General features: G+C 45.6%; 5 protein-coding genes and 2 pseudogenes across 7 annotated transcripts; 6 read left to right on the top strand and 1 right to left on the bottom strand.

Moving 5' to 3' along the window:
- Positions 1–25,967: 25,967 nt before the first annotated feature.
- On the top strand, positions 25,968–26,357 carry LOC150016042 (prefoldin subunit 6 pseudogene; annotated as a pseudogene).
- Positions 26,358–32,490: 6,133 nt separating this feature from the next.
- Positions 32,491–33,087, top strand: LOC150016041 (protein S100-A10). Its single transcript, XM_090271885.1, has one exon. It carries the CDS (start codon positions 32,554–32,556, stop codon positions 32,845–32,847), a length of 294 nt encoding a protein of 97 aa, XP_090128011.1. The 5' UTR covers positions 32,491–32,553; the 3' UTR covers positions 32,848–33,087.
- Positions 33,088–89,061: 55,974 nt separating this feature from the next.
- On the top strand, positions 89,062–89,195 carry LOC150016040 (thymosin beta-4, Y-chromosomal-like; annotated as a pseudogene).
- A 2,566-nt stretch (positions 89,196–91,761) lies between these two features.
- On the top strand, positions 91,762–102,316 carry LOC150016039 (dehydrogenase/reductase SDR family member 4). 2 transcript variants are annotated; one of them, XM_090270242.1, is made up of 8 exons: positions 91,763–91,928; positions 93,155–93,332; positions 96,800–96,901; positions 98,704–98,774; positions 98,874–98,925; positions 99,225–99,359; positions 99,953–100,008; positions 101,770–102,316. In XM_090270242.1, the coding sequence occupies exons 1-8, from the start codon at positions 91,798–91,800 to the stop codon at positions 101,882–101,884; spliced, it is 840 nt and encodes a 279-aa protein (XP_090126368.1). In that variant the 5' UTR covers positions 91,763–91,797; the 3' UTR covers positions 101,885–102,316. The 2 variants fall into 2 exon arrangements, with proteins under 2 accessions (XP_090126369.1, XP_090126368.1); XM_090270243.1 differs by lacking the exon at positions 99,225–99,359 and having other exon boundaries at positions 91,762–91,928.
- Positions 102,317–102,410: 94 nt separating this feature from the next.
- On the top strand, positions 102,411–119,670 carry CARMIL3 (capping protein regulator and myosin 1 linker 3). Its single transcript, XM_090270244.1, has 40 exons — positions 102,411–103,162; positions 104,666–104,760; positions 105,122–105,172; positions 105,270–105,329; positions 105,415–105,530; positions 105,747–105,844; positions 106,085–106,155; positions 106,268–106,341; positions 106,536–106,611; positions 106,698–106,786; positions 107,241–107,335; positions 107,564–107,650; positions 107,860–107,969; positions 108,107–108,184; positions 108,735–108,811; positions 108,900–109,004; positions 109,100–109,169; positions 109,632–109,713; positions 109,840–109,936; positions 110,065–110,119; positions 110,199–110,371; positions 110,586–110,654; positions 110,875–110,968; positions 111,053–111,151; positions 111,562–111,690; positions 111,874–111,987; positions 112,338–112,513; positions 113,306–113,393; positions 113,532–113,669; positions 113,935–113,998; positions 114,115–114,323; positions 114,698–114,798; positions 115,402–115,717; positions 116,073–116,201; positions 117,097–117,163; positions 117,269–117,358; positions 118,811–118,929; positions 119,017–119,197; positions 119,353–119,463; positions 119,590–119,670. Exons 1-40 carry the CDS (start codon positions 103,123–103,125, stop codon positions 119,613–119,615), a joined length of 4,119 nt encoding a protein of 1,372 aa, XP_090126370.1. The 5' UTR covers positions 102,411–103,122; the 3' UTR covers positions 119,616–119,670.
- A 2,112-nt stretch (positions 119,671–121,782) lies between these two features.
- CPNE6 (copine 6) lies at positions 121,783–128,178 on the top strand. The gene is made up of 17 exons (XM_090270241.1): positions 121,783–121,870; positions 123,204–123,375; positions 123,809–123,988; positions 124,303–124,377; positions 124,547–124,621; positions 124,754–124,837; positions 124,922–125,011; positions 125,346–125,450; positions 125,679–125,765; positions 125,987–126,046; positions 126,295–126,428; positions 126,511–126,565; positions 126,652–126,703; positions 127,017–127,150; positions 127,266–127,502; positions 127,687–127,882; positions 127,982–128,178. Exons 2-16 carry the CDS (start codon positions 123,208–123,210, stop codon positions 127,822–127,824), a joined length of 1,674 nt encoding a protein of 557 aa, XP_090126367.1. The 5' UTR covers positions 121,783–121,870; positions 123,204–123,207; the 3' UTR covers positions 127,825–127,882; positions 127,982–128,178.
- A 1,737-nt stretch (positions 128,179–129,915) lies between these two features.
- Positions 129,916–133,094, bottom strand: NRL (neural retina leucine zipper). Of its 2 annotated transcripts, none has more exons than XM_090271883.1 (3): positions 132,689–133,094; positions 130,916–131,278; positions 129,916–130,196 (listed from the first exon to the last, which is right to left on the bottom strand). In XM_090271883.1, exons 1-2 carry the CDS (start codon positions 133,067–133,069, stop codon positions 130,946–130,948), a joined length of 714 nt encoding a protein of 237 aa, XP_090128009.1. In that variant the 5' UTR covers positions 133,070–133,094; the 3' UTR covers positions 129,916–130,196; positions 130,916–130,945. The 2 variants fall into 2 exon arrangements, with proteins under 2 accessions (XP_090128009.1, XP_090128010.1); XM_090271884.1 differs by having other exon boundaries at positions 129,916–130,095.
- Between the last annotated feature and the right edge of the window lie 9,211 nt (positions 133,095–142,305).

The raw sequence follows: 142,305 nt of genomic DNA, 5'->3' as shown, positions 1-142,305 counted from the left end.
GGCGATAAACTTGTTTCCTTGTAAAGAAGGCAAATGTGAGCGGCACTTTGCCTACAAAAGCCATCCCCACATCAGTGGTGCACTGTCCCCATCCTCAGGAGAGCCTTCCTCCACATTTGTCACTTGAGCACACTAAGATGCAGAAAAAGAAGAAATCTTTGCCTGGGGAGTTAGGGAGGTGGTGATTAACGGTCATGCCAACTGGTCAAGAGCCAGTCCGCAGAAGGCCAGTGGCTCTAAGAGGAGATTCATTCCCTTATCTCCCTCCCCACCTGGAAGCCATGGAAATAATCCTGAATCAGAAATGAACAATCTGCTGAATCCCTTCTCCGCTGATGTCCTTACCTTTCTGGGCCTCAGTTTCCTCAGTTGTTCACTAAGGGGTTGGATTCATAATCCCCACACCCTCCTCCTCTAGCTTTCTGTGAGAGTCAACCAGTGTTTTCTAACCTTCTGGCCTCCACGTCACAATGGTCTTGGTGGTTCTACCTTCCCTTGGGATGTGCCACTTTGAGGCCCTCGCAAAGCAATGGCCTCTCTCCTAACCAAGTTCCTATTTGGGAGCAAGGAAAGCTAGGGAGATCTAAGGCCCTGAAGGGGTGGTGGCTCACACCCCAAAGTTACCCCACACAGGGTAAGCCATTCCAGTCCCATCACGGTTACATTCCAGTCCTTGTCCACCTGTTCTGTTGAGCTCACACTGGCTCCACAGCTCCATCAGCGCCACATTGTCATCCTTCCCTCACAGCCCTCCCTTGCTTGTCCAGTCCCCAGGTCCCTCACTGGTTTTCTTCAATGACTTTTTAAAACTGCCACCACTCTTTCCCCACAGCTTTACTTCTGTTCACACTAAGCAATGACCTTGCTGCGTACTTCACAGAGCGCAATGGCAAGAAGATGACACTTGTTTCAACTCACTTGTATTTGCCTCTTTTTTTCCCTGAAAGCTCATGCATCAGTGAGAGAGGTGCTCTTCCCTCTGCAGGGGAATCCTCTGTATCTGCTTGGAATCTTAACTTCTCCCACTCTTCTGGGAATCTCAGTTCCATAAACTATCTTTTATTTGTAGCTACAACTTCTTCAGAGCCCTTTAAACACAAAACAAAACCATTCAACAAAGAAAACTCAAACTTTCATATCTCTAATTATCCTAGAGCCACCATATTATTTTGCTACTTCCTGTAATAGTCCCTCTCTCCTGTGTCTTCTGCAGGTACTTTTTATTATCAACGCACTTGCTGAAGTTTTATTTTCCTGCCTTTTGAGTGTTTAGAAATGTAACATGCAAATCCCTGCTGTTCTCTGCATACTCAGATACTCTGTAGGATCTTCAAGGATTCATTCCCAGATACAAAGGTAAACCTCTAAGGCTATGGCTATCTTATTGTTATGTTTCTTTCTTTTCTGTCTCAGATGCTGGCCATTTCAGCACTACTTCTAAAATGTGGCTGCCATCGTGGGCCTCACTGCCTGTCCAATCACCTGTTCTATCATTTCAGTCCTGCTCCAAGGAAATTTTTTCTAGGTCTTTGAGGAGTGAGGGAGCATTATCTGCCCTGGGTTCCCTTTCAGGTTCTGGAAACATGTTAGTGTCACCTTCCAAGTGAGCTTCCAGGACAATCTAATGACTCTTCCAAGAGAGTTTAAAGTGCACTGCCCCCTTGGACAGCTCACAAAGAAACTGAACAAGGTCCCATTGCCTGACGTTTTGGGGCCTCAGTGGTCCATCCCAGGGCTCCAACCGGGCAAAGAAGTTTTTCCCTCTCCCCTCGTTGGTATCTCAAGGCTCATGAAAGGGCAGTCTGTGAGGGGAAGGGTAGAGATGCAAAACGGATGAAGCAGAAGAAGTAAACAGACTGCACTACATGAAGAAGGCAGGGAACTACTGGAGGAATAAAATCAAATTCCTAGGAGTTGGGAAAATTTGTGGGGGAAGGAGTAAATCTGCTTGTAAAACCCTGGTAGTTGTATTTGTGTGTGTGTGTGTGTGTGTGTGTGTGTGTGTGTGTGTGTGTCGGTGGAACAAAGGGTATTGCAATTGGAGCCACTTTTACCTCCATCTTTCTGTTGAGGCATTTTAGCACCCATTTGGCAGCTGATGCTGGGAAATCTGGGTCTGAAAGAGAATTCAAGGACCTGGTTATCCAGCTAAGGAAAATCATCAAGTCTGATCAAGTTTCGAGTATACATCAAGGATTCGAGTTCTCTAGATGTGGCATTTTAATCTGTAAATGCTGCTCCGAAGAGTCTGTAGAGAAACCAAAGCCATCATCCCAGAGCCCCAGAACAGCAGTGTGTGGACATGGGAGTTTGCTGTGCTACGTGCAGGGCTGCAGATGTTGATTTGGTTGGTACAGACCAGAACCTCAGGTTCAGTGCTCTAAGACAATAGACCTGGGAGTCAAAACTGCTAAAGATGAAGACAGTAAACCATTCTTAAAGGTTGTATGGTCTAGGATTCTTGGAAGTAGAAGCTATATTTCATGTTTGTTCTGCATGATGAATTATAAAAACTAGATATGGAAAGAGAGTGAATTGATTGGGTAATACTTAACATACATCATTAGGAACCATTGACCAAAAAAGAAATTCCTTTGTGTCTTGATTCCGGTCATATCATGTTTATACAGTGTTTATTGGAAACTCCATAAGAGAAGACTGTGATCAATTGTTTATACATTTTTAACTAATGGCCCAGAATACTTCTTGTAATTCAGTTTGGGAGAAAGTGATAAATAATAACTGGGAGTCCATGGGGAACAGATTAGCTCAAGCAAGTTTATAGACCATCACATTTATGAGCTATTTTACAAAACCCTAAAATGCACTGATGGATTATTTTAAAACAAAATATCCCATTTGTACCTAAGCAGTATATTGAGTTTTGTATGGTTCAATTTCCAACAGTTCTATTCTGTCATGTATTTTATTATAAATGTTGAAGCCAGAGCAGGTTAGAAATTAGGTATGGCATGGGATGGCTGTCACCAGTACTGATATTGCTCCCATGGACTTTTGCTCATCTTGTGTCTTTGTCCTTGATCTCTTTCAGACCATCTTTTCCTATTAGAAAGAGGCACACAGAAGCCCTTGCCAGGTTGCTCAGTTGGTTGTTGGTTAGAGGTTGCAGATTTTATCTCTGGTCAGGGCACATACAAGACACAACCAACGAATGCATAAATAAGTGAAACAGCAAATCAATCAATCTCTCTCTCTCTCTCTCTTTCTCTCACTGCTCTTTTTCTAAAAAAAAAAAAAAATACAAAAAAATTTGTTAAAGAGGCAGGCATATGCCTCAGAAAGCTGATGTACTGTTAAAGTAAGTATTGTAATCTATCGGTACATACCTAACTCACCACCTCTATCACTATCTGTTTTTATATCTACTGAGCTGTATGTGTTTCTATCCACCAGTCATATCAGTGTTTCTATTTATGTGTTTGTCTAGATAACTTGTAACTTCATATGGTCCAATAGATACTTATTCCTTTATCCACCATGCTATCTGTTTGGGTAAGGACCTGTTCCTCTTACACTCATCTGCTCCAGACAATCATCACCTCCTCTCCTAAAAGGGGCTGTGGAGGGTGAATGGTGAAGGCCCATCTGAGTTTCGTTCCAGGGCTGTTCCTCCTGCCTGGTTTACACCTCGCCCTGCCAACATGTGATTGGCACTGAGGGTGACAAATGATCCACCAGAAGTTCCCAGAACAAGCCGGGAAGGATTCACAGGCTGGATGGATCTAGGAACTAGAAAGAAGTAAGGGTATAGAAAGGAAAAGGGGTAGGTGGGATTTTCTCCAAACTTCAATTCTTTCTCAATGGTTTGCTCTCTGGTTTCAGGTTCTTATCAGAGGCTCCTTCTGCTTCTTTCTCTTCTGCTTTTGGCTATTCCTGAGGCCAAGCATCCACATGCCCAAGAGCAGCCACCATCTCCCCCTCCCAGAATAGCCCTGGTCTTTCCATTCTGACTTGGGGCTCCTACCAGATGAACACTGAAAACTGCTGTTTAGGGGTGGGGATACAATAGTCTTAAGGCTTCCCCTTATCCTTCTTGCTACAAGTGAGGTCAAAGTTTTCATTATGATTTTGGTCAGATACAAGAGACTAGCCCAATTTGTGCAAAATCGGCCAAAATGCATAGCTAGTTCAAAAACCTCAAATTTAAGGAAGGCATTTTTGTCATCTTTACTAGTACAACGTTAACAATTCCAGCTGAATCTTATATGTAATCCAATGGAGATGAAGACTTTAAAAAAAATTTAGGTGCTGTAACATTTCTAATTTTTTCCATTAGGGTTAAATTTTAAAAATGTTTTTAGGTCAGATGCTTAGTTAAATACCGGCTGCTTATTACGAACTTAACACAATCATAATTTCTACACAAAATAGAAACATGATTTGGAAAACATATGCTTATTTGTAGGGAAAATGGAACAAACACCCGAAAGTAAAACTTTTCTGGAAAATCTGGGTCATAGAGTTGTGTATTTCTTAGAGGATCCATGTACCATCAGCAGAATCCAAACTGTTTAAGAATTGAGCTTTTTCTTTGTGCTGGGCAACCCCAATGCCTCTGCTGCTCTGGGCTAAGATGCAACTGAGAGTGGTTTGGCTTCAGAGGCAAGGAATTGCTGTCCTTTACCAGCAATTAGAAATGTAAATCTAAGTAATCATGTTATATGCTATATATCATTTTTAGTTGGTAGTGTTTCTAAATCAAATATCTATAAATGCCAAGAGTAAAACAATTTTTCAACATATGTAGTTGTTGCTGTACTCATTAGGCTTGGATTTTTATTAATTCACTGATTCGTTCATCAGTTTCTATTGCAAACCACATAAGTGCCAAGTATTGCCATAGCGTTTGGAGATATGGAATACAGACTGGTCCCTGACCTCAGGGGGTACCTAATCTAGTAGGTAAGCAGACATATTGACACATGAGAGTGTGAGAAGTGCTATAACAGGAATGAGCTGGGTCTGTGGCCATATGGAGGATAAGCACACAGGAGGAGTACTCCCTCCTACTTGGTGGGACAAGAAGAGTTGCGAGCTAAAATGTGCAGGAATTAAGCCAAGGAAACAAGAAAGAGAATGGTGTTCCTAACAGAGGAAACGGCATGTGTGAAATAACAATGCACTTAGGAAACTTGGTTTGGTAAATCTTGGGCTCAGACACAAAGAAGAAGGAGCAGTAGGAAATGAGGATAGAGATATGGGCAGAAGCCAGAGCAAGAAATCCCTCAATGTCAAGCCAAGGATGCTGGACCAAGTCTTGAGACCAATGGAGAGCCAGTGGAGGGAGTTTTTCTTAACCTTGGTTTATGACTGAGACAACCCTTTATGGCTCCAAGTTTTATGCAAGCTCAGGCTGAGCCATGTTCAGGCCTGAGGCATGATCTACTCTCCCATACAGTTGTTAAAACTCCAGCCTCTACATTCCTAGGCTCTCCATTCATTCATCATCGATTATGTACTCTGTGCCTCTTGTCATGCTGGATAATGTTGATACAAAATTGAATAAGAAAAGTGAATTGATTAATGTAGCATTCTGCTATTATAAGCTCCAAAATTGTAGCGGTTTAATACAGGGGTCAGCAAATTACCACCTGGAAGTCAAATTCAGCCTGTCTGTTCTTGTAAATAAAGTTTTATTGAAACATAGACATGCTCACTCATTTATGGATGGTTGCTTTCATAATGGCAGAGTTGAATAATCAAGAGAGACCACGTAGTCTGCAAAACCTAGATGTTTACTATATGACACTTTACAGAAAGTTTGCTGGCCCTTGACTTAATATGATAGAAGTTCATTCCTTTCTTATATAAAGTCCAGTTGGAGACAAATAGTAACTCGGCTTCACAGAATAATTCAGAGACTCAAGCTGATGGAGGCTCTGCCATCTTCCAAAAGTGACCTCCAAGCTAACCCTGACACAAACATCTTGGAAGCCAAGAGGGGAGAGAGATTGCAGAAGACCTGGAAATGTGAATCAACACTTCTACTTACATTGCATTGGCCAGAACTCAGTCACATGCTCCTATCTAGACACAAAGCAGTCTAGAAAATGTTGGTCCTAGCTGGGCAGCAGCTCTCTAGTGATAAACTCAACAAACACTATGGGAGGAGAATCTGAGTGTTTGGTGGAAAGCCATCGTCTACTACATTTGCTCCCTGTTTAGGAAGCTTGGGCTTCTGCTAAGATGACCACATGTGCACAAACAATCAGAGCATAATCCGTTTAAGAGGCTTAAATCACGATGACTTCATCAGTCTTCCAGTAATTACTGAGCTTGACAGAATACATCATAAAAAATATGTGACTAAAGTACAAATACAAGGCATAGTCTCTGTTCTTATTACTGTCTAACAGAGTGGAACCACTAAATAGGCACCTAATGAAAATAAATACAAATATGTATTGAGCAGCTGTCATATGCTCTACTGGACCTTTTGAATACAAGATCTCGCTAAACATGTGCCATGGCCAGGGGAAGCCAACATCATATTCACCTATGCTGGTTATGTGAGTGTTTTCCTATCTCTGCCTCTCTCCCTTCTGCTCCCTTTAATTCTGGAGGAGCAGAGCCAGCCTGGAGAGGGAAAGGAGAAGCCCTAGTTGAGGAAAAACGGTGAAGAGGACCACTACCCTGATGAGTGCTTCCAGGGTGAAGCCAGCTTAAGCTGGAAAGGGAAGAAGCTTTCACAGAATATTTATTATTATATTGGACTGCACCAATTAATTATTAAAATGAGACTATTCTCGTGCTTAAAGAGGACTGGAGGGCTTCTATTGTCTTCATTTGCCATGTTTTTCTCACACTTTACTTCACACACACTGAGCTGAACTTCCAGAGTCCTCTTTGGGTGGTCTCTTCATGTCAAGAACTTACCCACCATCATCCTCTATTATATCTGACATATTCCGCAGGTTACACGAAGAATTCCTCAAAGACTCTAGAGAAGTGAGATTTGCAACAGGTTCTACCTGTTCTACGATTAGCTACACTTATTTACCATTTTCAACAGAGGGGAACCTGTACATCCTCTGTTCAGTTTGGAAAATGGACAAAATAGTCCAGCTTCCTATGTCATTCCTGATTCACTCAAACAGGGTTCAACTGGTATCCATTAAAATAAGGCCTCCTTGTTTGACAATTATCATTCTGTGTGGTTTCTATATATTAAGATATCTGTTTACCGTCTCTCCTCATTCATAATTACAATAATTAGAATTAAATAGAAATTTAAAAAGTAAGAAAATAATTCAAGAGAAGTTAAATTTGGAGACCTAATTTCCAAGTAAAAGGGGTTTCCAAATGTGGAAAAACAGACAAAAGCATCAAAATCAATACCCTAAGAAAACAAGAGAAAATATATTATGCTTGAAAAAAACATTGCAGAAAAAAGAAATCCAAAGTCCCAGGCAAAATCAGTAACAAAAGGAACACCATGACATAGTTTCATAAAAATGTAAAACTATAAGGGGAAAAAAAAGAATTCTGCAAGTTTCTAAGCAGAAAAAGTAGGTCATTTTAAAAGAGCAAAATATCAGACTAACTTTGGCTTTTTCCACTGCAATGAGCAATGCCAGATGACAATGTGATGACATCTTCCATAGAATAATGGACTACATCAAGCTATTTGTATAGGGAGGCCACAGAGGGACATTCACAGACATGCCCAATCTCAAAACAATGAGGCAGCCAGGGGCATCTTTGAAAGAAAATTGCTCAAAAGTACAATATATAGTATGCAAGGCTAAAATTAGAGAAAGAAGTTTGAATGGATAATAGCTAAAAAATAAATCTGTGATAATTGTTAAAGAAGTAAGGATAACCGTGAAAGGGTTATTTCTGATAATCAGTATAATTATTTGAAGAAAAGTAAGACACAGAAAACATAAAAGAAACATGAAAGAGAAAAAAGTGATAAATATTAAATTTAATTATAAATGGAAACTAGCATAGACAAAAAAAAAAGTAGTATCCTTTGTCTTCCATAAAGGGGAGTAGAGCATACTTTTGATTACAGAAAGAGTGAGCAAGAATGCTTATAGAGTATTTTAGGACATTCACATGTAGCTTTAAAATAGTTATTTTTTGGTCTTCCAACACATTTTAAAAGATAAAGGGGAAAATATCGCTCATATAACCAAATGACAAATAAAGATGCATGCTATACATTGGAAGGGTTAAGACCAAATGTATCAAATACTAGATTTAATATAAGTAACCTAAACTCACCATTAAAAGGCTGTTTCTGCCTAAATCAATAAGCAAAATTAATATTCTAAAAGGTTGGTTTAAGATAGGTCATTTAAAATCAGTAAAATAAAGTAAAATAAAATAAAGTTTATAAAAATTAATATCAGAAGTAGAGTTGGAAACAAAATTGACTAAGCATGATACAAAGTTTCAATAACAAAATACCAATACTTGATTAAATAAAACTGTAAAAAACAGATATTGGAGTTATAAAAAATTTTCCATTGCTATATTCTCTTTCATCTTACAGAGAACTGAACCAAGCACAACAAAAGACTATTTTTTATTCTCACTAATCTATCATAGACCTTTTTTTGTGATTCTGTGAACAGAAACTGATTATATAACACAATGTATATTTTGGCTATTAATATTTTTGCAAACTTGTATTCTAACAATACTATTGCAAGGATCATGAGACAGACACATATAAAGCCTATAACTAGGTAACATTGACCAAAGATAATTAATCTTGATATAAACTATTAAAATATCATTGTATTATGTTTACCAGGCTTTGGTGAACTTGATAAGTATTTCCCTTAATTCTGGTTTAGCTTAGTGTGATGGTGAATGTGAATATTAAGGCTGGAAATAGACCTTTCTTATGTATTATCATTAGGTACTAATTTTCTTATTTGGATTAGTATTGAGGTAAATGGATAAAACAATATCATTAATAGGTTTTTTTTTTGACAGGACAATAATATATCCTCATAGGAACAACCCCATTTCATTTATAGAGTTTACCAGAGAAAAGAGATTCTGCAAAAGAATTTGACCCTCCTCCTCAAATAAAGTACTAGACTGACTGGGGTGATCATTTGGAAAGTTATATAAATGTCTAATCACTATGTTATACACCTAAAACTAATATAATATTCTATGTCAACTGTAACTAAAAATGAAAAATATTTTTTTAAAGAAAAGCTTTAATTTGAAGGAATAGATGGCCCTGAAACTCATCATTTATTAAGCCCTGAGGCATGTTCTCAAAAAAGAGTGTGAACAAAGAAGTCTGTCCAGGGCTCTGCATAACAAGGGGCCAAGACTGGCCTAAGAAGGGGTTGAGGAGCTGATGTTATGATCAGGAAACTGTTTCTGCTTATGCATATTAATTTAGGCTCTAAAGTCTCTGAGAATCAATGTCTGTCTTTGGGAGGTATGTGTGTTTATAAGTGTGTGGTCAAAAATTACCCACCAGACTATTGGGATTAATGAGAAGACATATAGTTCTCAGAATGGCAGCAGCCTTCAGGAGGACATGACTTAGAGGTGAATGTGCACCCCAACATTTCTACTTCTTCTGAAGTCCTTCAGAAGGACTTCCTTCTGAAGTCCTTGTGATTATTTAGATGGAAGAGCCCAGACTTTGGAAAGTGGGCTGTAGGATTATTCCTGTATCTCACTGATATGGGGAGAAAAGGATTTAGACCCTAGAGCAAATTTTCTAAGATTCAAAATCCAGAGGTAGTAAAAGAAACCAATAAAACAAACCAGGGCTCCTAAGAGAAATGGTTGATTCCAGGACTGGAACTGGAAAAATATAAAATGAGCCTAGAGTGTTTTGTGGGGACAGTAAGTAAGTAAGAAATTGGTTTAAAAAAACCAGAGTTGGGAGTATATTCATATGTTGAAAGGACACTGAAGGAGCTTCCAGTGGCCAAAGGTGAAATAATTTGAGCAAAACCATAAATAATGATAGTATGGGAATATAACCCATAGAATAAAGTAAATTTCCATGAGTCCATAATAATATAAATAAATGGTTGAATAAATGGGTGAACAGAAACAGAAAATGCAATTAATAAATGTCAGAGGAGTAAGGAATATATAGAAAATTATCAGTAGGCAAATACCACAGTAATAATTGTTGCAGGCAAGATCCATTTATTGATGCTAAAATTAGTGAGCAAAAGCTTGAAGAGGAACAGGATACCTAAAAACTCTTTTTCATTACTGTGGAAAAATCTGGAAGACACCATTTTAACCAAGATATCAAGGTTGATACCATCAGTAATAAGATGTGTTGACATTATGTACCCTTGCTAAGATGCACTGAGAAAGACACATCATTTCTGTGGCATTCTTTCTAAAATGTACAATCTCAATTTAATCATGAGAAAGCATTGAACAAACTCAAATTGAAAGGCATTCTACAAAATCTGAGGTACTCTTCAAAAGTATGAAGGTCATGGACTTCCGGTCAAGATGGCAGCATAGGTAAATGCAGTACTCGAATCCGTTCATAACCATCATTCAGCATTACCTGAAAACTAGCTGAATGGAAGTTCTACAACTAGGGATTTAAAGAAAAAGCCACACTAAGACTGGTAGGAGGGGTGCAGATGTGAAACAGGCTTGTCCCACACCCATGTGTGGCAGTTTAAAATTGGGATGGATATCTTGGCTTTGGTGGTCCCCCCACCTCTGAGGAGCAAGGGGTCCCAGCCCCACACTAGGCCTGTTAGCCAAAACTTCAGACTGTAAAAACCAGTGGGGATTGTGACTAAATGAGATGGAGGGCTTCTGGAGTCCCAGATAGTTCCTGTTAAATGTCCCATGCATGGACTCACTCCCTCAGAGCTTCAGCACTGGGGCAGCAGCTTGAAAGAAACCAGGGACATACAGGGAGGAACTGAATTGTTTGGTGTTGCATGAATATTTGTGGAAAGAGACTCTGAGGTTAAGTCCAGCAAGCAGGATGAGTGGCCAACAATGAACAGAGGGCTATAACTTTCTCTGGTAATCAGCGATTGTTCACAGCCCTACCATTCCTTTCATTGGGTTGCAGAAAAGATTTTTTTTAAAGTAAAACTAAATAGAAACTAAAAAGGCTTACATGGTAACAAACATTCTTTCCACTAAAAGGGATATACATTAACCTATAGAGCTACAGAACTAAAAGGCTTATGTGATCCCATCAAGAGGGATAAACATTAACCTATAGGGCTACAGAGCAAAGCAGTAAATCACAAAGGTCCAAGGGTCTGTTCCACATCCGACATAGTTGCTATGGGAGAGGAGACACTAATTTTCAAGCTTCTTTGTTCTTAGAGACTTGTAAAGCAGCCCCCAAGAATTGTGTTCGGGTAAGGGTTCAAGGGTCTGCACCATTCGACGTCACTATGGGAAGAAGGCTTAGGTCTTCAGCCCTCTTTGTTCCCTGGCTTTTGTGACTCAGTTACTAGGAGCCACGTGCAGCTGCTGGCGTCAGCAAGACTCGCTTGCAAGTTCTTGCAGGCTGAGATCACAGGCCCCCCGGCAGAGGGCTTGTGACTTTCGCCTACAGTTTGGAATCAGGACAAGAGCTTGGGGGTGGGGGGGCATGCAGCTTTCTCCCAGATAGAAGTGCTGGCAGAGGCCATTTTTTCCTTTTCTGAGCCTCCCCCTACCACAGAGATGACAGGTGGGCACCATATCTGAGTCTCCATCAACATAGCTATCTATCACTGTTTGTCCCACCCTGGTGATTCCCTGAGACATTGCCCCACCCAACTTTCAGTCCCACCCAAGCCATTTTCATACAATTAGCCTCTCTTACTTCATGCTTTGGAATTTCCTAAAATCTCTCAAACAGCATCTGGCCTGTGTGTATACAGTAGCTCTTGCTAAGTGGCCCCAGGCTCAGCACTAGCAGCAGCAAACCTTGGTTCACAGCTTGGCCTCTTGTGGGCACCTCCAAGTCCAGCACAAGTAACAGCCACCTGCAGATTGCTCCATAGCTTGAGTCGGGTGGCCCCAGGCAGGGTACAGGTGGTGGCTGATCTTGTACCTCCCAAGAGTTCCCAGAGCCAGCGCATCCCATGAATAGCTTCAGACCATGCTGGATTATAACTCTACCACCTCCATCAGTGACACACTCAAGGAGGGGACTCAGTGAGCACCAAAGACCAGCTGAAGCAAGGCCCACTCCATTGGGACAATTCCTGCACAGCAGCTCCTCCGCTGTAGCTGCATCCTGTTCTTGAAGCCATACGGTCAAGGGGTCAATCCCTCCTAGTGATTCCAACAGCAATCAAGGCTCAGCTACAATAGGACAGTGCACACAGTCCACACAGGGCCACACCTGGAGTGCACAGCTTGGGTGACTGAGGAAGCTGCAGTTACTAAACAAGACCATCCTACAAAGTCTGAGAACACAGCAGCTCTACCTAATATATAGAAACAAAAATAGGAAAGCAGCCAAAATGTTGAGACAAAGAAACAGATCCCAATTGAAAGAACAGGAGAAATCTCCAGAAACAGAACTAAATGAAATGGAGGCAAGCAAACTAACAGACACAGAATTTAAAACAATGATTATAAGGATGCTCAAGGAATTTAGAAAGAACTTCAACATCATGAAAAAGAACATAGAAACCCTACAAGTAACTGTCAGAAATGAAGGATACGCTAACTAAATGAAGGATAATTTAGAGGGAATTAATAGTAGAGTAGATGATGCTGAGAATCAAATCAGCAATTTGGAATATATGAGAGCAAAAAACACCCAAATGGAACAACAAAAAGGAAAAAAATAATCCAAAAATATGAAGATAGTGTAAGGAGCCACTGGGACAATTTCAAGCATTCCAACATTTGCATCATGGGGGTGCTGGAAGGAGGAAAGAGGAAGAAATTGAAAACCTATTTGAAAAAATAACAACAGAAAATTTCCCTAACCTGGTGAAGGAAATAGACATACAAGTCCAGGAAGCACAGAGAGTCCCAAGTCCAGGAAGCACAGAGAGTCCCAAAATGAATCCAGAGAGGCCCACACCAAGACATATCATAATTAAAATGCAAAAGGTTGAAGACAAAGAGAATCTTAAAAGCAGCAAGAGAAAGTCGTTACTTACAAGGGAGCTCCCATAAGACTGTCAACTGATTTCTCAACAGAAACTTTGCAGGCCAGAAGGGATTGGCAAGAAATATTTGAAGTGATGAGAAAGCAAGGATCTACAACTAAGATTACCCAGTAAAGCCAATTGAAGGACATATAAAGAGTTTCCCAGACAAGAAAAAGCTAAAGGGGTTCATCACTACCAAACAAGTATTGTATGAAATATGAAAGTACCTTCTTCAGGAAGAAGAAAAAAAGATAAAAAAAATATAAACAACAAAATGGCAATAAATATATATCTACAACAACTGAATCTAAAAAGCAAAATAAACAAGCAGAACAGAAACAGACTCATAGATGCAGAGAACATTTTGACGGTTGCCAGATGGATGGGAAGTGGGGGATGGCTGAAAAAAGTGAAGGGATTAAGATACAAATTGGTTGTATACAGAATCGTCATGGGGATGTAAAGTGAAGCATAGGAATATAGTCAATAATATTCTAATAACTATGTATGGTGTCAAATGGGTATGATATTTATCTGGATGATCACTTAGTTATATAGTGTCTAATCACTGTGATGTACACCAAATTAATATAATATTTTATGTCAACTATAATTGAAAAATTAAAAAATGATTTAAAAAAAGTATCAAGGTCATGGAAAGACCAAGAAAGACTGAGGTATTTTCACACATTGGAGGACACTAAGAAAACAGATCAACAAAATACAATATGGGATTCTGGATTGGATCTTAGGCCAGAAAAATCTAGTGAAATTTGAATAAACTATTTAGTTTAGTTAGTATAATTGCATCAGTGTCAATGTCTTGGTCTTAATCTTTTGTTATGGCTCTGTAAGATGTAAACATTAGGAAAAGATAGGTGTAGAACACATTAAACTCTGTACTTTTTGGCAATTTTTCTGAAAATTTGAAATAATTTCAAAATAAAAAGTTAAAAGAAATCTAAAAGAATAAACTCCTCTCCTAATTGACTTTTAAAAGCAATATTAACATAGTAAGTACTTGTAAATGGGAAGAACAAGAAATTCAAAGATAACTTTTTTTAAAAAGATTTTATTTATTTATTTATTTATTTATTTATTTAGAAAGAGGGGAAGAGAGGGAGAAAGAGGAGAGAAACATTGATGTGCAAGAGAAATGTTGATTCGTTGCCTCTCACACGTGCCCCAACCAGGGATCGGCCTGCAACCCAGACATGTTTCATGATCAGGAATCCAACCGGTGACCTTTTACTTTTGGGGATGTTGCTCAACCAAGTGAGCCCCGCTAGTCAGGACAAAATTCAGATATTTCTAAATTATTTTCCTACTTCTTATACTTTAAATGTGTGTTCTTTAAAAAATGTTTTTTGGCAAAGCTGTATCAAAAAATGAAATTAACTGTGAGTTTAATTCTTAATCTCGGTTACTACAAGGTCTGTCTGGAAAAAGCCCAGCTATTGTTAATATAATGAGAACAGTTTGCATGACATTGATGTCACCTGGCAGCCAAGGCAAGTGGACTGGAATGCGCATGTGTGAATAATGATGACTTCACTGTACTAGTCAGTGGGGGCAGTAGATGCCATTGAGTGAGCATGTGTACTTTGTGGCCGTCACATTCAAAGTGACCGAGCAAGTAGAGCAATGAATCTGCATCAAATTTTGCTTTAAGCTTGAGCATTCCTCCACAGAAGCTATTCAGCTGATTCAGGAGGCTTTCAGGGATGATGCAATGAATGCAGCGCAAGTAAAAATATGGCACAAATGCTTCAAAAATGGTCAAGATTCTGTTGAAAGAGATCCACATTCCGGAAGGCCTGCAACAAGTAGAACACCTGAGAGTGTTGAACGTGTACAGGCTGCAATCAACAAAGACTGGCGACTGACAGTGCGAGAACTAGAAGCTAATCTGGGGATTCCAAAAGCTACTGGGTCAGAGATTTTGACATAGGATCTTGGCATGAAATGTGGTCATGGCAAAATTCATTCCATGGTTTCTGCTACCAGAGCAAAAGGAACATTGTGCAGCAGTTGCTAATGACTTGATTCAAACTGCTACCAATGAAGCAGATTTCCTCAAGTAGGTCATAACCAGAGATGAATCGTGGGTCTACAGCTATGATTCAGAAACAAAGGCCCAGTCGTCCCAACGGAAGTCACCTGCTTCTCCATGCCCAAAGGAGGCACGGCAAAGTCACAATAAGATCAAGTCCATCACAAGTATGCCCCTCCAGGCCAAACAATTAATAAGGAGTACTACCTCAATATTCTTCATCAATTGAGAGATGCAATATGAGAAAACAGCCTCAGCTATGGGCAACTGGTGATTGGCACATTCATCACGACAATGTGCCCACTGATGCATCACATCTTGTATAGAGATTTTGGCGAAACATCAAATCACCCAGATGGCTCAGCCCCCCTATAGCCCAGATTTGGCACCCTGCAATTTCTTGCTTTTCCCAAAACTAAAATCACCTTTGAAATGGAAGAGATCTCAGCCCATCTATGAGATTCAGGAAAATATGGCAGAGCAGCTTATGGCATTGGGAGAACTGTGTGAGGTCCCAAGGTGCCTACTTTGGAGGGTACTGAGGCATCATTGTCCTATGTACAATGTTTCTTGTATCTTGTATCTTCTTCAATAAATGTCTCTATTTTTCATGGTACATGGATGGATACTTTCTGGACAGACCTTCGTATGTTTAAGAAGTATCATGCTCTGGCCAGTGTGACTCCGTTAGTTGGAGTATCATTCCATAATTGACAGGTTGTGGGTTTGATTCCTGGTTAGGGCACACACATAAGTTGTGGGTTCAATACGCAGTCTGGGTGGGTTTAATCCCCGGTCCTGGCATGTGCAATGCTTGGTCCTGGCATGAATGGTTCCCAGTCCACTTGCATACAGCAAGCAACCAATCAATGCTTCTTTCTCACATTGATGTTTCTCTCTCTCCTTTCCTCTCTTTCTCAAAATCCATGAAAAAATGTCCTTAGGTCAGGATAAAAAATTTAAAAAGAAATAAATATCATGTAATTATATTTAAAGTTTTAATAGCAGCTGTGTAATTGCAAAAGAAGAGAACATATAATATTTATAATCAAGATGTCTTTTTGGGCAAATTAAACTGATTTAACAATTTTGATTTAAAAGCGGCTCTATATCTTCTCCCACTGATTTCCACTAAGTAAAAACATTAACATAACATTACAGGTCATATTAAGTCTTGAGTTTATTTTCTCATGAAAAGCTTAATTCATTTGAATTTCCTAAATTTTCTCTACCAGTTTTTGTTGGTCAAATAAACACCACTTTAAGTTTATAAAATTGTAAAATTATATGTTCAACTACATGTTAATATGCATTGTCTTTATAAAAAGATTGACTTTTATGATTCTATAAATGACTTCATGTGTCAACTGAAAATGTAGTTTCTAGATCCTCAGTTAATCTTCAGAATTTAGGCCAATATATTTTGAGTTAACTGATAAACGATCTTTGCACAATATAATTTCAAGATACCTATGCTTTTATTTCATTCTTTACACAATAGCATCAATTACCAGATTTTTTAAAAATGCATAAATACCCTTGGGTTAAAAAATATTTGTTTTTGTAAAGAACATTCTTCTTTTTGCTTATCAGTTTTTATTAATATATAGTTATCATATAATTCTATATTAGTTTCTGGTGTAAACATGGTTATTTAACATTTATATATCTAACAAAGTAACTACCATTCTAAATCTAGTAATTATCAAGAACATTCTTTATCACTCCAAGTTAGTACTTGGGAGTAGATCTTCCTTATCTGGAATAAAAACAGACTATTTAACTTGTTGAGACTTTTGATGTGTGGAGGCTGGGCTTTGGGGAGGATACGCAGATATCCTTTAAAATAAGGATATTATTTTATGACTCCCATGAAGTCAGGAAGCCTGTGGTAATTGGTTGGAGATGTTGATAAACAAAATTAATTTTGTGTGTATTTTACTTTATTAGAGTATCAAAGAAGAGATAACGTTCCTAGTATGTAAAAATCAAAGCCTCTCTTCCTGAAAGCAAGTACTGCACACCTTGAGGATGAGGGAGGAAGTTGTTATAGCTTTTATGAGGAGCCATTGACAACATTTATTCTAACTAGTGTATTGAATGTGCTGGTCTTAATGGGGTGCAAGCTGCAGGGAAAAAACATGATATGTATTCATATTACTATCTTTCTTCCGTGCTAAATTGAACTCCATTTTTTTTTTTTTTTTTTTTTTTTTTTTTTTGCACTATAGTGAAATCTTGGGTAGATCCAATAGCTTTTGTGGTCACTTTCAGTAATTAGTGAACAGTCTCATTTTCCAGGTAGTAACACGTTTGGCCTAGTTTCATATCAAAACTTTACTCTCACCTATTTTAAAGCTTCTCCCCAACTCCTGGCTCAGTCCTGACTCAGGCTCAGAAAGGAGGTCCAGTTTGGCTTTTTCCTATTTCCACCTTTTTCTTTTCCTTGATCTCTCCCTTATTCACTCTGTGGCCTCTGGCTCCTTGACAGCTGGCTCAGGGGCTGGGAGCATGGGTATGAGTGGAAAAGGTCTTCAGGGACTGGGACAGTTATAATCTGGCTTTAGTGCCCTCTGGGTGTGGCTGAGCTGGGAACCCACAACATACAATGCTGGAGAAACTGGAAATATTGAGGGCCACACTGCATGACCAATCACACTCAGGCTGCAATGGGGTATTAGAGTGTCTGTTTTACAGTGTCCACAATCTTCTTTTCTCCAGTACACACCCTCTGGGAAGGTGATCAGCTTCTGATCAATTCCTGTGTCACCTGCTACTCTCATCCCAGACCCAGCTCTTCCCTCTGATCTGAGACACCAACACCAATCCTGGTTCTCTTTGCCTAACTCCGACCGGTACAGTGAATTCTCTTCTGGGTTCTTTGATGCCTGTCCCTGCAATCTGCCTCCTTCAAGACTCCCGCAACCATCAGACAATTCTCTTTATGTCTTAATTATAATCCTTCAGCTCTTATGGAAATAAATGGCTACAAATAGATAGGAGAGGTGCTGTTAAATCTCCCTCACCTGCAACATCTGAGCTCCAGTTGTTGCCAGGACAGGATTCTGTTGTGTATTCAACATGCAATGTATTGATCTAAGCTGAAGCCCTGATTAAAACTTAGGAACCTCCAAAAGTATCATTCAGGATCCTTCACATTCTGGCAAGGGCCTATCTTTACAACCTTTCATCTACTTCACATCCCCGTCTCTAATGTGTCTCATGCTCTGTTGATGTATCTTCGGTTGTGGACAGACAGCATCGTCCTCCTGTGTCTGTTCCTCCAAGTCTGAAATGCTACAGCAGACAGCCATATACAGAATTACATTTTTCTCTTTCCACATGCCTATAGCACCTCTTGTTTATTCTTTTTTAAAAATACTTTATTTATTTATTTTTAGAGAGAGGGGAAGGGAGGGAGAAAAAGAGGGAGAGAAACATCAATGTGTGGTTGCCTCTTGCACACCCCCAACTGGGGACCTGGCCCACAACCCAGCCTTGTGCCCCAACTGGGAATTGAACTGGTAACCCTTTGGTTTGTAGGCCAGCATTCAACCCACTGAGCCACACCAGCCAGGGACCCTCATTTATTCTTGCTACAAATATGTATTGAACAAAATTATTCAATATAGCACAGTAGCAAAGAACACTGGAGAAGCATTGCCTGAATAACAGCCTGGATTTGCTCCTTACTAGTTGTATAGTTGTATGAGGTCTGGCAAGTTACTCTATCTCTCTGACTTAGTTTTCTGATATGTAAAACTGGAGATAACAAAACACGTCTCTCTTTGGGTTATGAGAATTAAATCCATTCATTTGTGAGAAGCACTTAGGCTAATGCCCACACAAGTAAGTACTCAACAAGTTTTAGTTATTTTTATGTTTAAAAAAGCCTAGCACCCACTACATTAAGTTGCCTCCCAGTCACTTTCTCTGGGTCAACATATGGGACAAATACAAAAGCTTAATAACTGCCTTTGATCACACTGAGCCTGACAAGCTTTCTTGAAGAATGCCTTAGCACCTTCATTTCTAACAATTTTTATCCAGCAGAGAATTGTCCCAGAATTTGTGAGCTGAACACTTTTTTTTTCTTTTGCCCTGACTGCATCAACTTTTTCTGGCTTCAATTCTCATCACAAGGTAATTATTGGGAACCTTCTACACACCAGGGCTCTGCTAGGACTAGAAAGGAGCAAAACCTATGTGATCCTCTTCTCAGCACAACTTCAGGGAGACTAGCATTAAATACATATAAAAATAAATTCACAAATAAATATATAATGACAAAACTATGGTATGTGCTTGAAGAAACTGGGTAGAAAGGAAGCAAAACAGGAACCAACTAATTTACACTGGGAGGTTAATGAAGGTCCATTTAAAAAAGCGATTTTAATTAGAGACCCGAACTTTGAACAGAACTAGCCAGGAGAAGAGTAAAAGAATCCAGGTGTGCGTAAAGTCCGGAAGGAAGGGAAGAGCTTGTTGAGATCAAGAAAACAGATCTCAGCCCAGGGAGTGAGATGAGACCCAAGAAAGAGGGAGGTGGGGCTTGTTCACATGGGGGCTGGTAAACCACACACCAGGGATCTGTGATTCTATTTCGAGAGTATTGGGAAGCCACTGAAGGGTTTCATGCAGTGGAGTGACAGTTGGATGTGTATCTTTACAAGATTGTTCTGGCTGCAGTGTAAACTATGGATTGGAAAGGAGGGAAAACAGATGAATATCAGCAGTGAAGACAGATGATTCCCAAAACGTATTGCTAAGCCAAAGAAAGCGAATCACAGGAGAACACATTCAGATCGATTCCATTTATATAAATGTCTAAAAACAGACAAAGCAAAGCAAAACATTAAGTATCTGTACATATATGTTACAAGTATAAAAACACATGAGAAAATGGTTATCACAAAATTCAGGATAGTGGTTATTTCTGGGGGACACCACAGAGTTTCTGGTGTGGAAGGGCCATATGGAAGACTTTAAGGGCATTTAGAAATATTCTATTTCTGAAGTTGAGTAGTGGGCACATGAATACTTGTTCTTTAAAATATTCACTTATATGTATTCTTCCATATGCATAATATATTTCATAACAAACATTTAGGTTACCCAACTTCAAAAAATTTTGTGAAATATTAAAATATGAAAAAGTTGGTTGATGAATGCATTAGTGCACTTTTTATTACTCTTTGTATTTTTCTATTTGGCTGCACCATTTAATAATAATAAATAACACAGAAATAATAATAAATAACAAATGAAAAATAGATCACAGGAGGGAGAAAGGAGGCAGAGCAGTAGGGTGGACTCATTCCACAACTCCAAGGGCCCCTTGTTATTTTGACCTATTGTGTAGGTAGGAGTGCTCTCCAAGGATGTACCTCCATGGACAACAATGTAAATATTCCTTTCTGGAGTTCTGCAAGGCAATGGCCCTGCCACTAGCGAGGAATCTACTGCAGAAGTCTGGGTTGTAGATAACAATGACTGGGACAAGAATTGTGTGGCAGTAAGGATAGAGAAAAACAGACATATTCAAGTTATACTTACGAAATAAAAGAGAAGACTCTATAATGGATTGGATGTCTCAGTGTATCAGAGGAATGGGAGACACACCTGCTCTGTGTCATTTGGCTTTTCACAAAATGCTATTCCAAGAGCTGGAGTCTGCTGGGTCACAAATGCTTCATAGAGTCTAATAATGCAACTCAGCGTGATTTTTACAAAATCACATCCAAAGACCTTTGAATTCTTTTTTTCATGCCAGACTCCCCAACATCAACTGCCAAACAGCTGTGGAGGAAGCGTGAAACAGAGAAGGGACCTCTGCAGTACCCCCAAACTGACTGACTTCAAAATACTTCTTGAACTTCACTTGCATATGCATTCCTGCTAAATGCCATGGTTTATACTCACCTACTTAAGTGTTAAATTAGTTTCACTCAGGAAGCAGCTGCTGGTATATACCACAGTTCCTGTTCCCCAGCACGTGCACCACACAGCCAGTTCTCACGGGGTCCTGCTCCTCAGCCAAAGTCAGCCAGCTTTCCTATGTCTCAGAATCGGCAGCCATTCCAGGACAAGGCATGACAGTGCAGGCAGAGCCTCGGTGCCCTTTCCCACCAGCACGGCCTTCCCTCGAGGTGCGGACATTGGTGTGGTGAGGGTAAAGAGGGTGATGTGGCACCGCACTCCAAGCTCAGCCCATCAGGGGGAGCCATGGGGCTCTCTGTGCACTTGTGGGCACTCAGGACACACATGTGACAGTGGACAGACCAACAGAATAATCACCTCTCCTTTGTTCATCCAAAAAGAGCTTATTAAGGGCTTCTCCAGTGGGAAGCCCTGGGTCAGACTCAATATAAAAAATGAACAGACAATCAAAATGCCACTTCTACTTTGTGAAATGTGTATTGATGGGTCTGAGAGTTAATTTGAATAGTAACTGTCTTAAATCCCATGCACTAAATTTTTTCACCTTTCTTGAAAGTTTTGCTTGTGTAGCAATCTTTTATCCATTTTACTGGAATGGTCTATTTTCAGTTTGTCTTTATTTTTAGCAAGGGAATATTGCTAAGTTATTTTCAAAATCAATTGGATATTTTCTGTCCAGCAGGTATTTCTACCAAAAGTATTTTATTTTTTTAAATTTTACTTTCCTTTTAAAAATTTTTTTAAGAGAAAGAGAAAAACAGATATGCCCCAATCAGGGATCAAACCCACAATGCTGGGTATCGGGAGGACACGCTAACCAACTGCCAGGGTAACCAAAAGTATTTTAAAGCTTATGGTCTTAAGCTAATGCCCATGATCTGATGGAATGTGTCTTACTCAGGAGCAAAGAAATAATAATGATGTATGTTCTTAGAGTTCTGTGTGCAAATGATGATTAGGATACTGAGTATACAACACCTCAGCAGCCAGATTCAATTCAATTCACCAATGTGTATTGAGCAGGCCACAGTGAGAATGTTATGATTTATGTTAAGAGTTTGATATGAAAACCTGACAAAGCAAGTAAAAATAATAATAATAATTTTTTAAAAATCAAAGAATATCGATGACCAATTTTACTTGTGAATATAAATGGAAAAAATTAAATGTTAGTATGAGGAGATTCAACAATTATGTTAAAAAAATAATACACATAACCAAGGACTTTATTTCTCAAATGAAAATATAGTTTATTATAAAGAAATTGATCAAACTGATAAATTACAAGAGGAAAAAAGCAATGAAATAATTTCCAAAGATGTGAAATGAAAACTTAATATAATCTAACAGGCATTTCTAATTAAATAAAAGCCATTAGTATATTAACAATAAAAAGAATGGAAGAGAAACCAAAAGCAACAGTAAATTAATAATGAAACACTAGCAGACATTCCATTAGAGTCAGGAAGAACACTAGATGCTATCACCACTTTTAAAAAATGTATTTTATATTGTTTTTATTTTTAACTTTTTATTGTATTTTTTCACTACCATTAAGTCCTCTTACACCCCTCTCCCCCATTGCAATCACCACACTGTTGTCCACATCCATAACTCCTTTTACTTTTTGCTCAATCTCTCTACCTCCTAACCACCATCCTCGACCTTTAGCTGTCATCCTGCTCTATGAGTCTGTCTCTATTTTGCTTTTTAGTTCACTTTGTTCATTAGATTCCACATATGAGTGAAATCATTTGGTATTTGTCTTTCTCTTACTGCCTTATTTCACTTAGCATAATGTTCTTCAGGCCCATCCATGCTGTCGCAAAGGGTAAAATTTTCTTTCTTTTTATGGCCAAGTAATATTTCATTGTGTAAATGTCCCATTGTTGCTTTATCCACTTATCTACTGGTGGACACTTGGACTGCTTCCCTATCTTGGTGATTGTAAATTACACTGCAATGAATATAGGAATGCTTATGATCTTTCAAATTAGAGTCTTGGGTTCCTTTGGGCATATTCCCAGAAGTGGGAACACTGGGTCAAAAAGCAGATCTATTTTTAATTTTTTGAGGTATCTCCATACTGCTTTCCACAGAGGCTGCATCAATCTGCATTTCCACCAAGAGTATACTAGGGTTCCCCTTTCTTCACATCCTTGCCAGCACTTGTTGTTTGTTGACTTATTGATGATAGCCATACTCACTGTGGTTTTAATTTGATGATTAATGACATTGAGCATCTTTTCATATGTCTATTGACTATCCGTATATACTCTTTGGAGAAGTGTCTATTCAGGCCTTTTGTTGATTTTTTAATTGGGTTGTTTTTTTTTGGTGTGAGTTTTGTAAGTTCTTTATCAATTTTGGATATTAAACCCTTATCAGATGTATCAGCAAATACGTTCTCACATCCTGTGGGTTATCTTTTTATTTTGTTGATGTTTTCCTTTGCTGTGAAAAGTCTTTTTAGTTTAATGCAGTCCCATTTGTTTATTTTATCTTTTGTTTCTCTTGCCTGGGGAGATATACCCAATAAAATATTGCTGTGAACTGTGTCCAAGATTTTGCTGCCTATGTTTTCTTCTATGATTTCTATGGTTTCAGGAATAACATTTAAGCCTTTAGTCCATTTTGAATATATTTTTATGTATGGTGTAAGAAGGTGGTCTAGTTTCATTTTTCTGCATGTATCTGTCCAATTTTCCCAACACCATTTATTGAATAAACTATCTTTAGCCCATTGTATGTGCTTCCTTCCTCTGTTGAATATTAATTGACTATAAAGGTATGCATTTATTTCTGGGTTCTCTATTCTGTTCCATTGATTTATGTATCTGTTTTTATGCCAGTACCATGCTGTTTTGATTACTATGGTCTTATAGTATAGTTTGATATTAGGTAGTATGATTCCTCCAACTTTGTTCTTCTTTTTCAGGATTGCTGTTGTTACATGGGGCACAGCTCTGATCTCATTTTAAAAACCTTAAAAACAAGATCTAAGAGGATCAGACTGTTCCCAATAACCTAACTATATCCCAGAGTAAAATTCAAGAGTATTAATGATAATACAAAAATATCCAGCACACAAGATAAAATTCATAATGTATGGCTTCTAATAAAAAAATACAAGGCATGGAAAGAAGCAGGAAAATTCAACCATAATAAGAAAAAAAGTCAGTCAATCCCAGCTGACACAGAAGTGACACAGATGTTAGAATGAGCAGACAAGGGCATTAAAACAAGTATTATAGCTATATTTCATATGTTCACAATGTTAGAGAGAGAAATGGGAGATTCTTTTTAAAGATCCAAATTGAACTTCTAGAAATGAACATTACGATGCATGAGATAAAAAAATATACTGGATACAAATAAGAGCAGGCTAAACATTGCAGAAGAAAAAAATAGTGAATTTAAAGACATAGCAACAGAACTATCCAAGTGAAACACAGGGAAAAAAAGGATTTTAAAAAATTAACAAATGATCAGTGAGGTATGAGACAACTTCAGGTGTCCTACAGGATCCAGTGGCACAACCTCCCCTATTACCCAAGCTGCATACTCAGTGTGAGCCCACTGTGCTGGCTGTGTATACCCTCTCATTGTAGTTGAGCTTTGATTGCTGTTGGCACATCCGAGGTCAGTCACTGCCTATGTTCTGTCCAGAGTCACACACATAAGCTACAAAGAAGTCTGCAGATGGCTGCTATTTGTGCTGGGCTTGGAGTTCCCCAAGTGAGGCCAAGTTGTGAACCAAGGGTGGCTGCTGCTACTGCCAGACTTGGGGCCACTTAGCGAGAGGTATAGGGCTCACTGAGGCCAGATGCTGCTTATCTGAGAGAATTTAGTAAAATCTGAAGCAAGTCATTCATATGGAAAAGCCACTGGAAACAGCTTGGATGGGCCTGAAAGTTGGGTGGGGTCAGGCATAAGAGAATCATTATGGTGGGGCAGACAGGGTGAGACAGGTTAGTGGAGTCTCAGGTCTGGCGCTCACCTGCAGGTTCTGTGGCTATTTGGTGAGAGGGCTCAGGAAAGGAACAGTGGCCTCTGCCAGTACTTCTGTCTGGTAGAAAGATGCTCTCTAGCACCCGCCCTGATACTGGGCAACTCAGTTCCTCCCCATATGTCTCTGATGTTTTTCAGTCTGTTGTCCCATTGCTGAAGCCCAGAAAGAGTGAGTCTGAATAAGTCTGTCCTTGGGCCCTTTAAGAGGAACTGCCTGTGACAATTCCAGTAGTTTCTGTCTTTCATAGCCCCAATCCCCACTGATTTTTACAGCCAGAAGTTATGGAGATTTATCTTCCTGGCACCAGAACCCTGGGCTTGGGCATCTGGTATGGGGCTGGGGCCCCTCATTTCTCAGATATCCTTCCCAGTTCTTACCCACCACACATAGGTGTGGAACCAGCTTGTTCTACATCTTTGCTCCTCCTACCAGTCTCAATGTGGTTTCTTCTTTAATTCCATAGTTGTGGGTCTTCCACTCAGCTCCGTTTCTAATGGTTCTGAATGATTATTGTTTTGTGGTTTAGTTGTAATTTTGATGTGGTTGTGTGAGGAGGTGAGCTGTGTTTACCTACACCACCATCTCGACTGGAAGACTGTCCTCTCCATATTCTGATTCTTTCTTTATGTCTTTAAATGGAGAGGTGAGTTGAGAGGCTTGGGGTCTTGTTTCAACTGATACCCCTACAGCCTGGGTCCTGTTGATATCAGGACAGAGAGAAGCTGGCGGTACCCCCAGAGGCTGCTTCTCAAAAGAGTGCTGTCATTTCCTCAGGCCAGACCATTAGGGGAGCTCAGATACCTTCCGGAGTGTGAGACCCAGCGCCCCTCTCCTGCTCCCACAGACTTACATCTCTGCCATGGCTGAGCTGATCCAGAAAAAACTACAAGGAGAAGTGGAGAAATATCAACAGCTACAGAAGGACTTGAGTAAATCTATGTCAGGGCAGCAGAAGCTTGAAACACAGCTAACAGAAAATAATATTGTGAAGAAGGAACTGGCCCTGCTGGATGGGTCCAATGTGGTCTTTAAGCTTCTGGGTCCTGTGTTGGTCCTACAGGACCTGGGGGAGGCTAAGGCCACAGTGGGGAAGAGACCAGGCTATATCATAGCTGAAATTAAGAAACATGAATCCCAGCTCTGGGATCCTGAGCAGCAGTCAGAGCAGCAGAGGGAGACCCTTTCTCTGCTGCAGCAGGAGTTTCAGTAGGCCCAGGCGACAAAGGCAGGAGCTCCTGGGAAGGCCTGACCTCATGGTTGGGGGAGGGAGGGAAACCAGGCAGCTCTAGGGTCTATACTGTAGCTAATAAAATGTGAAAATACAAATAAATAAATAAATAAATGGTTTTTAAACATTTCCTTTGACTGTTTACATATGATGACTTGGCTTTGAGATTTCTCATCTATAATATCTGGATGGATTAAAATAAAATACAAATGGACACCAGCCTTAAGTGTTCTCTGAGCAGACAAAACCAGTTTAGTCATAATGTAAAGCATAATTTAGCTTATTTTGCAATGTTAGCGTGAACTTGGTCATTTCTTGCTTATGCCTCTGAAAATCATAAGCAAAACAAATTGACTCCCAAGGTTGTTATGAGGTAACCACTGACCAATTTCCTATCATTTAAAAAAATTCTAATGTTATAATCAATCTCGATGATGAATAAAGAGTCACTGCTTTCTCACTGTGTAAACTGCTTTATAACAACATACCCCTGAGCCTCATTCTGTGTTTTGGTTTGAATGCTCCTAGTTTGTAAACTGTCTTTTTTGTGTGTACCCAATAAATCTTTACTAATTACTATTTCAATGATTCATTGGTTTTACTTCAGCTATTTATGAACTTTTGACAGTGACTTGATTGAAATTTCAATTTTAATATCCTGTTATATGTATATTTTAAAAATTGACAGAATTAAAGGAAATAAAAGCAAATCCATAAGAGGAGATCTTAATACTTTTTTTGGGAAACTGACATCAAGTGGACAACATCAGTAAATAATATGAAATATTTAGAAATAAATCTAACAAAATATGCACAAAAATCTTTCCAGAAAAAAGCTTTATTGAAAGATATAGAACAAAAGGTGAATGTAAATGGATGTTTAACATTGTAAAAATGTCAGTTATCCCTGAAATAAGTCTATAAATTCAAAGCAGTCCCAATTGAAACCTCAGCAATATTTTTAGGGGACTTGATAAGACCATTCTAAAACAGCAGTGGAAAAATAAAGGCACACTGATAGTTCAGACAAATTTAAAAGAAAAGAACAGAGATATGTATGTGTGTCCTTTTGTCTGCATGACTCCACTGTCTGATAGCCTGGGAGACTTCTTCCTGATGCTTGCTGTTCAGAAATACGGCCTGTTTCTCTCTGTTCTCAGACCCTAACACGAGAGGTAATTTTACTAGGCCATTAGTTGCCTTCACTCTAGACTGAGACTTACAACACCCCACTGCATTTTCCCTCCAAATTCTCCTCTTACACCATTTCACAGGAATTGGCTAGCCTGTTTTATTGGTTTGCATCTTTTCCTGATCTCGTTTGGTCTAAGACTTGCACCATACCACCTGAACTTAGAAGCTAAAAACTGTGGTACTTTATTCACTGAATTTTTCCAATCTCCTACTTCCTCACTAGGTGTAGTTTTAAAGTATATTCAAAATTTCATTGACGCACCTCCCTTCATGTGGTGGAGCCAATGCCTATCTCACTGAGTGTAGGCGTGGCTTAGTAACTTGCTCCTAATGGCTAGAATAAAGTGGAAGTGATGGTATGCAACTTGGGAGAGAGGTCATAAAAGGCACTGCAACTTCCTGCCTACTCTCCATTGGATTGTTCACTCCAGGAAAGGCCAGCAGCCATAATGTAAGGTTCTTCCAGCAGCCTCCTGTCAACAGCCACATGAGCAAGCCCTCTTGGAAACAGATACTCCCTTTCAGCTTGGCTCACCTATTTATTGCAACAACCCAAGAGACTGTGAGCCAGATCTATGCAGATAAACTGACCCTTTGAAATTGTGAGCTAATAAATATATACTATTTTAAGCCACTAAGTTTTAAAAGAATTTTTTACACAGCAAAGATGATTAAATACACTGAGGGAACTGGCAACCTCTCATCTCATGCCCAGAGTTCAGGTGTCCAAAGAGAGAAGAAAAGAACATCCAGATTAATATTTTTATAGGCTGAACTGTGTCCCCCAAATTCATATGTTGAAGTCCTAACCCCCAGTACCTGAAAATGTGACTGTATTTGGAGATAGGGTTTTTAAAGAGGTCATTAAGCCGAAATGAGGTCATTGGGGTGGGCCCTAATCCAATATTACTTGTGTCCTTATAAGAAGAGCAGATTAGGACAAAGATACACTTGGAGGAAAGACCATGTGAAGACAAAGGGAGAAGCTGGCCATCTCTAAGCCAAGGAGAGTAGCTTCAGAATGAAACCAAACTTGCTGACACCAGAACTTCCAGGAAATAAATTTCTATTGTTTTAAGTCACCCAGTCTGTGGTACTTTGTTTTGGTAGCACTAGAAAACTAATACAATATTTCAAATTGTTATTGCATCACATTCTTCTATTGGTAAAGATTGGTCTTCCAAAGCAAAGCACACTTACTCTCATATAGAAGTTTCATGCTCCCTTGCAAACAGATAGAAATTAAATCTCTGTCTAAGACTGTACTATTCATTACCCACTAACTATATGTAACTACTAAGAACTTGAATGTGGTGTGACAGAAAAACTAAATTTTTAATTTTAATTAATTTTAATCCTAACTAAAAACTGGTGCTCAGTTAGTCAAAAAAACCTTACCTAAAGAAAAAATATAGCGCTTACAGTGAAAGAGGGGATAAGTATCAACTACAGCCATGTGACTTAGTGCAGTAATAAAATTATACTCTTTAATAAAAAAAAAAAATTGGTGCTCAGTTCAGTTACTGGAAAAGTTTTAGGTGTGTCTGGAACAGCTGGGTGTATAAATCTACTTTTTCCAACCATAAATTTTATTAAACCAAAATACATACTGAGTATTTTTTATGAAAACTTGCATCTGAATTGAGATGTGCTATAAGTATAAAATATATACTGGACTTCAAAATATTAAGATAAAAAAATGAATGTAAAATATGTCATTAAGAATTTTAATATTGATTGCATGTTGAAATAATGTTTTAATAAATTTGGTTAAATAAAATACTTTTTTAAAATTAATTTTATCTTTTTCTTTTAAATTTTTGAATGACTACTTGAAAATTTTGAATTACATATGTGACTAACATTATATTTCTATTTTTCTCACTATAAAACACTCACTGAATGGACTCAATATCAGAACGGTGCTAATAGAGGTAAAAAGCAGGAAACTTGAAGGTAGTCCCAGGAGATGAAAACGTCTGCAGTGCTGAAAACAATGTCTACAGAAAAATAACGGCTAAAAATTCAAGAAAATAAATGAATCCTCAAGTAGAAAACCAGCAAACAACAAAGAAACAAGGAAAGCTGCACCCAGGCACCTCATGATCCAACTGCTGTAAACTAAAGACAAAGAAAAAAAAGTTCTGAAAGAAGCACAATGAAAATCAATGCACAATATTACCCAGAGTGGACAGTAATGCAAATAACTAGATTTCTCAGGAGAAACTGTGGGCCAGAAGGAAGTGACACAGCATTTTTAAAGTGCTGTAAGACATAACTGTCAACCCAGAGTTCTATTTTCAGTGAAAATATCCTTCAGGAATGAAGGTGAAATAAAGAAATTCTCAGATGAAGGAAAATGAAGAGAATTCACAGCCAGCAGATGTGCTCTAAGAGAACTGGTAAAGGAAATTCTTCAGACAGAAGAAAAAGGGTACAAGAAGGAAACTTGGAACAACAGGAATGAAGTAAGGGCAACAGAAATGATAAATACTTAGTAAATATAATAGACTATTCTTTGCTTGAATTCTTGAAAATATGCTTGCTATTGAAAGTATAAATTATAATATTGTCTGATGGGATTTTCAGTTTATATACAAGTAATATACGTGTATAAGACTACTATAGTATAAAGTAGGGAGGGTAAGGGATCCTATAAAGTGGTAAGTTTCCTACATTTCAATTAACATGGTAAGATAATGACTCTAAATTGACAGTAAGAAGTCATATATTTTGTAATCATTAGAGCAACCAGTAAAGGAAGCTCTACAAAGAGATATGATTAAAAATAAATTAATTAAGTCCTGGCTGCTGTGGCTCAGTGGACTGAGCGTGGGCCTGCGAGTAAAGTGTTGCTGGTTTGATACCCAGTCAGGGCACATGATTAGGTTGCACATCAGGTCCCCAGTTGGGGGTGCAAGTGAGAGGCAACCACACAGTGATGTTTCTCTCCCTTTCTTTCTCCTTTCCCCTCTCTCTAAAAATAAAATAAACAAACAAACAAATAAATAAATTATTTTAAAATAAATGAATGAATTAATTAATTAAAATGGAATATTTAAAAGTTATTTAAACAACTCAAAAGAAAGCAGATGTCAGAAAGCTAATGTCCTATACACAGAGACACTCTGACATGAAGCATTTCTCCAGTTCCCTGTAGATACCAAATGGGTATTCTGCAATTTTATTCAATTCTGACACTACCCAGAATTGGTGCACACCCAACAGGTTAAAAGCTCAGTCAAACAAATTGCCCCCTGCTTCATATACAAATTGCAAGTCTGGGCCTTCCACACTTCTGACTGACTGGCTATAAGTCAGATGCTACCACAAACCCCTCCTCAATTTCAATAATCTGTTATAATGCCTCATAGAATTTAGACAAACACTTAACTTACTATTATCAGTTTATTACAAAGGACAGAATTCAGGAACAGCTAAATGGAAGAAATATATAGGGCCAGGTATGTGGGCTGGGGAGTGGAGCTTCCATGCCTTCTCAAGGCACTCCACCTTCCCAGGACCTCCATGTGCTCAGCAACCTGGAAGCTCTTTTAGGGTTTTTACTGAAGTTTCCTCATGTAGGCATGATTGGTTAAATGATAGGCCATTGATGACTATAGTCATTCTTTAGCCCCACACCTCTCCCCAGAGGCAGGTCAGTTGGGGTGTGGGGCTGTAAATTCCAGTCCTCTAGTAGATTAGTTGTTCCTCTGACAACCAACCACCAGCCTCTAAGAGTCACCTCATTAGCAGACAAAAAGACACATCACTATGGAGATTCTAAGAGTTTTAGGAGCTCTGTGCCAAGAACTGGGAAAGATGGCCAAATATATATTTCTTATCATATCACCACATCACAGCAAGAAAGGGGAAACAGGAGCAAGACATAGAGGGAACAAACAAAGACAAATTTTTAAAATGGTATACCTTAATCCAAACATATTAATTGCATTGGAAAGGTCTGTAAGTATATTCAAATTGAAAGTTGTTCTCTCCCTGACTGGTGTGGCTCAGGGGGTTGGGTGTCATCCTGCAAACCTACAGGTTGATGGTTCAATTCCTGGTCAGGGCACGTGCCTGCGTTGCAGTCCAGGTCCCCAGTTGAGGGTGCGTGCTAGAGGCACGCAGTCGATGTTTCTCTCTCTTTCTTTCTCTCTCCCTTCCCCTATCTCTAAAAATAAATAAATAAATAAACAAATAAATAAATAAATCCTTTTTAAAAAGAAAAAAGAAAAGAATTCTCAAAAAATCACTGGGACTGGAGAAGAAAAACAAGTGTCAAGAGAAACATTTTTCTGCATAATTTTAATTTTTAACAAAAATGTATTTATGCATTACTTTGTCATTAAAAATAAATGAAATTGAATTAATTTCAAAAGAGCATATTGTTTCACAGTGTGCTATGATACCATCTGGGAATCAGACATTTTTAGGTCTCCTGACTCAGGAGTGTACCCAACTGTTTTCAGCAGAATTTGTCAGATGAAATCATTAGTATTTCAATCTGTTTTCTATCAGTGTCATTTATCTTCTACTCCCATTTTCCTTCCCCTTTCCAAAGTTAAATGCTCAGGTCTGACACCTGTAACCCCAAGGATTATATATACAATCTCCTTTTCTTTTATCTACCCAACATCATACCACTTTTCTAGAATTTAATATTTTCAAAATTTTAAATATTCCCAAGTCTGGCTTTTGTATTAAATATATTCAGCAGTTTTTCCATTGCCATTTTTGATGTAACTTTAGAGCAGTGTTTTTCAAATTGTAGGTCTCCATCAGTAATGGGTCATAAAACTAATGTAATGGGTCTCAATTCACATTTATTTTTTTAAGAAATGAAAGAGAATAGAAAACACCAGAGTACATTGAAACTACAATAAGGGTGAAAATTATTTTATGAAATTGGGGTGGTTGTGAGTGTGTGTAGTGGGTTACAATGGAAAATGTACTTCTGACTGGCCGCACGTCCCAGCCAGCCTAGCGATCCTGCCGCTCCTCGGACCAAGACCTCACCAAAATGCCGTCTCAAATGGAACACGCCATGGAAACCATGATGTTCACATTTCACAAATTCGCTGGGGATAAAGGCTACTTAACAAAGGAAGACCTGAGAGTTCTCATGGAAAAGGAGTTCCCTGGATTTTTGGAAAATCAAAAAGACCCTCTGGCCGTAGACAAAATAATGAAGGACCTGGACCAGTGCCGAGATGGCAGAGTGGGCTTCCAGAGCTTCTTTTCGCTAATTGCTGGGCTCACCATCGCATGCAATGACTATTTTGTAGTACACATGAAGCAGAAGGGAAAGAAGTAGGCAGAGGAGCAGGTATTTCCTCCCTGATAGAGTTCTCCCAATGGGTCATTTAAGGAATATCTGCCCCACAGCTTCCCCCTGTATAAGGATTTCATGAGCAGATTGGGACCCTTAGAAAATGTACAAATAAAATCCCACCCCCATTTGACAAGAGAAAGAAAAGCTAATTAAAGCCAGAGAAGCGTTTGATTTTTATATTGCTTATATCCTCATGTCCTCAATAAACAAATTTCTTTTTTAGTTCAAAAAAAAAAAAAGAAAATGTACTTCTATGGGTTAAGGTAAAGAAGAAGGAGGGGGTCGAAGAGAAGAAAGATGAAAAAAACACTTCTTTAGTGAAAACATTTAGAAGAAATTTGATGCAATTTACCTTCTTTCCTTCTGATATTTAGACAATGCCTGTTTAGTTAGTTGCCAGCAAATTCTTAACTATGAAGACCTAAAATTGTTAAGTAACTGGAATTTTTACAAATGATGCCATCCATTCAATCCATATTTATTTAGCATCTATTATCTTCTAGGCCTCAGTGAAGTTTTCAGAAATTTCAGGGAAAACCAACCCTCAATCTCTCTCTTAAAAAAATTTTTTTAATTGTATGTTTTCCATTACCATTCAGTCCCCTTATACCCTCCTCCCCACTGCAACCAACACTGTGTTGTCCATGTCCATGCGTCCTTTTTCCTTTTTTGCTTGACCCCTCTGCCCACTAGCCCCTGCCACAGAGCTGTCGGCCCGCTCTCTATGAGTCTGTCTCTATTTTGCTTGTTAGTTCAGTTTGCTCATTAGATGCCACCTATGAGTGAGATCATATGATATATCTTTCTCTGACTAGTTTATTTCATTTATCATAATGTTCAGTCAACACTTATTTAGCATCTATTATGTGGTATGCCTCAGTGAAGAGTCTTCAGAAATTTCAGGGGGAACCACCCCTCAATCTCTTGAATGGAATCATGAACAAAAAATAAATAACATGTTTGCACAGGGATTAAAGCTGGTCTTGTAATACAATGGTCTCAGGGAGATCCCCACCAGAAAGAAGAGGGATCAATCAAGCAAGCATACCAAGACTCCCTGCCTCTGCCTTGGGCAGGTGAGTGGCTGGAAATGACTGCAAGAGCAGAACAGGCCACCATGGTGGTGACACCATTTCACCTCACTGAAGGATCCCTTGGGTGGGGAATCCAAACCTGAGGCCAGAAAATATTTTCTTCACTTAGGCTTGATGCTACCCCCTATTGCAGTAACTTTGAACAAAGTCTTTTTTTGTTTGTTTGTTTGTTTAACATTGTCCAGGGAAACTTTTCCTTTGACACAGCCATGCTCTAGCCAGGAGAAAAAAAAAATACTTGGACTGGAAATCAGGAAGCTGATCAAGGTCCCCCCCCCCACTCATAAATTATCAGAACTTTGAGAAAAACACTTCATCTCACTGAGCCCCTTAATTTAGAAGTTGAAAAATATTATTTTCAAGATCTCTTCTAGCACATAGGTTTTCTGATGGCTGGGTGGGCTTCATTGACACTAGGGAGAAGTATAAACACCCAGAGAAATACAGAGCAATTTAAATCTGGGTGGGTTGTCATGAGAGCTGAACAATTAAAAACACTAAGGACTAACTAGAGCATGCACTGTTGTAGTGCTCTTTCTTGGTCCCTCGAAGACTGAGAGGATGGATAAAAGACTTAAATAGAAGTCATGATACCATAAAAGTCCTAGTGGAAAATATAGGCAGTAAACTAGGGTAAGGGAAATAAAAGAAAAATAAACAAATGGGACTATTTCAAATTAAAAAGTCTAGACTTCTGGCCAAGAGGGAGGCCTAGACAGCCATGCTGCGTCTCCCTCCACAACTAAAAAGGAATACAACTATCTCAAAACTAGAAACAACCAGAAGTTCTAGAAAATCGAGCTGCACAGAAGTCCAGCAAACAAAGATATAAAGAGGAAATACTCATCCAGACAGGTAGGAGGGGTGGAGCCAGGATGGGGAGGATGCAGTGTAGTGGTGGTGGCAGCGGTGGCAGCAGCAGACTGGTGGAAAGTGCAGTCACATGTTTTAAAAAGTTGGGAGGGACACCTGGAGAGCACTCCCAGCACCAGACCAGACTACACAGCTCACAGTCCCAGCGCCAGGGAAAATAAAGCTTCATTGTTTCTGACTGTGAAAACCAGTCCACAGACCCACCACTCTGGGAATGACAACCAGGGCAACAGCTAGAGAGGTGCCGGTCCCATATGAAAGTGGGAGAAGTGCTGGAAAAGGGGCAAGTGCTGAGCAAGCTGCATTATTCCCTCTCAGACCCCTCCCCCACATACAACGCCACAACGTTATGAAATTGGTCTCCCTGTACTGAGACATACCTAAGGCTCCATCCCTTACAATATAACAGGTGTGACAGTTCTACCTAAGACACAGAAGCAAACAACACAGATGCATGTCAAGCTGAGGAGACAGAGAAGTATGGCCCAAAAGGGGGAACGGATCAAGGTTCCAGTGGGAGAACAAAGCGATGAGGCAATAACTAACCTAATAAATGAGGAGCTAACCAGCCTAATAGACGTAGAGTTCTAAATACTGGTGATAAAGATTCTCACAGACTTGACAGATATACTTAAGTATGGCAAATACATCAGGGAAGAAATGAAGGCTATGCTAAATGAAATGATGGAAAATCCACACAACACCAGTGGTGAAGGGAAGGAACCCGGGATTTCAGATCAATGATTTGGAATATAAGGAAGAAAAAAACAGCCAACCAGAACAGAATGAGGAAACAAGAATTTTAAAAAATGAAGAGAGGCTTAGGAACCTCTGAGACAACTTTAAACATGCCAACATCCAAATCATAGGGGTGCCAGAAGGAGAAGAGGAAGAGCAAAAAATTGAAAGCTTATGTGAGAAAATAATGAAGGAAAGCTCCCCAAATTTGGCGAAGGAAATAGACATACAAGTCCAGGAAGCACAGAGAGTCCCAAACAAGCTAGATCCAAAGAGGACCACACAAAGACACATCATAATTAAAATGCCAAAGGTTCAAGATAAAGAGAGAATCTTAAAAGCAGCAAGAGAAAAGCAGAGAGTTACCTACAAAGGGGTACGTGTTACAGAACCCCTTGGCTGCTCCAATTGAAAACAAACGCACGGGCTCTTTCGTTAGGGGTCCGATTGCCCGCCTCCAGAATTACAACTCTTAATACTTCAGTTGAGTGAAAAGAAAATTGTTTATTTAACAGTTACACATATCCTTGCCTCCCCCCTACCAAACCTAGCCAGCTTTAGGAAGGTCAGAAACACTGTTTCCCTACTTCCCAAACACAGTTCAGCTTCACCAGTGGCTGCCAATCATTCAATCTGATTGGGGAGGTCCTTTCTGTGCTGTGGTGCCCTTCAGCTCTCAATACAAAACCACTGGGATTCTCAGCCTCCTTGCAAACTCTTGTTTCTGTAAACCGCTTGGATCTCCTCTCCTTCTCCAGAGCACCCCTGCGAACACCCGCCAGCGAGGGAGACAGCCCCGGAGCGCGCCATCCTCCTAAAGTGTTCGCAGCTGCCTATATAGCCCTGACTGCGTCCTCTGACGCAGTGGGTGTTGCCAACAGTTCTGACCATTCACAGAACCCCACGTAGGCTCTGTGTGCTTTCCATACCTTTCCCCTGGTTCAAAACTCCTCCCATCCACCTGAGGCCTTGGAAGCATCCAAGCAATTTTGCATAATGAAAGACACCAGCCATCAGCCTCAGGTGTGTGGAGGCATTCTGAAAGCTGCTTCCTTCTCCCCATCCCCCAGCTCAAACTCCGGGGATTTTTGGACTCCCCTGTTTCTGTAACATGCTTATAAGACAGTCAGCTGATTTCTCAGAAGAAACTTTGCAGGCAAGAAGGGGCTGGCAAGAAGTGTTCGATGTGATGAAAGGCAGGGACTTACAACCAAGATTACTCTATCCAGCAAAGCTATCATTTAGAATGAAAAAGCAGATGAAGTGCTTCCCAGGCAAGGTAAAGCTAAAGGAGTTCATCATCACCAAGCTATTATTATATGAAATGTCAAAGGGACTTACTTAAGAAAAAGAAGATCAAAATTATGAACATTAAAATGACAACAAACTCAAAATTATCAACAACTGAATCTAAAAAATAAAAACAAAACCCAACTAAGCAAACCAGAATAGGAACAGAATCATAGGTATGGGGCTCATTTGGAGGGTTATCAGCTGGGAGGGGGAAAGGGGAGAAATGGGGAAATGGTGCAGGGATTAAGCAGCATAATTGGTTGGTACAAAATAGACAGGGGTAAGTTAAGAATAATATAGGAAATGGTGAAACTGAAGAACTTATTACATGCACGACCCATGGACAAAGGGGATGGGATTGCTGGAGATAGGGGGGTTACTGGGCAGAGGGGAGCAAAAGGAAACAAAATTGAGACCACTGTAACAATATAATCAATAAAATATACTTTTAAAAAATTAAAAGTTTCTGCATGGCTAAAGAAACCATCATCAAAACGAAAGGGGAACCAACTGTATGGGAGAACATATTTGCCAATGATACATCAGAAAAGGGTTCGATCTCCAAAATATATAAAGAACTCATACATCTCCACACCAGGAAGACAAACAGTCCAATTAAATAATGGGCAAAGGACCTGAATAGACACTTCTCCAAGAAGGACATACAGATGGCCCACAGACATATAAAAGGATGCTCATCATCACTAGCCATCAGAGAAATGCAAATTAAAACCACTATGAGATATCATCTCACACCTGTCAGAACAGCCATCAACAAACAACAAGTGCTGGCAAGGACGGGGAGAAAAGAGAACCTTAGTGCACTGTTGGTGGGAATGCAGACTGGTGTAGCCATTGTGGAAAGCAGTATCGAATTCCCTCAAAAAGTTAAAAATGGAACTGCCTTTTGACCCAGCAATTCCACTGCTGGTAATATATCCTAAGAATCCTGAAACACCAGTTCGAAAGAACTTATGCACCCCTACGTTAATAGCAGCACTATTTATAATAGCCAAGTGCTGAAAACAGTGCCCATCAGTAAATGAGTAAGTCAAAAAAAAACTGGTACATTTACACAATGGAATACTACAGAGCAGAAAGAAAGAAGGAACTCCTACCTTTTTTGACAGAATGAATAGAACTGGAGAGCATTATGCTAAGTGAAATAAGCTGGTCGATGAAAGACAAATACAAGCAGAATAGAACCAGAGACATGGGAACATGGAACAAACTGACAGTGGCCAGAGGAGAAAGGGGTGGGGGATAATGGTGGAAGGAAAGGGAAGAGACTAGTCAAAGAACATGTATGAATGACCCATGGACATGGACAACGATGTGGGAATTGACTGTGGGAATGGGATGTGGGCTGGGCAGAGGAGGGCAAAGGGACAAAAAATTGAAACAATTGTAATAGAATAACAATTTAAAAATAATCAATTAATTAAATAAAATGAAGAAGACCGAGGGGCTCTTCAAGAAACATGAATGTAGCCCAAGGTGAAAACCCTTGTGTGTCCAGAGCAGTGACAGACCCCAAGACGCTACCCATCTCAGACTCCCCAGACTCATTTGTTTCCAGGAGGCCACCTTTGAGGCCATTTTAAAACATTCTGGAGGAACAAGAATGGTCAGAGCAGAGAAAAAGACCCAGATAACCAGTTAAAGGATTGTAATAACCACTTTATGCAACTTAACTCTCTCTGCACTTTTACTGTTAAAACCCAACATTATCGACTCATTCTCATAAAACAGAAATGTCATTCACTCATTCATCTGGAAGAAACATTTGAGAACCTACAATGTGCCAGGCACTGAGTTGGTTACTGGGGACAAACCTAATATAATCAAGATATTATGGTCTCTGCTCACAAATACCTTACAATTCAGTGGGGAGCCATACATTAAACAAATAATTACATAAATAAATATTTAAATTTCAATTTGATAAATTCAGTATGACATGGTGGGTTCAGAGGAGACTTCTTTAAATTAAGAAAGTTAAAAATAAGCTGTGGTGGTGAAGATGTGGAGAAGTTGGAATCTTTGTGCATTGCTGACTGAATGTAAATGGTGCAGCTGCTATGGAAACAGTATGGAGGTTCCTCAAAAATTAAACATCGATTCACTGTATGATCTAGCAATTTCTCTTTTGAGTATACTTCCAGAAGAATTGAAAGCAGAATCTCAGAGATATTTGTACACTCGTGTTCATAGCAGCATTATTCACAATAGCCAGAGGATGAAAGCAACCCATGTGCACATTGATAGATGAATGAATAGACAAACTGTGGTATATGCACATAATGGAATATTATTCAGCCTTTAAAAGAAAGGAAATTCTGACATATGCTACAACATGGATGAACCTTGAAGACATTATACTAAGTGAAATAAGCCAGTCACAAAGGGACAAGTTCATAGAGGCAGAAAGTAGAATGATGGATGCCAGGGCCTGGGAAAAAGGGAGAATGGGGAGTTCTTGTTTAATGGGGACAATGTGTCAGTTTGGGAAGATGAAAACTGTCCTGGAGATGGATGGAGGTGATAGCTGCACAACATTGTGAATCTACTTAATGCCACCCACCTATACACTTAAAAAATGGTTATAATAGTAAAATTACGTTTTGCATATCTTGCTACAATTTTTAAAAAATAAGATGAAGCTTAAAAAATGAGTATAAGACAGATAAAGGACATGAAGAGACTTGTAGGCAGAGGGACAGAATATGTGGTCTTGGGTGTAGAAGCGTTTTGATTATCAGAACCAGAAAGGAGGCCAGTGCTGCTGGAGGCTAGGTTGTTGGCAGAAGGCAGCGGATGTGGCAAGAGACAAAGCTGGGGAGGTAGTCACTCTCAGAACCAGTCAACAAACCCCACGGACGCAGCCAGAGAGACCTCCCCTGGATCTATGCTGCCCCTGCTTTAGTCAAAACCCTAAAGACCAGCCCTGACTGGTATTGCTCAACAGGTTAAGCGCTGGCCTATGAACCCGTAGGTTGTCAGTTCAATTCCCAGTCAAGGCACATGCCTGGGTTGTGGGCTCCATCCCCAGTTGGAGGTGTGCAAGAGACAACCAAGAGGCAACCAATCGATGTTTCTCTCTCTCTCTTTCTCTTTCCCTTCCACTTGTGAGAGGTGCTCACAATAAAACACCAGGACACAGGACTTAAGCAGTAGATGAAGCATTGTTTATTCACAGGTCTGCAGAGCTGGACACACAGCCATATCAGGGACATGCGTGTGTCTAGAAGCAGACAAGCAAACTGGTTTTATACTAACGTGAGTAGCCCCCCCCCTTTCCCCTCTCCCCTTCTCCCCAGTTTCTCAATTTGCTGGATAATCCAGTTACAATCTAATGCAATTAACTAAATTAACTGAGGGTAGTAATTAAAGGTAATCTGATTATAGGTCTGTCTCCAGCTCTCCCTTGGAGATTCCCTAACTTGTTTGCTGGGCTGTCTAGCTACATTTTCCCATTTCCCTGTGTTTGGTGATGAATATTTTTCCCCTTTGACCTCAGAGGCATTTGAGCTGAGCTGCAGAATGTCCCTTCCTGACTTGTAGGTGTGCTAATATTGTTAACTCTGGCTCAGAGACCCCCTAATTTAAGATTTAATTACATTTGTCCTCGCTTCTAACTATTTCCTTCTGGTTTGAGAGTCGCCAATTTCTTTGTCTCTTACACACTCTCTCTAAAAATTAAGTAAATAAAATCTTTTTTAAAAAACCCTAAACATCTTTTGGTAGCAGAACTAAAACCACCTCCTAACTGGTTGCCTCCTATCTTCAAGTCTTTCCCCACTTGCTTACCAATTTACCACATGGAGAGCAGGCCCCAGGTTCTGGAGGCAAACTGCCTCCATGTGAATCCTGGCTTCGCCTCTTGCTAACTTGATAAATCACTTGGCATCCTTAAATGCCCATGGTTAAAGGTGGCAAACAGTAGTTCCTGCACCATTGGGTCTTTGTGAAGATTCAAACAGCCAGTTACACAGGCAGCATGTGCAAAGCTCAGCCAACACATCTAGGCCTATAAAAAATGTAGCTTTATTCTCCTATAGTCAAACAGTTTTTCTTTTGAGCCACCATTCTGATAGCTGATGGAAAGTTGATCTCTGTCAACAGAGGCATATCTGAGGCTTCATTTCAGAGACTTCCCAGAACCACTGTGTGGGTCAGAGCTACCTGATCAGAGTCTTGAGAGTAGGATTGAGAGCATGCGGTTTATATCAGAGGTGACCACAGAAAGCACCAGCAAGTGAGGGCGATGTGGGTCACAGAAGGGATGGAAGCCTTAGTGAGTAAGAAACTGCTTTGGGCTCCTGGTAGCTCTGCCAGATAAAACATATAACTCCTGGTTAAAAATTAATTTTAGGTCAACAATGAATAAAGTTTTATTATATATATGTCCCAATACTACAAGGAGCAATATATAAAAAAGATACCATAATGAATCTGAAATTCCAGTTTAACTGGGTGTCCTGTACTTTGTTGCTTGCTAAATCTAGTTTGGGGCTCAGCACCCCTGAAAACCTCTCACAGAATATGCCCCAGAGTTGGAACTTTCCTCGGAGTTGTCCCCAGTGATGGGTGAAGGAAATGGGGTTATTTACCCACTCACTCTTGTTCATCATTGGTGGAGGAATCCCCCAGCATCTCTGACCTCCCCTGCTCCTAAGCTGAATGTCCGCTGGCCAGCCAAAGCCCTGGGTGTAGTCAGTCACAGGTGCTTGCCTTAAGCTGCTGTCAGTGGGAGTGGCGGTGCTGTGGGAAAAGGGATGGGAAAAGCATCTGCCACAGTGGTCCTCATTATATAACAAGGCTGGCATGCACTGAGACATCGCATCTCATGTTGCCCTCAGTTTCCTTTGGCCCTGACAGCCAACTTCTCCAAGGAAGTGTTAGCCCAGATCTTGTGCTACAAACAAAGGAAATGTGGGTCCAGGGTACTGAACAAGAAGTCTTGTGTGACACACACACTCACATCTGTTTTCTTGGGGAAGCAGTGCCCACGTAGCCCGAAACTAGAGGTGGACATCTGTCCCTTTCATTCAATATCATTCACTACAGTAATCTCAGACTACAGCCAGACTGTGCAGTAACTGCCAACCGGCTCATCTTACGTGAAGTCCCCCATCACACTGAACCCCAGCAAATGGAAGAAGGCCGTGAGAGGAGAGGCAGTAAGTACTGACCCTACTTGTCCTGCTATATCAGGAGTGACTATCACTGCACAGTAAGGGCCTCTGGTCATGGAGTGGGAGAAATGATCCAGAAGCTTCCTCGCTTCCTATGCTAATAAATCTGCTAGGAGTGAGAGTTGTCCACAACCACCACTGTGATCACCACCACAAGTGGAGAGGAGGCATTGCAGCAATGCTCTATCAGTCAGGGTTCTTTAGGTAAAGGAGAAACACTTCTGTATTCCCAGAAGAAAGAAAAGTAGCAGCTTATGCAATGATCGAAAGGGATGGGGAAGCAATATGGAAACTGCTGCTAGTTCGTGAAATCAGACTTTCAATTCGCACTTCTAACCCAAAGCCACACAGGAAAGCAGTACTGGGAAATGGAGCTCCAGACCTACTTACAGTGCAGGAGACAATGGAGAAAGAAGCAGATGATACTGAATTGACAAAGACAATCTGGTACAAACAAACTAAGCCAAATACCCACATCACAGGTGGAAGGCATGAGGATACCATCAAAGCCCATGACTCCTCATGGACACCATGTGCAGAATCCCTGGGGCAAATCAAGCCCAGACAGATGTGGTGGCTTGATAATTCAGCCAGCTTCTGTCTCCCTCGCAAATGTCAAACTGCCTGGAAGTCTCAGTTATGGATCTGACACACACATCATTCTGTAATTCATAACTCCCGTGTGGCACAGGCTGTATTTCTCTCAGCCTGTTCATGCCCTCAGGCATAACTTAGTTCTTCAAAGCCCAGATTCAGAACAACAAGGTCCAGAAAGAGAAAGAAGTGTCCTTCTCTCTTGCTTAAGTTCTCCCTGAGGCACCATTTGGAGGGCCCAGAGCCTGCCTGATAATTGACACAAATATCCAAGGCCATCTGCTTTCAGTGACACCAGAGGGCTATGACCTGAACCTATGGCCCCACAGGAGAGCCACATCTTTGTGCAAAACAGAATGACAGTTCACCATTTAAGTCATAAGTACACACACCGGCAGAAGGGTCATTCTGTTACAATCCCAGATGTCTAACAGGGGAGGTTGTGATGTAATAAGTGCAGGAGAAAAAGAAGATTTCGAGGAGGAAGGTGAATTCACTTGGACTTGCTGAGTTTAAGTTGTCTGCAGGATAGCCAGGTAGAGGCAGCCAATGTGGCCCTGGAGCCAGGATTCTGTTTGTTCTTACTGAGAATATGCAAACTCCCTAGCTCTTCCCAGATCCACTCTTGTTCCTCCAGGCATTTCATGCCCTGAGGGTCATCCTCCTACAGTTATCTCTCCAGGAGCCTGGCCAATCTCTCTTCCTCATTGCCCCTGCCGTATCCCTCATAACTTGTTACCAATAGACTGCTTGTTCCAGGCCAAGGTACTGAGTGTGATGACTTGATCATTACAGAGAAGTCACTTGATAAATATTTGTTGAATAGAATTGATAAGAAAGGCTAAAGTTGTTTAGATTTTTACACCTTAAAATGTTTCCAAATCAGCCAGAAACAAGAAAAGACCATTTATGTCTGTGCTTCCACATCCAAAAACAACAGCTCACTAATCCCAAATCATCAGCTAACTGCTGTGATGCAGACAGAAGAATCCAGATGAGAGGAAGACACTCTGATAAATTCTAGAGAATGAAGTACTGGCTTAGAAGAAAGCAATTTACTCCTTTCCTCCCCAGCCTTACACACTGGCCTGGTCTTGCTTATCCAAGATAAAATGTGATTGGTTATCTTGGCCCACTGCTTCCTTTTTTTTTTTTTTTCCTTTATATATGCTTTATTGATTATGCTGTTATAGTTTCCCAGTTTCTTTTCCCTTTGTTCCCCTCCACCCAGTGACCACTCTCCCTCCAGTTGTCCCTCCCCTTAATCCATGCCCATTGGTTGTGCATACAGTTCTTCTCAACATCTTCCTATCTACTCCATTCCCTCCTACTATGCTTCTTAATTCCTGTACCATCTCCCTCCCTTTTCCCTCTTCCCCCTCCCCACTGACCTTCCCCCATAATGTTTCCCATACTTATAATTCTTTTCCCACTCTCGTTGCCTACTTAGTTTGCCTTTGTTTTGATTCCCTAGCTTCTGCTGTTGGTTGTTGTGGTACAGTTTTCACTTTAATCTTTTTAGTTTTGATCCTCTTTCTCCTAAACAAGTCCCTTTAACATTTCATATAACAGTGGTTTGGATCTGATGAACTCCTTCAGTTTTACTTTGTCCTGGAAGCACTTTCCCTGCCCTTCTATTCTGAATGACAGCTTTGCTGGATAGAGTAATCATGGTTGTAGGTTTTTGCTTTTCATTACTTTGAATATTTCTTGCCAGTCCCTTCTTACCTGCAGAGTTTCTTTTGAGGAATCAGCTGATAGTCTTATTGGGACCCTTTTGTACGTCATTCTCTTCTTCTCTTTTGCTGCTTTTAAGATTCTCTCCTTATCCTTAATTTTTGACATTTTGATTATAATGTGTCTTAGGGTAGTTCTCCCTGGGTCCAGTTTTTTTGGAACTCTCTGTGCTTCCTGGACCTGTAAGTCTGTTTCCTTCCTCAAGTTAGGGAAGTTCTGCTTCATTATTTTTTCACATGATTTTTCAATTTCTAGTTCTTCTTCTTCATCTTCTGGCAACCTTATTATTTGGATGTTGACCTGTTTATAGCTGTCTCATAGGTTTCTGAGCCTCTCCTCATTGTCTTCACTTTTCATTTCCTCTTTCTGCACTGGTTGACTATTTGTTCCTTCCCTATGTTCCGATTTGTTGATTTGATCCCTGGCTTTCTTTTCCTCACCACTTGTTTCATATGTGTTTTTGTTCATTTCAGCAGGACTAGCCTTCATTCCTTCCCCATCTTGTTTAAGATCTGCTGTTAGGTCTGTAAGCATTTTTATAACCAAAGCTCTGAACTGTGCCTCAGAAAGATTTCCTATTTGCTGCTTCTTTAGATTAGATATTTGCTATCTGGTCAGCTGCATGATTGGGATCTCTATCATGATCTGTGCCATCCTGACAGTTTTGTGTTTACCTTTGCTTCCTGGGTGGGGATGTCACACCTCCTACACTATAGGGGGTGGAACCCCATGCACCCGTTACAACCGGGTGACCCTTCTCACCATGCTGTGGCGTTTTCTGTGGGGGTGGGGGTCTAAGATGGGTTCCTGCCATTCACTCTTCACTGAGAGACCGGGATCCTTCTCCTCCATTCCTACCCACTTCGGGCCTCGCAGTCCAAGGCAATGGGGCTCTGCCTTCTCCAGCATTGGAATCACAAGCTGACAGGTCTGGTCTGCAGGCAGGGGTGCTCCCCAGGCACCTCTCACCTCCCCTTAAATGCGGGTGTTTGTGCTTTCTGCCATCCCGTCACCATTGCTGCTGCTGCTGCTGCCGCCGCCTGCACAGCTTGACTTTTCTGCCCTGGCTTCACCCCTCCTACCCATTCAGATGAGCATCACTTCTTTATAACTTCATACATTGCACTTCCATTTATTTTCTGGAATTTCTGGTTATTTCTGGTTTTGCGGTAGTCGTATTCCTTTTTAGTTGTGGAGGGAGATGGAGCATGTCAGTCTAGGCCTCCATCTTGGCCAGAAGTCTCCTGTGTGTCCCACTGCTTCCTTTTTAGTGTGGTTAGAGGGCTATAGAAGTCCTGCTGGCCTGGGCATAAAGACATTGACCATCTAGTACCTGCCTTTCCTGGAGGTCTGAAAATTATATGACAGAATTGAGCAGAATAGAACCTGAGGGCTTTAACTTGACTTTGTCATTATGTAGAGGATCCAACCCCAATCAAACACCAGTTATAGTGCTGTGTCTTGATGGGTTCCTCAGAAATTAGAACTCCAGGAAAAGCTTACATGCTAACACTTTTGGGAGGGGCAAGACAGCAAAAGTGAAGAACATAGGGCAGAGAGTGGGGTAGGGATGGCAAACAAGTTCAAAGGGGCCTGTTGCAGACCTGTCCAGAGCCTCACAAGAAACACTGTTAGATGAAAAGGAATGGGACCCGAGGTGAAAAGTGGAAGGTTGGCTTTACTGGAAGTTTATACTGTAACAGAAGGGGAAACAGTGATCTGGGACCATATGTAGGGGTCGGTGATATTGTCTAGATTGTGTCTATATTCTCTTTATAATTGGAAGCAAGGTCATCAGAAAAACACAAGAAAGTGGGAGATGTTGGAAGTTTGAGGAAAGAGGAGATGTTATGAAATAATTGTCTATACAAATATAGGAAAGTGAATCAACTAGGGCAGTGAAGTGAGATTGAAGGACAGCACTAAAGACCTTCCTAAGGTTAGTGGCCATGAATTTAAAGGAAGACCCTTTACCTTTGTTGTTCCACAAGAAAATATCATTCCCTTGTTTTACCATTGTTGTACCATTATTCAACTTTTTCTCTAGCCAATATCATTTGTTGATATGCTGTTGGGGAATGAATGGAGAGTTATATTTATGCAGTGTTGGGATTTTTCCAGAAAAGGCCAAGAGATGAATGAAAGTGAGATGGGACAACTACATATAGAGAGAATTAATCATAAGATGGAATGTAGACTCTAAGTCAGATAAGGCAGGAGGTGAGGAAATGGAGGGGTGGGGGGGCATCAAAAATCTGCTGGTCAGTGCATAGCAGGTTCCATTCTGGAGGAAGAATGATTGATTCAGGCTATGGGAGGGAGTGTTGCTACAAGATAAGTAGTGAAAGAGTGAGATGCTGGTCATCAAGCTATGGAGGGAATGCTATTATTGGTAATGCAAGGTCTCGGGCATAAATCTGGCAGTGGGTGTGTTGGTGGAGGAAGAAGAAGGATCACTGGGATTGAAGGGATCATGAATTAAGAAGGTCATCCCTGTGGATATTCAAATCCCAAATAATTAAGACACAGCTAGTACTGAGAAGAGAGGCAATGAACCAGTGCTAAAATCTTCAAGTTATGAGGAATGACAAGCAGGTCAGATGACTGCAAAAAGTAGGGGTACAGCCAGTAGACTACCAAAAACATTAGTGTACAAGATATGCAAATAACCCTTAGTAATCAATAAGAAACATACAAACAATCCAAAAATAGTAGACAGAGAATGAACAGGTGATTTTCAGAAGAGGACCCCTCAATAACCATCAGATATGCATGAGAGTGTTCATGGTTTTATGAAACCTGCAGAGTAAGTAGAATTTCCAAACAAGTGTCTCAAATATGAACATGCCACTCACAGAAACATTAATTCATCATGACAAACATCAAGAAGAGCCATAGATGCTTCCTACTTTCAGGCAAGACATACACAAACACACACACGCATGGCCCATGTCCACTTTTTTCCCCAGGTCCCATCTCTCTTACAGCAACCATCACCCCATGCCCACCCCTGTCTGCACTGTTCCTGAGAGTGTATGTGAACCCCTGTCTTCCTCCAAGAATGTTTGTTACCAGGAACCTAACTGGGGCAGCCTTGGAGGCAGGACACTGAGGATTATTTAGGGACATTACAGGAGACTCTAAGGACATCACATTGATCTTAGATGTTCTCATGGTTCAACAAAGGGCTTGGGAGTGTGGTAGGCAGGGAACAGGGTGAACTTAGGGAAGTGTCCAGAAAGACAAGGGGTACAGGATGAGGATTTTATAGAGCAGACTGCTCAGGGCCATGAGTTTCATGATTGCTGAGTCCCAAGCTTCTGTTCAAGGATCAGATAAAAAAACACTGAGTCCATCTGTGCCTGGTAAGTTTGTCTATTTGCTCAAGAGGTCCCCTCCAGAGACAGGGCTCTAGAGCCCTCTTCTCAGCACAATTCCTGCTCTGGAAGTCTTAAGCTTGACTCTGAGGGGCCCAGTGGTCAGTGACCCACACTGGTCACCACCAAAAGGGTCAGGAAGAACCTTAATGCCAGGACTCAAAGTCGTATCACAGGAAGTGCTAACCTTCTTACTTCTTTTATACCCAGATATATTAGGTCAAATCCCCATTCCCTGCTGTGGTAGCAAGTTTCAGGCACTGCCTGAGGCACCACTGGGCCAACGGGCCCCATTCTCAGAGACCCAGGCCAGCAGGGCTCTCGCAGGGCTGGTCCCAGGAGGGAAGAGAAGGTTCCCTCTGAGCCCTCCTTGAATCCCACTGCCTTAGAAGTGTCTAGAGGGCTTCTAAGTGAAGCTGAAACATATTCTTTTAGAAAATTTAAGAACAGCCTAATTTTCATACAAGTTACATAAAAGCCCTAAGTGCACATCTATCTCAAGCTTTTGAAATTTTAATAACATATTTCAGTATTCACAACTTTAATAATCATTGCCAAATTCTACATTCAAATGTAAGAAACAATCTTTCAAAATCTCTAAAGTATGTATAGCCTGTCAGTTCAAAAAGTAAACTTTTTATTGTGGAATAATTTTAGATTTACAGAAAAGTTGCAATGATAGTGCACAGAGTTTCTGTATCTCCTTCACCCATTTCTCCTGATGTTAATATCTTTATAAAGCAATGGTACATTCATCAAAATTCAGAAATTAACACTGGTACATATTAGAACTAAGTACCTTTCTTTGTTCATATCTCATCAATTTTCACATTAATGGCCTTTCACTGTTGCAGGATCCAATCCAGGATCCCACATTGTATTTAATCCTCTTGTCTCCTTAGTCTGCTCCTATCCATGGCATTCAGTTGTGTTTTTTATGACCTTAACAGTTTTGAAGAGTATTGGTCAAGATGCTGAAGAATGTACCTTACTTTGAGTTTGTGTGATATTTTCCTCATGATTAGACTGGGACAATTAGTTTGGAGGAAGAAGACCAGAGAGGTAAAATGCCCTTCTTATCTCATCATATCAGGGAATACATGGTAGCACATGATTTATATGGTGATGTTGACCTTGATCACTTGGTTAGGGAAGTGTCTGCAGGTATCTCTACTGTCAAGTTTCTACTTTTCCCTTTCTATGCTCGGGATCCTTTGGAAGCAGAATGAGCGGCAAGCCCACCTTCAGGGTGGGGGAGAAGGGATTAAACTCCACTTCTTCCAAAGGATAATATTTATATACAAGCCTCTATATACTATTATGGTTCATTTGGATTATATGTCTTTGAAAACCAAGATTGTAAATCAGCTCCATAACAAGCATAGTCCAAGAGTGGAATGTGAACTCTCACATCACATGATGCCTGTGGATGAAGGCCAGCCACTCCTTGTAGCATCATTCTCCAAGGGAGGGGAGCTCCAGCAATGGGGACATTTTCTGGACCCAAATTGGTGCACATATTTTGGTCTATGATCAGTCTCAGAAAAGCAAGAATGAAGTATGAAACCATTGACATTGTTTGTTTTTATCTCCAGCCATATTGTTACAGAGTGGGGGTCTCCAAAAATCCCCAGAGCCTGCGGGTTGGGGGATGGGGAAAAGGGAACAGCTTTTAAGATGCCTTTGCATGCCTATGGCTAGTGGCTAGTGTCTTAATTATGCAAATGGCTTTGGTTCTTCCAAGGCCCCAAGAAGATGGGAGGGGTTTTGACCATGGAATGGTGTGGAAAGGGCATACACAGCCTGCGCAAGGTTCTGTGAATGGTCAGAACTGGTTACCACACCCACTGCATCACAGGATGCAGTCGGGGATTTAAAAATAGGTGGCAACCATTTTAGAGAGGAAGAGAGAGAAGAGGAGAGGAGATCCATGCGGTTTGCGAGGAGGGCAGAGGAGAACTCCATGCGGCTTTGAAAGGGCAAAGCACATGTTTTCCTGGACTGTTATATGGAGGCTGATGACATCGTACCCCAGATCCTGAAGAAGAGAGCTGACAGATAAGAGATGGGGAACTTCTGGGCATGTTTTTGGCTTCTAGCCTTTTGGGGAGCAAGGGAAATGCTGGGTCCTATGGGAGAACAGGGCTCTGAGCTGAAGTGCTCACTGCCCTCCCCAGGTTGGAATACTGTAAATAAATACCTGTTTTCCTCAACACTAATTGTTGGGTTTTACACCAAGGTGCCACGTGAAAGAACCCCCTTTCACTCTGTTACAATATCACTGACTTTCTGATCCCCTTCCACACTGCAGAAGCACAATCTATTTCACCTGTATCACCAGAGGCACATTTGGTCTCTTCAAACTTGTGTATCATTTGTGTATCTGAGGCTCATGGGTTTTTTTCTATTCTCTATTTCGTGGGGTTCTTTTTGCTGGTCCAAAAGCCTTAGCATACCTTTCCTGTTGAAAGGAAGATTAACAGATAATGATGTAAAGTGTTAAGGAATATTACTGAAGTTTCATCTTATATTAGTTTGTTAGGGCTGCCATCCAAAATACCACTGACTGGGTTGTTCAAAGAACCAAATTTTATATTTCACAGTCTGGAGACTGGAAGCCCAAGATGAAGGTGTTGGCAGATTTGGTTTCTCCTGAGGCCTCTCTCCATGGCCTGCATTATCCTCACGTGGCTTTTCATTGTGCACATTGGCTTCTCTTTTCTGTATCCAAATTTTCTTATTAGGACAGCAGTCAGATTGGATTATAAGGTCTTTCCTCTCAGCTTTGTTTTAATTTATTCATGACTTTAAAGGTCCCAACTCTAAACACTCTGAGGTCCTAGACATTAGGGCTTCAACAAAGGTACTTGGGAGTAGAAGGACACAATTCAGTGTGTAACACTCTTTGAGATAAACAGCATTAAATTTGTTTGGAAACCCAGAGATGTGAACTTGTCTATTTTCAGACTGTTATAATTTCATTCCCTGGGAAGGGTTTGGTTAGCATTCAGTATTAATTCCCTATCTGTGCGGGGGCTTAGTAGTGGTAGAAAGACTGGGAGAGACCACTCAGAAAGTGGAATAAGTATTAAGACAAAAAATGAACACTAGAGAAATAATGATTGGCTATTTTAGTCATTAAGACCTAGAATAAAGTTTATACCTCCCTGAGTGTGATCATCGTTTACTTACATCAAAATACAAACTTGTAAAAACATCCATGAGCATTTTTTATTTTTTGTCCATTGGAGAATGTCCAAACTCTCATGGCATTTTCCCACCATCCAACCTTACCTAGGCCCTCTGCTCTAGGTCTGCTGGTCACCTATCTGTTCCACCCCAGGATCAGTCCTCAACCAGTGACTGACCAGAGTTGGAAATAGGCCCTCGTGCAGGTAACCAACTGTCTGGTTTGCCTACGACTGAGCAGTTTCCTGGAATGTGGGTCCTTCAGTGCTAAAACCTGCAGTCCTGGAGACAGGGATTCTTGGTTACCTTAAGTCTAGTGCCCTTGCCCTTTGAGTGGGATAATTCTGAAATTCAAAACTATTGCTCAGAGTTTATCAGGAGCCTCTTCACAGCCTACAGCACTCCCCAGCTGACCTCACAGGTAGATATTGGCACCACCTACCACCAACTTCAGGAGGAAGAACAGCTTTAGGGGAAAAGCAAATGCAGAAACTCAGGTGCCATAATTATATAATGAAGAGCTATCCGCCAGGGCACGGAGGCCAGGGAGCATATTTTCAGAGGTCATCCAAGATGTGAATTAAGTAACTTTCTTTATTCCTCCTGTTTAGAACATTTCCTTCCCCACCCCCAGACACCTTCCTGATTGTTTCACTGGGGTGGTGGTGTTTACCAATGGCATATATACTTTCTATGCCTAAGGCAGTGTGGGATCATTTGGCCAGCATATATGAGACACTCAATAAACTTCTGTTGTATTAATAGGGACGACTGAGAGAACTTGGATTAGAGGCACACCCTTAGCATCTCCAAATCAAATTTGAAAAGAAGCCAGTGCCACACTAATCCCAAGGCAGTCCCATAGTAGGACCAGGGGTACCATGGTCAATTACAGAGTCATGAAGTTCTGGCTTAGAAGGAAGAACTCTTCCTTTCCCCAGCCCCATACACTGTCCACGTGTGTTTTCTGTCTGGAGGAAAATGCTAGAGATTCAGAATCATTAACCTCCCCCCAGTGTCCCTGAGGAATTAGGACTTCCTTGCAAAGACATGATATTCCCAGGGAGACAAAGAGAGACCAAACTTGAGGCCACTAACCAAACCTGGTAATTTTGTGGAGAATCCAATCCTGGTTGCCAAGGATGTAACAGGATTTAACAATGGAGCGATTCATCCCTTTGTGAATTATTTGTACAGCAGAAAAATGGTATTAAACTGAATGAGGGCTTGGGTTTAGGCTCCATAGGCAAATGGAGTCACATCAGCCCTTCCCCTAACATACCCACTGGAATATGATACATGGTTCTTGGATGCTACCAGGCATTCAGACAAACTCAAACATATCTCTCTTTGCTCCTATACATTTACATGAAAGCCAAACTCCTGAGAGCAAAGAACCTGAGTTCCTTGGACAGCCAGTCACTATAGTGCACCGAAGGAGCTGCCGTGTCCTAAGACAAGCTAGCAGGACCACTGATGTGGCCTGAAAGGGATAGAAGCAGAAAGTCATGGTGGAACGAGATCTTAGCTGACGCCAGAACTTGCCCTGACCGTGCCAGCCCAAAATGGCTTGGGGAGGCTCTGAATGGTAATATTGGAGATTGTCAATTGTTATGCTGTACTCCTTGACCGGGTATAACCTTGGGGAAGGGGCATTACCCCTCCACACCACTCAACACATACATGCATATGCATGTGTGCACACGTGCACACACACACCCTTTTATAACTAGACATAACCCAGTAAGAGATGGTTCCCCTTACTGGGAAGGCTGAGGGAGTGAGGAGTTGCCAGGTGATGACACACAAATGGATTCTTCACTAGCCTGCTTAGTCAGCAGTCCCAAAATTTAATTCACAGAGCATTTAAGATCTTGCTTCCTAGCAATGTCATCAGTTTGGCCAAAATAAAGTCTTATAAAAATTCTCAAAAAATTTTTTAATTCATAAATGACTTGAAGCCCAAAATGGGGGCGGGGTAAAATATTAACCTGTCCCCCATTTCTTTTTCTGATTTCTGAATATCCTTAAATAGCATTCAATCATTTTTAAAACAAAAATTATAAAATTATAAAGAATAAACTTGAAATAGTTTATAATACGACTTCTCAGACATTTGCTATTTACTATTATATTTATAAATAAAAGCAATATACCTGGATATGATTAGAGAAGTCAAATACTACAGAAAGGTATATAAACTTTAAATTTGCCAATTTCACTTCCTAAAGGCAGCCACTATTTTTAAAAAGTGCTATGTGTCACTCAGAAAAATACTGTGTGCATATATATCAGCATGCAATTTAGATTTTTATTTATATCAAAGGATTTATGTAGGCTCTTTTACACATTAATTTCTGCACTTACTAGTACATATTAGAGATGAGCATATATGTCTATTTCATTCTGTTCATAAAAGAATAGTGTCCCATAAAAAGGGTAGGCAAACTATAATCTAACCAACTTCCTATTAATAATATTAGGTAGTTTGCAAATAGGTTATTTTGTTGTGTTTTGAGTTTTGCAATATAAATAATTCCAATATAAGCATTCTTGTATTGATACTTGTTGACACATTTTTGCAAGTACATCTATGAAGTAAATTTCTATATCAGACAGGAAGAGATTTCTCATATTTCCTTCCCCATGTGGTCATCCTTGCCACCACCATGTAACAGCAGTTTTATCATACTTTATGATCAGTGTCAGTTAGTCCTGTCAAGATGGTGAATCCTCTTTATTTCCTTGCTGTTCTTTGTTACAAGGAGCCCAAAATATCCAGATGGTAGCCAAAGCTTGTTATTTAATAGACTTCTTGCATTTTCCCAAATTAAAGTGTTTCCTCTTTAGGAATGCTTTAAATTCACAAAGCCCTGAGATACAGGGGTGGAAAAAAATCTCCCCAAAGTTGGTCACAGGGAGAGATAGTAAATAAGCCCAGTCCTGCTTCTATCCCTTGGTTCTCAGAGGAAAGTGAGGATTCAGGATTCCAGGGTATCAACTCTGATGGCCCATCACATGCGTTGGGTCCCATTCTTTCCTACTGAGGGCCCTATCTCTGGCATAGCAGACCTGCCTCAATTGAGAGTTAAACCTTCAATGGAGCCCCTCTGCTCTTACCTTAAAGCCCAATTCTCAGCTTTCTCTGCCCTCTGGCTGCAGGAGATAAGAACCTCTTTATATGCATCCAAGGAGGTCTTCCAGCTTTGACACTAACTTTTAATAACTGACTAATTACTCTCAGCTCTTTTCCAGAGCATGCATACAGTGACTACTTCTCCCATATTTCTCAAATGCCTTTCAACTAACAGTTGATGCATCCCCTTCCACCAGTACACCATCACAGCTCATAGTCAATGAACAATTGCACTGCCACCTTCTGTCAGTGCTCTAACTGCAGCAGTGATGCCAGCTAGGTAGCCCGTAATCCAGCTCTAAAGCCATCTCATCACTTGCTTTCTTAGAATGCTCCTGGCACACAAGGACCCTGCTTGGGTTTCCCAGAAAGCAGAGCCTGAGATGGAGACCAACATGCAAGAAGTTTATTCAAAAGTGCTTTTGGTATCAACACCTGTGAAAGGGAAGAGAGGGAAGCAGGTTGGGCGGCCAACAAAGTCTAGCTGCAATGTAGCCTCAATGGAATGGGATGACCCTCCAGAGCTCTCCTGAGTTGGGGTGAGAGGGCTGGGCTCTGTACCACTCCTTAATCAATCATTGGATGTGGGCTTCTGGGAAGGAATCATGGCCTTGGGCATGACAGTCCTCTTCAGCTAGAGAAAGTCACGAGAGGTTTGATGTTGAGGGCTTTCTTCCAGCAGCACCCTCGGCAGCTGGGACAATAAATCTGCTAATCTTCAAGGGTGACCCAGGCAGCAAATATTAGCAACCACCACATAACCCGTGGTCTGGAACTAGCCATACCTGTTATATAAACCCTTGGGTCTCTTTTTCAATAGAAAAATGTACCTGGAGATTATGTGCTCATTCCCAGAGTGTTCCTGACATGAGGAAGCCTGTGCCCTTACAGGGAGCTGAATATATTATAATAATGTCTTTTTGGCTCAATCATATAATTGTTATCAAGAGACCTCAGTTCCCCACCTGATGGGCCTCTCCATAGGTCTTGCTTGAGTGTCCTCACAACACAGCCACTGGCTTCCCCCAGAGCAGAAGGTCTGAAAGAGTGAGAAAGAGAAAGACTCAACACCATTCAAGTCCTAATCTCAGACATCACAAACCATCCCTTCTGCCCCTTCTATGCTTTAAAAGTAAGTCACTAAGTACATCCTACATTTAAGGTGAAGGGAATTAGGCTCCACCTTTTGAAGGAAGTAGTAACAAATCATTGTAGACATATTTTCAAACCACTACATATAGAGAAGTTATTTCCTAAATCAACAATAAAAAAGGAAACAGACTGGAGGAATCAATTAAAAAGTGGTTTCTGTTTTTCCTGTGGTTTTTTTTTTAATCCTCACCCAAGGATATGTTTATTGATATGAGAGAGACAGAGACAGAGACAGAAACATCAACCGATTGCCTCCCATACAAGCCCTGACCAGGGATCAAACCCACAGCCTAGGTATGTGCCCTGGCCAGGGATCAAACTAGCAACCTTCTGGTGCACTGGACAAAGTTCCAACCAACTGAGCCACCCGGCCAGAACTCCTGTGTTTTTTATTAATAAAAGTGTAACCTTGTCATTTGTAGTTAAAAAATAGAAATATTATTGACTATTAAAAATGTAGCAACCAGTGAAACTGAGTAAGAAGCTAGATGCTCATCGAAGGGGCAGACTGTGACTTACTGCCTGTCTCTGTCATTATTTCTCCTGCCAACTGGGTGCAAGAGAATAAGGGACAAAGTGATCACTGTTAAGAGCTTCTCGGAGGAGTCATCACTTTCCAAGCAGTAAACAAGGAGTCAGATGACTGCACTTTATTGAGAAGTGGAAGGTTAGGAAAAAAGCATTAGACCCATTAGTCTTTCCCGCATCCCCGTTCTTTATCCACAATTTCATTTAATACAGAAATCATCTCATTAGCCTTAATGGCTTGGTTACAGGCTCTGGCTGGGGCACAGGCATCCCAGGGAAAATGTCCAAGAGGGTAGACTGGGGGATTCTACACACTCATAGCCCCCCTCAATCCAGGCCCTTGCGCTCACTCCTTTTTCTGTACCCCAAATAGACTTCCATTCTCCAATATGCAGAGCTCACCCCAGCAAATCTAGGCAGGTAGGAAAGCCCTGTGGAAGGACCTGTCAATGTTCAAACAGGGAAACCACAGAGCAGCTAGGTAGGGCCGACCCCTGGAATTTTTTCTCTCCAGGGAGTCAGGTTGACTCCACCCTTTCTGGGCCTTTGCTGACCCCTTCAGGCGAGGGAAGGAACTTCAGCTGTGTCCACCCATGCATAACACTCCCATGGTCCCTGGACCCCCACAGCTTCCTTACCTGACTCTTCGCATAGGAAAGATGGCCAGAGTCCCCAAGTTTCACGCTGCATGGAGGAAACCCACCTGTCAGGGCAGCTGGCAGGAACAAACAGGACCTTCTCTTGCCTATAAGAGAGCACTTTGTAAACGTGGCCTGTCCCCTCATTGTATAAAGAACCGTCTTGTGTGCCCCAAAGACATTGCTAGAGGCACCCAAGTTTTAGTTCTTGCATTTGGCATTTGTTTGTGACTCTCTCCCTTTTGAAGGAAATCATATACTGGAGAACTCCTAGTCTGGAGACATTTTAGCGGTGGTTAAGGCTGCTTCCCCCAAATGGGCCTCCTGCTGGTGTGGCCCAATGTTCAGCCACCCCACAGAGAGGCTGTGGGCAACAGGAGCATCACTCTGACTCCATCTGCGGCCCCTGGGGACTAACTCAGAGGCAACGTCTCTCTCTGACCCCATTACCCAGTACAACATATCCTCTCCCCAGCCTCCCCACTCCTTTGAGAAGGTTCACCAAGACCAGGGTTGTGGATCAACAAAGTCCAAGGGACATCCTCTTTTAGGATGAAATTCCATCTTGGCAGCTTTCCTAGAAGTATCTCTAAATATGGGCAATGGTGTTTGCTTTCTACAGAGTAATTAGGTGGTGAAGATTCTCCCAGCCCCTCACTGGTCAAACTGGCAAAGATGGTGTTTTAATGGGGGATGTAATTAAAGGTGAGTTAACAAAGGGCAGATTGAAGCTCTTTCTTTTTTAAGTATATTTTATTGATTATCTTGTTACAGTTGTCCCAATTTCTTTTCTTTTTGCTTCCCTCCACCCAGTATGCCCCTTCCCTCCAGCAACCTCACCCCCACTTAGTTTATGTCCATGGATCGTGCATATAAGTTCTTTGACTTCACCCTTTCCTATATTATTCTTAACTTTCCCCTGTCTATTTTGTATCATCCAATTATTCTGCTTAATCCCTGCACCATTTCACTATTTCTCCCCCTTCCCGCTCCCAGCTGATAACCCTCCAAATTATCCCCATACCTATGATTCTGTTCCTATTCTAGTTTGCTTAGTTGGATTTTGTTTTTATTTTTTTTATTTAGTTGCTGATAGTTGTGAGTTTCTTGTCATTTTAATGTTCATAGTGTTGATCTTTTTTTCTTAAATAAGTCCCTTTAACATTTCATATGATAATGACTATGTGATGATGAACTCTTTTAGCTTTACCTTGTCTGGGAAGCACTTTATCTGCCCTTCCATTCTAAATAATAGCTTTGCTGGATAGAGTAATCTTGCTTTTCATCACATTGGATACTTCTTGCCAGTCCCTTCTTTCCTGCAAAGTTTCTTTTGAGAAATAAGCTGACTGTCTTATAGGCACCCCTTTGTAGATAACTCTCTGCTTTTCTCTTGCTGCTTTTAAGATTCTCTCTTTAAGCCCTGGCTGCTGTGGCTCAGTGGATTGAGTGTCGGCCTGCAAGCCAAGTGTCGCTGGTTCGATTCCCAGTCAGGACACATGAATAGGTTACACGTCAGGACCCCAGTTGGGGGCGCGAGTGAGAGGCAACCACAGAGTGATATTTCTCTCCCTCTCTTTCTCCTTTCCCCTCTCTCTAAAAATAAAATAAACAAAGAAATAAATAAATAAAATTAAAAAAAAAAAGATTCTCTCTTTATCTTGAACCTTTGGCATTTTAATTATGATGTGACTTGGTGTGGTCCTCTTTGGATCTAGCTCCTTTGGAACTCTCTGTGCTTCCTGGACTTGTATGCCTATTTCCTTAGCCAAATTAGGGAATTTTCATGATCATGTTATCTCCCCTGCCCGGTAAGTATAGGGAAGTTTTCTTCCATTATTTTTTCACACAAGCTTTCAGTTTTTTGCTCTTTCTCTTCTCCTTCTGGCACCCCTATGATTCGGATGTTGGCACGTTTAAAGTTGTCTCAGAGGTTCCTAAGCCTCTCCTCTTTTTTTTTTTTCCAATTCTTATCTCCTCAGTCTGTACTGGCTGACTGTTTTTTTCTTCCTTATGTTCCAAATCATTGATTTGAACCCATTTCCTTCCCTTCACCATATGTTTTGTGTGGATTTTCCTTCGTTTCATTTAGCATAGACTTCACTTCTTCCCTTATGTGTTTGCTGTACTTAAGCATATCTATCAAGTCTGTGAGCATCTTTGTCACCAGTGTTTTGAACTCTATGTCTGTTAGATTGGCTACTTCCTCATCTGTTAGGTAGGCTATCTCCTCATTGCTTAGTTCTCCCACTTGAACCTTGATCCGTTCCCTGTTTGGGGCCATACTTCTCTATCTCCCCATCTTGACAGGCTTCTGTGTTTGTTTGCCTCTGTGTCTTAGGTAGAGCTGTCACACCTGTTATTTTGTAAGGGGCGGAACCTTAGGTATTCGTCAGTACAGGGCAACCGTTTCACCACGTTGTGGCACTGTATGTGGGGCAGAGGGACCTGAGAGGGAACAATGCTGCTTTTTCAGCACTTGCCCCTTTTCCAGGCACTTCTCCCACTTTCATATGGGACTGGTGCCTCTCTAGCTGTTGCCCTGGCCATCATTCCCATAGTGGGTGGGTCTGCGGATATTCTAGTATCGTGGGAGCCCTTTAAACACGTCGATTCTGCTGAGAGACCGGCAGTTTCTTTCTCCACCCCAAACCCCACTGGTTTCCACAGTCAGAAGCTTTATTTTCTTGGCGCTGGAACCTTGAGCTGGGCGGTCTGGTCTGGTGCTGGGAGCGCTTCCCAGGTGTCCCTCCTCATTTTTTAAAATGTGTGACTTCACTTTCTGCCAGCCTGTCACTGATTCCACTGCTGCCGCTGTTACACTGCTTCCTCTCTGTCCCGGCTCCACCCCTCCTACCTGTCTGGATGAGTATTTCTTCTTTATACCTTTGTTTGTTGGACTTCCATGCAGCTCAACTTTCTGAACTTCTGGTTTTCTCTAGTTTTGAGGTAGTTGTATTCCTTCTTAGTTGTGGAGGGAGATGCAGTGTGTATATCTAGTCCTCCGTCTTGGCCAGAGGTCCAAGCACCCTGGTTTTGCTTTCTGTGGTTTCAGTTACCTGTAATCAACCTCGGTCCAAAAGCATTAAATGGAAAATTGCAGCTGTAAACAAATCATAAGTAGCATGCCATCATGCTACTCATAGTGTGATGAGATCTTTCTCCTTCACACCCAGGACGTGAATCATTTCCTTGTCCAGCATCTCCACCCTGTATATGCTCCCTGCCCAGTAGTCCCCTGGTAGCATCTGGGTTATCAGATGGGCTGTCCTGGTATCACAGTGCTTGTGATCAAATAACCCTTATTTTACTTAATTATGACCCCAAAGTGCAAGAGTAGTGATGATGACAGTTTGTATGTGCCAAAGCCAAGCTGTCAAGTGTTCTCTTTAAGTGACAAGGTGAAAGTTCTCAATTTAATAAGAAAAGAAAAGGAATCGTATGCTCAGGTTGCTAAGACCTGTGGTAAAATGAATTTTATATCTGTGACATTGTAAAGAAGGGGAAAGAAATTCATGCTAGCTTTGCTGTCGCACCTCCACCTGCAAGCACATCTCATCATGCAGGCCTTTTTTTTATCTCACAACATCACAAGAGGAAGGGCAGACACAGGGCAGGAAGGTATTTTGAGAGAGTGAAAGGCCACATTCACATAACTTTTCTTATTTTTTTTCTTTTTTTCACATTCACATAACTTTTATTGTGGCTATTATTCTTAATATCATGTTGTGCCTAACTTATAAATTAAACTTTATCATAGATATATATGTATAGGTTTAAAAACATAGTATATATAGGGCTTGGTACTATCCATGGTTTCAGGAATCAGCTAGAGGTCTTGGACAATATCCCCTGTGAATAAGGGGGGACTACTGTAGTTAATTCCCTTTTGCTGCTAGGCAGTATTCCTTTGCACAGATATACTTTGTTTATACTCTCACCCATTTGCAAACATTTGAATTGTTTCCATCTTGGCTATTAAAAATAAAACTCCTACAAACATTCATGTGAAAGTCTTTGTGTGCTTTTAACTTTCTTGAGTAAATACCTATGAGTAGAATGGCTAGATCATATGATAGATGTGTTTTACTTTACAAGAAATTGCCAAACTGCTTTCCAAAGTGGTTGTACTGTTTTACAAGAAGATAAGACAGAGGAGACAGAGGTAGAAATTAAACAATGGTAGCAAGAGAGAAGAGACTGGAGAAGAGGAAAGGGATAGAGGAGAATAGGAATGAAAATAGCCCTGGCTGGGTGGCTCCGTTGCTTGGAGCACCATGTTCAATCCCCAGTCCGGGCTCATACAGGAGGCAATAGATGTTTCTCTCTCACATTTATATTTCTCTCTCTCTCTCTCTCTCTCTCTCTCTCTCTCTCTCTCACATACACACACACACACACACACACACACACACTAAAAACATATCCTCAGGTGAGGATTTTAAAAGAAGAGAGGGAGGGAGAAACACAAAGTGGTATCAGACACAACTAGAAACATGGTTCATGTACTTCAGGCTAGTTGAGGTTTAATAAAGGGACTATTTTCAAAGAGCTTATGAAGCCAATGGTTACTGCAGTGCCTTGGTTACCACCTCTAAGCCTGAACGGTCTCATAAAAGGGAAATTCTGGGCACCCACAGAGAGCAGCAACAAGGAGAGGGCCACCGCTGGAAGTGGGATGCAGCCAACCCTCTGACACTGGAAGGGAGAAAGCTGCTGTAATAAACACCTTCCCTCACTCTGCAACCCCCTCCACCCTGTCTCCATCTCTTGCTGATAAGTTTCCGTTGGCCAAACCCAACCAGAAGGCACCAAAGTATGTTGATGACGTCTGTATGGACCAGCCTCCCTGGCTGGAGGCAGATGGATGAAAAGTGGATCTGGCTGGGGGTGTGGGGGGGAGTTGGGGGGGGCAAAAAAGAAGATACCTGGTACAGGAGCCAACAGAGGAAAGGGACAAAGAGCTAAGCTGCTTTTTCATCTGCAAAGACTGAGAAAACAATATATAATGATTTAGAACAGGCCAAGGAAAGACAGTGCTTTGTGATGTACACTGCTGTGCACCAAAATTTTTATCACAGTTCATCCACTCAGTCTTGAGATCTATTTTGAAGGAGTTATTAACAACAAACAAAATGATTAATTCTAAAACTGCTGCTGTTACAGATCTTAGCCTGATTGTACCCTCATTAAAAAAGAAGAAACTCTTCTAAATCATGAAACATGATACCTGAGGATTTGTGTGAATGTGGGCTAAGAAAGCAGGTATCAACAGCAGGAAAGCTAAGTCTGAAGACCAGAGATGCTTCATGGAAAAACACAAGATGTCTTTAAACCTTAGAGACGACACAGAAATTTTAGTAGGCTGGGTTCTCTTGGCAGATGGTTATTCTTTGTCTCTGTCAGATGACCTGTGCATTTTGGGGTCAATCACCTCCCTCTTATTCATTTCAACATGAGCACTGCTGGCAAAAGAACAAGATGATCAAGGGAAGAACTCAGCATCTGTCGAATCTGCTGGAAACTTTCTCTGGATCCTTTTTCACTTTTTTAATCTCATAAAACCCTAGACATCATCTCCCTTGGGATGTCCATAAACAAGCCATTTATAATAAAATATATTTAGAATTCTTTCTTATCTCAGGTGGGAAAACTGAAGGTTGTTTCCCTCACTGACTTGAGTCAAAACTGAAGGCTTGAACATATCAGTGCCTGGTATGGATGAATTCACCAGCCACTTTTTACAAAGCGGACATCAAAGGAAAATCTTTGGATGATTGGTAGCAATTTTGAAATCTGGCTATGCAGTCAAGTTTCTGTTTTCTTTGCTCAGAACTTCTGAAGGGGAAAATTAAGAAAAGTCGAGCTTATTGTTATGAACTGCTTTTTCCATTTCCCACAATCCAAGAATATAGTGAGGTGATACTAATGGAATAAGTAGTCTGCTATGATTTCACACATTTTGATAAGTGGGAAAATAGTCAACAAAATTTCTTTTTTTTTTAAATTTTTAAAATATGCTTTATTGTTTATGCTATTACAGTAGTCCCAATTTCTTTTCCCTTTGTTCCCCTCCACCCAGTGACCCCCTTTTCAGTTGTCCACCCCTCTTAGTCCATGCCCATTGGTTGTAAATATAGTTCTTCTCAACATTATCCTGTCTACTCCACTCCCTCCTATTATGCTTCTTAATTCCTGTACCATCTCCCTCCCTTTTACCCCTTGCCCCTCCCAACTGACCTCCCATACCTATAATTTTTTCCCACTCTTGTTTTCCCACTCTTAGTTTTCCTTTGTTTTGGTTCCCTAGCTTATGTTGTTCGTTGTTGTGATACAGTTTTCATTTTAATGTTCATAGTTTTGATCCTCTTTCTCCTAAACAAGTCCCTTTAACATTTCATATAACATTGGTTTGGATCTGATGAACTCCTTCAGTTTTACTTTGTCCTGGAAGCACTTTCTCTGCTGTTCCATTCTGAATGACAGCTTCGCTGGATAGAGTAATCATGGTTGTAAGTTTTTGCTTTTCATTACTTTGAATATTTCTTGCCAGTCCCTTCTTGCCTGCAGAGTTTCTTTTGAGAACTCAGCTGATAGTTTTATTGGGACCCTTTCGTATGTCATTCTCTTCTCTCTTGCTGCTTTTAAGATTCTGTTTATCCTTAATTTTTGACATTTTGATTATAATGTGTCTTGGTGTGGTTCTCCCTGGGTCCAGTTTTTTTGGAACTCTCTGTGCTTCCTGTAAGTTTATCTCCTAACCCCGAGTTAGGGAAGTTCTGCTTCATTATTTTTTCACATAATTTTTCAATTTCTAGTTCTTCTTCTTCACCTTCTGGCAGCCCTATGATTCAGATGTTGGCTTGCTTATAGCTGTCCGATAAGTTTCTGAGCCTCTCCTCATTTTCCTCACTTCTCGTTTCCTCTTTCTGCACTGGTTGACTGTTTGTTCCTTCCCTATGTTCCAATTTGTTGATTTGATCCCTGGTTTTCTTTCCCTCACCAACAGTTTTGTATGTGTTTTCTTCATTTCGCAGGGCTAGCCTTCATTCCTTCTTCGTCTTGTTTAAGATCTGCTGTTACGTCTGTAAGCAGTTGTATAATCAAAGCTCTGAGCTGAGCCTCAGAAAGACTTCCTATCTGCTGCTTCATTAGATTAGATATTTGCTGTCTGGTCAGCTGCGTCACCAGGATCTCTATCATGATCTGTGCCATTCTGACCATTTTGTCTTTACTTTTGCTTCCTGGGCAGGGCTGTCTCACCTCTACATCATAGGGGGTGGAACCCCATGTACTCGTCACAGCTGGGCGACCTCTCACCATGCTGTGGCATTTTCTGCAGGGGTGGGGGTCTAAGAAGGACTTCTGCCATTCACTCTCCGCTGAGAGACCAGGAGCCTCCTCCTCCATCCCCACCCCCTCCAGGCCTCACAGTCCAAGGCAATGGAGGTCTGCCTTCCCTGGCTTTGAAATTGCAAGCTGATGGGTCTGGTCTGCAGCTGGGGGTGCTCCCCAGGCGCTTATCACCTCCCCCTAAATACAGGTGTTTGTGCTTACCGCTGTCCCGCCTCCATTGCTGCTTCTACCGCGGACAGCACAGCTTGAACTCTCCGCCCCGGCTTTGCTCCTCCTACCTGTCCGGACGAGCACCACTTCTTTATAACTTCATGCGTTGGACTTCCATTTATTTTCTGGAACTTCTGGTTATTTCTGGTTTGGGGGTAGTTGTATTCCTTCTTAGTTGTGGTGGGAGACTGAGTGTGTCAGTCTAGACCTCCATCTTGGCCGGAAGTTTCCTGTGTTTGTTTGCTTCCGTGTCCCAGGGAGAGCTGTTGCTCCTACTACATTATAAGGGGCAGAGCCTTAGGGATTCGTCAGTACAGGGAGATCTGTTTCACCACGTTGTGGCACTATATGTGGAGGAGGGGTCCAAGAGGGAACAATGCCGCCTGCCCAGCACTCGCCCCTTTTCCAGGCACCTCTCTGACTTCCGCACCAGACTGGTGCCACTCTATCTGCTGCCCTGGCCATCATTCCCAGAGTGGGTAGGTCTTCGGATGTTCTAGGTCCGTTGGGGCCCTTTAAACAAGCGGACTCTCCTGAGAGACTGGCAGTTTCTGCCTCCGTCCCAACCCCCACTGGTTTACACAGTCAAAAGCAATGAGGCTTGATTTTCCCTGGTGCTGGGACAGTGAGCTGTGCAGTCTGGTGAGGAGCTAAGAACGCTTCTCAGGTGTCCCTCCTGACTTTTTAAAACATGAGACTGCATTTTCTGCCAGCCTGCTTCTGTTGCTGCTGCTGCCACCACCACACCGTGTCCTCTCTGCCCTGGCTCCACCCCTCCTACCTGTCTGGATGAGTATTTCTTCTTTATATCTTTGTTTGCTGGACTTCCATGTAGTTTGATTTTCTGGAACTTCTGGTTGTTTCTAGTTTTGAGGTAGTTGTATTCCTTCTTAGTTGTGGAGGGAGACAAAGCATGTCTGTCTATGCCTCCATCTTGGCTGGAAGTCCTCAACAAAATTTCTTATTCATCTGCTCACAAATGTGAGCCAATTCAAGGGCAAAGTAGAAAGAATGATTGAATATGAGCTCAGGTGTTTGGTATTCTAATTCCACTTATTTTACCAACTAGCTATAGGTGCTCAGGTAGAATTACTCAGTTCTTCTGTTTGTTTCCTGTAGCTTTGCAACAGAATAATTATATGTAACAAAAATAATCCACCTGACAGTGGGCCTAAGAGCATTCCACAGAAACATCACAGGACAGATTTAATGGTGTGAACAGGAATTGTCACAAAGAGCAGGTAAGGAACAGCCTAAGACAGCACCACAGTGAACAGACAAAGATAGAATGGAGCACAAAGAAGAACACAGAAGGTTCATCACAGAACCATGGCACAGGCTGAATCACCACACCAGATGGAGCCAGAAGCTGTCCCCATGTCAGGAAATTAGCAGCAGGCATTTTGTAGGACATCATAGAGTCTCCTCAGGAATACAGTTGATGAAGACTCTAGAAAAGCAAACCTTGAGCAAGTGCATAAGTAAAGGCCCTATATCAGTCTTCAAGGGCTACCAGAACAAAGCCCCTGCAGGCTGGGGGCTTTTACAAGAGAAATGTATTTCTCACAGTTGTAGAAGCCTGGAAGGTGAAGATCAGAGTGTTGGCAGATCCACCTTGGCTTGTAGATGGCCATCTTCTCCCTGTGTTCTCAGGTGGTCTTTCCTTTAAGAAAGCATACCTCTAGTGTCTCTTCCTCTTCTTACAAGGACACCAGTCATATTGGGTTAGGGCTCCACCCTTATGACCTCATTTAACCTTAATTATCTCTTTCAAGACCCCTTCTACATATGAATTCAGTCCATAACAGGCTGTGACATCAGAGAGAGCTCTGTGCAGACTGACATGAGACAAGAATAATGATGGACATGAAGAGAAGGGAAAACACAACAGGGAACTCTAGGAAGGGCAAAACACTGTTCTCTTAGCCATACCTGAGTAAGAGTTTTTGCCAGTTCCCTGAGGACATATTGAGAAACAATCTTTAATTCATTCAGTAAAGATACTTGGAGCATCCTCTATGTACCAGGGACTGTGATAGGTGTTGGAGGTATAAAATGAATTAAGCAAGAAAGCCATTAGACTCATGTGGCTGTAATGTCATGATGGCCTATGTAAGCAAACCCAAACCTAAGCCTATAAGTGCCTCAAGGTTACAAAACTGAAACCTAATGACAACCAATCATAGCCAACCAGGCTTTAAGCTATAGCCAATCAATAAATGCCTTGCTTTGCTCCCACCTTTTCTCTACAATAGTCTCTCCCTGAGCTCATGCAGGTGGAGCATTCCTAACCATTTCCTGTTGGACACTGCCCAATTCAAGTAGATTTTTGCTCAAATAAACACACACACAAAAAAATAATATGCCTCAGTTTATCTTTTAACAGGGGCCAGGGATGAACTCGGAGCACAAACAGCTCACCTTAGAGCTTACAGCTAATAGAGAAGACAGAGTGGAATGAAGAGTAGGAGCCTCAGAGCTACATACAGGAGTATTTAGAAGGAGGGGTTGAGGAAGGAACTAATTCAAGCAGAGAAACCAGCAGGGCAGAGGCCAAAACAGCAAGCATATTGGAGAAATTAAAGGCTGACTCCAGAGAGCAAGGGGAGAGGGGTGTAGCAGATGAGTCTGGATGCAACCTGAGAGACCTGGGATGCCTGCTTAGGGATATCACTTTTTGTCCTAAGATCAGTAGGAGGCCCTTTAAGGGTTTCAAGCAGGACCTGACTCGACTAGTTATCAGTTTTGAAGAGATAACTTTAGCTCCAGTTTGGAAAACAGCCCAGACCCCCTATATATCATTTAAAGTTCATTGTATAAGACTATGCCTGATTGTCTGTTTTCCCACATCATGGTGTAAGTTTGTCTGATCTTTGCCCAGGGTTCCTGGCACAGAACTTCTAAAAAACCCTTGGAGTGTCCCAAGGAAGAGAAGTGTATTTGTTGTTTGTGGGTTCCTAGGTCACACTTGAGTTTATGCTAATGAGATGACTCAGGGGTCTCCTAGACAGCTTCAGGATGGGTACTGGTCATCAGAAAGACCAAACAACTGTTTAGAAGGTTGGGACTTCAAGCAGCATGCTATCAGCCCAGCCTGCCACTTGGTGAGGAGAGGAACTGGTGATAGCCTTCAACCATTTGGTCTGTGATTTAATGAATCATACTTATGTAATAAAGCCCAATAAAACCTAGACACCAAACCGCAGGGGAGCTTCCAAATTGGTGAACACGTTCAATGTACTTGGAGGGTGACAGGTCCTGCTTCCCCTGGAGAGGGCAGGAAAGGTCTGCATGCAGGACCCTCCCATATCTTGCCCCACATGTCCCTTCATTAGACTGGTCGTGTTCTGTATCTTTTATAATAAGATTATAATATAAACCTAATGCTTTCCTGAGTTTTGTGAGTCCTTCTGGTAAATTATCAAACCTGAGGGGCCGTGGGAACCTTCCTGATTTGTAGCCAATTTCTCACAAGTATGGGTGACCTGGCGACCCCCAACGTGTACCAGGCATCTGAAGTGGAAGTGGTCCTGTGCAGGACTGAGCCCTCAGCAGGAAGGGTCTGCACTGATTCCAGAGGTAAGTGCCAGAATTGGATTGAGGTTCACCAGCTCGTGAAAGACCAGCTGAAACAGAATCCAGGCCATATTTGGTCTTGGTCATTCTTAATTTCAAATCAAAAAACCTTTTGTCAAAGGGAGAGAAAAAAAAACTTGTCCCCAAATTAAGAAATGGGCAGATTTGTCTGCATTTGAGAAAAACCACTGGCTTTGGGCAGCTCAAAATTTAGATATTGTTACATGGTGGCAAGTCCCCTGGATGGACACCATTCATGCTTCCTTGTTATTGGCCAAAACGTAATTTGGGGGTTAAATTGTTATTCCCATTTCTGGCCACACGACAGCTGTTTGTTATTTGCTTCTGAGAAGTGTTGCTTCCACTGGCACCAAGAATCTGCACGCTGTCATCTGAGACTGTCCTGCTGCGGACTTCCTTCCCAACAACCAATGTGCACTTGATGTTTTGGTGACCTTTGATATGAAACTGCAACCTTTTTTACATTAAAAAAATGGCTGCTACATAAGCGTCATCTGCCAATTCTAAAACCCCTTCTTTCATACACTTTCTGGACCAGCACCCTCCTGCTAACAAATTAAACATTGAATTTTGCTAAGATCAATTCATCCAAGAAAATTTTTTGAATCTCTTCTAGGAATGACTGTAGTAAAACTTCAGGTTAGTAGTGGACAAGAGGAAAAAAACATCTCTTCCAGAATGCTGCCTTAATAAGGCCCATTTCTGTCCAGAGAGATCACAGGTTACATATTCAATATGCCCAAGCAAGGCACAGGAATTAGAAAGATAGTGGTACTTACAATTAATACATCATTTAACACATTCTACCATTAAAGGTATTTACGCTTTTTTAACCACCTGTATTATGAATTTGGTTATCAAATTTTTCATAACTAGAAGTAAAATCTCTTTACACGTGATTCTCAATAATAATTCATTCCCAAGTCATCCGCAACAGCAGTGCTTCTGATCCTAGCAGTAGTCTGTGTAATAATTGCTGTCCGGGCGGCACACCCCCAAGAGCCCAGTCTCTATCACTTAGAGCTGGGAGAACTCAACCAGCCATGAAGCCATTCAGTTTTTCCCCCATTCCTTTGTAGCAAATGCTTTCTAACACTTTCTTTTCCTCCTCATTACCTCACACATTCTAATCATTCCTTCCAGAAAAACACATAAAAATAACTTTTTTTTTTTATTTAGAAGTTAGAGTAAACATAGAAATGGGTTGGTGATCATTTTTCTCCTTGTTCTACTGGATGCAGAGCTCTTGATAGTTCACTTCCAAGGCTCCAGGCTTGATTCTGATTCATCTTGGGAGTCTACACTGCTCATCACTCCTGTCACCTGCCTAAGGCTGGTTTTGCAAGAGCCACAGGGCAGAGAAAGAGCAGGTGGACCCAGCCCCAGTGTCCTGTGCTGCCACCTTTATTCTGTGCCACCAAGACTAAGCTTAACTACAGGTTTCCGCTCTTGATCAACCTTATCAAGATTTCTAGACCATCACTAGAAATCGTCGGCAGCCGTCCGTCTCGAGAGACGATGGTGTAGCTTTTTAAGAGTCTATCTGCACCGCCGAGAATGGTTGTGCAGTCCGACTCGGGAGTGACACGGTATCTGTCTCCTCCCGTGTTGAATCGACATCTTGCGATGACGCTGGAGTGTCCTCTCCAGTGAAGCTGAAGCTACAGAGCCTGGGCAGGGTGATATGGAGGGTCTGCTGTTGCCCATGCAGCAGACCCCCCTCTCTTCGCAGCTGAAGGGTCCAAGGGAAAGACGGAGTCAATACAGCTTGGCTTCAGGTGCGCTGCAGGAGTTGCCGGTGTTGACTACAACGTCAAACCACCTTAGGGACTCCGGCTCCGGATTTTCTGTCGGGGTTTACTCCCTTAGCCTTTCCCCTGAAGAGGTATGCCGCAAGGCAGCGGAGGTTTTTTGGAGTCAGAGTTTTCCTTCTCTGATGTGCCCTGACTGGAAGATCGAACCAGCGACACTTAGCTCGCAGGCCGACGCTCAATCCACTGAGCCAAACCAGCCAGGCCCATCACTAGAAATACATCACTACTAATTGTGTTTCTGAGTGTACAAGAGAATAATATCCCCTATTGCAAGGTAGAAGGGAGAAAGTACATGGCACATATAATTTATTTACTTATACATGTATATACAGGCCCACACAGACACACACACATTCTGTTTCTATATCTTTGGTTCTGTTTTGTTTCAGTGTGATCTGGGATTATGCACCTTCTCGTATAACTTTCCACTTTTTTCAAAACATTTTGCCTTACAGATGATATTTAGAGATATTTTTAGGTAGCAGTTACCAGGAAAAAAAAAAGTCAAAGTGCTTTAATAAGAATTTGTAGTTTTCATCAAAATGAATGTTTTATTAATACAACTGGTCCTCATAATTATATAAATGTAGCCTCATCAAACCTGATAATGTCATTGATGAGATTTTTGATCCCCAATAATGGGACCAACTACAAAGCCAACTAAGATTTTTGTGTTATTTTCATTCCCAAAGAAAAGAAAGGGGAATAAAAAAAAAAAAAAGATGAAATCTTCTGGGTCACAGCAAGAACCCAGAGGACTATTTCACCCATCTCTTTGCATGAATTTTACCTCAAACATACACATAAAGAAATTGACTTCAAACAAACCACTACCATTAACTCAATCTGATCAATAAAGTCAGCAGAAAAAAGCCTGTCCTATGTCATTAGAGAGAAAATACACCACCATTATTTAGGACACCTGGGGACAAAGAGATCTAAGATTTTCCCCATGGCTCAGTTGGAGTGTCATCCTAATGCACCAAGGTTGATGGTTCAATCTCCTGTCAGGACACATACAGGAATCAACCAGTGAGTACACGGAGGCTGAAACTGATTATACAGGGTCTTCTTAAAATCCTTGTGCTGTTTTAAATTTAATGTTAAAGCTTTGTTAAATCTGGTGGTAGAAATAATTACACCATATGCATTATGAGATAAAACATTACATTACCCTCTGCTAGCTGAAATGGACTTCTGTGCCGCTGGTCATAAAACAGAGTTTTCTTCCTGAGCTACAGAAATCATTTGTAATTTCCTGAGAATCCAGAACAAGCAGCATAGTTGTTCTGTAAAGGGCTCAGGGGACACCAGCTCGCGGTCACTTAGTGCAGCTGGAACTTGCAGGAGCAGAGCCAGCAGGGCCTCCTGGCCTCCTGTAGAGAGATGTGCTGGGGCCAAGGGAATGGACTGTACTACGGAGATGTACAGCAGACTGCCCACCCCGTGCGCTTCCACGCTGTGAGATGTGTGGAAAGGTGGCCTCCTGCGGGGCATAAATGCTTTAGCTGTGCACGCCAGTCCCAATCTTTGGTGCCTACTACTGAGGGGAATCTGCTCAGATGCCACAGCTTCTAGACCTTGGAGAACGTGGGAGCCCTCAGTCCCACGGGACACGGACTCTGAGAGCTGGCAGCTTAGAGAGAGGCTCGGGATCAGGGGTCAGGCTCGGGGTCAGGGTCAAGGTCAGGCACCAGACAGCCCTGCTGGCTTCACAACGTACAGCAGTACACAGTTGTGCACACAGATATACCCAAGTATACAGCTGTGTGGGGTTTTATAATTAATATATTTTCATTTTTAGAGGAGTTTTAGGTTATGGGATCTGGGTGACAACAATGTGTCAATGTAGGTTCATCAATTATAACAAATGTGCTTTCTGGTGGAGATGATAAGAGGAAGGGGGACTGTGCGTGTGTGCAGGAGGCGGGTATATGGGAAATCTCTGTAATTTCCGCTCAGTTGTGTATTTTTAATGTTTAAATTAAAACAAATTTGCTTATACTTGCCTTTTTAGACATGTTCCTTCACTGAAATGACCTAAAATACGTGGGTGAAAACTGTGAGGTGATTTTTTAAATTTATTTATTTTTAGTGAGAGGGAGAAAAACGTCAATGTGTGAGAGAAACATCTATTGGTTGCCTCTTGCACACACTCCAACCAGGGACCAACCTGCAACCCAGCCATGTTTTGGCAATGTCATCCACGGACATCCTCTTCAACCCTCCCAACAATCCCAAGTGGCATTGGTGTGTGGAAGAGGAAGGAGAACACAAGAAATTGGGGGTTTCCCAGAGGCAGCCAGTTGGGTCCCTGCCTAAGGGCCCCACAGGACATTACTTTGGAGAAGTCACCATGGCTAACAGCTCCCTCCCAGGTTCACAGGTTCAGAAACCTGGTTCTACCAGTGCAGAGAGTTCTACCAGTTCTACAGTCTCTCAAGGGCAGCAACACCCTGAGCAAGCTCACAGAGTATAACCTGCAGAAGCCAGCATGCCAACTCGGAAATGTTCCAGAAACACCACAGACATGTGTACAAGACATACTACATGCCAGGTGCTGAATGCTCTTACATGATTTAATCCATTATCCCTCACAAGTATGAGTGTCCCCATTTTACAGATGAGGATACTGAGGCACAGGAAGGTCAAGTAACTTGCCTAAGGCCACCAGCTAGGAAGTGGCAGAGTGAGAATTTGAATCTGGTTCTGAAGTCAGTGCTCCTAACTATTTTGGTAACCAGTGAGAAATAGCTTGGATAGCAAGTTTTATTCCTATGGGACAGGCTATGTGAGAAGCCAAATAAGGGGTCACAAGAGGGTTACTGGGTGAGCATGTTACCATGATTCAAATGTTTAATGGGGTCAGAGTAGCCTAATGCATTCGTTTCCACAAAAATACTATTACACCTGTCCCCAGCACCCTCACCTGAGCAATTCATAAACCAGTGTGGACACCTGCCATTCTTTGGGGTTCTGTTTTTCCTCAATTCTTGTTCTGATGAACAAGTTAATATCTCCATTTAAATTTCAGTCAGTCTCAAGTGGCCTGAGAGTCATTCTGCCCCCTTAAAGTAACATGGCACTTCTTGGCTTTGATCTGTTTTTCTTGATTTTATAGTTTACAGCTCAGGGAGTACTTAGCTCCCCCTATTTCCAACTTCTTGCAGGCAGCGTCACTATTGCCTCCTCACTCTGCCTCCAGATATTATTACCCACATTTAAGGATGGCCAGAGATAAAGGTCACAGAGCTTGTCCCCAAAGCAGGACTTGAAGATGGGCCTCTGACTGCTTACCCTGTTCTTTCTACCTTACCAATTGAAGATAAGAAAATATGAGGATCCATGGTTACCCCAGCACTGCTAGCCCTCGATCCTTGGGCCCAGCCTGGTTTATCTGCTTCCTTCCCACCTCATGCTGGCCTTAGCCACACACCCCAGCAGGCCACCTGTTCAAAGCCTCCCCAATGTCTTCATGTTATGCACCCAGAGGGTCCAGCTAGAGTAACTCCCCACCCGCGCCCTATGCCTTGGTCTCTGTCCGCACTATACCACAGCCAGCGGTCCTGTCCTCTCTTACCACTCCACCCCATGGCACCCACAACACACAAACTTTCCCTCTGTGGTCTTTGCCATTGTCTCTGTTCATCTTTTGCTTTGCAGGTTTCTTTCCCCCCTTGACCCTCAATCTGAGGATTCAACCTGGTCTCTGCCACTTCAGTTGGACTCCCAGGTGGGCCCACTCCCACCCTTTGCCCTCTTTCTAGCTTCAGGGTTGTCTCCACTCCCAACCCTTGCAATTCTTTGGCACACTGACTAAATTTTCTGAATTTTCTAAGACTACTTGGATTTCAACTCTTCTGTCCCATCATCAGAACATTTGGCCTAATTTTTGGATCAGAAATATAGTCAGTGTAGATTCACTGCACCTAGATATCATTTTTATAATTGGTGCCACATGCACAGGACACAAAATCAAAAGGCGTCAAAGGGTACAGAGTAAAAATTAAGTCTCTTCTTAGCCCTGTTTCCCAGGTCCACAGGCTCCCAACTTCCCTGCTCAGACATGGCAACTGAGCTCTTTCTCATCCTTCCAGATAGAGGCCATGAATGCCTGACCTGGGAGATTGGCAATTTCTTAATGATTCATAAATTTAAAATTAATTTAAAGAAAGAAATGTAAAAAGTTCTGTGTCAGTCCCCCCACCCTAGATGAACACATGTGAATTCTCTAAATTGCATTTCAATTTTTAACTATACGTGCAGATTCTTCATTGCTTAATCATAGTATTATAAAATATTTAGTTCTATTTCCTCTGCTAGTTTCATATACACATTTCGTTTTCATTTAGTTTTAATAACTACATAATATTCATTTGGGCTAAAACCCAATTGGGGTTTGGGGTTTTGGGGGTTTTTTATTAAAGATTTTATTTATTTTTAGAGAGGGGATGGGAGGGAGGAAGAGAGGGAGAGAAACATCGATTGGTTGCTTTTCTCATGCCCCCAGCTGGGTACGTGGCCAGCAGCCCAGGCATGCGCCCCGACTGGGAATCAAACTGGCGACTTTTCAGTTCGCAAGCCGACATTCAATCCACTGAGCCACACCAGCCAGGGCAGGTTTGGGAGGTTTTATTTCAAGTTTTCACAATTACAAATAGTATCACTATAACCATCTGTAACTTTTTCTTCTTTGAATTATTGCTTTAGGATAACTTCCTGGAGTGGCATTATTGAGTCTAGGGGATGGTTCATGTCACATTTAGTCAAATAACTCACTTAGAAAAGTGACAGTAGTTTGCAATGTCTCATACAGGTATGAGCATGCATCTTTAATTTCATCAAATACAATAATTATATTTATCATCAAAAATGATTTCTCATATTGTTCTCTTTTATGTATTTCTGTAATAGATAGGTCAACGGCATCTATTTCGGTTTTTGTGTTTAATGCAGACTTCTGCTAGAAGCAGTCCTCAGAGGTAATTGGAATAAGGTTGGATTTCTAGGATCTTAAGAGCTTATGTACCTGTCACATTCCACATGAAGGGCAGTTTGGCAAGGTCAAGGGAAAATGGACACATCCTCCCTCTCCTCACTCCTCTCTCCTCTCTCTCATCCTTGGTGATATTGATTCATGTCCACCAAGCCCTGTTTATGTTACTAGAAAAGGCAGTAATCCTTCTAATTTACATTCCTTAAAAATACTCTTCTCTTTCTGCACATTATTGCAGATGCATTTTCTTTATTGTTTAAAATGTATATGAGACCCTCCCACTTTGTAGAGCAAGACCTGGACTTAAACTTGGGCTCTCTACTTACCAGCTATTACCCTTGAGCAAGTCACCTAACCTCTCAGGGTTAATTTCTATCAGTAAAATAGAGAAATAAAAATATCTGTTCATCTCACATAGTTGTGGTAAAAATCAAGTGAAAAGGTATATGAGTGTGAGAACTGTGTTGCAAATAGCAAGTCATTCTTCAGATGTTCTTAAGTATCCTTTTAGGCCCTATGACTCTTCTCTGTTTCCAATCTAATCTTTTATTGGTTCTGGGAAAATGTATTATTGCATCTTTAATTATTGATTTAGTGCCTTTTATTTTGGCTGTTTATTCAGGAAGTCTAACCCTTCAGTAATTGAAATGCTAAACTCTATTCCCTAGATCTGCCTCCTGAAATGTCTCATTTCTTGATTATGTTTCTTAAAATTTTGGATATATTGCTCAAGAATTTTTACTGATTTAAGTGCCATTTCTGCCTGTGCAGCTTAAACCACATTTTCAGTTTATGTTTTGCAATGATCACTACCTTCATTCCTTTTTATTCTGACCGTCTCTCACTTGAGAGGATATAGCGTCCACTTCATTTCTTTGAAAGAGGCTCCAACAATTTTCTGAATTCTGTGTGGTTCCCTGCAGTTGCTTTTTTGGGGGATTAATTAAAACAAAGTTCACTGAATGTTCTTTGGTCTTTCCTGGGTGATGAGGCTTTTTCAGGGAGCCCACATTAATATTTTGAGTTGAATGCATTCTCCCTTGTTACCTTAGTGTCTGACCTCTGCTGTGTTGCTGAAAATTCTTTAGTAAAATTTCTCATTGATTTTAATAGCATTTGTGATTAGGAGTTTGTTTGGGTTTCTATCATTCTACCATCTTCCTGGATAATTTTCCTACTATGTCAGTTCCTTCTAGCATCTGGTTCAATAGAATCTAGAAAGAATCCAAAGACCAAAGATGGGAGTAGAACCACACGGTCAAACATTTTCAATAATAAACTGAAAAAATGCCTTTTTGTGCTTTGTTGAGGCTTTTACGGCTAAGAAAGGAAAAGGAAGAATGGAATACGAAATAAAATCTTACCACAAACCCCTTAATAAACTCTACTTACTAACTGCATTTCTAAAGTTTCTGAACCTTCCAGGCATCTTGCAAGCCACAAAAACTACGTTGGTTTCCTTAGCTATATGTGAGGGTGATGCTAAATTATTTCTAAGGTCTTTTTCTAGCTCTGAATTTCTACATTAAATAATATTTAAACTGCAGGTACAGGCATGAATCAATGTGAACAGAATTTCCCCACTTCCTGCCATCGCACCCTCAAAAAGCACATATATGTGCTTGTGCGTGCGCGTGTGTAACACTCCTATTTGATTTCTCCATTTGGAAATGTTTCAGATCAACTGAAATTAAACATAAATGAACCAGTGAAAGGGAAAATGAAGGAACTGAATAGGAAACCCCTCCCGTGGGACCAGGGCAGTCTCTGCTTCCCCATATCTGTTGCAACTCATGAGGTACCTAAGAGGAGATCCCAGAGGCAGCCAAGGCATAGGCGAGGCACCAGGTCTCAGTCTGGACTCTAGGGAGGTTTGGGGGAAGAGGCAGAGGAGGGCGGCGGTTTTGTGGCCCTCTGGTGGACACACTGTAGAATTGCAGCCTTTTCTGCACGGGAAAAGGCACCTGAGCCCATCTGGGATGGCAGCTAGACATGGCTCCACTAGACTGACATGAAACCCTAACCAGGGGCCTGCTTGTGAGGGACAGGCTAAACCTTTGCCTCAGAAATGGTACCTTGTGTCATTTTAAGTCACACTATCTCCGAAGCTGTTAGATTTGACGCTGGATTTCAAAATGGGCAATGTTAAATGGCCTGCGTCTTTACTAGTATTTTGGGTACTCCCAGCAGAAGAAAAAAGCATTTTAATTCAAGTGTTTCAGAATGAAGTTAATCAGAATAAAGTTACCAGCTCTAGGGTTTGTCTCTCCTTTGAACTCCAGTTACACTTAGTTTACACTGTCCAATCTTGTGTCTCAGGGAGACATCTGTGGCAGCTGGTGTCAGAGAAGCAAGGAATGGCATTGTTTTGACAGCCTCTGAATGGAAAAGTTGTGGCTACTTGAAGTTATTAATCAGCCAATGTTTAATTCATGTCTATACATGTATTTATTTATGCAACAAATATTTATTAGTTCATACTATACCAGTCATTTCCTGTTTGCTCTCAGATCTCTTCCCCATCTTTCTCTTGAAACCCCATTTCCTGTTTATCCTTGTCAACTATCTTCCGAGAGGAGGCACTGGCAAGATATTGAAGGTTGAGAAGTAAGGAAAAGCCAGATTTTTTTTCCATCCTGCCCCTCTGTTTTCTTTTTTAATTGATTTGAGAAAGAGAGAGACATCGATTTGTTGTTCCACTTATTTATGCATTCATTGGTTGGTTCTTGTATGTTTTCTGACCGGAGATCAAACCCACACCTTGGCGTATCAGGACAACACCCTAACCAACTGAGCTACTGGCCAGGGTCCTTCTCTCTCCATTTTGAGCATCATTTTTCTGTGTGGCTCCAGCTCCCCATTAGAGAGCCCCTCCATCCAAGGTCCTTGGCAGTACCAGCCATGGTATAACCTCAACCTCTGAGTCTGGTGACACCATCCCTTTCCTGTGTCCTTCGAGCCCTTCTGGTGGTAGGAGCTTCCTGCTGTCACTAATATCTGGTTGTTTCAGCAGCCCATTCCGCTTCTCACCTCTGTCCACGTCCTGTGTAATCAAGTCCCTGTTTTAAATTCCCTCTTTGAAATGCCCAGGATGATTTTGTTGTACATGGTGATAAGGATATGCCAGAGGGCAAGACAGGCTCAGTGTCTGATTTCACAGAGCTCACAGTCTATTGGGAAAACCAAGTATTAATTAAACAATCTTTAGTAGGATAAATATTTCAAAGGAAAGTACATAAGAACATGGAACAGAGAGATCTAACCTAGAATACATTTTGCTGTTCCATGGGTACTACTAGAAACTCTAAGGAAGTGGGTTTTTACACAGAGACACAGCCCCACAAGCTAGGGTTGCAGTTCAGCAGGTTTCCATGCTACCTCTGTCCTCTCTGAGTCCAACAGGAAAGACAAGAAGGGAAAGTTAAGGGTTTCAAGCAAGATTCAGCACATGGTAGTGGCAGAGAAGGAAGGGTGGAGTTATTCTGGCAGCCTGCTGGGGCCCAAGAAAGCTAGGCTCTGCCAGGTCCAGCCAAGGGAGAAACCAGAATCTTAGAGGAATATATTGTCCACTGGCAACCTCCAAAACATGCTGTCAAGCAATGTCCAGGCCAAGCCTGACTCAGAGAAAATGCTTTCCTAAACATTTAAGCTCCAACATTACAGTATTTCTCAGGTCTCCTCCAGCCCAGCACCATATGGGGATTAAGGATGGGAGAGTCCCTAGGCTACTGTGCTCCTTTGTCCCAACTGGCTTCTGTTCTTATCTTGATGAGCTCAAGGCACCCTTATCTTCCCTATCTACTCCTCAGTACTGACAAACTCCAGATTTACTCAACACCTTGATTCCTCTTGCAAAATCGTAAAATCTCTAAATTGATACATCAGACAGGCAGGCATACTTTCTTCACCTTTGCCATTTAAATCACTGCTTACAAGATCTAAAGTGTGTTTTTTGGATGAAGCTTTTCCAGTTCCATACTACAGAGAAAAGTCCTTAGTCAAATGCATGGCCATTTCAAGCCGCCCTGCCTTGCAGAGTTCCTTGGTATAGAATGAGGGGGAATGTGTCTTTCCCTCCATCCAACTTCTAGGCTAATATTAGACTTTAGTACATTTAATAACAGTCCTGGTCTCTTCTTGGAACTCCAAATGACTCAACACTGTCAAAACTCATGACTCAACAAGTCCTTATGGGTCAGTCATGGCAACTGAAGACGGAGGAGTGGGTGGGGCATGGGACAAAGACTTATTTCTCCCAGTGCCTCCAGAGCCCTGCCAACTGGGGCCAGGTTGAGCCGCCCTGTGGGGAGAGGCAATGGGAGGATGTGGGTAAGTGGATAGATAGCACTTAGGTTAGCACTGTTTTTAGCTGTGTTTTCTAGGTGTTTCCTTGACATGCCCTGTCTCCTCAGCTCAATTGCACATTCTTTGAGTGCAAAGATTAGGTTTATGCTGTAAATCTTTAACCTCCTAGAGTGTTTAGCGCAGTGCTTCTCCTACAGATGCTTAATCAGCATACTGTTGATTAATTACAATCTGCTTTAGGGAAAAAAAGGTGTATCCTTGCAACAACTACAGTATAAGGTTTATGTGAAAGTGCTATAAGAATATAATAAAGTGTAAAATATTTAACGCTTATGGATTATGGGCCAAGAATCTCCCCACATCCCAACCCACCATACCCTGTCAGACAGAGGTTGAATCCTGAGTTAGGGAGCCTCCCCGGGAAGCAGAGCCTAAAGGCTTCTTTCTCACTTAATTCTCCAACAACAATAAGAAACTGGGGACAAAACTGACCCTCTATTTCCCTTCCAACACTGCTCTGCTCCCTAGAGTCAAAGGTTCTCTCACCCCACCCCCATGTGAACACCCTCTTTATGGCTGAACTCTACAGTCTCACCAACAGTTAAAGCTGGCTACATGCAGTCAGGAATCAGCTCATACCATGCACTCCCACGGTTTCAGCTCAACCTCTGGATCTTCTCTGCTGGGATCTGTTGCTCCTCTGTGGTCTTGGAACCTATGAGATCCGATGGCAATTTCAGGATGGCCTCACAGGGTCCTACCCTCCATGTATTTCAGACTTTTCATCCCAGAATGTGGACAGTCAGCCTCTCAAGGGGAGCATGGTACTGACTCCCACAACCCAAACTCACATGAAATTGATGTAGTCCTAACTGCAGTGAATTAAGTTTCATTGGGGAGCACATCCCTCCAGCCATGAGAAAAGGTGTTGTCCATGGTCCACACCTCCTACCTGGAGAACAGCCAGGAAGCAGAGGAATTAATCTAGAATCAGGAGAGGGGGAGTTGACTGGTGCTGAAGACTCCTTCAACCAACCCTTAATGATGCTGATGAGTGTCCACCCCCCACACTGCAGCACACCTTCAGGGAGGTCAGAATGATCATTGGTAGTAGAGAGCATGGCTCTTCCCTGGGACAATACTAGAGACCTTATCAATTTGTAACTCACAGCAATTTTCATCCTAAACTTAATGAGCCAAAACCTCCTTTTTCTTTTCTTAGTCATTCCACTGGATTTTCAACTTACTGTTATTCTTTTCTAAATATGGAGCAAATCTTACATCATATTCTGACAATAAGGATCTTCAGCTTACACCTTGAGGGCAGGGCTCCCAAGGCCTCCCTGGGAAGCTGGGTGTCTTTCCCTATCCTTGGCACTGCTTTCCAGATTTCACCTCCACTGAACTTGGGAATTGGTGCTCTCTGTCCTCTATTCATGGCCTCCATGGATTTTGGTAGCCAGGCCTGCCCTAGGACCCCCACAGATCTGCCTGGCAGAGACCTGCCTGACCTTTCCTAGGTCTCATTGATTGTTAGTGAGTGTGTGGTGTATTATCTTCCCTTAACTGCACTGTCTTTGAGAGTAAATGCAGAGCAACTCTGCAGACCTCACCTCCCTCCATCTCAGCCAAGCCTAAAGCCAGAGCTCTGGGATGATGACCCTGCCAGTGGGCGGGCATAACCTCTGGCTTTACTGCAAGGCAAACTTGCTCTTCCTGTTTGGTTAGTCTGCAAACAATCAACCATGTTGACCTTTATACCATTTATCAACCTTAGCAAAAGGAAATCTGGACTCTGAAACATATTTGACAGGCTTATAAGTTATTATAAATATCTAACCACTTTGCTGTACCCCTGAACTAATATAATATTGAATGTCAACTATAGTTGAAAAAATTAAAAGTCATTAAAAAAATAATAAAATAATGTCTTGGTGACCCTCTGAGTTATGAAGAGAAAAAAAAAGCTATTTGGCAGGCTTGGCTGCCCAAAGGAGTTCAAAGAACAGCCTCGTCAATTGTGTCAAAGTTGATGAGGTTCTCTAGACCCATGCCCACACATTTTTATTCAATATATTTTAAGTTGCTATACTCAAAAAGGCAATAAAGTCTGTAATCTGATCTGCAGTTCTGATTCTGGGGCATCCAGGAAACTCTTCAGCTTGCTAGACTACACACAAATAGAGAGACACTTCAATGTGGTAAAGGAGAGCAGCTTTCAAACTTTGGGACTCCACAGTGAGAAATGCATGTTAAAAAGCAACACAATACACAAACACACAGACACACATACATGCCTACAAAGCTGAACCACATTTCTTGAAACAATATTGGCTTCCAAGAAGATGAACGTGAAAGTGATTTATTAGGAGAATATTTCCAGGGAAAAGAAGGAGTGAAGAAGTGGCACCAGGAATAGGCCTAGTAAGAGTGCAAGATCAAGCTAAGGTGCATAGAGGGTAGTTTTGACTCATTCACACACAGGGCTTGGGGACATTGTGGGTCACACCTGAAAGTCATCCCAGTGAGAGGGCAAAGAAGCTGGAGGATGACTATCTCTGTCCCTATCAGTTGATTACAGGCTGTGGAGGCAGGGAAGGGGCACAAATTCCCAGGTTCCTCTGGCTCTCCTGCACCTTCCAACAACATGCTGGTTTTGAGGGAAGAACTCACACTGGAATTGAGATGGTGTGCCCACAGATGGTAAAGGGACTCCCGGGTGACAGGAGTAGAGCAGGGACATCACAAACTGTGATGTTTTCTATTCTAGTGTTTGTCTGTTTGTTTGCTGGTCGTGGATTTTAATCTCAGAGCAGCCACTTAGAAGCTACTATTTAACCTGCTTGAGGCTTCTACGTTCCTAAAATGGGAATGATAATACCAACTGTGCTCACTGTGGTGAAAATCAGAATTGACATAGCAAATAGGAGGTGCTCAACTTGTAGTTATTATGATTAATAAATGTACCCTTAAAATGCCTTGAAAGAGTAATACAATAATTTCTGTTTGCTCTTGACTATACTCAGGACATGACTCCATGCTGTTGCTCTTTATTCCCTTCGATTATTGTTGCCATTATTCAAGCTTTGTCTTAAGTGCCCCTCTTTCATGAATTTTTTCCTAGCCACCCCAACTAAAAATCTCTCTCCCACCTCTGAATTGTCTTGCCATTCTATTTGAAATTATTTTATGATACATTTTCCACTTTCCTTTTTCCTCTTTGTAATATCTAGTAAAAATCCTGACTTGGGAACCAACAAACAAAGCAATGGAATGAAACAGAATCCAGAAACAGGCTCAAATACACATGGGAATGATAAAGAAATCAAAGCATCGGGGTAACTCAAATAGTGCTGAGATCGTTGGTTAACCATTTGGAAAAAAATTAACCTGGATGTGTCTCACTTCCCTTGCAAGAATAAATATCAAATGGCCCAAAGATTTAAATACACACACACACACACACACACACAAACACAACATTAAATAACTACATGAAAACATGAATTTTGTATACTCTCAGAGTAGAAGGACCTTTCTAAACACATGACATAAAACTCAGAAGCTATAAAATAAAAGGTAATTTTGATTCCATAAAAATTTAAAACGACATACATTCAAAAGTCAAACTGAGAAAAATATTTGTAACACATAAGTCAAACAGTTAATTTCCTTTCATAAAAAATTTACAAGAATATATTTAAAATGTAAACAACCCCAAAAAGGTGGGCAAAAGATATGAGAAAGCAGTTTATAAAACAAGATATACAAATACGTGTAAACATTTGAAAAAATACACACTCATCTTAATAAAGAAATGTAAATGGAAAAAAAAATTTTTTTCACACAGATTGGCAGAAATTAAAATGTTTGGTGAAACTAAGTGGTATGAGGCTGTGACAGAATGGATACATCACACTGAACTGCCCCCTTCAGGAAAGTTCCCTAAGATTGGAAAGGGGCACAGCTTTTTGGAGGGCAATTGGTAATTTCTACCAAAATGTCAAAGGCACATGCCCTTTGCCCCATCACTTCAACTGTTTACCTGGGATTAGTACAGATTCTTCTAGCTATGTGTACAAAAATGTTATTGCAACATCCTATGTAGTGTAGAAAAGACATAAACAGCTAAAATGAACTGCAGTGGGTGACAGCTAAGTGAGAGTCCATCCAGATAATGAAAGAAAGGATAAGAAAGAAGTAGATCTGTATAGTCTGCTAATCAGAGATCTCCAAAACATATCAACAGTTAAGGAGACTGCATGCATATGCTCACACACACACACATACATCGACACATACACACACACTGACACGCACAAATGAGTGCAGGTAAAAAACGGTAAATACTGAATAAGGTCTTTTATCTACTTTAACAGCACTGCACCAATGTCAATGTCTTGGTCTTGATCTCATATTACAGATGTCACCACTGTTAGATGTCACTGCTGGGGGGAGCTGGAGGAAGGGGATATGGGATCTCTATGTACTACTTTTGGGTCTATAATTACTGTGAGTCTATAACTACTTCAAAATAAAATTTTTGTTTTTTGTTTTTTTAAATGGAACTGCCTTTTTATTTGTTTGTTTTTTTGTTCGTTTGTTTTTTGAGAGAGAGGAAAGGAGAAAGAGAGGGAGAGAAACATCACTGTGTGGTTGCCTCTCACTCGCACCCCCAACTGGGGACCTGACGTGCAACCTAGTCACGTGCCCTGACTGGGAATCGAACCAGCGACACTTGGTTCACAGGCCGACGCTCAATCCACTGAGCCACAGCAGCCAGGGTAAAGATTTTTTTTAAGTGCAGAAAATGTACATTGTATGATTCTTTGTTTCTTTATGAAGTATGAATAGGTAAGAACAATCCATGTCATTAAACTCAAAATGACTGAGCAGAGCATTTCTAACTAGAACCAACCCTCCCATTCCTTTCACACCTGAGTGTTTGCTGGAGGCAGAAGGCTAATAAATTCTTAAACCACGCCCACTTTCTTTGCAGAGATTAAAACAAGTGCAGATCTGCTCAAGAATTTGATGTAGCCCAACAAAGTACTGCTCTGTCCTTTGGCAAGGTTTGTGATGGGCTTTATTTATTTCATACCACTGGCCTCCTACACTGATCTCAGACCAGAGAACTGAAACTGCTTTGCATGACAATGTCAAACATCTGCATAGAGGGCAGCCTGGCACCTCTAAGTAAATGATTCTCTTTCTTACTGTGGATTTATATTGCACTGTCCCTAAAAATTGCTGTTGGTCCTTGGGTGTGCCCATGCACGCAGACAATCTGGAAACTCCTCACAAGAAAGTGGAATACCTCAGGAAGGGTGAGGGGACATTTCTTCACCTCATATTAGCAGAGAAATAGAAGGAAAACACATGGAACTCCAGAACTGGACTTGCACTGTTGTGTGGACTTTAGACTGCCAAAGCCCACCCCCAAATTTTCTTTTCTTTTCTTCTTCTTTTGTAAAGATTTTATTTATTTATTTTTATAGAGACAGGAAAGGAGGGAGAAAGAGAGGAAAACGTCAATGTGTGAGAGATATACTGACCACTTGCCTCTCCCACGCCCCCAAGCAGGGACCTGGCCTGAGACCCAGGAATGTGCCCTGACTGGGAACTGAACCAGCAACCTTTTAGTTCACAGGCCAGTGCTCAATCCACTGAGCCACACCCCGCAATTTTTCACAAAAGCCTCCCACCAAATAAACCAAACTGGCAGGAACTGTGGTGACAGGATTCTTGCTTCAGAATGCCTTGAAGCTCTGAATGAGGAGAAAAGGACCTCTGACAAACATCCACTACACCTGCTGTGTGCTGGCGGGGAAGGGGCGGGGGGTGGTGTCCTTCACTGGAAAGATTCTGAAGAAAGAAGACTGTCCGAAAGTCCTCAGCAAGGCAGATGCCTGGGTGGAATTAGGAGTCCAAAGGTTTAGTTGGAGTAACAACTGTGAAAGGAAAAATGTGGAAGCAGGATTGAGAAGGAGGAACCGTTTAACCACATGATATAAATCTGAGAAACGCCAATGGGAAGCTCCGAGGAAAACATGGCCATTCGAGGAGCCCATGTTAGTTAAAAAGGACAAGGTCCTTGTACCACCGTCATGCTCTGTCACTGGGGCCACCTTGAGAAGGAGCTAAGTATCAGCTGGAGGCTGACAGCTAATGACAGCAGCCAGCCAGTCCTTTCTAGAGGAGGGTCTGAGAGTTGTTATCTGCACAGACTGTCACTGAAGGAGGAAACGGGGGAAACCCCAGTTTTAAAAATAGGGCTATGAATTTGATTGTGCCTAGAAAGGACCCAATAGGAAGTCTCATTACACATCCTATTTGGAGGATTGTCCCTCTGTACTGTATTTCACTCCACCCCCAAATCTTCAGGGAATTTCTTGGTGCAATGACCTTGTGATGAATTAAAGGGATAAGCCAGCTGGGAAAGTGTGGCCTTCCCCACCTTGTTCTCACATCTCAGCCTCCACCCAGAAACCACACCACAGTTATAATCCTGGATTTCCCAGAAGTGACTGGCAGCAGAGAGTGCTGAGACCCAAGATGGAGCCAAGTGTGGCCTGAAAACAGACTGAGGGACACCCCTTCACAAACACAATAGCAGAAAGCAATCCTGGACCTGAGGGAAAAGATAAGCCTGCCTTTAAGAACCTTTTGCTTGCTGCTATAAAGAGTTCCTGTAAAAGACCTATACAAACACTGGGTGAATAAATTCTAAACTGTGTTCACAAACTTCCTAAATACAGGGCAATCAGGGGAAAACTGAAAAGCCAGAAATTGAATAAGCTATGCAACAGAATTATGAGATTCTAGATAGAGCAATATCTCACAAAATTAATAATCTACTACATTTAAATAGGCAGAGACTGTGTCACCTACAGACCCATTCACTGTTTTGTTTTGATATTGTTTTTTAAACAAATTATTTGTTAACAGTTAAACAACAAATTTCATGTTAAAATCCAAGTTTCTGCTTTCTGTTAAAAAGTCCTAAGATCTGACAATGCTGGGCTGGCATTCTCAATGTCAAACGTGGGTGGGACTCAGTATGTCTCAGTTCTGTGAGCTACAGGTCAGTGGGACCCACCACCCTCATTGGCTCCCACTGAGGCCAGGGTGTGTCAACACTTATCACTGAGCTTATGCCATAATCTGAAGTTTGAATCCTTTCTACGTCAATGTGTAAGAGGGCAGGATAGCAGAAGAATTCATTGTAGAGAAACAACTCCATCAGAACAGCTTTTTAAGGTAATTAGACCATAGTCATCCATTTAAAACATTTGACCCAAGGTACAGATTTGCACCAAACACAAAATATATATACTGAATATCCAAGGTTGTTCATGGTAGCGTTGTTTGAAATAGCAAAACACTGGTAGCTACTTAAATGTTCATCAGTAGGAGACTGGCTAAATAAATTATGGAATACCCACACAATGGAATACTGAATAGCTATTTTTAAAGGAAGAGAGAATGGAGTATATCTATTGTGTACCACTGAGAACAGTCTCTGAGAATGTATTTTAAGAAATAAAAGAAAAAAGAGGGGGGAAAAGAAAGAAAAACCAGTGATTTGGAGGGACCAGTGAAGTATAGTGTCATTCCATTCTAAGAACATTCTTAAGGAAAAAATGCACATAAATGCATAGGAAATTTCTGGAAAAATACACAAGACCAGGTGTATATGGAGAGTAGGTAAAAGAAGCATAGGGAAGAGTTACTTTTTTACTTCTTACTTCATAACCTTCTCTTTTAAAATCATAAACATGGGTTATTTTATGATTTAAAGAATAGATATTTTGATACAAGTTGAGACATCTGGCCAAGATGGAGACCTAGACTGACACGCTCCATCTCCTTCCACAACTAAGAAGGAATACAGCTACCGCAAAACCAGAAATAACCAGAAGTTCCAGAAAATATAGCTACGTGTAAGTCCAACGTATGAAGTTATAAAGAAGTGGTGCTCCTCCAGACGGGTAGGAGGGGCAAAGCCAGGGCGGAGAGGTCAAGCTGTGCTGGTGGCAGCAGCTGCAGCGACGGTGGTGGGATGGCGACAAGCACACACACTCGTATTTAAAAAGAGGTGAGAAACACCTGGGGAGCACCCCTGGCTACAAACCAGACCAATCAGCTCATGATTCCAATGCCGGGATGGCAGACCCCCATTGCCTCAGACTGTGAAGGCTGGAGGGGGTTGGGATAGAGGAAGAAGCTCCCTGTCTCTCAGCAAAGAGTAAACAGCAAGAATCCATCTTGGACCCCTGCCCCTACACAAAATGCCACAGTGTGGTGAGAAGGGTCGCCTGGTAGTGATGAGTGCATGGGGCTCTGCCCCGCCCAGGAAGCAAAGGTGAACACAAAACTGTCAGGATGGCAAGATTATGGTAGAGATCCCAGTGACGCAGCTGACCAGCCAGCAAATAGCTGCTCTAACGGATCAGCAGATAGGAAATCTTTCTGAGGCACAGTTCAGAGCTTTGGTTATATAAATGCTTACAGACCTAACAGCAGATCTTAAACAAGACAGGGAAGGAATGAAGGCTAATCCTGCTGAAATGAACAAAAACACATATGAAACAAGTGGTGAGGGAAAGAAAAACCAGGGATCAAATCAACAAATCAGAACATAGGGAAGGAACAAACAGTCAACCAGTGCAGAAGGAGGAAATGAAAAGTGAATAAAATGAGGAGAGGCTCAGAAACCTATGGGACAGCTATAAGCAGGCTAACATCCAAATCATAGGGTTGCCAGAAGGTGAAGAAGAAGAACTAGAAATTGAAAAGTTATGTGAAAAAATAATGAAGCAGAACTTCCCTAACTTGAGGAAGGAAATGAACTTACAGGTCCAGGAAGCACAGAGAGTTCCGGATAGGCTGGACCCAGGGAGGACCACACCAAGACACATTATCATCAAAATGTCAAAAATTAAAGATAAAGAGAGAATCTTAAAAACAGCAAGAGGGAAGAAGAGAATTACATACAAAAGGGTCCCAATAAAACCATCAGCTGATTTCTCAAAAGAAATCTCTGCAGGCAAGAAAGGATGAAAAGAAATATTCAAAGTAATGAAAAGTAAAAACCTACAACCATAATTATTCTAGCCAGCGAAGCTGTCATTCAGAATAGAAGGGCAGAGAAATGTTTCCAGGACAAAGCAAAACTGAAGGAGTTCATCAGATCCAGACCACTGCTATGTGAAATGTTAAAGGGACTTGTTTAGGAGAAAGAGGATCAAAACAATGAACATTAAAATGAAAACTGTATCACAACAACCAACAGCAGAAGCTAGGGAATCAAAACAAAGGCAAACTAAGTAGGCAACGAGAGTGAGAAAAGAATTATAGGTATGGGGAATATATTGGGGGGAGATCAGCTGGGAGGGAGAAGGGGAGAAAGGGAGGGAGATGATACAGGAATTAAGAAGCATAGTAGAGGGAGTGGAGTAGTCAGGAAGATGTTGAGAAGAACTATATGCACAACCAATGGTCATGGACTAAGGGGTGGGGGACAACTGGAGGGATGGGGATCACTGGGTGAGGGGAACAAAAGGAAAAGAAATTGGGACAACTGTAAGAGCATAAACAATAAAACATACTTTTAAAAAAAGAATAGCACAAGAAATGGTGAAGCCAAAGAACTTATATGTATGACCCATAGACATAAACTACGGGTTGGGATTGCTGGAGGGAATGGGGGTATGGGTGGAGGGGAGCAAAGGGAAAAGAAATTGGGACAACTGCAACAGCATAATCAATAAAGCACAATCAATAAAACATATTTTTTAAAAGAATAGATAGTTTAATGATGAAAACAAAAACACATTGGTGATGTAAGTAAAATTCCAGTTCAGAGAAAATTAATTTCTAAGAAAACTGTCATTCTCCAATAATGTCAGAAAAATTAAGTGTAGTTATTCAACATTGATGGGGATTTAGATTGTCATGAGTCACTGTGACTTAACATATGGAAATAAAAATGCCTACCTCACTGGATTGGAAATATTCAATAAAATTTATAGAAAGCACCCAACCTTTCCCTGCACTTAATAAGTATTCAATAAAAGTTGCTGTTCCCAGCCCTCCCACACTGCTCAATCCTGATGTGTCAAAGATGGTACATGAACCAATAACCCATCTGGGATGGCTATAGCAAAACCAAAGATTTAAATTCCATTCCAGGTGAATTTCCAGTCGACCCTTGAAGAAGATGGGAGTACGGTCCTCAATCACAGAAGCATTTCCTCCAGATCTGCAGATAGTACCACCTTCAAACATGAGCAACCCTAGACTCGGCGGCGGCCACTGAGCAGTTTGGACTTCTCTCGTTCGCGCACCTCACACTGCTTCCTCCGCAACCATATCTGACAAACCCGATATGGCCGAGATTGAGAAATTCGATAAGTCGAAACTGAAGAGGACAGAAATGCAAGAGAAAAATCCAGTCTTCCAAAGAAACCATTAAACAGGAGAAGCGAGCAGGCGAATCGTAATGTGGCCTGCACCGCCAATATGCACTGTACATTCCACAGGCACTGCCTTCTCATTTTACTTCTTTTAGCTGTTTAACTTTGTAAGATGCAAAGAGGTTGGATCAGTTTAAATGACTGCTGCCCCTTTTCACATTAGAACACATCATTAAGGCCGCACCTACGTCTCCCATCTCCCTGTCGGGCTGTTAGGGAAAGGAAAGAACTTGCATGTTGGTGAAGGAAGAAGCTGGGTGGGTGGACAGTGAAATCTAGAGCAAAAACCAAACTGGTCCAAGATGTCCTGCAGGCTGTAAAATGCAGTTTAATCAGAGTGCCTTTTTGTTGTTGTTGTTAAAATGATTTTAATTATTGGAATGCACAATTTTTTAGTATGCAAATAAAGTTTTAAAACCTGAAAAGAAAGCAACCCCATTGCCTATTAAAGTTCCCATTTCCAAGAGATTCCTTTATTTCCCTCCAAAATGTCCAACCTTCACCTCCAACAAACCAGCTTAATGAGGGGTAGAACTTAGAGACACACACACACACTTCTTCCCTTTTCTTTTCACAGATCCCTTCCCTGACATTCCCTGTGCTGTCCCAAATGGTGCTTGACGCCAAATATTGACCCTGCCCAGGTGATAAGAGGTCAACGATCAATGAGCTCACAGGACAGAATTCTCTTCCCAGAAGCCTTCGCTCTCTGGAGTGTGGTCTCCCGCCCTCATCCCCCAACCTCAGCTCCTGGATTTGGCTGCCCACCTCTGGGCAGGCCTATCCCTTTGAACCAAAAGACCTGAAAACCCCTACTCCAGTCCCACATATCCCCCCTCCAGCCCCCACACAGGTGGAGAGCACTGGGAAAAGTTCCCATAGTGCATTAGCTCTGAACAGGGGAGGAGGAAGAGCAGTGTCACACTATCCAGCCTGTTGTCAATAATTCATGAGTTTCAGACTGAGGGGCACCAGTCAGAGAGTCAGTTTTCCCCAGATATGGGGAAAATTAGACTTAAGCTCTCTTATCTCATTGGGATGTGCTGAGTACCACATCTCAGTTGAGGAATGTACTATAAATCTTGTATGTTGTTGCAGCACTTGCTACCCAAACACCCCCTTTTGACTCCTGAAATCCTTTTTATTTTTTTAGCTGACCAGCTGACCTATACATATACTAAATAAATTTTTAGCAAGTATAAATCCTATTAAACAGCAATCCCTAAAACTGAATTTCACAGACCCACATTCTCTCTCCTCTTATTGAAGGGACTGACATAGATTTGCCAAACTGGTGATTTCACCAGCTAACACTTTTCTCAACCTACCCACCTGCTTTCATCATCTTTTCTTAACAAAAACTAACACACACACACAAAGGAAGGAGCAAAAACCTATCTCAGAATAAAAGAGTATCTGTTAAGGTAAATGAGCTTAGCTTTATAAAACTTACTACCTTTCCTTTATTTTCTTTATTTTACCTTGAACTAGTGAACTTCGCCATGGGTCAGCACTACTTCTCAGTCTGGCTTTTGGAGGCCACTGGGCTAAAACCAGTTCAGACACTGGCACCTGGTTCTGCCGGGGCCTTTCTGCAGTGTACCACAAGCCATCCAGATTTATTCATTCTCCCAGAAACCCAGGAGGGAGATCATTCCTGCCCACTTGGCAGAAGCTGAGGCTGAAGTCCTGGACACAAAATTTATAGCTGGAGAGGACTTGATTCATTATCTACTCCAGCATCTTTGGTTTACAGATGAAGAGTCTGGCCTGTGGCAGGAGTAACAATTACTTTATAGTGGCAATAATTACTATGTTTAGTAGTTTACAGTTATAAAGTGCTTTTACATTCAACAAATATTTATTGAACTAGGATGGAGGCTAAGACCTGGGGACTCGGTGATTGCGGAGGAGTGAGTGCTCCTGAGCTCTCAGTGTTGCTACCACTGGTTCTCTGTAAGTCCTGTCCCTCCAGGATCTTCATCCCTGCACACTGGTTACTACAGTGATCAGAGTCCGCCCTCCAGGCCTGTCAGGATGAAGGAGACCTTGAGCTAGAGTGAAGGCAGTGCCGGCCTAGCCCAGGTGCTCCCCATCACATCTCTCTCCTCCACCCTCACCTGAGACCCTCACGCAATGACTCCTCAGGGACCACAGGCCTCACATCCATGGACAGTCTCAAAACATTGGCTCTCTTATGAGCTGTCACATATTTAGACTTAGACTTTTTCGGAAAGGGAGGTCCATCATGAGGTTCTGGGAAGCAAAAGCAACCAATTCAAAGCTGCCTCTCCCCACCGCCACCCCCGAAAACTGACATGAGCAAGCAAATATGAAAGGAGGGGTGCGAGGAAGTCTGTGGGTTCCTGCAGGGTACCGGGCCCTACAGGAAATCTGGACAGACTGCAGTTCCACACCCGCCAGGGCAGAGCAGAAGGCTGCGGGGCGCGGCGGCCATGGGCCGGCAGGGGGCGCCCGCAGCCATAGCCTGCTCCCTGAGCGAAGGGCGGGCGCCGAGCGGGAGGAGCCGCCAGCCCGAGGGCGGGCCCGGAGCTGGCCTCCCCACAAGCAACGCGAGGCGGCCCGCCCCTCGCACCTCCCTCCGGGCGGTGCGGAACCTTGCACAACCATGCAAAAGGCGCAGATACTGCTGGCCGGCTGTGTCCGGTCGTGGAAGTCGGTGCGGATGGCCAGCTCCAGGGTAGCACGCCGGGACCCTCTCGCGAATAAGGTGGCCCTAGTAACGGCCTCCACCGACGGGTGAGTGCCCGGGCCGGAGTCTCTGAGGCCCCCTGCTGTCTGGAAACAGGTGTCCTCTGCCTCCCGGCCTTGTCCTCAGGCCTCACACTCCATTCCGGAAGTAAGGAACCACGTGGTTGGCCTGCTGGCCCCCTCCGAATACCCTGGCGCTGCTGCCTCTGGCTCAGTTGCGCCGGCTCAGGGCTGCCCGCATCAAGCCAGCGTCTCCGTGCTCTGGGCTGCCCAATCAACGGGCCCCACTTAAGAGTCTAGGAAGACGACACATCAGAAATTCAAGATAGCCCAGATTTCAAAAATACTATCCCACTGCCTCCATTGACTATTGAAATGTTCCAGACTCCCCATCTGGGCACCCTGACAAGTATCCGAGAACTGCACCCCTTACGTAGACAGGACACAAGATTCATGTATCCAGATTTTTGTTTGGCTGAGTACATTTTGCCCAGCCTGTCTCACCAGTCATTCTTGTCTATACTGCTTCTCATTCCCACCCTACTTTGCTAGACGCCAGCTGTACACAAATACAAAATACAAATGTATTTGAAATGCTAATGGCTAACAATCGCAAAATGTGTAATCCTTAGTCCCAGAAGAGTAATGTAAAAAATTTACATTTTTAATTACAGACCCACCCTTTTTTTAAAAAAAGATTTTATTTATTTTTAGAAAGGGGAAGGGAGAAAGGGAGAGAAACATCAGTGTGCAAGAGAAACACCAGTGTGCAAGAGATATATCGATTGGTTGCCTCTCGCACACCCCAAATCCAGGACCTGGCCCACAACCCAGGCATGAGCCCTGAATGGGAATCAAACGGGTGACCTTTCGCTTTGTGGTACAGTACTCATCCAGCTGAACCAAGCTGGTCAGGGCCCACCCTTTCATATGCATCGCAAAACAGAACTAATGATAGAATTTTGAGATGATGCAGAATAATACAAAAGATATTTGGGGGCAGGTCTCTTTTGAGTGAGACCCTCCAATCATGGAAGTAGACGCTACTCCACCCCCAGCTCATTTCTTTCCCCTCCATCCCTACAGGTTTGGGGCCTGAGGAAGGTGATATCACTTTCTGGGAACCTAATCTGAGGACCAAAACCACAAAAAAATTGAGCAAATGAGTGCTCAAAAGGAGAGCTAGAATTCAAACAGGGGCAGTCTGACTCTGGAGCCCATGCTCTCAACCTCTTCCTGGTACTGGCCTTGACAGTCCATATCTCTGCCCGCAGAATCGGTTTTGCCATCGCCAGGCGTCTGGCCCAGGATGGGGCCCATGTGGTGGTCAGCAGCCGGAAGCAGCAGAACGTGGACCGGGCAGTGGCAACACTGCAGGGGGAAGGACTGAGTGTGACAGGCACTGTGTGCCATGTGGGGAAGGCTGAGGACCGGGAGCGGCTGGTGACCACGGTGAGCAGCAAGGATATGGGCACAGAGGCAGGAAGTGGCAGAAAGGGGCCAGCCTGAGACTCCTTCCCTGCTTTCCTGGACAACATTGGTGTGATCCAAGCCAGCACTATTAACTAAAATGTAACAGTGTGTTCTGCAAACCCACACCAGTCCGTCAGCACGCTTTTATTGTGTACCTATTTGTTACGTCTCCAAGAATCATCCCATCCCAGTAAGAATCAATGCTTCAACCCTGCATCAGCCAAAAAAAAAAAAACAGCAGGACCCACTTCTCCAGTAGTTTCCAATCTAATTAGGCAGATGAGAAGGGTAGATACAAACACAAAAGAGATGTGCCCACCTGTGAGCTAATCAGCACTCCATCCCCTGTTCTTCAGTGTAGAGGCAGTCTTTGGAAACCTGCAGGAGGCAGCCGCCATGTTTTGGCCACCTACTGTGCACCATTCACTTTGTTCAGAGCCTTACACAGGTTATCTCTAAACCTGACAACAACCCAAACAAGGCAAGGACTATTCTCCCTGTTTACATTCTTCTCAGAAAAGTGGAGCCATACCCCAAGGTCCCACAGCCAGTAAGAATGGAGCTGGGAGTCAATCCAGACCTGCCAAGCTACCAGGCATTTCCCCATTATCGTGAGGTCAGGCCTTGGATGCCTATTTGGACTTTACTCTTAAAGACTGTCTAAGCCAGCACCAGAGTGGGTATTTGGCACCAGCTTTCCATCTGCGCAAGAAAATATGAATATCTGGCAAAGGAGCCTTTTCTCAGGCTCATGGCCCACACTTTATTCCCTGGAATGGAAGGGAGAATCTACCCAAGAATGGAAAGTGCAGAATTGTGCTAATCGGTTGGAAGGCTGGCAGAAATAATATGGGTAATCTTAGAAGAGAAGGATGTTAAACAATGGTAGAAGGCATAAAGTTATTGAGTATTTAAGGAACCATTTGGGAACGCTCGTATGTGCATTGGAGAGAGCCAGTGTAAGTCCAAGAAAGTCACCTTGTCTGGTACAGGCTGCTAGACAGAGCCTAAGATTGGGACATTGATCCTGAGAGTGAAGACAGCTATCTGGGATCCTGGGCCAGTCACTGACCAGCCATATGAAATGTATGTAGCAACTTAATGTCAAAATCCTGCCTGGAAAACCACCTCTCACCCCATCTGCAGCCCAAGCCCAGCGGTGAGGCTTGAGCAAGACTTTGAGGAGTGGATGAGATAGACAGATGGAATAGGACAGGATTCCAGATGACCCTGAAAAATGAGCAGACAGCCAAGGGGGGACTAATGAGAAGAGGGAGCGCTGCCAGCCCTGAACAGAGAACATAGGTTCAGGAGGGCTGGTGGGAAGGAGAGGGCACAGGGCCTCCCTAGTCTCCCAAAGGAGTGCAGACGTCCTTGTAGGAAATAAGAGACCATGTGAGGTTTTAAGCAAGATGAAAATGGTTATAAAAGAAGAAATCTGGCATAGGTAAGAAGGATATATGGGAGTAGAGAAAACTGTGAGCCAAGGACATCAGTGAGGAAGTTGCTGCCATTCAGGTCTAGAGCAGTGGTGGTGGGACCAGAATGGAGGTGGCCAAGAGACATTTAGTGGGAAAAACCAAAAATTTTTTTGAACTCGTTGTCAAGAAATGGGAAACAGTCAAAATGACTTTCAGGAGAATGTCAGGATGGAGAATAATAGGGTACTTGTTAGCAGTTTGAGATATGTTCTGTCTGTTGCCAGCTGTCACCCTGTGATGAGGGTAACTGCCGCCCTAAGGACAGTTACTTCTCTTAATCTGCACCTTAAAGCTTCTCAAAAGTGTAGTGAGTGGAAACCAGATCAGCCACTACTCCACCTGATTATACTTTTTCTAAAAAACATACCTATCAGAACAGAGCAAACAGTGCTTAACCACTTTTGTGTAGTGATCACACGATTTAGAGAAGACTTAAAAGACACCAGCTGGGTGTTCTCTATCTCTGTTCAGTCAAAAGCCAGCCTCCCACCCCACCCCACCCCACCCCACCCCAACCCTGTGCTGGTAGGTCCGGAAGGAGAGGGGGACGAGATACACAGCAGAAATGAAAGTGTTCCAGGTGAAGCTGGTACAATCCAGCACCTTCTCCCCACTCTCAAACACACGTCCACAGGGCACAGCACATGTCATTTTCTATCGTGTTCTGCACTTCCCTAGTTACAAGTTCGTAGACCAGACTTCGGCAGAGACAAGGCTCTGTACCAGGACACCAAAATTTAAAGAGTGCAAGAAAGTATTGATACTTGTTTTAAAAGATTGTGTGATTTTACATTTTTGCAAATTTTACATGTTGACAGCTCAGGCGGTCCTTTAGCAGAGTACAAACATCTGAGCTTTGCACCTAGTTAGCAAGAATAATTAGTTAAAATGGGAGCTAGCAGATGGTACACATTGTTAATAACACCCCTTCCTCCCTGAGCCAAATCATGAAGCACAAAGTTAACTGAGGGCCCATTTACTGCTGCTTGCCCCAGACATCAAAATTGGCAAATAGAAAGTCTGATTTCAGGGTAGTATCTTATTGGCGGGTTTTCTTTGACCACTCATTAATCTGTGCGTGACTGCCATCACCTACTTAAATTTATTAAGGAGGTGAGATGTTATCTTTCTTGGTTTTTCCAGTTTCAATCTCAGTTCTGCCTTCAATCTCCTATGTCTCCAGGCTCCCCCAAAATATAAAAATAAAATAAAGGTAGGGTGGGAGGGATGGCATTATAACCAAGTGTGGAACTGCTTTAAGTCCAGACCGCTGTCTTCCCCACCAGACCGATTTCAGTTCTGCCATTACTAACTAGCTTTGTGCCTAAGCAAATCACTTTGCCTCTCCCAAAGACCAAAATGAATAGGCCTCCTATTCTTAGCTGGCCCTAATATGTCATTACTGAGCTATAGGGCCTTGAGAAATTAACCTCCCTGGACCTCAGTGTCATCACCTTCACCGTGAGGACATGGGGCTAGATGACCTACAAGGCCCCTCCCAATAGTACTATTCTGAGAGTCTATTTAAACCAGTTTCTGTATTCCAGTAGGGGTGGACAAGTTGAGTTTGAGATAATGGTAATTCATATCAAGGAGAACTGGGCAGTAAGCACTTGGAGAAAAGGGGCCTGGACTCACTGTGAAAAGAGGAAGGGCCTAGAAATAGGTTTTGAGGTGACAGAGAGGCTGTGAGAACATAGGAGCTCCCCAAATAGAAAGTGTAAAGAGTAAAGGGTCAGCAATAGCCTTAAAAGAAGTGTGGGCAGAAAGAAAAGATGCCAAAGAAATTAGACCATCTTAAGTGTTTAGCAGCAGAGGTTAGGGTATAGCTTTGGAGAAAAATCTTTCAAGAAACAGAGGTGTCATCATTTTGACTTTTTGTTCCTAACAAGGAATTCTTCATCAACATTGATAAATGCACCTCCGACTGACCTGAAGCCCTAATTCAGACCCTACTCTCCCCAGGCTCTGAAGCTTCATGGGGGCATTGACATCCTGGTCTCCAATGCCGCCGTCAACCCTTTCTTTGGAAACCTCATGGATGTCACTGAGGAGGTGTGGGACAAGGTAAGAGGGGATCAATACAGCAGGGGCAGGCCTCAGGAAACAGCAAAAACTCAGCCTGCTTTTAGAATGCATTTGTCAAGTGCAGTGTAACTGTGAAGAATCCTTGCAATTTGCCATGCACCTGGAGTGCACCTGAAAAAGGGCTAGTGGGGGGAGGCTTCCTCTCTTCCTGCCCATCTCTTTCACTGCTGCTTCTCCCAGTTTTGTCTTCTTCCATTTGCTCATTGCTAACCTGTGCCCTGACCCCCACTCTGCCCTTATCCAGGCTTATCCAGGCTCATCCAGGCTCTTCTTCCTGTCTAAATTCAAGTGTGGAATATTGGTTTTTGTGTGAGCATGTATAATTATATTTATAAGATATTTCACACACCTACATTCTTTAATTATAAGACCTTAATTAAGATATTTATCTTTGTTTATTAAGGTTTATTAAGGTTAATATTCGTGATTTGGAAATGGTAGGGTTTTTTGTTTGTTTGTTTGTTTTCATGATTGCCCATGGTTTTGCTTTTACTTCTGATGTCATCAATAATATCTCAACTCTGAAGTCTAAATACTAAAATATTATACTTTATCAGTGTTTCACAGACATAGAGACCAAAGTGCCAAATCCTCTTCAGTGAGTTAGTTCCTGACTGATATTCTTTAAAGAAGAAATACATCTTTCATGAGCAGTCTGAATGGAGACCACAGGAAAAGAATTTTAAACCAAGTAGTATTTCTGTTTAGTTTACATTTTAAAAAAATATCATAGTACATCAAATCTAAATGCCAGAGTTGATCTTGATTGAACCTTGGATTTTTAAAATAAGGGCATTTGGGCAATTGGGGGACAACTGGGGAAATTTTATTATGGACAGCATATTAGGTAAAATCATATTATCAGTGTTACATTTCCTGGGCGTGATCATGGACTGTGGTCTATAAGAGAACATCCCGAAGTATTTAGGGTCAGGCCATTGTGACACCTGCAAATTAACCTTCAGTGTTTCAGGAAAAAACTGTATAAATATATAAATAGAGCAAATGGGGCAAAATGGAAACAACTGATAAATCTAGGTAAAGGATATTCATTGTACTTCTATTTCAACTTTTCTGTAACATTGCAGTTTTTCAAAATAGGTTTGCCTGAGGGGCATGGGGAGGGACTATCCCAGCATCACCTAGAACAGTGTAAACAGGGTCATGCATTTGTTTTAAATTATGGATGTGGGGTTTGGATTCCAGCCTATGCCCCAGCTTCCCCAAAAAGTGCCTCCTCATGATCCCACTTTCCAACAAATGTTCAACCAGACAACCCATCCTGGAGCGCCAAGAGCACCTCACTCCCTGACCTCAGGAGCCAGAGGAGGGCTGGAACGCTCCAGGGGACTGAGGTCAGACCACATTGTCCCTAAGAAGGATGGCCCACTCCATGGCAGATCCCAGGAGGCCAACCTAATTCCAGAATCTCCCTAGTCAGAAGAAACACAGACAATCCAGCTCAAATCCAAAAGAGCCCTGAGAGTTTAGGTCCATTCTAGGTCAAATCATACAAGTACATGGCCAGTTAGGAAACAAGATGAAGCAGGCTCCATTCTTTCTCACCCAAACCTAGTGTTTCATTCTCTAGCTGAATAAGCTGGTGAAAGACACTTCTCCCTGGGCTTTGGTTTCTTCACTTATAAGGTCCTGGGAGATCATCTCTTAAGATCTCCACCAGCCCTAACAAGCAGATCTTAGGGACCCTATTATGACGCCTTATCATCCTGCCCTCTCCTGGCTCTCTCCCCTCATGCTGTTTCCCCTTCTCTCGATTTCAGATTCTGGACATTAACGTGAAGGCCACAGCCCTGATGACAAAGGCAGTGGTGCCAGAGATGGAGAAACGAGGGTACAGCGAGTGAGAGGGAGCCTGGGTGCAACGGGCCCCACGTGGTCTGAGGGCAGGGGTGGCTCTGCTGGGAAAAGAGTCATTCTCTTCTTTTTCCAGAGGCGGCTCAGTAGTGATTGTGGCCTCCATAGCAGCATACACCCCATTTCCTGTAAGAATCCCTTTCTTTGCTACTTCCATCCCTTCCTCCATCCTGCACCTTTCCACCCCTCCAGTCACACTGAGAAGTTGGTGTCCCCTTTTGGAATCACACCACGAAGTCCCTTCCCGTAAATAGATAGCTTTCCTCCATGAACCCCAACCTAGGGGAGGTTTAGCCACAAGCCAGTTTTCTAACTGGGACCCTCCCTTATAGGAGATGCCCTGTTACCTACTGCCCTTTATGTCTTCCAGTAAGAACCAAGAATGAACCAAAAACAAAGAGACTAACCCATTTTCTTCCTTCCCCAGGGCCTGGGCCCTTACAATGTTAGTAAAACAGCCTTGCTGGGCCTCACCAAGAACCTAGCCATAGAGCTGGCCCACAGGAATATTAGGGTAAACTGCCTGGCGCCTGGACTCATCAAGACTAACTTCAGCCGAGTGGTGAGGAGGGGGAGTCTTGCATCCTGCTGGTTCCTGAGCTCCCAATCATTTCTGCCCCCCTCTCCAGGCTTTTCTATAGCCCCCCTCCATGCCAGCCACCTGTCGAGACCAGACCTGCTCCTTTTGATTGACTGATTGAATATTGGTTGATCTTAGAGAGAGAAACATTGATTTGTTGTTCCACTTATTTATGCATGCATTGGTTGCTTCTTTTTTGGTGTCCTGACTGAGGATCAAACCCTCAGCCTTGGTGTATCAGGACAATGCTCTAACCAACTGAGCTACCCAACCATGGAGACCTGCTCCTTTCTTGAGGTGTGCAGTAGAGACTGAGAAATTCAGATTCTATTCACACCATTCCATATCTCTTTAAGTGGGTGGAAATTGGGGAGACCCAGGGAAATGCCTCACTAGAATCTGAAAAGAATGAAACACAAGAGGGCTGTGGGGCAAGACTGGGGGCTAGGAAGGACTAGGAAGTGAAAGAAGGTGTCCAAGTTCCCTCTCAAGTGATGTGAGGGCAGGCAGTTTCTCCCCTCTCCATCCCTCCCTTTCTTCTTCTTTCACATAAAGAGATTCCCTTTTTCCTGTAGTTGTGGATGGATGAGGCAAGAGAGGAGAGCATAAAAGAATCCCTGCGGATAAGAAGGTAAGGCTGTCACAGAGAGAGTTAGGAGGGATAAAAATGGAAAGGTCTGGTCCCTCACACAGCCTGCATCTTGTGTCTCTTGGTCCCATGTACAACAGGGACATGCCTCAAACACACAGTTGCAAGGCTGTGAACACTGCTTCACTAGAGTGGGGGGTGTGCAAGGAGTCTACATTCACTGCAAAAACCAAAAACAGAGGTGCCCAGGTTTCAGCAGAGAAGAGCTCTGGGAGAGGCCCTGACTCCTCTCTCCAGCTGGCCGTTTGCCTACACCTCTAGGCATCCTTAGCTCCCAGGGATCAAAATCAAAACATGTTTTTGTTTTTGTTTTTTTAGTTCTCTTTGAATAGAGTCATATTTTCAAAGCTCAGGTTGATGATCCTGCAACCCAAGTAAAAGGAATGAAGATATTTTACTAAGTCCCAAAACTCCCCTTGCCTAGGAAAACTAGCCCCTTCCCCAACGGGCTGGACGAACTGTTCAGGTACCTTCGTCTGTCTCCCTTTCCTCTCAGTTTGCTCCCTCTCTCCAACTTCTGGCTTCTGGGAACTCTCTTGTCTTTAGCTTCTCCATTTGTCCCTCAAGGACTACTTGTGCAAACAAGGCCTACTTAAGGAAGGAGACCCCCTCCAATGCTCCCAAAGCCATTTGGATGTCAGGCATGAGCTGCAGGCCTAGTTCACAACTCACTAACTAGTCAGGGTATTGTCATCTTAGAGCCCCGGTGGTTGGCTAGCCCCATGCTTCCCAGCCTTGGATGCCTATTAGAATCGGCTGGGGCGCTTATGAAACTGCAGATGCTCAGGCCCCACTCCCAGAGATTCTTTTTTAATTGGTCCAAGGTAGGACTTGGGCATCTTTGGTGGAGCAGGGTGTTAAGCCTTCCTGATGGTTACAATGTGCAGCTACGATGAACCACTAATCCATGCCTTCTAGGTTTGAGATACCCACGCTGCCCACCTCTAGAGCATTTTATGGCAGTTATATTAAAGTGTTCCCAACTATGCAATCACTGATACAAACACTAAGAATTAGCACATTCTCACAAAATGAACCTGATTCTAAGGGATAAATATAGATTCCTGAAAAGTTGTCTGTGAATTGAAGCTGTGCAAATGGTGTCATTTTAAACAAAACACTTACCTTCTCACAGGCTCCCTGACACTTGACTAGTATGCACACATGTAAAACAAATTCTTTGAAGTATGAAATAGCTACTCGCCAGTGTATCTATATAACTTTGGATTTTGGTGTCCTGAGTTCTCTAAAGCAGTGGTCCCCAACTTTTTTGGCACCAGCAACCAGTTTCAGGAAAGGGCATAGTGATGAAGGCGGAGCTCAGGTGAGCTTTGCTCCTGGCTCACCCACCGTGGATGGGGGGGTTGGGAGCAGAGTTTCACTCACTTACCTGCTGTGGATGGGGGTCAGGGGAACAGGAGGAGGAACTCAGGCAAGCTTCACTTGTGGCCTGTTCTTAACAGGCCATCCTGCGTGGCCCCAGGGGTTGGGGACACCTGCTCTAAAGAACTAAGTATCTCTATTATTGGAACATAATTTACAGTGGTTTTTGCAGAGCACAGTATTTATGCTTATACTAAATTATAACAGCTTATCATCACGATAACCCTATTTGATGGATTTGTACACTGGCCCTGAAAAATCATCTGATATTTTTTGATGAAGCAAATCATTTTCTGTGAACCAGGTCAGTGGGCCTGGCCTCTAGTTTTTACTCTCTTCTTTGTTTTCCATATACTCCAGGATAGGCAAGCCAGAGGAATGTGCAGGCATTGTGTCTTTCCTGTGTTCTGAAGATGCCAGCTACATCACTGGGGAAACGGTGACAGTGGGTGGAGGGGCTCCATCCCGCCTCTGAGTATCTGGAGAGAGCCCACAAGGGCGGAGATTGGGCTTCAACTTCTGGTCCAGTTCCCACATTCGTCAACTGGCCTCTCCCACCTCTGCCTATCATACTGCCCACCTTATACCCTACCTGCCCCGAAGTCAGTTCTGCCCTGTGACAAGATCCAGCCTTCCCTGCCGTCAAGGTTTGGTCTTATGAGGATTCCCGCTGTTGCTGTGGCCTTGGATAAAGACTTCCCCTGAGGACATAGGGCAGGCCTGCTGAGAAGGCTGGGTCTGTCTACCTTGGCAAAGACCAACTAATATAGTTTTTCTGGGCATCTGAGGAATTTGAGGGAAATAGAAGAGAAGAAACCTGGAGTTGAAAGAGGGAGTGGGAAGGTTGGAAATTAACAATTTGCAAATTAGGTGCAAATAAACTGCAAATGATCATGGTTGCTTTGAATCAATGTGTTCATTTTCTTTCTTTGGGGTGCATAGGTGTGGTAGCTGAGCATAGCATAAGTCTGAGTGGACTGCTTGTGTGGATCCCTCTAACCCTCCTCCCTTGTCTCCAGGACCTGGGCCTGATGCTCAGGGATGGAGGTGTCTGCAGAGCTACCAGCTGGAAGGAGGTGGTAAGGGAACTCCCAGGTGCTACATCTGCAGAGGGGGTGCCAAGCGCGCCACAGGGATTCCCAAGGCTAGGAGAGCAGGACAGGAAGAACTAAGTCCCGCAGATCTGGCCAAGTCCTCTCCCTGGACCCCCGAGTTCCCTCGCAGCTTAGCGAGGGCGACCTGGACCGCCCCAAACAAATAGAAAAAGGGACAGGCCTTGCAAGGATGACCCGGGGTACCCAGGCCCACAAACAAAAGAACTGGGTTTTGGTCACGGTGCCCTGAAAGTGTGTGGCACGCAAAGTAGGGACAACGTCCCGGGCCAGAGAGACTGCTCGGGCTCAAGGTACATTCACAGGGCGAAGCATGCGGGAGCCGGCGGGAGGGGTGGGCACCAGCGCGCGCAGGGTCTCACGCTGCCGGGAGGCGCGGTGCGCATGCTCAGCCCGGCACTTCCCCTGGCGGGGTGGGGAACCCGGTGCTGGGAGGCGGGGGCAGGAGAGCTCGCGCAGCCGCCCCTGACAGGAGCGGGCTCAGCGGCTGCTGCAGCGCTCAGCGCTCAGGCCCTGCCGGAGCCGGATCTAGCATGTGCCGCGGCTCCCCGGCAGCAGCGGCGGTGGCTCCTCTGCAGCAGCAGCAGCAACAGCGGCTGTCATGGCCAAGTCCGGTGCGGAGCTCACCCGCGAGCTGCAAGGTACGAGGCTGCGGTGGTCTCCGGGACGCCGGGTCTGGGAGCATCCCAGACCCAGTGGTTCCTCTCCGCGGCACAACCCAGCCCCGGTGCCTCCCGCCCCATGCACCCCGGCTGCAAGGCAACCCCCTGCCCTTGCGTCTCAGCTCCGGGCATCTGTCCCCGAAGCATCCTCTGCTGCCCTCTCGCCTCACCCGGTCAGGACCTTCCTGTCCCGGAGCCGCCCGTGCCGATCTTCGGTGACAGGTGCAGTCCCCTTGCGCTCCCTAAGGCTGACTCTCAGTGGTCCTGACCCACCCCTCAGCGAGGCGTCTAGTGTCCCCTCGGGAGAGTCCCCGTTTCCCCGCCGCCGGGCGGAGCCAGGCCCTCCCCACCATACGATGGGAGCTGCCCCTGGTCCTGACCGCCTCTTGGCTCCACACCCTCCCTCTCCCGGCCCCGCCCCGGAACTGGCCCCGGAGACCCCCGCCCCCAGCAGCCTAGCAGCGCCCAGACCGGTGGGGCAAAGAAGAGAATCAGGGAAGAGGGCCTGGACTGGAGCTAAAAGCAAGAGCAGGGTCTCTGTGACTCGCCTCCCACAGCCCCCGTCCCAGCCTGCCCCCATCTCGCTACCCTACACACACACCTCAAGGCCTCTCCTGTTTGCATGGCCCTAAGACTCAGCCCAAGCCAAGACCCGACCCCTCCAGCACTGCCACAACCCTGACCCCAGAGGCAGGAGAACGTAGCCCACGCAGAGACCAGGACGCTCAAGGATACTCAGAGGCATGCTGCACCTTGGCAATTCCCCACACTTACACACACACATAAGCACAAACAGAGATGTGTGTACACACATCTTAATAGCACCTGCACCCCCACCTCCCATTCTCTCTCTCTCTCTCATGCTCTCTCTCTCTCTCCCTGGCATATTTGGCTGGGTAGAGTCTCATTTAAACACTAACTCCTTCCCACCTCCACCCCCCCCCCACACACACACCAGAACCTTCTGGCTCTGTGCCCCTTTCACAACTGCAAGCACAGCATTCTCATTCATACTAACCCATCCTTACCAATGCCACAGACAGGCTCCCTAGTATCTTCAGCAGGCACTCACACACACGTATAGTAAAAGGCAGACACGCACACCCAGACCATGTAGAATATAGTCAAAGGGACACCCCCACACCCCTACAGGCTGACTCACTGTGTATGGGTTGACAGTTGCTGGAGTGAATGGGTGGAAAAAATCCTTCACACTCTCAGAAGTGTAAGACACACCCTCCCACAGAAGTGTCACTCAGTGACTGTCCCTTGACTCAGGAACACCAGGATCGAGTTTTCTCCACACACCCCTCCCTCTCTAATAGGAAGAGAAAAGTCACCCAAGAAGTAAAGGTCTGTGTCCTTGTCCTTCTTTGTCTCTCTTTTCTGTCTCCTCCCATCTTCCCCTGCCCCTGGAGAGCCCTGGGGAGGCGAGGTGGCCAGGGTGAGGGGAGCTCTGAGCAGGCCCCTATCCACCTGCAGACAGCATCCGGAGGTGCCTGAGCCAAGGGGCTGTGCTCCAACAACATCGTGTGAAGCTGGAGACGAAGCCCAAGAAGTTTGAGGACCGAGTGCTGGTGAGGACACTAGGCTTGGGTGCAGAGGGAGGTATCAAGGGCACCTGGGCTGCTGAAGGCAGAGAGCCTGGGAGGCAGGGGAGGCAGAGGTGGGAAGAGCTGAGGAGAAATAGCCTGGAAGAGGGGCAGGCTGGACTGGGTGGCTACCCAGAAGATTAGGATGGGGCATGAGAGAGAGAGAGAGAGAGAGAGAGAGAGAGAGAGAGAGAGAGAGAGAGAGAGAGAGAGAGAGAGAACCCCCAGAGCAGAGGGCCATTGCTGGCAGGGATTGCACAAAGGCTGAGGGGGCTAAAGGCGGGCAGGGGTCAGTGCCCAGTAAACTGCCATTTGCTGCTGACTTTTTTTTTTCCTTTCTCTGAAGGCCCTGACCTCCTGGCGCCTCCACTTCTTCCCGCTTAAAGTTCCAGCCAAGGTGAGTTGGGCTGAGGAGGAGGGAAGTACCTGGCATGCTCCCTCCCAAGCCTGGTAGCCAGATTCTTACCACGAGCTGAACATCCTCATACCCCCAGGTGGAAAGCTCCTTCAATGTCCTGGAGATCCGGGCCTTCAACACACTCAGTCAGAATCAGGTGAGATCCCAGCCTGGGGCCCCCCTATTGGTCCAGCAGGAGGAAGGAGTCAATAATGGAGGCTCTGCTGCTCCCTTGCCCTCAGATCCTAGTGGAGACAGAGCGTGGCATGGTGAGCATGCGGCTGCCATCAGCTGAGAGTGTGGACCAGGTGACGCGACATGTGAGCTCTGCCCTCTCCAAGGTCTGCCCTGGCCCTGGGTGAGTGGCAAAAGAGGAATCTCTCAAGGGGTTGGACAAGGAGACGTCTTCCTTCCCTCTTTCTCTCCTTCCCCTGGACCTGAGCTCCTGGGACACCAAGGAGCTGAACACACTTGTTTCTGCTCCTGTTTTTTCCTGGGGATCCAGAAGCCATAACAGGGAAAGAATTGAAAGCCTCTTTTCCCCTCTCTCTGGGATGGATTTATTACCTTCCAGGTGTCTAATCCGACGTGGAAATGCAGACACTCCAGAAGGGCCCCGGGATACATCCCCCAACTCGGAGACTTCCACATCTACCACTCATAGTGTCTGTGGTGAGCAGGGCCAGACTTGACAAAAGTGGGACTTAGACCACCCTGCCCCCTTGTCCAGAGCCCTTTATCTGTGGGTTTTCATCCACCCTGAGGATTCCGCAGCTCCTAGGCCTCAGAGGTTCATGGTGTAGCAGGAACCTAGGATACTAGCACATAAAATGACCTTGACCTTTCCTTGACCCCTAAACCTGTTCCTCACTCCCTTGCCCCTCATGGAGCCAGCCCATCTATGCCCCACAGGTGGCTTCTCCGAGACCTATGCTGCTCTGTGTGACTACAATGGGCTGCACTGCCGTGAGGAGGTGCAATGGGTGCGTTGGGCAGGGACCCACTACTTGGGCAGGTGGGACCTGGAGGGAGTGGGTGGAGGAGGAAGAGGAGGAGGAGGAAGGGAGCAGGTCTGAGCCAGTTCCACTCTCCAAGGATGTGGACACCATCTATCATGCAGAGGATAACCGGGAATTCAATCTTTTGGATTTCAGCCACTTGGAGAGCCGGTAAGTTGATGGGATAGAGACTCCCCACCACCACCCCAAATGCCCCTCTGGCCCCAGCTCTCTCTCCCCAATCCCACTCACCACGGCCTTCTACCCATCCAGGCTTTCCTGAGCCCAACCACTCCACCCCTAGTCTCTTCTTTCCTGCCCAGCCACCTGCTCACCCCTTTCTACTCCCTTCAATCTCCCCACAGAGATTTGGCTCTAATGGTGGCAGCCCTGGCCTACAACCAGTGGTTCACCAAACTCTACTGCAAGGACCTGCGACTGGTAGGGATTAGGAGGGATAGGGGAAGTGGGAGAGAGCAGTATCCTCTCAGGTTCCTGACCGATCGGAGCACCCCCTCTGTCCTCAGGGCTCTGAAGTGCTAGAACAGGTGCTACATACCCTGAGCAAGTCGGGGAGCCTTGAAGAGCTGGTGCTGGACAACGCCGGACTTAAGACGTGAGGCCAGCCTCCTCCTTGGGCAGTGGCGCCCCCTTGATGTAGTCTTAGGGCCCCAGAACCTTAGAGCATGGTATGGGCTTCTGAGCTGTCTCATCCAGCTCCTCACTTTTCAGAAAAGGAGACTGAGGCCCAAAGAGGACAGAAAACAAGTCAGTGGTCCAGCTGGGACTCAGACCTAAGCTTCCTGACCCCAGCTCCATGACCTTCCCTAGCATGCTCCGTCACCTACCAAGCAGAGTGGGCTTCTCTAACCTCATAACTCACCGCTGGGCTTTGTCTCAGCACAACTTCTCATGTACTCCAGAGTGGTGACAAGTTCTGTGGCAGACCCCAAGCTGCTCCCCACCTGTGGGGGCCTCTGGCCTTTGCAGTCCCAGCCAAGCAGGCAGCTGGAGGAGGAGGGGAAGCCCAGGGGCTGGGACAAACAAATCCTTCCTCCCCTTGCCTGAAGGGACTTTGTCCAGAAGCTGGCCGGGGTGTTTGGGGAGAACGGGAGCTGTGTGCTGCATGCCCTCACTCTGTCCCACAACCCCATCGAGGACAAGGGTGAGCCCCAGCCCCGAATCCTACCCCTACCACATTGCAGACTCCTATCCTAGCCCAGAGTCCAACCCAGGTCTGAACAGGGGCTCTCCAACCTGATGCCGGCCCCTGCCCCAACACTGTCATCCTTGACCCTGGGCCTATACCCAACTCAAGCCCCTGCTCTGACTCTGCACCACCTGCTCCCACTGCCCGGCCTCTCACCAGCACATTTCTCTCCCCACTCCCCAGGTTTCCTCAGTTTGAGCCAGCAGCTCCTCTGCTTCCCCACTGGCCTCACCAAACTGTGCCTGGCCAAGACTGCCATTTCCCCTCGAGGTATTTGCACTAGGACCCATGACCTTTGACCTCCTGTCCTCTCCAGTGCTCTCTAGGGTGTTGAGCCCCAGAGGCATACCCACACAATCACACAGCATCCCAGGGACTGAAGAAAGGAAAGGAGCCACCTTTCGGGAGTGGGGAAGAGTTGTATACCTAGGGAAGAGGTGGGAGGGGGGCCAACCCAGCCCAGTGCCCACTGTGCTCAGGGCTCCAGGCGCTGGGCCAGACCTTTGGGGCCAATCCGGCCTTTGCCAGCTCCCTTCGATATCTGGACCTGAGCAAGAACCCTGGGCTGCTTGCCACAGATGAGTCCAACGTGAGTCCACAAAACATACCCTCAAGCCCCTGCAGTAGCACACTCAGGCTTCAGGGCCTGGGGCCTCTGCCCTGTAGCCCAGGGGTGGAGGGACTCTATCACCCCTTCCCTGCAACTCCTCTGCCCTTCCTTCCCAGGCCCTCTACAGTTTCCTGGCCCAGCCCAATGCTCTGGTGCACCTGGACCTGGCAGGGACTGACTGCGCCATTGACTTGGTGAGGGGCAATAGCAGACCAGCCCGAGGTGATTTGGGGCAGCCAGAGTGGATCTGTACCTCACCCCCTTCCTCGAGTGTGGAGGTGGGCAGAGCTGGCAGGATGACCTCAGGTTCAGCTGAATTACAAAGCAGCACCCATAGCTGACTCCTGTGCCGCACTTGATCTTGGTCACTGACCAGGCTGTGCTGGCTGCGCCTGAAAGCCAGCCCTCACTCCATTCCCCTGGCTCAGGGCTGAGTCCACCAGGAGGGTAAGATGCTTCCCTTAATGTGAACAAGACACCTTAGGGGTGGTGGCCCTGACTCTATACATCCACTGCCTGACAGCCTCTCCACCACCCCTGGGGATCAGGCAGGGAGTAGAACCACTTCCCACAGAGGGGAAACTAAGAGGCAGTAAGAGGCAAAGTGGACATCCATAGTAAGGCTCACACAGACTGACCACAGAGGGTCAGAGCCAGGACCCTGATGGGGAGGAAGGCGCCTTCAGCCACCCCTCCCAGCACGCCTCCCAGGCCCTAAGAGACCCACCATGTCTCTCCCCACAGCTGCTGGGCGCCCTGCTCCATGGCTGCTGCTCCCACCTAACCTACCTCAACCTGGCGCGCAACAGCTGCTCTCACAGGTGGGAGCATGGGGGATGCAGAAAGGGAGGGGCAAGTGGTGGGTGCCCCCACACACACACCGCTTGCTGACCCCAGGGGTCTCTGCAGGAAGGGCCGGGAGGCCCCACCGGCCTTCAAGCAGTTCTTCAGCAGCGTCTACACTCTGAGCCACGTCAACCTTTCCACCACAAAGCTGCCCCTGGAGGCCCTCAGGTCGGGTGGGTGCAGGGTTGGGGGAGCGTCCAAGGGGGAACCAGAAGAGAAGGGGGCAAGAGGTAAAAGTGGGCCTGCTGACCTTCCTCCCACAGGGCACTGCTCCAGGGCCTCTCCCTTAACAGTCACCTCAGTGATCTGCACCTGGACCTCAGCAGCTGTGAGGTACACCCTCTGTCCCCCAAACCCCACTGCCTGTCCCTCACCCACCGTTCATTTCTCTGACCTAAGTCACCCCCTGGCAACATCTTGCCTGTGCACTACTCCTCTGTGACCCTCCAACCTGATCCCACCTCCGGTTTCCCCTCTCAGTCTGTGGTGCGCGTCCCTCTTTCCAGAGGTCACTTTCAGTCTCCGGTTTCCCGCCCCCCTAAAGCTTTGCAGAGGGAGATGCAAGGCTTTCCCACCAGAGGGCAGGAGCGAGCTGTCCCCAGTGCCCCAGCGGGAAGACTTCTCTGACTGAAGGGAGGGGAGAGAGCCCTAGGGAAGAATCTGCTGTAGAGAAGGGGCTTCCTGAGTTTACAGCCCAGACCTGATATGATCTTGAGTCCTGGCAAAACTACTTCTATCTCTAAGCATTAAAGGTGCACTACCCGCACCCTCACCCTGTCTGCCTTGTCCCTGCAGCTTCGCTCTGCAGGAGCCCAGGCTTTGCAAGAGCAGCTGGGGGCTGTCACCTGTGTGGGCAGCCTGGATCTGTCAGACAATGGTGAGTGGAGGTGCTTTTCTTCCTGGGGGCAGGTGGGGATGGGGCCTGGAGTGTGGGGGAGAAATCTTAAGGAGATTCCTGTGAGCCTCTGGCCTCAAGGCCAGTCCTCTCCCATCTACTGGCCAGGGTTCGACTCAGACCTCCTGACACTGGTGCCTGCACTTGGCAAGAATAAGTCCCTCAAGCACCTGTTCCTGGGCAAGAATTTCAATGTCAAGGCCAAGTAAGGCCCCTCCCCATACCACAGACCCCCCCCCCATCATCCACCTATCCTTTTGTCTTCCTCCCTACTCCCCCAGTAGCATGACCCCAACCCCCCATGCCCTAACTCTGAGCCCTGACCCCTCTCAGGACCCTGGAGGAGATCCTCCACAAGCTGGTGCAGCTGATCCAGGAAGAGGACTGTGTGAGTGACTGGGCCTGGCAGGGGACCTGCTGTGGCGGGGACTTTGGGGACTAGGCCCAACCCCCACTTGCCCACACAGTCTTTGCAGTCACTCTCGGTGGCAGACTCCCGGCTGAAGCTACGCACCAGCATCCTCATCAATGCCCTCGGCAGCAACACCTGCCTGGCTAAGGTGGATCTGAGCGGCAATGGCATGGAGGACATCGGGGCCAAGATGCTGTCTAAGGCCCTGCAGATAAACTCTTCCCTCAGGTGGGCCCCCACTTGGGCCCTCTGACCCCCTCCAAATACATACATGCCCTCCCTGCTTGCCTTGCTCTGTTACCCTAACTTCCAGGAGACCCTCAGTCCCAGAACGATCTCTGAGTCAGCCTCATTACCTAAGAAAGGATGGTGGGTGCTGTATCCTGCCCCTTAACAGGGACCCAGAGGGTGGGGTAACAAACTGTGCTCACATTCTCCCCAGAACTATCCTGTGGGATCGGAACAATACATCTGCCCTGGGCTTCCTGGACATTGCCAGGGCCCTGGAGAGGTGAGTAGACCAGGCGCTGCCCTGACCCAAGCCCCCAGCTTCCTTTTGCCTGGACCAGGCCTGAACTCTTTCAGCCCCATGCCAGCCCCCTTGACCTCTTTACACAGAAATGTTAGAAAGGGCCATGGATGAGGGAAGTGGTCAGCAAGAGGTGGGTTTGGGGGAGCAGGGGCCTCTTCTCACCTCTTGCCTCACCTAGCTGTGCTACTATGTCCCACAGCAACCACACGCTGCGTTTCATGTCCTTTCCCGTGAGTGACATCTCCCAAGCCTACCGCAGCGCCCCCGAGCGCACTGAGGACGTCTGGCAGAAGGTGGCGGCCTAAGCAGGGTGGAACAGAGAGGGCAGGGGCCAGTCCACATCCCTAGGCCCTGACTACTAACCCCATCATCTCCAGATCCAGTGGTGCTTGGTGAGGAACAACCATTCCCAGACATGCCCCCAGGAGCAGGCCTTCAGGCTGCAGCAGGGCCTTGTGACCAGCAGCGCCGAGCAAGTAAACGTTTCCCTCTGGGACACATGGGACATGCATGGGGCAATCAAGGCACAGGTGTGAGGTGACAAGCAGGGCATGAAGGAGCTGTCTCATGATGCCCATAACTGGACTCAATGTATGGGGGAGCAGGAAGACAGGACATTCAGAAGAGGGGTCCCAAACATGAGAGAAATGTGGGCAAACAGGAGGGCCCCCCAGGCAAGGGGTGCACAGGACTGTAAGAGCTGTACCGGGCACTTGAGAAGGGCTTCCCCAGAAGCGAGAACAGGCCATCCAGAGACATCACCATCACACCTGTGGTGCTGACACTAATAGTGCTGCCCAAGGAGACCCAGAAATGGGGTGCCTGGGACCCCACCTGGGAAGATGTTACGTGGGGTTCCCCTAACACTCCTGCCGGTGTGCTCCAGATGCTACAGCGGCTGTGTGGGCGAGTGCAGGAGGAGGTCCGGGCCCTGAGGCTGTGCCCCCTGGAGCCCGTTCAGGATGAGCTGCTCTACGCTCGGGACCTCATCAAGGACGCCAAGAACTCCCGGGCGGTGAGCCTCCATTGCCGCCCCTCCCCTGAGAGTCCATCCAGTGGACACCTGGCCAAAGGCCAGCCATGCTAACACAGGAGTGCCCAGGCCCTGCCCTGTGCATCTGCCCTCCTTGCTCAGGGCATTCGTGGGCCTAGTAAGGCCTGGTTCTGACTTTCTGAACATAACACCTTCCTTTCACAGCTGTTTCCCAGCCTCTACGAGCTGGGGCATGTGCTGGCCAACGACGGCCCTGTGCGGCAGAGGCTGGAGTCAGTAGCCAGTGAGGTGTCCAAGGCTGTGGACAAGGAGCTGCAGGCAAGTCCTGGGAAAAGAGCCCAGTGTTGACCCAGGCTCTAAACTGAGGACTAAGGTCTGTGTAGGGGGAGATTATTAGGGGCAAGAAAGAAATGCAGAGCTGAGACCACCCACACTCCCACTTTGCAAAGACATTGCTAGGAAACCGGGGTTGAATTTTTTCTGCTTGCTTCAGTCTTGGCCCCTGAACTCTTATTTCTGGTCCCTGGCCTGACCCTTCCCTGCCCATATAGGTATCTGAGGCTCTGCTGCCATGGGGGACTGGGATAGACAGGCTAGAGTCTCTTGGCTGTGGAGCCACCCCTGATCCTGGCCCCGCTGGGGCTCTGGCCTCCCTTCCCCCACACTAGGTGATCCTGGAGTCCATGGTCAGCCTAACGCAGGAGTTATGCCCCGTGGCCATGCGGGTGGCCGAGGGGCACAACAAGATGCTGAGCAATGTGGCTGAGCGCGTCACTGTGCCCCGGAACTTCATCCGCGGGGCGCTGCTGGAACAGGCGGGGCAGGACATTCAGAACAAGCTGGAGTGAGAGGCAGATGGGCTGGGATGGGCTGGATTGGGCCTAGAGCACTTAGGGACTTGGGGCCCAGCTCTCAGCAATGAATAATGAATGGCACAATCTCCATTACAAGGGATAAATCTTTAACCAACTGCCACTTTGCTATTGAGGGTCAGACTGGTCTTTGCCCTAGAAACCTAAGTGCTGAGCCAGGGTTTAGGAGCCAGGCAGTGCACACACAGGTGTGCGCACATACACAGCCACACAAGTACACCCAGATTTATCTCCTAAAGACAAAGCACATCCTCCTCGGAGGCTTGGTCAAAGAAAACTGATGTGATTGGAGTGTGTGGACTAAGTTCTCTCCCTCCCACTTTTCACCCCTAGACCTCTCTCTTTCCGGGTCTGGATGCCACCACTCACCAAAACAAAGAAAAAGAAAATTTATTACAAGAAGCACTGGTTTCTGCTCTTAGAGCAGAGACCAGCAGAACTCACTCAGCACCCCAACTTACTCAGCTGTTCCACTGGAGCTCCAGGGGTCTGACCCGGAGCCCCTCTGCTCTTCCTTTTCCTTCAGTCCTCTTTGCCCACCCTCCCAATCCACACACACCTAGGCTGGAGGTCTGTGGGTGGGACAGGGTATGTCTTTATGGAGACGCAGGTGTGGTGGGCTTCAGGTGCCTCCTACAGCACATTAGGGCCTCCTTGGATAGCCAGGCTAGCTGGCCCTCTCCCTCAGGCACCTGGGGAAGGGCAGGGCTGAGTTCTCAGGGCTGGGGAAGGAGTGGCTGAGCAGCCCCTACCTGTGCCCACAGTGAAGTGAAGCTCTCAGTCGTCACCTACTTAACCAATTCCATAGTGGATGAGATCCTGCAGGAGCTATACCACTCACACAAGAGCCTGGTAAGGCTTCTGAACCCTAGCCAGGCTCAGACATGCCCTGCATGTTGGCATCACACCATCTCCCCCAGCCCCACCCTCTTTAGGCTCCGGGAAGTGGGCCGCTTCCTTGGGATCCTGTTCACACCTGTCCTTCCCCAGGCCCGGCACCTGGCCCAGCTAAGGACACTATCAGAGCCACCAGGGGAGCCAGGCCAAGGGCAGGACCTGTCCACCCGGGGCCGGGGCCGTAACCATGACCATGAGGAGACCACAGATGATGAACTTGGGACCAACATTGTGAGCATACCACCCCCAATCCCCTTCCAACCTAAGTCCTGCCCCTGAACCTACAAAACACTATCCCCTTCCACTTCTCTGGATTCCTCTCTCCCCTTACTGAGTCTGGTCTCATTCACCAGCCCCAACCCACCCAGCCTCTTCCCTAATTGCAATGCCCCAGCAACCTGAGGAGAAGGAGGCAGGAGGGACTCTAAAAAGAAGGCTTTATGAGGGATGGAGGCTCCAGGTGAGGTGGCCCCACTACTCACCTCCATTTCTGCAGGACACCATGGCCATCAAAAAGCAGAAACGCTGCCGCAAGATCCGGCCAGTATCAGTCTTCATTAGTGAGTCCCCAGCTTCAATTCTAACAGCCCTGTTTCCTTTTCTTTTTTTCTCTGTCTCACCAGCCTGCTTATCCCTGTTCCTCCTGCTAGTCCCTCTAATGCTGCTATCTCTGCAGGTGGGAGCCCTCAGGACATGGAAAGCCAGCTGGGGAGCCTGGGGATCCCCCCTGGTTGGTTCTCAGGACTCGGGAACAGCCAGTCCACGGCTACTGGCTCCTGGGAAGGTCTATCTGAGCTTCCTACTCACGGCTATAAACTCAGGCATCAAACACAAGGCAGGCCCCGGCCCCCCAGGACCACCCCTCCAGGACCTGGTCGGCCCAGTGTGAGTCTCTAAGGCCTTGCAAAAGGATCAACTTCACTTAGTAATGCCAGGGCCGGGGATTGTAGCTTTAGGACCCAAATGCTGAGGCACCAGCCTTGGGGGATCTGGCAGGGGCCCCAGAAGACCACCAAAAGAGGGACTGCCCAGTTTGCATGGGAGCTAGGCCTTGTTACGGATAGGACATCTGCCTGCCAGATGGTGGCAGTCCTCATTTTGGTGAGAGCTGCCAAGCTAGGAAATTTCCAGGTGGACTGCAGTCTAAATTTCCATGGGGCCAAGAGAGGCCAGTCCAAGTCTAAAGAGAAAGGCCCTTCGTGGAAGGAAGGATCTTCCTGGCCCGGACGAGAGTCCCTACAGGACTTTCCTCCCAGCAGGTGCCAGTACCTGGAACGCGTCAGGAGAACGGGATGGCCACCCGCCTGGATGAGGGGCTGGAGGACTTCTTCAGCCGAAGGGTCATGGATGAAAATTCCAGGTGTGGCACGTAGACACATTCCCATTGTCATCAGGCCCTGAGGCCTCGGAAGGACTCGTGTCTGTCCAGCTGCCATAGAGGCCTCTCCAATGACAGAGCCCAAAGCCAGTCTCTCCGGGACATTTCCCCCACATTCTCATCCTTCCATTCCTAGCCCTCATTGCCCATGTTTTCTGAGAAAGCATGGGGCCACCACAGTGGGATGGTGGGGGTTGGGGGGCAGGGGGCAGCAGGCCTGGGTTGGAATGACCCTCAGGGTAAGAGGCCCGAAGGGAATGTTTTCCATCACTGTCCTGCACCAAAGGAACTGGGTCACTTGGAGAGACTGAGAAAGGGGAAGGAAGGGCAAGAGTGGTGCCTGGGAGGAAAGAGTTGATCTGGTGGAGGATTATGACAGCAAAAGTGAGGACGCCATCTCCCCTGAAATAAGCGGAAAGGGCTACAGAGCAGCCAGAGAAACTATAGATGACAGAGGAAAGTGGGAGGTTTATGAGACCCAAGACTAGACCAACACCAGCACCACCCTGGGCCCTGAGCCACCTCTGCATCTGACATTTGCATCCCCCCAAGGCTCTGCCATTAACTCACCTTGATCCTGCCCAGCTACCCCCGGACACTGCGGACCCTGCGGCCAGGCCTCTCAGAGCCACCCCTGCCTCCGCTCCAGAAGAAGAGGCGCCGAGGCCTGTTTCACTTCCGCCGGCCCCGGAGCTTCAAGGGGGACAGGGGACCAGGGTCCCCCACCACCGGCCTCCTCCTCCCTCCACCCCCACCCCCACCCCCAACTCAGGAGAGCCCCCCCAGCCCAGACCCCCCCAGCCTCGGTAACAACTCTTCCCCCTGCTGGAGCCCAGAGGAAGAGAGCGGCCTCCTCCCTGGATTTGTGGGGGGCCGGGGACCTTCCTTCCGCAGGAAGATGGTAAGTGAGGCAGGAGGTGCTGTGTTCTCCCTGTTTGCTGTCCCACACATAGCCTACCTGCCCATCCTACCCCAGGCCATTATTGGGAGAATGCTAGGACTCAGGGCTGTGGGGAGCTTTGGTCGTCACAACTATCTGCTCTTGCTCCTTGAGAGTGGGCTAGGCCTGGTGACCTAGAACATGCTGGGAGTGCTGCATGCATATTTGGGCAGCTGAAGGACTCTTCAAAGGGTCTGGGCAGAGCTTCTCCTGGGCTGGGGGCTCAGAGCGGCAGGGGCCCTCCCCCAACTCCCTTACTGCCTGCGGAGCCCCTTTTCCCTCAGGAACAGCTTATAAACCTGAGACCTTGTTCCAGGACACTGAGGGGTCGGAGCAAGGGGAGGGGGCCCAGGCCCCTGGGACAGCACAGCAGCCAAAGGTCCAGGGTGTTGCCCTTCCTGGGTTGGGAAGAGCCAAAGGTTGGAGCTTCGATGGGAAACAAGAGGTGAGGGGAGCCCAAGGTGGTGAACTGAGGGTCCTGTGGGTCCCTGTCTACCACCCTTCACTTCCCACACCCCTGTCCCAGGTGAGTCAGTGGAGAGAGCCACGCTTTGGCGTTTAGAAGGTGTTAGTTGCATCTCTGCCTGTACCAGTCACTTGCCGTGGAATCCTGGGCAGGTCACCTAACCTCCTGGAGCCTCTATGTCCTTGTAAAATGAGTGGTCATAAAAATACTTACCTCCAGAGCTGTTTCCCAAACCTTGGTGACTTGATTACCACCTTTAGGACTGATTTTACCCTCTTCACATTCCACCTGTGTTATTATTTACATAATATTTTAATTTAAATCAACTCACCTTTTTTAACTTACTCTGGACTTGTCCATTATTATCTTTAAAACCAGCCATGTTTTCTTCTACACATAAAATAAACATATAACTATTAAAATAACAGTATTTTTGCCCTGGCTGGTGTGGCTCAGTGTTTGAGTGCTGGCCTGTGAACTGAAAGGTCGCCGGCTTGACTCCCAGTCAGGGAACATGCCTGGTTTGGAGGCCAGATCCCCACTTGGGGGGTGTGCGAGAGGCAACTCCAGGTTTCTCTCCCTCTTCCTCCCTCCCTTCCCCTCTCTCTAAAAATAAATAAATAAAATCTTCTTAAAAATGCACACACAAAAATAGTAGCTCTCCTTCCCTACGACCAATTTTTTTAAAAAACAGTGTTTTCATTCATGTGAGCCATTTCTTATGCCCCAAAGGTGGTCTGGGTGCCACTCTGGGAAAAACAGTCCAAGCGTCTAGGGACGAATGACATGAAATGCTAAAGCAGAAGCCCTTTGCTCACTGCAGCCCCCAACTGGAGGGGACTTTTCTGGTGACCTGACTCGGTTGTCCTTCCAGGGCACAGGCCCAGACCAGGAGGGCAGTGTTCAGGCTTGGCAGAAACGGCGCTCTTCGGATGATGCAGGTGAGAAAGGTCGCCCTCCCTTCCTTCCTTTGACCTCTCTCTCGGGGGGCCCCTCCTAATTGTCCTTTCCTGGTCCCCTTTGCCCATCCCCTCCATCCCCTCCAGGACCTGGAGCCTGGAAACCCCCACCACCACCCCAAAGCACCAAGCCGAGCTTCAGCGCCATGCGCCGCGCAGAGGCCACGTGGCACATAGGTAAGGAACACCTCTTCTCAGGCAGCAGCACTGAAGGCCCAGTGTGGGTCCAAACAAACAGAGGCCATGACCCCTGCATCTGAGGACTTCATGACCAAGGTAGGGCAGTGAGAAGTCAACACAGTGGAAGTGTTTAAGAACATTTACAAAGCTATATCCCAAAGAGACAACCCAATCCAAAGAAAGACCCTACAGAACACAAGTGGCTTTGCCAGGATTGGCAGACAAGAACAACACTGTGTGGTGATTACAGATAATTCTCTAGAGCCAGGGCCACATCCTGTCACTGTCAGCAGAGTGGCACCCTCTATAAAGAAGTCCTCTCTCTGACCCTCAGCTGGGAAGAGAGTGGGCAAGCACCAGGCATGCCAGGCCTACCTCAGACATTCCAGTCTCCTCCAAAAATAGCTTGCCAAGCCATCCTCAGCTCATGCAGACAGGTGCCATAAGGGGCAAGAGTCCTGCCTTGGAGGTCAGAAACCCTTAGTGTTAGTCCGCCTCAGCCACCACCAGCAGTGTTGACCTTATAGAAGTCATTCACCTTCTGACTCTGAAACTCTGAAGGAATAAAGGGGAGGGACTCATGGTATGACACGCCCTTCTGCTGGGTTCAGAGCACCTTTCACTTACAGAGCTTCTAAAGGGAAGCTTGAGGCCAAGCCTGGAATATGACCCCTCGCCAATACAAGTCTCCCTATAGATATAGACACTCCTTAACCTTCCTGCTCCCCCACCCCAAGGCTAGGGCACAAGACCATGGTGCAGAGCCAGGCTGGTCCTTGGCTTGGCAACGCCTGTGCCCCTCTCCATCCTCCAAGGCCCAACCAGTACTGGGGATGTCTTTGCTGGTTTCCCATCCTGCACACAAACACCCATTTAGGATACCCCCGAGTCCGATGCTCCATTGCACACACAAGCACCGCCAGCACCCTTCAGGTCTCTCTTCCTCACCTCACAGAGGCAACACCCTCCAGGTGGATTACCCTCAGGCTCAATTTGCATAAAACCACAGAGGCGGGAGGTGGGGGGTGCCAGGGCACCTCTCCTTGAGGCTCTCGCCAGCTAAATCAGACTGTCAAAGTCCTGGGAGTACCAGGCTGCAGCCTTGGCAGAGCCCCGGGGCACTGCAGCCCTGGATAGGCAGCCACGCCTGTGGACCCAGACGGTCCCAGGCTCCAGCTCTATCCCGTTGGAATCAGGCCCTGCTCTTCACGAGGGACAGCCAGGTCAGAGCCCACTCCAGAAGGTGACAGGCTTAGGACCATCCTGGGGACCACGGGCTAAGGAAATATGAGAGAGGAAGGGAACATTTGAGACAGAGGCTTAGGTGCAAATAGGCCTGGAGGGGGAAGTCCTGGCCTCCAGGGCTTCAAAGGGACAGGGGATGGGGTGGGGTGGGGAGTGAAAGAATGTCTGTTTCTTCAGTTTCTCTTCTCTCTCCCCATCCCCTAGCTGAGGAGAGCGCCCCCAACCACAACTGCCAGAGCCCCAGCCCATCCTCCCAGGATGGGGAGGAGCAGAAGGAGGGGCCCCTATTCCCTGACAGGATGGTTCCTGCTAGGAATGCCAAGGTGAGGGCTGGCAAAGCGGGTGGGGAAAGCACTTTAATGAGGCAAAAGGATGAATTTAGTGACCTAGCATCTTCCTTCTTCTGCCAGCTGCAGGACCCCCCTTTAGCTCCACGGCCCCCCAAGCCAGTGGCTGTGCCCAGGGGCCGCCACCCCTCCCAGGAGCCAGGGGGCAGGGAAGAGTCTGAGACTGGGGGTGCAGCCCCAGGGATGAACAAACCCCGGCTGAGGCTGGGCTCACAGCAGGACCAAGAGGAGTCCGAGGTCCAAGGTGTGACTCCTGGCCAGAGGGAACCTCAGGGTGGCTCTGGGACCCTGCTGCCCACCCCGTGTCCCCATCCCAAGCACAACATGAGTCACAGCCTGGACGAGCACCCAGCCTGTTAGCCCCACTCATATGCCAGACCTGCCTGCCTGTCATTTCAGGGTCCCTAGATCCAGGCCGCCGGACTGCCCCCCTGAAGCCCAAGAGGACACGGAGGGCACAGTCCTGTGACAAGCTGGAGCCTGACAGAAGACGGCCCCCTGATCCCACAGGTGCCAGTGGAGTGGGCAGGAGGGCGGCCCCCCTTGCCACCTATCTGCCCAACGTGGTGCGCCCCGTACTGGGCAGCTGGCCCTCCCTGCCCAGGACACAGGGCTCCCTGGATTTGTCCCCAGCAGGAACCAGCGAGCCAGGAACAGACTGAGCACCGCTGCAGCACCCTCCCCAGCCCTCCTCTCGACACGTGCCTCAGAAGGACTGACCCCGCCCCCACCCCTCCAGGCCCCTCTGCCCGCCCATCCCATAGGCACAGGGTGGCAGGATGAGGCATGGGGGACAGGAAGGGAGGGAGCCACCTGGAGAGAGGGAGGCTCTGAATGCCTGCTCCCAGGGCAGAGAGCTTCGGAGTGAGGACCGGCTCCCTCCCTGGAGATCGGATCTGTCCCTCTATCCCCAGGGGGCTCTCTTCCCACTTGTATAGAATAAAAATCAAAATCACTGCCTGCCTGGAGTCTTTGCTGTCTTCCCCCATTTACTGCCCCCACACCCCACCATCTGTTCCTCTTCAGAGCTCGGTCCCAGTGGGGAAAAGTGAGGAATACCTCACAGGGATAGGGCTAGGGCTCTGAGCAGAGAGAAAGACCAGAGAAGTGATGGACAGGTGGGAGGGGACTGAGAATTCCCCAAGCCAGGGTGGGGTGTCATGTATAGGATCTGATCTGAGCTGGCCAGAGAAGGAACCAAAATGAAAGAAACCAATGCCAGTGAGTGTCTGCCCAGCTTTGGTAGGCATGGTGGGATTAGAAGACTGACTCTAGTGTACCAGGAGAAGATTGGGGAGCTGTGTGTGTGTGTGTGTGTGTGTGTGTGTGTGTGTGCGTGTGCATGTGTGCATGCATGTGTGTGTGTTTACACATAGATAGGCTCACTAATGGTGGAATCAAATAGTGTGCCATCCTGGGGCACCATCAATAGTCAGAAATCTCAACAGTAAAATGGCCTGAAGGTGAACAGAAGTGTCTATAGTGTGAGAAGATTGATGACTAAATTAATTGTTTCCCATTGGTGTACCACCAAATACTAGCTTAGCATTCAAGATGCCCGCTCAAGAAAGAGCCTCCTCTTCTATGAAGCTCTCCCTGGTCCCTCACCCCGACTCATCCAGATTGAATCTTTCCTCTTCCCGGCCCACTGTATCCTGAACAGGCCCACACCTTCCCACCTGACGCACTTAATTGCACCTGTGTATCAGTTTACCATCTCTGTCTGTTCTGTATGCACACACCTGCCCCAGGAACAGGAGCTGTGTCTCGGTCACTTGTAAGAGCCCCAGCCCCTGGCACAGTGCCTGGTACCCAGGAGCTGCTCGATAAATGGCTGTTGCCTTAATATATGAGCAGCTTAGGAGATGGAGGGTGAAGATGTTCTGGTGGACCCTCTTGCATACTCATCCTAATCACCACATACCTAAATGTCTTCACATGTGGCATGCAACTCCCAGACAATTGCTCCCTTCCCCTGGTCTCACTAGAGAATGACGAATGTCTTGTATCCCAGGATTTGTGCATGGCTTGGCCCCTCCCACAAGTAATCTCAGGGCAGAGGGTAAATTGTGGACACTAGGAAGATGCCCACAATTAAGGTTCTGTCCTCAAGCACATCTCCCCACTGGGCAGCCCTGTCTTCAGGGGGTTGGTTGTGTGACCAGAACGTGAGACTGTGTGCCCCTAAGCAACTGTGTCCATGTCCTTGTGTCTTCCTGTTCAAAAGTGACTGGGAGACTGAACCCCATTCTGAGAGCTAGGAGGTTCAGCATTGTTTTATGAGACCTCCATTCTGTTGTATTTGGGTCAGTGTGAACCAGTGTGTACGTGTGTGTGACAAGTATAGCCCAGTATTCTTTTATATGTGCAAACATCCTTAACAAGAATGACGTGGAGAGTGTTGTGAGGCTGGGGTGTTTCCCTATGTATATCTGTAAGTCTATAACTGTCATGGTGTCACAGAGAGTTTATGTGCTGGCGTCTGTGTGTGTCAAGATATGTGTGAGCCTGTGAGTCGTGGGTGCGTGTCCCCATCGTTTCCCGGAATGGATGTGTGTGCGCACACGCACCACCACGATGTGTGCATCACTGTGATGCTGGGTGTGGGTGTGGTGTGAAGGGGAAGATGTGTGTCACTGTGTCTGTGGGAGTCCTGCCTCTGAGCCACCCCCAGTCCACCCTCCTCCCCCAGTTCTGTGGCTCCCTCCCAGACAGTGGCCCTGCCCCTCCCCTCTTCTCCCTCCCAACTGGTCCCTGCAGGGGGGGGGGGGGAGCTGGTGCTGCCACCCCCCCTCCCCATCCAGGCCCCATAAATAGCAGCAGAACCAGAGCCGGAGCTGGCGCCAGCGGCAGGAGCAGCAAGGGATTCAGGGCCAGGGCCAGAGCTGGAGAGAGGAACCCCCCAACTAGAGCCCAGGTGAGCCTCCCCTTCCTCCCTAGCCTAGCCCAGCCCTGCCCAGCCCAGCCTGGTCCAGTCTCTGTAACAACATCTCCCCCAGCCCCAGGAGAAGTCTTCCGTCCTGCCCCTTCCCCTCACTACCACATGTCCTTGCCCATCTCAGGGGACCTACAAGAACTGGAGACTTGGGGCTGGAAGGCAGAGACCCCGGCAACCCAGACACTCCCTCACAGACCCAGAAAGGCACACGCTGTGGTGGGTGGGGGGGTGGGGGGTCTCCGAACAGAGAAGGGTCCCAGTTTTGAGGGAGGTTCCTACAGGAACTGTCACACCCTTCTGGAGATAGACACGACGAGGGGACAGACACACAGGGTGGGAGCACTCAGACACACCAATGCACACTCGCTGGGAGACACACAACATAAGATCAGACAGCCTCACCCTGAGACGGACGGAGACACATACAGAGATGAACTGACCGGCCATGAACTCAGGCCAGCGCACCCCTGCCTGCTGCTGCCCGAGGCTTGGTACCACTGCTGGGGGAGGGTGGTGTGCAAGCATCCCACAGGCAGCGTGGAGGGGGCTGCAGTTCCCCAAAACTCTCGTCGCTAAGAGACAGTGCTAGTGCTGCCAAGAAGTGTGAGAACAGGGGAGGTGGGAAGGAAAGAGAGAGTTGTCATTGTGGGAGCCCCTGCCAGGAACCTAGAGGAGCTTTCAGCAGGGACAGGGCTCTGCCTCTAACACCCCAAGCGCACCACCCCTCCCTCCCCCTCAGCCAGCCAGAAGGTGAGTAGGGGGAGGTAAATAAGGACGGCCCCCAGGGCACCTTCCACCCTGCCTCCTCCTACCCCCTGCAGCTCCATTCCTGAGGCCCATCCTCTTCAGGCTTCCAGGGGCCGGTCCACCGCCTGCCCCACCCCCTCGCCTCAGTTCATCTCCCCTCAGCCAAGACTGAATGCAGCACTGGCACAAATATCAGTTGGGAAATAGCAGAAGGTGCTGAGGCAGAAAAAACTGTGGATCAATCAATGGCCTGGAAACCAAGACTGCCAGGAACCTCCCCCCACCCTCTAGCCCTGTCCAGCCCCATCCATGCGTACTGTGCCAGAAAGAGTGACAGAAGCACAGGGCTGTGCAGGAGGGGGAGACCAAGTCCTCTGCCCTCCTCTGCTCAGAGCTCCAGGGGAAGCCGAGCCCAGAGAGGGTAGTGGGAACAGGAGGTCCATGAGGTCCAAGGCCTCAGGAAGCAGGGCAAGGGACGGTGGGGCCCAGGCTCCGGGATGACAGACTCCCTCCTCAGGCATGTGTTCCCTTTCCAGTGGCCGCACTATCTGCTCTGTCCCCACAGTGACATGTCGAACCCTGAGATGGAATGGGTGCCTGAGCCCCAAGCCATGACACTGGGGGCCTCTCGGGTGGAGCTTCGGGTATCCTGTCATGGCCTCTTGGACCGAGACACACTCACCAAGCCCCACCCCTGCGTGCTGCTCAAGCTCTACTCTGGGGACCAGTGGATGGAGGTGAGGGGGGAGTGGCGGGGCACCAGCCTTTCCTTCACTGATCTCCTGGCCTGGGAAGGAAGGGGACTTGGTGGGGGCAACAGAAGCCTCAGAGGGCAATGTGAAGACCCTGAGGGACCTCTTTCAGGCTGTGTGGGTAACCTTGAGAAGGGCGTGCTGTCATGGCAAACACAAACCATTCTACAGCGTCTGAGTTCCAGAGGGTCCTGAGATGGCCCCACAGGGAGTGGCGCTGCCCCCAGGGGCCTTATAAGAGCCCCAGAGGGCCAATGGTCTAGTGAGCTGGTGGCCCCCTGAGAGAAGGGGTTCAGTCGAGGGAGGGAAGAGCTAGTAGCTGGGGTTGTGCAAGCCCAAGGAACCCTGGCATGATGGGTGATCCAGGGCTAGGAAAAACACTTGGGTTCCCAGAGAGCCCTCACCCTCCCTGCCACAGGTGGAGCGCACGGAGGTGCTGCGCTCCTGCTCCAGCCCTGTCTTCTCTCGGGTGCTGGCCCTTGAGTACTTTTTTGAGGAAAAGCAGCCCCTGCAGTTCCATGCGTTTGATGCCGAAGATGGAGCCACCAGCCCCAGCAATGACACCTTCCTTGGCTCTACAGAGTGCACCTTGGGCCAGGTCTGCATTCCCATCCCACCCTACCCCCATCGGCTTCTACCTCTGAAATCCAGAATAACGGAGAGCATGCCCTCTGGAGCTAGTTCATTAGAGGCTTGGCCTCCCATCTCTGCCATTCACTGGCTGTGCTGCCTTGGGCAAGGTACTTAGCCTCTCAGACTCCCAGTTTCCTCATCTATACAGCAGGGGGTCACAGTGCCTGCCTTAAGGCTGCTGTAGAAATTAAATCCAACCCCTAGTCCAAGTGGCACTTATTACCCTGGTCAAGGCAGGTGGGGCATCACAGCTGGGTCCCCCTCCACCTCCATTTCCAGATTGTGTCACAAACCAAGGTCACTAAGCCATTGCTGCTGAAGAATGGGAAGACTGCGGGAAGGTCCACCATCACGGTAGGCAAGGTCACCTGTACTCACCCTCATGCAGGGCATTCAATGCCCCTGAGTGGACATCCATGGTGACTTCATGCCCAGGACTGGCCCCCACTTAAGGGAAAGGGCGCAGGGTGGCTCTTGTAGTAGGGGGGTGGGATTTGTCCTGCCACTTGTGTTCTCCTTGCAGATTGTGGCCGAGGAGGTGTCTGGCACCAATGACTATGTGCAGCTCACCTTCAGAGCCCACAAGCTGGACAACAAGGTTGCAACCCCAGAGTCCAGGCCCTCCACTCAAGACAAATCCCAGGGTCCCAGCCCTGCTCCCTTCTCAGTGTTACCCATCTCCCCCTGCACACCTCACCAAGCTCATGGGCCCTTTCCCTTATGTCCCCAGGATCTGTTCAGCAAGTCTGACCCTTTCATGGAGATCTATAAGACCAATGAGGACCAGAGTGACCAGCTGGTTTGGAGGACTGAGGTTGGGGCTATGGGAAAGAAGGGAGGAAGAGCGGAGTAGGGAAACATAGACAGGAGGTGACTGGCTCTCTGGTGCCTCTCCAAGGTGGTGAAGAACAACCTGAACCCCAGCTGGGAGCCATTCCGCCTGTCCCTGCACTCCCTATGCAGCTGCGACATCCACCGGCCTCTCAAGGTGAAGCCCCTGCCGAGCAAGGGCAGCCTACTGAAGCATCCAGCCTTCTATCTGAAACCTTCCCCCATGAATGTAGCAAGTCTTCCCTCTCCCACAAGATAAGATCTTCCTGTCACAGCTCATTGTTCCTATATGCATGCCTTTTATCAGAAGCCAAAGTCCCTGCCAGACTGAGCCAAAGAATGCGCTTCTCAGTAGATGGCCTCTCTGGGCAGGCTGAGTTCATCTTTTGGGGCCTAGAGACTGTTGGACTGCTACCTCCCTGAGTCCCTCCCCCTTCCCCCAGGAATCACTGCAAAGCATCCCTGACCCTGATTGTCTACTGCCTTCTCAGTTTCTGGTGTATGACTACGACTCAAGTGGGAAACATGACTTCATTGGCGAGTTCACCAGCACCTTCCAGGAGATGCAGGAAGGAACAGCAAATCCTGGACAAGAGGTGTCACAAAGATCCCCCATGATTCTCCCTCAAGATCCCTGGGAAAATCCTGGGGGTGACGCTGAAGAGGCCACCATATGTGATAGGAGTTGGAGAGAGTAGAAATACCCCAGGCACAGCCTAAGGACTGAGCCATGGAGGTCTTGCTCTGGGTGGCTCTGCTGGAAGTGGGGTGAGGGGTCACCTGATGGAATTGTGACATGGGCTTTTGGGGTATGTGGGGTCTAGATGCAGTGGGACTGCATCAACCCCAAGTATCGGGACAAAAAGAAGAACTACAAGAGCTCGGGGACCGTAGTGCTGGCCCAGTGCACGGTAAATCCCAGTGCCAGCCTCAAGCCTAGCCCCAGCCCTGAGCCCTACTGCAGCCTCACATTCAACTCTTCCCTTACTTCTAAGAACTGAAAACCCTTGCCCTATACCACTGCCAACTTCAACCTCAAAAACTCTAGTTTTTCCACTTCCCCAACAGAAGCCCTATCTAGCTCCCTCTTCAAAGGACCATCCCTCCACCTTACCTCTTCTGCTTCCATTAGGTGGAAAAAGTGCATACCTTCCTGGATTACATCATGGGTGGCTGCCAGATTAGCTTCACGGTAAAGGCCCAGGGATGGGGACACAGGCAAGAGGGAAGGGCTGAGCCCACAGTGAACAGAAGGTGCCCAGAATCCTCTCTGCCCTATGAGGCCTCTCATGAGCCCCGCACTGTCACCTTGTACCCCCTCATCCCACCCCATGATGATGCTACCTATGGGCTCGCCCAGATTTACCTTAGTCCCCTACAGACACTAGCTCTGGCCTAGCCTCTGTTGGCTCTCAAGGATGGAACAAGTCCCTTTTCCAGGTGGCCATTGACTTCACAGCCTCCAATGGGGACCCAAGGAGCAGCCAGTCCCTACACTGCCTCAGCCCCCGCCAGCCCAACCACTACCTGCAGGCCCTGCGCGCAGTGGGAGGCATCTGCCAAGACTATGACAGGTAGGAAGAGGTGGGGGCAGCCATGGGGAGACAGGCATGGAGGCCTTGCCCAATGGGCCCTACAGCCTTTTCTTCTCCTCAGTGATAAGCGGTTCCCAGCATTTGGCTTTGGGGCTCGAATCCCTCCCAACTTCGAGGTAGGCTGGGTGCCAAGAGAAGAGAGGAGATGGTGGGGGAGTGAGACAGGACGGATCTCCTTGCTGTTCTCACCTTACCCTCACAGGTGTCCCATGACTTTGCTATCAACTTTGACCCCGAAAATCCTGAATGTGAAGGTAAGGGGAGGTTCCCACCAGCCCCACCTCCGTCCAGCTTGCTGCACACTTCCTACATGCCGTGCCAGAACACAGACTGCATTCCCATGGGCCCAGCTCCCTGACCCTTTACCCATCCAGTGACTGTCTTCCTTTAGTAAGACTTCCAGACCCTGGCCCAGCATCTCCCCACCCAACAGCCCCAGTGACTGGGCCTTCCAACTCTCCTACCTACTAAGGAAGTAGTGGGGGGTGAGGTAGGACACCTCCTTGCTTTAAGGGGTGTCGGGAAGGGCTCCCTGCTAATCTCTGACAGCCTCACCTCTGCCCACAGAGATCTCGGGGGTCATCACTGCTTACCGTCGATGCCTGCCCCAGATCCAGCTCTATGGCCCTACCAATGTGGCCCCCATCATCAACCGCGTGGCGGGGCCAGCCCAGAGGGAGCAGAGCACCGGACAAGCCACGGTGAGGAGAGGAAGTAGGCAACTAGGCTCTGTCCCGGTGTCTTTAATAGGGGCCAGGAGCCAAAGCCCTTGCACACAGAGCCTATCAACTCTTCCTTCCCTCCATCTGCCTTCAGAAGTACTCAGTGCTGCTGGTGCTCACAGACGGCGTGGTGAGCGACATGGCCGAGACCCGCACTGCCATTGTGCGCGCTTCCCGCCTGCCCATGTCTATCATCATCGTGGGTGTGGGCAATGCTGACTTCACCGACATGCGGCTGCTGGATGGTGACGACGGTCCCTTGCGCTGCCCCCGAGGGGTGCCCGCGGCCCGCGACATCGTCCAGTTTGTACCCTTCCGGGACTTCAAGGATGTAAGTCCCGATGCCCCCTCCCAACAGGAATCTTCAAGCCCTAAATCTGACCTGGTTCTCCCACTGGGTCGTTGTCCTGAGAAGGTCGGTGGAGTCCAGCGGGCCATGCCAAAACCACGCCCCCATCTGACCCCGCCCCTTGCGCTCTGGCTCCTAACCAAGTCCTCTGGCCCCTCACCCGCAGGCCTCACCCTCTGCGCTGGCTAAGTGCGTCCTGGCCGAGGTGCCCAGGCAGGTGGTGGAGTACTACGCCAGCCAAGGCATCAGCCCCGGAGTGCCCAGACCCTGCACGCCAGCCACGACTCCAAGCCCTAGCCCGTGACTGCCTCCCATCGGACTGACACTCCCTCAGCCTCTCAGTGAGTCCTGAGGGCCCAAAGGTATGGACACTAGAGGGTACAAGGTGGGGCTTGGTGGAGCCCATCTTGGCCGAATGTGGTATAGACGAGGGTGCTTACAACTCTCCCACACTCTCCCAGGTGCCTGTCCTGACCCTTGTGACTCCAGTGATCAGTGCCTCTCCCTCTTGGATCAGCTGTGCCCCCTGGGTCCTGGAAGTGAGTGGAGAGCCCTGCCCCATCTCTCCAGGTCCCAGAGCTGTTAGCCTTGTGGCCCCTCAATGACTCTTCAGTGATCTTGACTTTCTGGCCGTTAATAAAGGGAACTACTCCTAACACCTCAGCCTCTACCCATCATGTTTCAGGTGCCCATTGAACAGTCTGTAGTACCCACAAACACCATTAAGAAATGAGGACTATCACCTTTCAAAAACTAGGCCAGAGCTCACCAGACAGCCAAATGTCTCTACAGTTTCACCCCAACTATTTACCAATGAGATCTGAGGAACCTTGATCCTCATCTCCCAACCCCAGGGGACCCAGGCACCTTGGCAGTTAATCACTGGAGATGAGGGAGGTAATAAGGGGCTATCAAGGGGGCAGGCAAATGCCTTTGTACAGCTGTCTCCAGAGAAGCCCAGATGAGTCCCCAGAGGCTGAACTCCAGCCCCCACACAGCTGTGGGGTGGGACCCAGAAGGGCTGTGTGGGAACTGAAGGAGGGCAGCAGGAGGTCTAGTGAATTATGAATACAGAGGGGGCATTTAACATGTCACCTGGTTTTCCTGGTTGTATGAATGTGTATGTGTGTGTGTTCATGCACTGCACATTCCTGATTCTCCATGAGGATGGCCTTAATGGTTCAAGAGTCTAGCTGTATACTTTTAATAACATTAACAATAGCAGCACATATTGTTTTGCTAAAGAAAAAGCAGTAGGCCTGGAACTTGAGCCTGGGCCCATCTGACTAAAGTGCTCACACTCTTAATTACTAACATGCAACTTCTGTGTGGGATGTACCTGTGTGACCCACATCTTGTGACCCAGGTGTATGTATATGTGGCCTGATTGTGTGTATGAGTGCTGGTACCTGTGAATGGGCATCTCTGCCTGTGTGTATGCCTCAGCTGATCAAGGAGAGTGTGCCAGAACAGTAGTGGGTCTGAATTGCAGCTCCAAAGAGCAGATGAGACACTTGTGAAACCCAGAGTGAGGGAAGAAGAGCTGGGCTCCTGAAGAGACCCTGCCCATCCCAGCCTCTCCCTTCAATGATGTGTGTGGAAGGGGATGCAGGAGGAGAGGGCAAACATGCCATGAGCCAGCCACAGTCAGAGAGTAGCCAGTAGCCAGTAGCCAGTGGTGGGAAAGGGAGAGACGTTCAAGAAATCCTGGGGGTGGGGGTGGGGGTGGAAGAGAGGCCTCCCATTGCAGGCTTCCAAGCAGCAGAGGGACAAGGCTGGGCTAGAGGAGGCAAGGAGGGAACAAGAACTAGGATGGGAAGAGGCAGCTGGGGAGGGGGTGGATAGAGGAGACAGAAAGGAAGAGAGACATATGGGAGCCTCTTCCCCCATACCTGATTGATTCTCCCATTTATTATGTCCCTTAGAGTACATGATGAGGTTGCTGCTCCCAGTTCAATGCCTCTGATCTGCCCAGATTCCCCACCCACTCTCACCATAGGCTGCTGAAGCAGAGGGCTGGATTACCATGGCAACTGTGAGACCTAGGGATAGCTATAAACAGGCCTGGCCCAGTCACTCATGCTCCTGGGCTTCTGTGCAGTGGTGGTGGTAGGGGGAGGCTCCATCTGGCCCAATCTCCACCCCTCCACCTCATTTTTATTAGGCCTCCAGAATTGAAAGGCATCACTCAGCCCAGTTAGGGAGCTTCCCAGTTTCTTCTCTCTCTCTCTCTCTCTCTCTCTCTCTCTCTCACACACACACGCACACACGCACACACGCACACACACACACACACACACACACACACACACACACACACGTCTGGAGCAAGGATAAAAAATGAACACTTCTTAAATTGCAAGAAAATTAGCCAATAGTGTAAAGTTCTGTCTGGACTTGAAGTTTAATTCACAAAAGCTGCATTCTCTCAGCTCTTTGTCATGCTGGGGAAAGTCTCAGAAAGGCAGGAGGTAGCAGGATCACCTTATGTAGGTCTGGAGGTCAAGGCAGCCCGAAGGGAACAGAAGAGAACCAGTGCATGAGCTCATCCACTGCCAAGGCTGCAGCCAGGAAGCTGGAGCAGGACAGGAAGTCCCTTTGGTGAGATTGTCTTGCGGAGACCACTGGACTCCCACACTAAGGAGATGCCAGAACTGGAGAGGTGTCTGAAGTCATCTAATCCAAATGAAGATTAGATGAGGTAACCAAGACCCAGGGAGCAAATAATTTTCTCAAGATTACAGAGGTATCTTGTGGCAGCTGGGCTAGCACCCAGGTCTCCAGACTCCTGCCCAGAGTTCTCTCCCAGCCCACACCAACCACCCCAAGAGCTCCTCAGGCCTTTGCAACTCTGGGCCCTGAGGCCACTGGGCTGGGTACTTGGAAATCCTCTCGGATAAACTTTCCAGTCTGCTTGGTTATTGGGAATTAAAATATTGAAGATGCAATAGTCCTAAATGGGGATATTACAAGCCCCAGAATGAAAATACAGCCTTATTGCTAATGGCACAACAGGTTGAAAACCTTGAATTAAAATCTAAACTGAAGGGGAGGCTGCACTCCCTCACCTCCCACACACTGTCACCCAGCCATCATCCACGCCCCCCTCCCATACACACACAATGCCTGCCACTGGCTCCTGCAGATCTCAGTATCCTAGTCATGTGAATTTGGGCAGAAGGTAGAAGGTTTCTTTGCATGGCCTTCCTGAGGGGCCAGGAACTCTCTCCCAGAAAATGACCATCATCTAATTTCAAAGTGTGCCTTGAGGGTCCAGGAAGTTAGGGGATATTGCTGTGGTCATACAAGGGAGTATCTGGCACCAGAAGATGCTCAGTAACCACCTCGTGAATGGTACAGCTGCCTCCTGGATGGTACCCCACTCACCCACCCACCTCTTCCACCACTCCGCGGCCCCAAGCGGCTCAAGGGAAAAAGTGGGAGTGGTCCCCGGACCCGGGGCCGCCGGAGGACAGCCGGTCACAACGAGCCTTGTAGATGTCGCGCTCCCTGGCCAGGCGGGCCACCTCGGCCCGCATCGCGTCCAGCTGGGCGGCCAGGCGGGCGCGATCTGCCTCCAGCCCGCGCCGCTGCTGCAGCCTCTTGGAGCGACAGGCCTGCGCGTACCCACGATTCTTCAGCGTGCGGCGCCTCTGCTTCAGCCGCAGCGCCTCGTCGCGCCCGCAGCCCCGCAGCTGTCGGTTTAACTCCCTCACAGACATCGACACCAGCGCCGCGTCGGAAAACCGCTGGGCCAGCTGCAGAGAGAGCAGGTAGAAGAGACCTGGCCAGGACGGGGTCCCGCCCCGATCCTCTCTCAGGTCCCAAAGCCCGGCTGCCCCGCCTCCCAAGAAGGGCCCGCCCTCGGCTCTCTCACTGACTAGAAACCTCGCCCTCCCACTGAATCTATCTCCCGGTCCAGACCCCGCCCCAGACCTCAACACTTCCGGGTCCCCCAGGGTCCTTACTGTGGGACTCGGCGCCCCTCTGGCCCGGCCCGGCGCTGTCAGGCGAGCCAATCCTGCACTTGAATGCCGCGCGACCCCTGCACGGTCCTCAATTAGCACCCGGCTCCAGCCTCAAGTCTCCAGTGGACCTGCGCCCCCATAGACCCCGTCTTTCCAACGCACCTGGCTCTCCTGTCCTGAAGCCCGCAACCCTGTGACCCTCAAAGGATTTGTATTACATCCTAATGCCTTCAACACCCCCATCTGTGTCTATAATTAATAGGATGAATCCCAATCCTCCTTGAGAAGAGTGGAGGCTGGAGAAGCACGAAGCCTTGAAAAGGCCAACCTCGTTATCGTTCCCACAGTTTTAACTCCGCTCCATTCCACGCACAACTCTTTCCCTGTTTTCCACGCACGGTGTGGTGTATCTATCTACCTCCCCGTAATCGACTGCTCCCTTACGCTTTTTAATTCTCAACTCTCCTTTTTCTGTCCTCTTCTAACCTATCTTCTCCGTCTTCCTCCTGGATTAGCATATTCATTTCCTGTAGTGTTGATTATGATCTCGGACGCTGAAATAAATCCGGCAGGCAGGATTATTGGCCAGTAACGAATGGAGGACTGTGGTTCGCTCTGACCATCAGCGGAGAGCGGGAAGCCTCATCCTCTTTTTATTAGGATTTCAAAAGCTACCAGAACAGGGGGTGTGACATTCCAGTCAACAACAGGAGAATTTTTACAAGTGAAAGAATTCTTACAGTAGCATTAATATGTAAAATATGGCCAGGGTAACTCCTGGTTTAGCTAGCACCTATCAAGGAAGCAAGGCAGACACACTAATCCTCAAGGCCAGCTCCATTTTAAGACTTCATTAACAAGGAAGCAGATGGAGTACACAACAGAACCTGTTTTACCCAGGATTCCACGACTCAGTGGCCTTGACAGCCTAAAGCTGAAGGCGGAGACAAGAGTTGCTCATCATCTCCTGAGTCATGGGATGCCACCTGGGTGGAGGGGCATGAGAATGCCCCTACCCAGAGATCTGTCTTCCTGCAACAATTTCCACTTGAAAAAAAGGGAGGGGACAGAATGTTGTTTTCTCTATATGATTTCTTCCAAGGGCCCTTCTTCCCTTCTCCTGCCCTCTTGTCTCTTTTCCACTCCAGGAACTCCTTCCCTCACCCTGCCTCCCCTCAGAGCAGCTCACAGATCACTCACCTGGACATGCTGGGCTCCTGTCTCCTCTGGGCTCCCTGGGTAGTAGCTGTGGGGCCCCTCAACAGGCACTGAGCTCTGACCCTGCAGCAGCTCCACTGCCTCCTCAGAACTCAGCCCCAGTGCCTCCCCGGCCCCCAGCTGCTGCTGCAGGGTGGCCATCCAGTACAGCTCCTCAAGGCCTGGCCGGGGTCCCTCAGTGGCTCCCACCATGCCTGGCTCACTGAAGGTGGGTGAAGGAGGCACTGAGCTGTAAGGTGTGGAGCCCACTGAGGCTGTGAGGGGGCCAAGTGGCCCCTCAGAATTTTCCCGCTTTACCTCAAACTTCATCAAGTCAAAGTCATTGACATATTCCATGGCCAGGGGGCTGGGAGGCAGTGCCATTCTGGGGCTGGATCAGGAGGGGGCACACCTGCAAAAAAGAGGAAATGTTTGGAGCACTTGGGGGCTGCCTGCCTGCTTCCTCCACCAAAACCTGCTCCCCCAAAGCCCAGGTGCCCTGGAGCCCGAGTTCTGGAAAGCTGGGGTGATGGTGCAGCCCTGTTCCCTGCATAGTCACCTCCAGGCTGGGGGCCAACTTTTCAGGTGGCAGGGTCTCCTGGCCAGGGGTAAGCAGCTTAAAAGCCTGAATGAGCCTCTGGCCCCACTGGTGCCTCTGAGAACTATGGAAACAGGAGGTATATGGCAGTGTTCCAACTCTAATGCTGGAACACCCTGAGACGCTCTGTCATCTCAAGAGGCATCATTCCATTTCCAAGCAATTAAAAAATCTTGCTTAATTAACTGTGACAGAGATTGTATATATTTTTGGACAATGGGAAGCATGTGTGCTATGAATTTTAATACATGTATAAGGATAACATGCTATTATACATCTCTATCTCTCAGAGCACCCAAGACAATGCCTTGCACATAGAAGATCCTTACTGCACATCTGTTCTAAGGATTAATCAATCAATGAATTCCTTTTATAGGAATGAGAGACTTTCCAAGGGGAAGAGAAAGATTCTAGAATCAGTTTTTAAAAAGCTCAGGACTGAGTGGCGACCTTCTTTCCCCAAGGCCAACCTCTCCAAGGGAAACTGACCAACATTGGTTTTTCTCCTTCTATCAGAACCCTCTGTGTTGTGTGACCTTAAGCAGATCACCTTCCCCTTTCTGACCCCAGTTTCCCCTTCAGTTCAATGAAGGGAGTTAGACTTTATCATTTCCCAAAGAGTGATCTGTGAAACACTTACATCTGAGAAACACGTAAGAATAAGTCTGTGCTCATAAAATTTTGAGAAATGCTGCCTCCCATCCCCACTTCTTGCACATTCACAAAGCACAGCAGCATTTTAATCTAAGAAGTCCTTCAGTAAACTGTTCAACTTCAACACAGAGTGTGCCAAACACATCACCAAGGAACTCTCCTCCCTGTTATCAACCATGTAGCATGTGCTCACCTGAGGAATCTCTGGCTAGATGACCCGGGCGAATCTTCCCAGCCTAGAAGTCCCAATCTCTAGCTTAGGTCTCAGTAGCTGCACCTGCAGCCCCAGAAGGGGCAAATCAGGGAGTGCTAATCTCCAAGGCTTAGAGTTTGGCTCCATCCTGATGCCCCACACCTAGGTATCCTTCTTTCCACCCACATCACAGACTCCCAGGCTCTGCCCAAAGAGACGGGAGGAAGGACAAGGTCTCTCTCTCTCCCTGTCCCAGGAAACTCTACTGCACTCCTTACCCTTTAGAGAACAGAGGAGACATGGGCAAAGACACAGACTGAAGGAACTGGTCCTTGGTAGGGAGAAGATGGTGAGACACAGAGAGGAGTCCAGACAGAATTAGATGAAGAGACAAGTGAGGGGGCTTGTTTTTCTTTCTGATGGGAGAGCAATGAGGGACATAAAGCCAGTCAGGGTGGGAATGGGGCAGGGGACAGAAGTGAGGATTCCTGAAAATAGACCACAGACAGCAGACAGCAGGTATCGGAGGAATGGGCTCTAGGTTAGAGGCCCAGCACCCAGGAAGGCTCAGGACATACTCACTTAAGGGACAGCAGAGAGTCAGAGCCAGGTAGGCATAGCTTCCTCAGAGACTGGAGGCCCCATTGAGCCTGGTACGATGTGCTCAGAACAAGGGGCTGTGGGCGCAGAGCCCACAGGGCACTCTTAAAGGGATAGTTCTCTGAGGTCATCTGTGGTCCTTAGGCCTTCAGCCAATGAGGGAAGGGGATCATTTACCTATCTCATTGGCCTGGGGAGGGGGAGAGTTGGGGGGAACAAGAGGAGAGGACAAGTATGCCTCTTCTCAAGGAAGGAAAGAAGACATCTTCCCCAACAAAGCTCCTCACTGATGGTCTGACTCACATGTGCTCAGCTCCCTGGTACCGACCACCATCCTCATGTGAACACAACCCTCAGCCCTTGGTGACTGAAAGTATGGAACTAGAAAAGAGAGCCAGACAAGTCCCCAGTGTCCTCACCCTTCAGGGCTCTGCAGCCCCTTGTCACTATGTTTGGGGACTACAAGCTCTCCCAAACCCACTCTCACCTGGACTGTTGTGTGTCTCCTGTTTTCAGGAATCCTCCCATTTCTGCCCCCTGCCTCACTCCCGCTGTATCTAGCCTCATGATCCTAATAGCTACCACATCAGAAAGAGAAGCCATCTTTTCCACAGTGAATTTCCAGGACTTGACGATCCAATCCCAGTCTCTCCCACTCCTGCTGACCCAGCCCCAGGAAAGGCAGCCCAGCGTAGGAGTAGGAGCAGGAGAAGGGAGAATGGGAAATTCTGCCCCTTCCTTCTGGGCCACCATGGGGCACTGAAATCTAAGCACCACCTATACATCTGAGACTTTTGTAACTGCCCTCATTTGCCCTCTGCTTCCTCTCATCTTTTCCCTGTGTGCAGCTCTAGCCCTCTCTCTTCATCTCTCACTCATCCTGGTTCCCAGATGGCTGGCGGGTGACCTACATTTTCAGCCTAATCCCCTAACACCTCTTAGAGCTATCATCCCTGAGTAGAAGTTGAAACAGGGATATTAGGAATTAGCCAAGGAGATGTTTAAACCTGTCTGAAGCTGTTTAAATAGGGAATAGAACTCCAAGAGCTAAAGGCTATTCCCTACCTTCTGAGGACACCCAAACCCTCCCATGGAGTTAAAAGATCCTCTCTCCCAACCCAGAGAGAAACGATGATCATCATTTATAAAAATGACTCAGTGGGTTTGGCGTCCTCTTGCAAACACCGAAAGGTTGCCAGTTCAATTCCAGGTCAAGGCATATGCCTGGTTGGTTGCTCTCTCACGTCGATGATTCTCCCCTTCTCTTTCTCCCTCCATTCCCTTCTCTCTAAAAACAAATAAAACATTTTTTAAAATAAAAGTTAACCTAATCCCAGCCTTAGGTGAAAAGGTGGGAGATTCATATGCTTTAAGACAGTGGTTCTCAAAGTGTGGTTCCCAGATCAGCAGCATCACCTGGGAACTTGTTAGAAATCCAAATCCTCTTACTTCACCTTAAATCTACTGAATCAGAAACTCTGGGAATGGAAAAAAAAAAAAAGTTTAAAAGTGTGTTTTAAGAAGCCCTCTGGGCAATTTTGATGAACACAAAAATTTGGGAACCACTGTTCTATGGGAAGTCTACAATGAACTCAGCTTTCCTTGGTGCGTGAGTGTTTGTGTGCGGTCTCCCTGCCATGTTCTCTACACACATACAAGAAGGCTAAGATCAGCTGACAACTCTCTCTTCCCACATCTGGCCCCCATTTTGTGGTACAGAGACCATTATCACTATTCAAGAAGAAAGGCTTCTCAGTGCAATTGCCTGGATCTAGTGCTGTTTTGTAAAAGAACCAAAAAGCCCGAGGCCTGGAAACAAAGCCACAGAATTGGAATAGGGATCATAGAGACAGAAAACTTCACACACATGCCCATAGTATGTGGCTCTAGGGCAGGAAAGAGAACCCAGAATTTCCCTGGTTGAAGAAGGAATAAGAAGTGTTGAATGTAGCCCCCTGTTTTTATGCCTGGTCTGGCTAGGCCAGACACTTGCCCCACTCCCCACCTCCAGCAGCTGTCTGGTCTGCACTGATCCTCTTGTTTACTGGAGGGCTCAGAGGAGAGGTGGGAGGGCTAAGCTACTAATGGGCTAAAGTAGTCAGACTAAATAAGCTCAGGCAGGTTGAACTGCTAGGGGCTCAGACTAGGTGCCACTGACCAGGGAAAGGAGTCTAGGAACTGGGGGCTGGGCCAGGGAAAAAGACCAAGGACATGGAAAGGAGAGGACCCACGAGGTGGTTAATGGTCCCCTGTGGGGAAGGGAAGGGATGCATGCTGACAGTAACTGGCTCAAGGACATCTGAGGACAAAAACATGGGATGTAAAAGATGAAGCCAGGTGAACTCTAGGAATGACAGAACAGAGGAAGGGAGGCAGGAAGACTTAACTCAGGAGGCAGTGGGTGCAGATCTGTGACAGAGAGCAGAACAAGTCATGGGTTCCCCAGGGGTCTGGATTGAAGGAGACAGGGGATGTAGGCACATAGAAGAGATAGGCAGAGGGCCATGGGGAACTAAAAGAAAGAGGACAGCTTCTGGGAGGAGACCAAGGAGGGAGTAAGAGTAACAACGAAGGTGATGGGAACAAAGGACTAAAAGGAAAAAATTTCTAGAAGAAAGAAACAAAGGAAAGTAAGATTGAGGACCAAGAACTAAAACAAATACAGAGGAACAGACAGACAGGTGGTCAGGTCACAAAGAAAGAGCGGTGGCCAAAAGACCAAAAGGTAGAAAGATATGGACTGAGGGGAAGAAGGCCAAGCAGGCAGAGGGCCTGGAGAAGTGGAGTAGAAAACAAAAAGGAAGTAGAGGAAAAGGGACAGTCAGTAATCCAGGATCTGGTCACTATTTCCTCTGTCCTGCATCCATTTTTGGAGCCCTGTAAGATTTAGTTCTGGCTTTTGGTACCTAAGATCTTCAGTAATGGATCCAAATCCTCAGCTCTCTTCCTTGGCCTACCTCTTGCATTCTCATTTCATGAATACTTGTTAAATACCTACTCCACCTTAGGCACTCACTGTACTAAGCATTAAGTAGACCTCAGTAAATCAGAATGACCCCAGCCCTGCCTTCATGGAGTTTATAGACCAATGAAACAGAGACATTATATTGGTGGCCCCTGCCCTGGGCCCTGTGCTTTGGAAGGCTCCATTCTGGTCCTCTTCCAGCTGTGTCCCACAGAGTGAGGTGTCCAGGCCTCCTCTGCCCACAGCCCCAATTTGCTTCTGGACCACACTCTAGATTCCTAGGAATTCCCTGCCCAGAGGACCACAAACCCATTTCTAGGGCCCACATGGACCTCTTCCCAAAGGTAGACCATACTACCCAAAAACACATCCCTAGATACAACAGGAAGCCCAGTGTTGGCTGTTTGCAGGAGGCTGTGGACAAAATTGGGATGTGTAGACAGGGAGGTTCACATACATGCACATGATGTCCCTTGCAGTACAAGATGGTGTCAGGGGTGGGGAAGAAGATGGGCCTGAGGGCCAGTGGCCAAAAATTGGCTCTTCCCACACCACCACATTCTATTGTCAAATCCTGAGGATTCCAAACAGAATCCAAATTTGAACCAAATTCCAGACCATTATGCATATATTTGTCAAGGAAGAAGTATAGAACATATTTAACAGTTTGTTAGCTTGAGCTATTCATTTTAAATATTTAAACACAAGGTTTGTGAGCCTCTCTCTGTACTCTTGTCCCAGGCCCAACATGTTAGGGATAGGGCCTACCCGAAAACAAACCATTGTAACTGAGATCAGTGCTATAAAGGAAAAGGGTAGGGTGCTATGAGGTTTTATTTTCATAAAGACCTTATCTAATGTAGGGGCACGGGAAGGGGTGGCATAGTGGGGACAGCTTGCTTAAGAAAGTCACATTAGCCCTGGCTGGTGTGGCTCAGTGGATTGAGTGGCAGCCTGCAAAACGAAAGGTCACCGGTTTGATTCCCAGTCAGGGATCCTGTCTGGGTTGCAGGCCAGTCCTCAACTTAGGGTGTAGAGGGAACCGATCAATGTATCTCTTGCACGTCGATGTTTCTCTCCTTCTTCTTCTCCCTCTTTTCCCCTCTCTCTAAAAATAAATAAATAAAATATTTTTTAAAATAATTTATTTGTTTATTTTTATTTATTTATTTTTAGAGAGCGGGGAAAGGAGAAAGAGAGGGAGAGAAACATCACTGTGTGATTGCCTCTCACTCTCGCCCTCAACTGGGTACCAGACGTGCAACCTAGTCATATGCCCTGACTGGGAATTGAACCAGCGACACTTGGCTTGCAGGCTAAAATATTTTTTAAAAAGAAAGTCACATTAAACTGAGACTGGTCAGGAGAGTAAAAAGTGACCACGCCTGGATGTGTAGAGGAGGCAGGGACTACAAGCTGTGGGGACAATATATGCAAACGCTCTGGGCAGAAAACAGGTGGACATGTTCAAGAAACTGAAAAAGACCTATGGAGCCAGACAGTAGAAACCAGGGAAGGTGAGAAGAATGGTGATAGGTGAGGGTGGAGAAGTCTGCTGGCACCAAATTATGCAGAGCCTTGCAGGCCAAGTTTAGGATGTGGGCTTTATTCTAAGAACAGTGAGAATTGGGAGCATTTGAGATCTTGCTCCCCAGATACATCATCAATGTGAATCAAATAAACTCTTGTAAAAATTATCTAAATAAAAAAGTAAATAAGAGCAGTGAGAAGCTACTGAACGGTTTTCAGTGGAGACATGACATGATGAGATTGTTTAAAACGATCATTTCAGATCTAGTGTGGAGAAGGGCAAAATGGAGTCAGAGTCAGGTTAGGAGGCTAATGCAGTATTCATGTTGAGTTCTGGGGATATCTTAAGCTGGAAACAAACTCTGAGATTGAAACTTGTATCCAGGTGGTTTATTGGGGAAGATTTTCAAAGGGAGTGAGAGAAGCAGGACTAGAAAGAGGAAAAAGTAGAAACGCATTGCAGTTGTAACACAACGGCTTCAGCTGATTTCATAGGCACTCTGGTGCTGGCATGCACCTTCAGAGTTGTTTCAAATTGTGGCAAGGGGGGCAAGCCTCTGAACACCTGCATCAGCCAGTCATTGGATAGATACATTGCTCTCCCAGGAAAGGGGAATTGCATTTGACAAGACAGCTCTCAGCCACATGTAGTTCTCAGGGAAACATTCAGCTGTGAGCCACCAGGAGCCAACACACTCAGTGGCTGGGACACCGAGCACCATGGTCCTGAAGCAGGGATCTGGGCAGCACACCGCAGCATCCAATCCTGGGGGTCTGAGTCATCCAGCCCCCAGGGCCCTGGGAAGGAGAAAACGCAGATGGGAGCAAGGCTGATCACACCCTGCCCCCTGGTGGTGCACCATGGACACTGGACCAGCTGGTGGGGTAGGCTGTGTGGAGGGCCAGGGAACTGCTTGTCTTAAAGGGAATCAGCAGTGCAAGGAAATCCCCACAGGGGCCCCTTGCTCAGTCTGCCTAAAATTACAGAAGTAAGAAATGGGAATGATTCAGAAACATGGGACTCATTTATTCTTTTATTCAACCAACATTTAGTAAGTGCCCATTATAGGCCAGATTCTGTTGGGAGCTAGGATAAAAACAAGACTAAAATTTGGATCCTTCTCTCAAGGAGCTAATATTCTGGTGAGCATTATAGAGATATAAAAACAACTAAATAAAGTGTGATAAGTACAAAACTGTAAGATTACACAACCATAAGATATGTACACAGTATAGAACGACAGAGGTGTGATGTAGATGTTAATTCTAAGGGACAAACTGACTTCATGTAGGAAGTGATGTTTAATTTAAGTCTGGAAGGCAGAAAGTTCACAGAAATGCTCTAGAAACTGCAGAGTTCCACATGGAGGTGAAAGGTGGCAAGTAAGGAGATGGGGTGATAACATTGGGTAAACAGGAAACAGATTATAAAGGACATCAGTTGCCGTGTGATAAGAAGGAAGCCTTGAAGGAATTTTAAGCCTGAGAGTAGTATGTTCTCACTTTTTAAAATGATAAACCAAGGGGACAATACAGGACTGCAGGGGGGTGGGAAACAAGTTGGTATTAGAGTCAGACTTGATTCAGACTCCATTTCTCAGCCGGACCAGCTGTATGACTTAAAGCAAATAACTTAACCTCTGTAAGCCTCAGTGTCCACATCTGTAATAGGATTGATGTGAAACTGAATGAGATTATGCAGGTAAAGCTGCTGGCACAGAGCATGGCACCTAGCGTCTACACAATAAACATCACAAACATCCCTTTCTCTTAACTCTCCAATGTGACCTTAAGTGCAGAGTTTGGAGCATAGCTTGGTGGGAAGGAGAGAGCGTAGCATTTGGAGAGGCAGGTGGCAAGAGGTGACTTGGAAGCAATCACCTGAAACCGGGTGAAAGATAAGCCCTAAACTAAGACAGTGGCTATAGGGATAGACACAGATTTGGGAGATAATTGTAAAGTACACATCCAAAGGTCCTGATGTCTGATTGGCTATGGAGGATAAAAAAGGAATTGTCTAGACTGATTCAAGTTCCTCTAGGGCAGCTGGCTACATGGTGGGGCCATTCACTGAGATAGGGAACCATGAGAGCAGGTGCAGGATTACAGAAGAGATGATGACCCTCGGTAGATTGACCAGTCCATCAGTGTCCACACCTTTAGGCTCAAAGGGGCAAACGTGCAGCTGTTTGCTGTGGGGTAGGTATGGACAGAGTCTGGATGTTGGGACTGGAGGGAAGAGTCCCGAATACAAACACCTGAGGTTGAGCGCAGGGTGGAACCAGGGTAGAAGAGAGGAGGGCCAGCAGCAAGCCCAGGGCTGGGGGCCAGCTCTCCTTGCCTCATTGTGTTCCAGCACAGAACTCTGAGAAATCTGAGAGTCAAGATTGTTTCTGTTGCAAATGGCAGAAATTCACTTAAAATTAGCTTGAGCAAGAGAAGAACTTTATTGACTCCTATAACGGAAATCACAGATCTGTTTCTCTCCATCCCTCTGCTCTGCCTCCTCTAGGCTGGCTTCTATCTCAAGCAGGTTCCTGCTCTGAAGTACTAAGCTGACATCCAGAAGCTCCAGGCTTATAGTCTACCAGCTCAGCAACCCCAGCAGGATGAGAAAGGGACCTCATGCCCATCCCTGAACATTCCCAATTGCTGAGGTCAGAGCAAGGAACACAAACTGGGCAAGCTGAGAACCCACTCCCAAGAGATCCCCATGACCACACAGACCAAAGAGGAATACCAGGGTGCTATTACCAGAAAGGGAGAGTGGATGCTGAGCAGATGCCTCCCGTAGCCATGTTGAGTTTGAGAAGCTGTGGCATTTGGGGTGATACCCAGTGGTCTCAAGTTGAAGAGAAATGTCTGGATGGAAACATAACTTGAGAAGTTATCTGAAGACTTTATGATGGTGGTTGGGTGAGGCAGATGCTTTCTCCAGGGGGATGTGGAAAAAATAACCAGGTCAGCCATGACCAGTGTGGCACAGTTGGTTGGGCATCGTGTCCCAAAGTGAAAGGTCGCTGGTTTGATTCCGGGTCAGGGCACATGCCTAGGCTGTGGGTTCTGCCCTGAGGCGCGTA

The sequence above is a fragment of the Furipterus horrens genome, unplaced genomic scaffold (genome assembly GCF_987537825.1).
Source record: "Furipterus horrens unplaced genomic scaffold, mFurHor1.1.pri manual_scaffold_3, whole genome shotgun sequence".
NCBI lineage: Eukaryota > Metazoa > Chordata > Mammalia > Chiroptera > Furipteridae > Furipterus > Furipterus horrens.
Note: the sequence above shows the minus strand (reverse complement) of the source record. Positions and strands in the feature narration are given on the sequence as shown.

Coding starts and splice junctions, on each gene's coding strand:
- LOC150016041 (XM_090271885.1), top strand. CDS start 32,554: ATGCCGTCTCAAATGGAACACGCCATGGAAACCATGATGTTCACATTT.
- LOC150016039 (XM_090270242.1), top strand. CDS start 91,798: ATGCAAAAGGCGCAGATACTGCTGGCCGGCTGTGTCCGGTCGTGGAAG. Junction 98,775..98,873: donor CCAGAGATGGAGAAACGAGG/GTACAGCGAGTG, acceptor TTCTTTTTCCAG/AGGCGGCTCAGTAGTGATTG. Junction 98,926..99,224: donor CAGCATACACCCCATTTCCT/GTAAGAATCCCT, acceptor TTCCTTCCCCAG/GGCCTGGGCCCTTACAATGT.
- CARMIL3 (XM_090270244.1), top strand. CDS start 103,123: ATGGCCAAGTCCGGTGCGGAGCTCACCCGCGAGCTGCAAG. Junction 110,372..110,585: donor CAGATAAACTCTTCCCTCAG/GTGGGCCCCCAC, acceptor CATTCTCCCCAG/AACTATCCTGTGGGATCGGA. Junction 111,152..111,561: donor TGACCAGCAGCGCCGAGCAA/GTAAACGTTTCC, acceptor GGTGTGCTCCAG/ATGCTACAGCGGCTGTGTGG.
- CPNE6 (XM_090270241.1), top strand. CDS start 123,208: ATGTCGAACCCTGAGATGGAATGGGTGCCTGAGCCCCAAGCCATGACA. Junction 124,838..124,921: donor AGCTGGTTTGGAGGACTGAG/GTTGGGGCTATG, acceptor TGCCTCTCCAAG/GTGGTGAAGAACAACCTGAA. Junction 127,503..127,686: donor CCTTCCGGGACTTCAAGGAT/GTAAGTCCCGAT, acceptor CCTCACCCGCAG/GCCTCACCCTCTGCGCTGGC.
- NRL (XM_090271883.1), bottom strand. CDS start 133,069: ATGGCACTGCCTCCCAGCCCCCTGGCCATGGAATATGTCAATGACTTT. Junction 131,279..132,688: donor CAGGAGCCCAGCATGTCCAG/GTGAGTGATCTG, acceptor CTCTCTCTGCAG/CTGGCCCAGCGGTTTTCCGA.